Below are 141,125 nucleotides of genomic sequence, written 5' to 3' on the forward strand. Positions count from 1 at the left end.
CAGATGACAGGAGTGGCCGGTGGAGACTGTGGAGAACCTGAAGCGCAACATTGACCCGCTGATCTACAGAGCTTTGATGTCAGAAGCAAGGGACTCTGACAGAACCACCCATCAGTTGGAGACAAAAAGAAAGAGGCTGGAGATCGCTTCCGTAACACAGGTTTTTACAGGTGTAAAAAGATTTAATCAGTATTTGTGGGGTAGATATTTCACTCTAATGACTGACAACCCCCCCCCCCTGGTACGCTTTTCGGTGAGCAGGAGTGCCTGCCTACACTGGCAGCTGCACGTATTCAAAGATGGGCAATTACACTGTCAGCTCATGACTACCATATTGTTTACAGGAAGCACAGCAACGCAGATGGATTGTTGCGTTGTCTGCTACCAGAGACCAGTGATGTCAGGGACAGCAGTGAGATCAGGGACAGTGCACTCGCTGCTTACATTCATTCACATTCACATGAAGCACCATTTAATGCTAGTCGGATTGCAATAGCGGCCCGCAAGGACTCAGATTTGTCAAGAGTTTACAAATATGTGGTGGAAGATTGGCCGACTCGTATAGATGAGAATTTGAAAGTCTACTATATAAAGAGAAATGAACTCTCCACAGAGCAAGGCTGTCTCCTGTGAGGGGACCCGAGGAAATCAGTGCTGAAAGAGATTACTCTGGGGACAAACTCACATTTGCAAAGGCTTTTAAGATAGAGGCTTATTCCATACACTACAGATCTGCCACAATAATGTACCGGTAATTAATTTAAATGAAAATACCTCAAGTTGAGGGCTTTTCTCTGCAATTTTTAGGTGAGATTAAAAAATTGATTAATTAATTACAGATCATAATTAATAAATCACACACACGCTTGACAGCACTAGATTCCACATGAAGAACTCCAGAAAAATATCATCCTCATAAAGGACACAGAATAAATAAGGACACATTGTGCTTTGCAGAAATGCTGTTTATTTTTATGCAGACAAGGGAAATGTGAAGATTAGTTTCTGTAACATAGGAATGTTAATATGGTTACTTATTTGATTAATATATGTGCAAAGAAATCTCAAGCAAATAAATCATATAATCATATAATCAGATCACCCATATCATCAAAGATTATGAAAATGAGTGTCTGTGCATGATAGATGCTGGAATGATTGCTGAAGTGGATTCGTCCGCCAGTAAATCTCATCTCAAACACAGTCATCAGTGTAACTGTTTGGTCTGGAGGCACAAATGAATGAATTCTTATCCAAACAATCTTGGTCATTGACATGATTTCTTCCTGTTGGCAGAGGTTGAAAACAAAAACACATTTTAGTTTTCTTGACATAATAAAATAAGATTATGTGAGCCACCAATTTTCTTTTTTAAGTTTTAAAAACAAAATGCACTTGACAACCATGCAAGAGCCTTCCACAGAGTAAAAAAACAAGTTTATTTCTATTGATCAGCTTAATATATTTGAAACCTTATCTCATTTACAGTGAACAGCTTTCAAGAAGACAATATATAATGTATTTGTACCCGCAAAGTTTATCTCCATGCAGTGTTCTTTTCCATCTTTGTTGCTTGGCTCATTTTTACCCCAGTAGGTGAAGTTGAAATGCTTTCCATCAGACCAGAACCATTTCCCATCCTGAAAAGAATATCTTACATTAGAAATCCAAATCTTTCAGCAGCGACCTGACTCATTAGCTGGAAAAAAGGTAAAAAAAACGGTTCAGCTGATCTTTATGCCTAAAATATAGATTTAAAAAAATGTGTCAGACAACTTAAAGGCTAAAAGAACTACAGAACTCTGCAGTGATGACAAGAAACTTATTTCATTCATCAACAACTTTGTATGTCTTTTATAACAGCTCATAGTGTTTTTATGAAACTTCCGCACAGTAAATAAATCACCCACCTCAGGTGCATCATAACCTCCAACCCAGGTCGTTGCATTTTGGCCTGTAGCTTGTAGCACAACATCTCGAATAAAGGTGTATTCTTCTTCGGTGTGGATTGAAGCCAGATTTCCCCCAGCGCTGATACAAGAGCTCTGATGTGGGAAAACAAATTTACTGGTAATGAAATATGAGTTGAATGAATTAGAAGGAAATTGAGAAACTCTGGAAGGAACAGATAAATAAATATTCTCATAGCAAAAAGCTTTTAGATGCCATTAATCGAGTTTCTGCATTATTACTGTGTCATATTGAATCGTACCTCAGCATTAGCCCAACTCATTTTCTTAAAGTTGAACATGACACAGCGATCGCCAGCGACCATCCACCCAGACTTGCAAGGACAGCATATCTCTAAAACACAAATGTCCTTTTAGAGGGCTGATAATTTAAACATTACTATAACCGTATGTCACACAAACATCTTTGAAGTATTATTTATCCACAGTGTTAAGCTAACACATTTAATCATTCATTATTACCGGTACACATTGGCTAAATGTTGCAGCTGCAATTTTACTGTCCAAATTATCTGAGAGGCTCAAATTCTAATTACATACATATAAAAAATAGGGACTTCATTTTTGGATTCCACTCCCGTAATTGAAAGAAGTACAAACCGTGTTTTTTCTCATGTTTCCATGCCTGTGAAAATAAAGATCATATCAGTAATAAGAACTCAGAACTCAGCTTGGAGTAACAAGACTGACAGCACGGTCAGATGAGGGAATCATCTCAATGACAAAACTCAAAAACACACAAACCTTGTCATGATCATTTAATGAGAAAGACAATTTGACTAATTTCAGAATAGAATGTCTAATAAACTCATACATAGGTGTGATGGATGATCTGTGGCTCCTGACCTTTGGTCATATATTGCACATTTTTGAGAAGGAGCCCATCAGCTTTGACAGTGTGGCCTAAATCATAATGAGTTTTACTTACATTGGCTTCCATCCATAGTCCACTGGTCAAACAGACGAGGACCACGAAGTAAAAACCCGATGCCATCTGTGTGAAGACAAATGGCTCACCTATTCAGGTCATTATTTTGATGACTATCCTCTGTACTGTAATGATTATGTGTTTATGTGTGTGTGCAGCACATCTTTAACTTTAAATGTGTTAAGTATTGCTAAGTCTCTAGTTTGCTATCTTGTTTTTTTACATTTAATACTTTAAAAACAGTTAACACATTGATGCTTAGATTAATGGCAGCTTTAATTCATTTATTTAAAAGAAATGTCCTCACTAAAATGCATGCCATGTATTTATGTATATCTCATAAAGAAACATACTTGACTGTCATTGACCCATGACATAATCACAAAAAAATATGAGTTCCAAAAAAAACTGAACTTTCTGAAAAATAAATAGAACAAAAAGCCGACCCAAAGTATTTCCTATCAAAGTAATGGTTTACAGAAAGACAAGATTACACTCATACCTTGCAGTGATGATGATGATGAGATGAGGTTGGAGGAGCAAGTGGCTGAAGATAACATTCACCTGGAAAGGAAACTCTTTATATACTTTTTCTAGGCGGATCAGTTTCAAAACTTTCATGCCATCCACTTGATATTGGGATATAATTACACAATAAATACTGAATTACATATGGCCACAGCCCTGAGTAAATGTTGAGAATAAGAATGTTCTTGATTGCTATGAACATTAAATATCCTGGGAATTGTGTGGGCAGCGATTCACAAGTTATCTGAGAATATGATTGTATAAAAACAAGGGTATTAAATAAATATGATTGACGCACTAAAATTTTATTTTAATGTTTAGAGTGATTCAGTTACAACAAAGGAACATTTTCTTGACACAAAAGACGAAGTTAGAGCATGCTACTGATAAACAAACTGACAAACAGGTTTTTGCTCTTATATATATTAGTATAAATAAAATAAATATGCATCAATATTTTTTCCTGTAAAATGTGTTTATTTGATACTTTCTATATGATCTGTGTGTGAAAAAAGATATTTCATATGGATTATTCATGTACATTTATTCTGAGTGACAGCCCTGATGTATAATAACTGCATAGTTTATGATTTCAGATACAATATTGCATCCTTTCCAGAAGAATTTGAGGTGATTTTGAGTGTGTGATATTTGTTTCTGATCTGAAGGATCAAGTGTTCTTGTCGGGAACAACGGCCGGAGCTTCCTGCTCCATGTAGCCTCCATCCTCCTGCTCAACTCTCTCTGCTCTGCCTGCCACACCCATCAACTCATCCATGTCACCTGTGTTGCTCAGGACACCTGCTGCTCATCTCCTCGTCAGCCACACAGCACACATACTCTCCTCAGTCTTCAGCTCTCTGCCAAACTATTTGTGATGTTTCCTGCTTTCTGCCGTTGCTGTTTGAGCTCCTGTGTGCTGACCTTGCCTGGTTCTTGGATTCTGTCTCTTTGCTTGCTCCTTATCGGTCCTTTTGCTTCTCGGACTGATTATCTGGGTTTAGAACTGTTGCACATAATAAACTACGCCTCTTTTACTTACCCCTGTTGCCGTGCTCTTGGGTCCTCGCCATCACCTGACCTGACACTTCTTTTGAGTTGGCAAGATAATTCCTACATCTTAAATTACATGAATTATTTTCTTTCCCCAAAGATAAAAAATATGGACTTGAATTTGAAAATATGAAAGGAGGTTTTTATTTCAAGTCAATACACTTTCAATAGTATCCGGTGTAAAAATGTGCCAAAAATTGAGCATGCAATCAACTTCAAATATGAAAGCCATACCAGGTCGGTCGAGGCCTGGCTTAACAACGACCGCCAGTAGTGTTGTTAACCCACAGGACACTGCTGGAAATTGGATTACTGTGGGTCGAAGACAGAGACAAAGACGAGGAGGAAGATAAGTGCATCAGCAGCGAGAGAATGGAATGCTTTTATTAGTCATTGTCATCACAGTACAAGTACAGTGTAACAACGAAACAAGATTCCAGAGGGAATGGATGAGTTTAGGATTGAAAGTAAGGAAGTTGAATGTTGGGATGATGACAGGAAAAGCTAGAGCTGGTGGACATGATGATGAGGAGAAAGGTTGATGTGTTGTGTGTCCAGGAAGCAAGGTGGAAAGGAAGCAAGGCTAGAAGCTTAGGAGCAGGATTCAAGTTGTTTTATAACGGAGGAGATGGAAAGAGGAATGGAGGAGGGGTTATCTTTAAGGAAGAGATTGTGCAACCAGGTGGCGGAACCAGGAAGTGCAGAAGTGTGTACAGGAAAATAGGTTTGCGAAGAAGAAGTGGGACATTGAGAGCTGTTAGAAAAGACATGCAAAGTTATTGATGTTATTAATCTGCTGGGGAGGCAGTGGCTCAGTGTGAAGTTAGAAAGGCAATGAAGAGAATGAAGAATGGGCAGGCAGTTGGCCCGGATGACATATTGGTGGAGGTATGGAAGTGTCTAGGACAGGTAGCTGTAGAGTTTTTAACAGGATCTTTTTATATAATCCTAGAAGGGAACGAGATGCCAGAGGAATGAAGGAGAAGTGTGCTGGTCCCCATTTTCAAGAAGCAGGGAGACACACAGTGTTGTGGAAACTATAGTGGGATAAAGCTAATGAGTCATACTATCAAGTTTATCTCCAAGTACACCTTTAAAAACAGAAGGGAATGCTGTATTTACTCTCAGGGTGGCAGGAATAGAGAGAAAGGGTATCACAACAGAAAAGAACCCGTTTTCAAACAATGATGCATTTGTCGTTTGCAGTCAGAGGTGATATTCCATCTTCAGATGACTGTTGTTTGAATAAGGAAGGGGACTGAGCATACGCTCTTGTATTTCATACTAGTCTAAATAAAAGGCCAAACTAGACAAACACTGACAGGAAACAATGCCTCGCCTCGGCGGAGGTAATAACATGGAGGTTATGTGGGCAGAGAGGGAAAAGGCTTTGGTTCTCCCAAGATACTTTTTGCCACTAGTTATATAAAGTAACATACATTCACACGAATAAAAGGGTGTTACTTGCATGTTAGTTGTGACATTCATGCTACGTAGCGCGTCTTCTCATGCTCTTGTGTTTACCATTGATGACCAAAGTCACGGCGTGTGTCACCTCACCACACGGTGCAACTCGCTGTTCAACCGATGATTCGGATGGGTATATAACGTTAGCGTGGGACCTTGCATCTCAGCGGCTCGTATTGATTTTAGAGATCAAAATCAGCTGTTTACATTTGTCTCAAAGTCTCTGATAGCTCAAATCCAAGCCCCCCTCCCCACTTCAGTCCGTGTCACATGAACACCAATTCTTCCCACTCACTTACTGTGACATCTGATGTCATTGTAATGTGAAGGAGCTTTCAATGTACAGATCATTTCTTTATTTACAGATCTTTCACGAGGCAGGAAGAAAAGTGTACAAATTGGTACATTTGAGACAGACTCCAGGAACTGAAATGAAAGACATTGTTTCTGGTTTGCTCTACAGAAGATGCTGAATGTGAAGGGTTTGCTCAGGTTGAGATCAGAGTTGGTCTGCTCACAATTACCGGTACAAGGGAAGTTTATCTAAACTGAAGCTAAAATGTACAATTGTGAGACTGACAGCATGGTCAGATGAGGGAATCATCTCAATGACAAAACTCAAAAACACACAAATCTTGTCATGATCATTTAATGAGAAAGATAATTTGACTAATTTCAGAATAGAATGTCTAATAAACTCATACATAGGTGTGATGGATGATCTGTGGCTCCTGACCTTTGGTCATATATTGCACATTTTTGAGAAGGAGCCCATCAGCTTTGACAGTGTGGCCTAAATCATAATGAGTTTTACTTACATTGGCTTCCATCCATAGTCCACTGGTCAAACAGGCGAGGACCACGAAGTAAAAACCCGATGCCATCTGTGTGAAGACAAATGGCTCACCTATTCAGGTCATTATTTTGATGACTATCCTCTGTACTGTAATGATTATGTGTGTGTGCAGCACATCTTTAACAGGGGGTTTTAAATGTGTGAAGTATTGCTAAGTCTCTAGTTTGCTATCTTGTTTTTTTACATTTAATACGTTCAAAATGTTTAACACCTTGATGCTTAGATTAATGCCACCTTTAATTTATTTATAAAAAAGGATCCTCACTAAAATACATGCTATGTATTCATGTATATTTCATAAAGAAACAACATACTGGACTGTCATTGACCCATGAAATAATCACACAAAAATATGAGTTACAAAAAAACAGAACTTTCTGAAAAATCAGAATCAGAAGGTGTTTATAAATAAATAGAACAAAGAGCCGACCCAAAGTGTTTCCTATCAAAGTAATGGTTTACAGAAAGACAAGATTGCACTTGCAGTGATGACGATGAAATGAAGTTGGAGGAGCAAGTGGCTGAAGGTAACATTCACCTGGAAAGGAAACTCTTCATATACCTTTTATAGACGGATCAGTTTCAAAACTTTCATGTCATCACTTGATATTGGGATATAATTACACAATAAATACTGAATTACATATGGCCACAGCCCTGAGTAAATGTTGAGAATAAGAATGTTCTCGATTGCTATGAACATTAAATATCCTGGGAATTGTGTGGGCAGCGATTCACAAGTTATCTGAGAATATGATTGTATAAAAACAAGGGCATTAAATAAATATGATTATGACACGCTAAACTGATGACCAGTTGCTCATCCTGATAGCAATATTTTAATGTTTAGAGTGATTTAGTTACAACAAAGAAACATTTTCTTGACACAAAAGATGAAGCTAGAACATGCTACTGATAAGCAAACTGACAAAAACTATTAAAGAAACTATTAGTATAAATAAAATATACATCAATATTTATTCCTGTACATTTTCTTTTCTTTTATACTTTTCTATATGATCTGCGTGTTAAAAAATATATTTCATATGGATTGTTCATGTACATTTATTCTGAGTGACAGCCCTGATGTATAATAACTGCATAGTTTATGATTTCAGATACAATATTGCATCCTTTCCAGAAGAATTTGAGGTGATTTTGAGTGTGTAATATTTGTTTCTGATCTGAAGGATCAAGTGTTCTTGTCGGGAACAACGGCTGGAGCTTCCTGCTCCATGTAGCCTCCATCCTCCTAGGTGACCTATAGGAGACTAGAAAACGACAATCAGAGATTGCAGACCCTCGCCTCCAATAGACTATTCGATCTTGTGAGACAGTAAACAGGGCTTCCGGATCAGAAATCCGGAAGCTCCGGAATGTACTACAAGACTCCTTCTGGACTCTTTTTCCCATCATGCCATTTGTGTCCCTCCCTCTTAAAGTGACAGTTGACAGTACAGGCACAAATCCAGATGTAAAAATAATTCTAGAATCTGGATCCAGATCCGGATCAACGCCATTCTCGGGGAGGACCGAGCCACGGGCAGAACCTTGCTTGTGTAAAAATTTCAAGTTGATTGGGTTACTAGTTTTTGAGTTATGCGCTCGGACAGACAAACAAACAAACAAGCAAACAAACAGACAGACGGACAAACAAACAAACAAACGGACCCAATTGCAATACCCTCGCCTCCTCTTCGGCGAGGGTAAATATACATGGATGTAGTGAGGGAGGACATAAGAGTGTCTCTGGTGTTGGGGAGGACGATGCAAAGGACAGGGTGAAGCTGAGAAAGCCGATTTGCTGTGGGCGACCCCTCACGGGACAAACCGAAAGTACAATTGTATTTTACGTGACATGATCCCATTCATCCTGTCCTCAATACGGATCAGTTGTCTCATCCCCTTTGCAGAAAAGCAGCTCCAAAGAATGTTTCCACCCCCATGCTTCACAGTGGGTATGGTGTTCTTGGGATGCAACTCAGTGGATTTTATGCCAAAAAGTTCTATTTTGGTCTCATCTGACCACATGACATTCTACCAATGCTCCTCTGGATCATTCAGTTGGTCACTGCCAAACTTTAGACAGGCCTGTGCTGGCTTAAAAGGGACATATTATGAAAAACTATTATGGTGATTTTGGGTCCTTATCAACCCCAAAACAGCAAAATAAACCATCAAGACAAACCTTCGTAGTTTGGGTAGGTCTGTAATCACCTCCTGAAACACGCCTGGAAGAAATTCCGCCCCTCCACACTCTACGGCATTTTCCCTGCATAAAAGTTTATTTTTTGTGGTAATGTTCCAGCGAAAATTGCCAAAAATGTTTTTGTGTGTGCTGAAACGTCCCTCACGTCTCTTTACCATGGTAGTGCTGCTGCGCGCGTGCTCGCTATGAACATACTTTTGCTTCCGGGTTTAGAGCGTTTCTGCCAGAGCTGTTTGAGACATAAATGACGGATGCTCTCCTGCAACATCTGTTTGGTATTTTGACCAAAGCCTGGCACAGATAGTTCATATAAGTGCCTGAGAACTGTGTTAACTTGTGGAAAAAGGGTATAATATGTCCTCTTTAAACAGGGGGACCTTTTGGGGCATTGTAGGATTTTAACCCATGATGTGTTACCAATAGTAACCTTTGCGACTTTGTCCCATGCCGTAATCTTCAGGTCATTGACCAGTACCCCCACGTGTAGTTCTTGGCTGATTCCTCACCATTCTCAAGATTGTTTGAACCCCACAACGTGAGATATTGCATGGAGCCCCAGGTCGTGGGAGATTGTCAGTGATCATGTATTTCTTCCATTTTCTAATAATTTCTCTAATAGTCGGTCTCTTCTCACCAAGTTGCTTGCCTATAGTAGATTGGCTCATCCCAGCCATTTGCAGGTGTACAATTTATAAATAACGTATTTAAAAATCATACAATGTGATTTCCTGTATTTCTTTTCACCTTCTGTCTCTCACAATTGAAGTACAGTATACCTATGGTGAAAGTTACAGACCTCTTTCATTCTTTTTAAGTGGGATAACATAGTACTATATAATACTTTTTTTTTCCCACAGTGTATGTACAGAAGTAAAAATTATTCACTTCATTAAGTGATTCCCATATGGTTAGGATTCCTGGTTTTCACCCAGGCGGCCTGGGTTCGACTCCCGGTATGGGAATAGATGTTTAAGGACTTTCAACGGAAACAAGACCGTAAGGGCTTTTTCGAAATGCTCCTCTTAGACAGGATGTTTGACTGTAATTGTACTGTCCGAACATTCTATTTAATAAATATATTCATCATCATCATCATTGGTCATTCAATTCATTCCATTTGTTGATCATTCCCGTCTTGTCCATGGGTTCTCTAGCATGAATTTAGCTTAACATGTTATGAGAGCAAATCAGCACCATACCAAACCATATAATTTACAGCAGTCCCCACTTCTTTTAGTTTGTGGCATGACTGAGACTGTAGAAATGTGTTTCTTTCTTAGTTGTTGTGGAACCGATTGAATGGCTGCATCACAATTTGGAGAGAGGAATTTTTCCTCTGGTGTTATAACATGAGCAAAATAGGTGATTTGATTTTTAAATTTAGATACCCTAACATGTTTTACATCAAGGTGATAAAAGAGAACAAGTCACTGTCTTACAGGCTTCGGAGGAGAGGAGGTGCAGGCTCATTGTATTTTGTTTGGACATCTTCTTTGTCACACAAAGAAATAGGTTGCCTACAGCCTGCCATATTGTTTGGCCTAGGCCTATTGAAATCTATTGGCCTTAGAGAGACCTTTAGTTTAACTTCTTATTTAATACGACAACTATTGTGTGTCTAAATTACACAACTTGTAGTTAAATTACACATTATTTGTGGCCAAAAGGAATTTAGAATAGATTGATTTCATGAAATATCTAGATCTGATTAAAAAAACAAACTTTAGATAATACACACACACATTAAAAACACACTTTTAATTCTAATTCTCTCCTATTTTCTGTCTTTAAGGTTTTCAACCTGCAACATGAATACAGCAATAAAGTATTAAAGAAGGCAGAGTTGGCCTCTGTGCCTCCAGGCCCTATCAAAGCTTGACAGATGGTACAACACATTGTTGTTGTATGTGGTTTGTTAGCATCTACCAAAGTTAGTAAAGCAAGTTCGACTGTTTATAATTCCGCAAGAATTTCAACTGGAACTTGCCACCACAGGTAAACTGACAGATGCTTCAGTCTTTCACTATTTTGGACAGATAAATTATTTTCCCTTTTTTTAATGATGATGATTTTGGTTGTCAGATTAAGACAAAGAATTAAATATATATTACAACCCCCAAAAAAGGAATTTAAGCAGGAACAAGACTTTACTTGTACACTTGTAAGGAACACCATAAGGAAAACCTTTGAATTATAGCATTTTGAGAAATCCATGTCAAACATTCACCAAATCTTTAAAATACAGGCCTGGTAGATAGCATAATGTACAGCATTTACAGAGTGTCTTCAGAATGACAGCCAAAAATCAATGCTGTTGATAAAACAGGTTAATAAATCAAGCAAGCACACAGAAAGCGTGATTTTTACTATGACAACTACACAATTCAAAATAACACAATGAGAATGTGTCACTCAGCCTTGGCTAGCCAGAACGCATTTCAGCAACTTGTGTGGACAGCCTGGTTGCTCCATAAAGTCACTGGCTAAAAGAGGTTGAATAGTATAAAAAGAAATTCTTGCTTGTACTGAAGTACAATTTCAAGTACAAGCAGAACAGTTTTCATCATTTTTTTTTTTATTATATGATCAGTGTAAACATAGAGAAATGTTTTTTGAGAGCCATTGAAAAAGGCAGTATCATTACAGTAGTACACTTTATTGCACAAACGAGCCAGCACGAAAGGTATCGTGGCTGAGGAAATCCAAATGGGCCGAGATGCTTTTAGAGTAAAAGACATGCATTTCTCTTCTTTGCTCTGGGACGTGTGGACGGTGGGGTTACAAAGCTTGTCATTGTACTGACTAACGTGTAAATTAAATAACGTGCAATGATCGTAAGAAAGGTATGCTGTACCACAGTAAAATAAATTCTGTAAATCAAGTGCAATAATACAGGTGGCCTAACACAAAGGCAGTATGACAATAGATAATAAGTCCTTTTTTGATACACCACCAACTATTGGCTGGGTGCGATCTTATCTAGTCCTGGCCAGGCAGGGATGTAGCAGCGAGGCAAAGTGCCTTCCATGAGCCTTTCCATCCACAACCCCAGTCGGTCCAGTTTATGGTGCATCTGTAGCGTGGCTATGCTGCGGGTTCGGTTGGATTTTCGCGGTCGGTACTCATCACGGGAAGTGGACCTCAACCTCCCCCCGGTAGTACCTCCCTCATCTTCAGATGACTTACTGTCGAGGTCCTCCCCAGTGTAGACGGGCTTGAACAGACAAAGGTATTTCTTGTGGCCGTTAAGTGCCAGCACATAGCCAGTGTAGTCAATCTTGTCGTTTCCCCCATCGCATTCATTTGCATGGGTCTGTGTGGCGTCCTGGGCATGTCCCAGCAGCGTGTCCATCCACTGGCTGTGTTTGTCAATGTTCAGGAAGGAGTAATGCAATGTCAGACTCCTAGAAGAGTGTAGAAAGAGTGATTGTCATGAAAAACTTGAATGGACCACAAAAACTCACAATGGACTTTGCATGTTGCACAAAGTGTGAATGTGATTAAAACAGTCTACCCTGTGAAGGAATAAACCTCTTTGGCAAACTTGCCAAGAAGGATGTTCTTGGACGCATCAGTAAGAACCAGCACGATATTCATGTGTCCAGGTCTCAATTTCACCAGGTTGCTCATATAAGTGATATCCGTCAGTTCAGTGACCTCCACAAAATTCTTCTTGGGCAGCCGACTATAAATTAAATATGAATATAAAGACCATAAAAAACATAATAAAGTCTGCACTCTTTAATTTATGTAAAATATACAAGTACTCTTGCCTGGTCTCTGCCGACCCATTTTTGGGTTTTGTCTTCGGTTTAGTCTGCTTGTCATTACTTGAGTCACTGAAAAACACACAATTTTTCCTACAGTTTTTTTTTTCTCCTAAAGCAGATGTGCAGGCATAGAAGTGCAATTTAACAGTATTAATACTTCTTTTTTTCTTTTTTGTCTTATCTCTCTAGCTTCTTATTATCGTATATTCCATTATTCCAGAAAAAGATAATGGTGAAAAGGAAAGTGTGTAGCAAGACAACAACCTGAAGGCCTGAACGACCACAGTTCCAAACAGGATGAACAAGGCAGAGAAGAGAAGGGACAGAAGAGGCATCATCTCACGCCTGTAAATCAGCATAATGTGTTATTATGCGTCTCCTTTAATAAATATAATTAACAATTCAATGTTGTAGTTCGTGATTTACAAGCCTGCATTTTTAATATAAACCCTTACGTGTATGTGGAACATTTGAATGAATTAAAAATGTGACTTCAGTTGAATGCGCACCTACCAGTTGTTATGCAGAATATCATCAATGACTTCAGAGATGTAATCATAAATTGCATAGATCCATCGGATTACAAACACCTGTAGAGCATTTATATATTGAATGCATCCGACTGGTATTGAAATAATAGCACACAGTTGGAATAACGCTGGTGTTGTTTAGCCAAATTATTTTTACTCAAGGGGAACATACCGAGGCAAACTCGTTGTTGAGTTCAGGCAGCATCGCGTCATGGATTAGGATAGCTGGGTCCCTCTGAAGATGCTCAAGATCCTCCAGAAGATGTCGCTTGTTCTCCTCACTGCCGTTCCAGGCAGTCACAGGTTTGAAAAAGACCTTGCCTGCAGCATTGCGCCTCTCAAGCATCACTACCTGAGTAAACTTACAGAATTAGATCATTTCAATCATGAATTATTCACTTTTTTTTGGGGGGGGGGGTCCTCACAAATTAAAGCAACTGGACCATTTACAAAGATATATGATACTTCTTTTTTCACCAAGGAGTAAATGAGGAATAACCTATAAAAGCATGAAAGAATATCGCATCAGTTATGTAAAACATAACTCTGGTGATTATTAAAACAAGTATCTCAAACCCATATACTTCATCGTCTGTAGCAACACACCTTCTCACAGACAGAGTCATTGGCAGCCCTTTAGTTGTACCTGTGTCGGTGCCTGTGCATTGTCTTTGTTCTGCATGAGAACCTCACAAAGAGGTTGCTGTAACCGTTGGTACACGTAGGCATACCGTAGAACATCTTTGGAATTGGTAGCAGCAAATGAGAAAAACTCGTGGTTCCCAAGAGAAAAGGTCTCTTCTTCACCTGTGATCAGCAGGACGCAGTATCTGAGGAAAGGGGGCCACCGCTGTGATTTTGTTAACTAACAATCCATAAACAGACATCTACGGTAATAAGTGGGTCGCCTTACTTCCTGCGCCTATGAAACTGTTTGACAGGGCAGAGTTCGTCAAAGAGCTTCTGGTTTACCAGCCGTGGCACAAGCAGAAATTTATTGTTTGATATGAACTCGTCAATAATTTGCTTTTTTAATCCTTTGGCCTGCAAAAAAAAAAAAAACACAGTGCAGGCTGAACTTCTTCTTTTTTTGTTACACAAACTTCCTGCTGCTCGAATTTACCTGTATAATATCAGCAGGCGTGTCAATGTTCTCTTTGAAGACCAGCAGGGTTGGAGCATAAGTGTTGACATTAAACTGTTTCTGCAGACTGGAGGTCTCTAAAATACCTTGATCCACATAGCCAAACCGCAAGTAGTCCTTGTAAGCAAAGGCTGTGAGCTATGACGATGCAGAGATAACATATGAACATTATTTTGATGGTGATGCAAACCACTTTCAGTGTCACCTGAGGTACATTTTACGTTAAAAAATAAAAATACATGAACCAGGCCTACTTTGTAAAGTAGAGGTACTGCAGGCACTTGGTCGAACAGAAGCACATTTGGCTTGTTGAGCTTGTGCCAGCTGTTCAAGAACTGCAGGTCATTCTTATCAGTGACCTGAAATAGAGAACGTGCTCAGTGATTCGCTCATTTTGGAATCAACCCATATTTCTACACATCCTTTATAAATCCCGTAACCTACGCTACACCTTGCTTTGGTTTTTCCTTCAAGATGCTCAATTCATAGCATGCATCAGGAGACAAGTAAATATTTACCCGCTCAACAAGTCTCTGGGGAAGAAGGTCTTCTATAAATTTCTTCAGGTGCTCCTTTGCTACAGCATAATGGAAAAAAGTCACTTTGCCATTAATGACTCCAAGTATTGATGGCGTGCGATGGGCACCGAGGTGATTGGCTAATCGTCTCTCATAGCCAACATCCACCACGCCTATTCCGATGCCTGCAAAGTCAGGATATCCATAAACATTTACATGGCAACCCTTTTTTTCGACTCCCTCTGTACAACTTAAGGTATGACAGCACATCCCTATAGGTAATTCTGAATGATTCATAATTCTATTTCAAACCTAGCGTCTCCATCTCCTGCACCACCTCCTTCCAGACGGGCTCGATGTGGATGCAGCTGAAGCACCAGTCAGAGGTGATCTTTATCAGGTATGGCCTCTTGTAGCTGTCAGGTACCACAAAACTGACATACTGGTTAAAGTGCAATATGTACTTGCTGTCTGCAAAGTCCCTGTGGCTCTTGCCGTTGAAGGGAAAGCTGAAAAACGACTCGTCGAAGTAGAAGCTGTCATGGCGATGATGACTGTAGCGCCCGCTGCCGTATGGCTGGGTGTCATCCGTCTGCCCGTAACGGTCGTAATTGTTGCGTTTGTCTTCACTGGATAGGATCTACATTGGTGGTAGAATGAAAATGAATATAGCAGATATGTTCCACTTGTGCTGTTTAAATGCAAAAAAAAAAAAAAAAGCACATGACCCAAAAGAGGTTATGCTGCAAAATATGTTGCAGCATAACCCCCCCCCCCAAAAAAAAAAAGAATTATTTTTTTTATCACTAACCTCATAAGACTTTGTAATCTTGATAAACATGGCCTCAGCACCTGGACTTTGGTTTTTGTCAGGATGCCTTGAACAGAGGATGCTCATTAGAATTACAAACTGTGTGTGTGTGTGTGGGGGGGGTATATATATTTACCACTCCTTTGCAAGACGCTTATAGACCTTCTTTATCTCAGCCTGGCTCGCACTTCTGGTTACCCCTAAGATTTTGTACAAGTCCATCTCAGACCCGTGGGTCACTCCTGCCAGCAGCACTGCCGAGATGAACGCCACTACAGCCAGCAGCAGGGGCATCTTTGACCCTGCCATCGCAGTAACCTGTAACACATCAAGTGGATCTGACAATGTTCATACTTGAAAATCATGCAATATTACTAATATAGTAGTAATGGTGAAGGCATGCCAGGACATCGACATGATGCAAATGATGAGAAATTGCGGTATCGTGTTGTCAGACAGTAAATTGGGTCGGTTGCGCTGCTGCAGCAGCTCTATCGTCTGTCTCAACGCTGCGCTCGTCACCTCTAATGGACGGAGTGATTTGGTACTAGGCCGTATATCTGCTGCAGGTTATTTGCTTCTTGCTAATGTCAAAAAAAAGGCAGCTAAAAAAAACAAAGGACGTGTGAAACAGTATCTTGAACTTCCTCCATCCTGGGCGAGCTGTCAAATTGCGAAGCAGCAGAATGGGGGGGCAGGAATTGGTGACGCCCCATGATTCCTTTTGTGTGCGCTCGGTTTATCACTCCGCGCACCGCGATAGTCTTCGTGAACGTGTGGAGACAGGCGGGTTAACCGAACAGCAGCGGCGCGCTGCAGAGAGTGTCAAACGCATCCTGTCTTGACGGACCAATCACAAAGCAAGGATGCGTAAACAAGGAAGTGGTGTATGGATCAGCGCAGGAATGAGTAAAACCGAAAGGAAACTTGTAATATTTGTACAGGAATAACATAAATTACCAGTCTCCCTTTACATTGGCGGTCATTTTAACATACTAACTTTTTTTTTTTTTTTACATGGAACAAGTTTATTTGTTCTAATTATTTATTGTTACATCTGTATTGAATGGAGGAAACGGACAAGACTCTTCTTCGCCGTTACAGGATCAATCTCGTGACACAGTTGGATCCATTGATCCTCTACGATGTCCTTCTTGAAAAGGGAATATTCACCCAAGACATGATTGAGAAGATAATGGTATGGCAGCCGCGTTGGCCTCGCTATCGACATCATATAGCCTGATACTGGCACAGAGTGTTGATGATGATGAATATATTTATTAGATACAATGTTAGAGTACAAGTACAGTCAAACAGTAGCATGTATTACAGTACAAATACAGTCAAACATCCTGTCTAAGAGGAGCATTTCAAAAAAGCCCTTGCGGTCTTGTTTCCGTTGAAAGTCCTTGGTACATATTTGCTTCTGTGTTTCTGACCAGAGACCCGGAAGCAGACGCGACCAGGCCAGGCTGTTACTCCTGGATTTAGAGACCCGCGGGAGTCGAGCCTTTCCATTATTTCTGGAATGCCTTCAGGAGACAGGTCAGCACACTTTGCTAAACCTTCTACGGAATGGAGCTCCAGACGTTCAAACACAGCCTGTGAGATCCACTCAGGCTGCTCGCCCTGTTGTCCATCCTCTCCTGGTTTGTAAGTTTAGTCATCATATATTATTCCACTGTGCATTGCAATAATTCGTAACATATTGATCTTGTACTAGAGAACACTTTTGGAGGTGATGTATTTCTCCTGTGTGTGCTGTTTGCTTTCAGCCTCTGGAACATCTCTGCCAGTAGACGTGGGTGCAGACAGAAAATACGATGACCTTGTTTCTCCAGGACACAGATCCGATCTTACTCCCACTCCATGTAAAGTAGTCAATTAATTTACATATTGGCAACAGGTTGGTAAGTTCTTTGATGCGTAACACAACTTTATATACTTTTAATCACAGCATCTGAAAAGGAGGACATTGTAGCAGGAACTCAAAGCAAATCTCCAAAAGATTTTCCAGTGAGTTGCTCATGCTGTTTTTGAAACAATAAAAAAAAAAGAATGCTTTAGCAAAATAAAAGGGCTTTCTTACATCTCCTCTTTTGTTTCTGTTGTGTATCAGTGCTATAAAATGGATTCCAGTCCATGTGGACTCTGCCTCATCATAAACAACACTGATTTTGAACCCCAGAGCAATCTGAGCAGGCGCAACGGGTCAAACGTAGACTGTGACAAGATGGAGCGCAGATTCAGAGCACTGAACTTTATTGTGAAAGTTAAGGCAAACCTGAGACAAAGAGTAAGCATGATTTCTAAAGCTCTCGTGTCAAAAAGCAATGTCGGCTGTACGCTTTCGAGCTTGTGGTTACGTAAACTGAAAGTCATCTTTGCATTTCTAGCAAATCAAGCACGAGCTGTCCACTTTATCTAAGACAGACCATTCACAGTACGATTGCTGTGTGGTCATCATGCTGTCTCACGGGACTGAGGTGAGATATGTCCTACACTACACCTGGCACTATCTCAATTATGTTCTGAATTATTATTATTTTACTGGCAACTGCTGAAATGGCATCGAATGTTCTCTGTTTGCATTTTATTTTTTTTACAGGTGAGTCACAACCGCTTCCCTGGTGCTGTGTATGGTGTGGATGGAGAGAACGTCCCAGTCCAACACATCACAAACTACCTCAATGGCCAACATTGTCCATCTTTACTGGGCAAACCAAAACTTTTCTTCATCCAGGCCTGTGGAGGAGGTAGATAATACTGACAGCGATGTTTCATAAGTCAATATAAAATGCATTCGTGACTATATCTAAAAACAACAGCACGGAGGATTACACGTAGACTTAAATTAGCTTCACAGAGAAGAGTGTTTATGTCCCTCAGATGAGAGAGACACGGGCTCTGAGGCGTCCCCAGATGAGTTTGAACCATCTGTCCGTGGAGCAGGTGACCAGACAGACGCTATTCCAACCTCGTCCAGCAGCGACTCGCTCAGCATGTCTGACGAACCTGACGCCCGTGTCACACTGCCCACCCCCGGTGATATTCTGGTGTCCTATTCTACCTTTCCAGGTGTGTGTCGCAGAAAAACGCCAATGACCGTTTTGAGGAGCAAGACGAATGTATAAGTAAATATTGCTTACTGTATTTGTATTCCTAATGCCACTTTGGCCATATGAGTTCAGGTTATGTGTCTTGGAGAGACACCCAGTCTGGTTCCTGGTATGTTGAGACACTGGACCGTGTTCTTAAGGACAATGCTGATGCCTGTGACTTGGGCACCATACTGATGATAGTAAGCTTTTCTTATCATTTCAGCCAAATTAGCTCAGTTTGATAATTCCCCTTGACCATTTTAGACCCTTTTAATGTGAATGTCCGATTGTCTCCTCTTATTTCCAGGTTAACCATGAAGTCTCCCAAAACTCTGCAAAAGGTCTCTACAAGCAAATTCCTGGTTCCTTTAACTTCCTCCGTAAACATCTCTACTTTCAAACCCAAGGAAAGCGGCAGACTTCACCATGATGTCTCTCAGTTTCACGTTCCAGGATTTTCAGTCTGTGATCTAGAAACCATCATGTTTTATATGTTGCTGTATTTTAATTGTTGGGAACTTTCCTAATAACTATTATCATGTTGGAAAGAAAATATATTGTGAAAAATTGTGGAATGTATTCTGAATAGTTTTTGTATCATTGGTATCTTTATAAAGAGCGGTTGTCAATATTCAAGCCGGGACAGCAGAAATACGTGTTACTTGATATTAAAAACATGTCACCAGTCTTGTGTATGGTATATTTATTACCTCCGCCGATGAGGTTATGTTTTTGACTGTAACGGTTTGTCTGTCTCCTAAAAAGGTTTTGGGTGGATCTTGATTAAATTGTCAGGGAATCCTGGGAATCTTACCAGGAACAGATTATTACATTTTGATGATGATCAAGAAAAGATCCTGGATTCTGGATCACTCTGGAATTTTTGTTAACGTTGCAGTCAATAGAGCTTCGAAATTTGTTCCTCAATATCTTGGTTGATTATTGACCGATGTTTATGGAACTTGACAGTCACGTAGGGTGGGGACCTCTATCTCACCACCGAATTTCATCTCGATCGGACCCAGAATAAGGCAAGAAAAAACTTATTACATTAACATTGAAAACCCCATTTACAGATTCAAAAATTTTAATATAGTACCCTTCATAGGCAATTATAAAGAGCTTCACACAATTAAAATTTATTATTCAACTTAATCCATCAGTTAAAAAAGGTCATAAGTGTTTTTCGAAGAGTTACACTCAGGTTCATCAGCGAAGCCTTGAAATGCTGCCCTCTGCTGTTGGGTTTATTATGGGTATATTACAAATGCTAATAAAAAGCTTGTACTGTATTACAATACAGTACAAGCTTTTTATTGTATGAGTACAAAGAATAAAGGAAAAAACTGGGCTTGTATAGTGATCATGAAGTGAGACCAAGAAATGGTGTGTGTGTCTAAAATGAGAACAGGACAGAGGGGGGGGGGGGGGGGGGGCTGTGTGGGAGCATCTTCGTGTGCAGACAAACTGCAAGCAGACGGAATATGCTGACTAGAACAAAACATGGAAGTATCAAGGCTAATTGAGAAAACAGTGCGAGCAACGTGAAAGAATACAGTGAGTGTTCAGAGTTCACCACAACGCCACACATTTTCCTGATAAATTACTAGTCGTTGTAGCAAAGTACTTTTGCCCCATCATAAATGTTCCAATGGAGGCCGTCTCATTTTTCAGTCGTGTCCAACCACCATCACACACCTTCGCTTGTGAAACAAAACCGGTCAGAAGAATCTCAAATACAAAAAACGCCATTGGAAGTATCTTTAATGATTGTTTTTGATTGCTACTGCTGAAAGGCTAATAATAAGACTGACCGTTAATTGTCAAATATAAGTATCACAGGCAAGTGAATACAAAGCAGTTAAGGTCAATGTTTAATGGGAAAAAAAATTATATATCTCAACACATACCTTATCTTCAGTTCCTGATACAAATTTGTTTGAATTTTGTTTACATAATTTGTCAAATGAATGAACTTTCAGGAAGTAAGCAGAGCTATCAAATCGTGTTTCATAAGCACAGATTAACGTTGGTCAAAAGGGAATACCAACAAAAAGACAGCTGGACGTGGTTTTAATCACTAAAGTTCTCATTAACACATTTGCTTCTGTGCTCCCTGAAGTAAATGGAGGGAATTATATTGCATGTTGTCAAATCTTCATCTTAATGTTTCACCAATATAATATAAGATGACTTCCGCGTTGAGTGCGAGTGCAAACATCAGTCGTCCTCAGCAGCAGCGGGCCTCAGCAGCACGGACTACCAAATGACGGTCAAGTTGCTAACAACTTGTGAGAGGTCTGTCTTTGATGGATAGACAACCTTCAGGTTCCCGTCTTGGTCGACTGTCCGGACCTGCTGGATGATGAGCTCACTGGAGGTCTCACCGCTGGAGGCTAGTTCATGTGGGCGACACTCTTCGTCGTCTGAGCCCGCTTCTTCCTGGTGCTCCGCTGTGAACTTATTCAACTCTGCCATTTTCTGTGACAAGACAATAAATGCTCTTTCAATACCAGTATGTTCTTCCCTGTTCAAATTAAAATCCACATTAAATGTGTCTCCGGTTTCAAACAATAACACTTGAATTGAATAATAAACTAAACCAAGTTGGAGAAAGAGGGGGAAGTGTACAAATGATGCAACATGTCTCCAAATACCACAAAATACAGATTACATATGGCATGATGATTACATGCTGCCTGTTGTTACCTCCGCCAAGGCAAGGCGGAGATTCTGTAATCGAACTGCCGCCGTTTGTTCGTCTGTCCGCCCGTTGTCTGTCTTTTAGCAAGATAAATCGAAAACCTCTGGAAGGATCTGGATTATGGATCACTTTGAAACGTTCTTTAAAACTGCAGTCAATGGAGCTTAAAGATTTGTTCCTCAATATCTCGGTTGATTATTGACCGATGTTTATAGAATTTGACAGTCGTGTAGGGTGGGGGCCTCTATCTCACCGCCGAATTTCATCTGGATTCAGAATGACGTTAGGAAAAAATATTACATTTCAACATTGAAAACCCAGTTTACAGATTTAAAAAATCAGTTAAATACACATCAGCTCCAATTCACTTTTACTTTTCATGGTTGGAATGAGCTGCTCGGCAGAGGTCTGTGCTTTGAGTGCTTTTTCTCGTTGTAAATGTATTAACGTGGCACATCCTGAATACCCGAGCTGTAGCACCAACTTCATCACTGCTCTCAGCACCTCACATGTCAAGTCGGAAGTAGGGTCAGATGAAGTTCTCATGATAGAGCTGAGAAGACAGACTTATCACATTATAGTAAAAATAATACTCAACATGCCAATTAAAAATGGATTTTAAAATGGTTTGTCCTCTGGGCATCTCCATGCCTGGTGGAAAATATCTTGGTCTGGAAGCAGCACAGCAATTCTGGGAATATTTGACATAATCTTGACTGTTTTTTTTCAAAATTCTGCCACCAAAAAAACCTCCAAAAACCCACTAACAGACACAGGAGAAATAGACTGAGCAAGAAGGGAAAAGTTCAGCTTACTACAATCAGAGCGTCCATCACATCTTTACATGTCTGCAGGCTGGCGGCACTCGTCACCTCCAAGAACAACTCTTTGGTTTTCTTCTTTATCTGTAAGGTCCAATTAGAGGATTGGGTCAATATAGTATTTATAGTCTATGTCATTAATATAAAAAGACAGACACACACTGTGGAATGTCAGATAAGATGACATGCATTTTCAATGTTACTGGGTGCATTTAATGAGTTACTCTAAAGTGCTGCAAGATTATCAGAAAGAAAAGCGGCACCTTGGTTTTCTCACTGTTGGTTATTGGCGGGAATGAGATCACATGTCCCTCTGCATCCACGAGACAAGGATAGAACTCTTTTCCTTGGAGAATCTGCAGGTATCTGGGAATAAATAACATCATTAGGAGAGGGCAAAAGAGAGAGGATGATAAAGCAGCTTTGGGAAGCAACATATCCAACAGTCATGGACCCCCGAGACGCATGCATGTACCTCGCTCTTTGTAACAATATGTATTCTGTTTTCTAAACACACATATACAACGTGAATAGCATGTGAGAGAGAACAACAACTAAATCCTGCTTTTCATTTGGATTTTTTTCGGGGGGGGGGGGGGGGTATTTTGGACTACCGTAATTCCCGGTGTACAAGCCGCTACTTTTTTCCAATATTTTGAACCTTGCGGTTTATGCAACGACGCGGCAAATTTACGTATATTTTCCCACTTTCGTTACGAGCCGTGTTTCGTTAAAGCCTATTTATTTTCGTTACAAAATTAACGCCCGCCCGCCCGGAGGGAAAGCCCCGCTTGCGCGTAGCTGGGGAGATCCGCGAGAAGCGCCCGGCGCTCGTCCAGAGTCGCCGCCGCCGGACCGCCGTACCCGGTCCCCGCCGCCTGTCCGCCATCCGCTACGCGGCGTCGGACGCGCCGCGTAGCGGGGAAGGAACCCACCCCCTCGACCTCCCGGGCGTCCCCACCCCTGCCGCGCCACGCTCCCGCGGACGGAGGATGAGGGGCACGGGGGCAAGGGGGACGGGGACACCCCGCCAGGCGGGCGCGCGCGCCGCGCAGCCTCCGACGGGCGGAGAGGGGAGGGCGACGGGGCGACTGCTCCCCCAGCCGCGGCTCGAGCCCAGCCCGACCGACCCAGCCCCTAGAGCCAATCCTTATCCCGAAGTTACGGATCTGATTGCACTTGTGGCTTACGAATATGTGCGGCTTATTTTAGTACAAAATATATATATTTTTTAATTCAGTGGGTGCGGCTTTTTCACAGGTGCGCATAATAGTTCAGCAATTACGGTAGTTAATTAAGAGACAAAACGTGACTTTAATCCGATTTAAATTTACATCTTCCAGTCACTGAATGGAAACGTAACGCTCATGTCACGGTCTGTCTGGGAAAAGCTCCAAAGACACAAAACCTTCTAAGAGTTGCATTTCTATTTGGGTGGAAGCATGTGCATGTGATGAAAACCAAATATTCCAAATACGTGACGCTCTTCCCTTAACCCAAAAATCCTTAAACTTGATTACTCACTATGAACACACACTCCAACTAGACGGCAAACGTTATGAGATGGACAGACTGACATTTGTGACACCACCATATATTTAGTACCGGTGAGCTTCTAGATAAGCAACATGTCATAATTGACTCTTTCCAAACGCCATTCGTACAGATGTATACTGCTAAGTAGGGATGTCCCGATCCGATCTCGTAATCGGAAATCACGAGCTTTGCGGACTCGATCGGAATCGGACGTTAGCTCCGGATCAGGACTCGGATATTTATGGATATGGATTTATTGTCATTACCGGTACTTTTTGTTCGATCTGGAGTTACGCTGTGGCACAGAGTGAGACCTCTCTCCTACAGAGATGGTATTGCGTGCGGCATGATGTCACTTCCTGTGACACTATTGGTTGAATGCACAGAAGCAGGTCGAAGCCAGTCGCGCGAGGATATTTTGAAGTGGATGACAAAAACCTGGCGATCGAGGTGCTGTTCATTATATTTTAAATATTCCCTGTTGCACTAGTCCAAGTCCAAAGTGGAAAAAAGAGTATTTGATTTATTACTTGAATGTTGAAGCTACGCCACAGAAGTGCTCTGTTTACAAGTTAAATGTTGAAATAAGATGAATAAAAGAAAAAATAAGGGACATCCTGGATCCGTTTCTTCACTCGTCTTTATTTTTTATTTTTTTTATCTATTATTATAGAAGTATCGGATCAGGACTCGGTATCGGTTTGAAATCAAATGACTCGGAGGCAAAAAAAAAAAAAACCTGATCGGAACATCCCTACTGCTCAGTGACTGCCTGTAACCTACGATGAGCCGTGTTAAAATGAGTTCCTAACATAACTAAAAAGTTATAGAGATTCCTTTTGCAACACTTGCCATTTCTTTTGTTTAAGGTCTGCCCCTAAACTAAAGAGGACTTTCATGAACACTTCCTCAAGCGGCTGAATCAAAACTTGTGTTCTGCAGAATAAACGCCACTGACTTGTGGAGGCCTGCGACATTCTGCCGTTTCTTCTGCTTCCTCAGCTCATCGGCCTCCAGCTGGAGGCGTCTGATCAGCTCAACAGCGGTCATTTCCTTCCGACCCAGCGGCGCAATCTAAGAAAATAAAAAAATGTGGCCTTCTGTGAACTTCAGATGAATTTAGGTACTTGGACTCTACAGCAACAAATCTAAACACAGGATTGCAGCGTAAAACAAGGCTTTGATGCACGTCAAGAATGATCTCATTTTAGTGTTTCATTTCATTGAGGTTTGGACTGAAAGCTATGAATAATGAACACACCTTCAGCTGGGTAGGAGACTTGACATCGTAAACAAGGGGAGTTTTGACAAGCTGCATGTCATGACTTGCAATGGTTGCCGTTGTCCTTCTCCCACACAAATCTTCATGAAGCTTTGTCTAAAAAATAAAAAAAAGTCAATCCTCTGTTGCCGCCACGGAAACTTAGTCCTTTTAAACAAGCGGCAATAAGATGGTCAGAGTAAAGTTATTCAGAATTCAATCAGGAATCTGTGATTTCCTCACGCCTTCTGAAACAAAGCCTGTTTGGATTTCAAGAATCTGGCATGTCCAATGATGCCCAAGCTTCAAGCTGTAGCTTCCTCGCAGATAGTGAGGCGTTCTCTTTCAGGATTTCCTGGCACATGATGGAATCCATCTGACCCAATCTAAATGATTGTGAGTAAGAAAGGGCAATTTTTCTTGTTGTTGGAGGTCAGCCCTTTATTTAATTTAGGCCTTAAGAGGAAAAGCTTTGGGACATAAGTGTCTAAAGGTTGACACAGTGTTTAAACAATATCTGATTTATAAATAATAATAATCATTTATAAGAGGTTCTTCAAGGGGCTGAATAAGAGGGTACTGTGGTCCTTAAATGCATCCTTCCGGGTAAAAAAAAAAACCCCATCACAAAATCTGCTGGATCAAGCTGCTAGCATTTTCTTCTGTGACTTGATTAGTGCAATCAGAAGTTAAATAGTAAGCCTTTCCTATAAACCTGATATAAATAGTAAACCTTTCCTATAAACCCGACATAAATGGCAATTGAACGATCCTGCTTCCGACTGTACGCCACCAGTAGAGGGATCTGACCTTACCTGAGTCATTAAGAATCGTTTCAGTGCATTTCCAGGCATCAGGTTCATCCCTCTGACCACACAGCATACCAAATATGGTCGAACGTCCTTCACCTCCGCACTCACTTTAACCTCGAGTGCCGCAGGACCGTCGGAAACATGGAGAACCCTCACAATCATCTTGTTCAGCTCCTCCAGCGCCTCCTGTTCGGCAGCAACCTTCTCCTTCTTCTTCCTCTGCTGTTGTCTCTTACCCTTGTCTGTGTTGCGACCTCTGTCCACGTCACCTCCATCCTCGACCTGCCTCCCTTTTCCTCTGAGGTAGTCAAGGATGGATTTGGTCTGGCATCCATTTACCATCTTCTCCAGGCGTTTGTCGCTCAGCTTGTTGCCTTTGAAGTTGACTTCTTTTAGTTTGGGGCAGTCACTCAGATCAAAAGGGATCTCGCTCAGCTTGTTGTTAGAGAGATCCAGCACCTGAAAGACAGACCGGAAAAGCACAGGAGTTGAATGCTACTCAGCTTGAATTTACCTATATATTTTATTTTTCTTCTTCTTGCATTTGTGGTCATTTTTGCATTTATTTATTTTCCTTCTCATTCTTTCCTTCCTTTTGCACATATTTGTATCACTGATTTTATATTCCTCACTGTTTGATTCCCAACTCAAATGGGATTGGCATTTAAAATAGTCAACGCTGATCTGCCCTCAGTCCCCTCAATCCCTGCATACCTGACTAAACACCTCCAAAGATTTAGTGACACCCACAGCCTCAACAACAACCTGATTACCCCCCCCTATAAGACAAACATGGGTAAATCATCTTTTTACAATACTGCCACCCAGGGGTGGAACTGTTTGACTCCTGCCCTCAAAACATGCACCTCTTTGGCCTCCTCAAAACGGCCCTAAAAATTCACCTTTCAGGGGGGCAGAAACGGAGATAGTCATCACGACTCTCTCCGGATCAACCCCCCCCCCCCCCCCTTTTTGTCCACCTACGTTGTACATATGTGTCTTTTAATTTATTATTATTTTGCATCTGTGGAGTAATTTATTTTTATTTTATTTGCACAGTATTGTTAAATATTGATGATTTATGTACGAAGGACTTTCAATGGAAACAAGACCGCAAGGGCTTTTTTGAAATGTTCCTCTTAGACAGGGTGTGTGACTGTACTTGTACTGTAATACATGTTACTGTCTGACTGTACTTGTACTGTAATACATGTTACTGTCTGACTGTACTTGTACTGTAATACATGCTACTGTGTGACTGTACTTGTACCCTAACATTCTATCGAATAAATATATTCATCATCATCCTTCTATTTTGATCTCTTAAGATGTGATTGTTTTGTGTAATGTCGATGGGTGAGACCTCTGCTGCGAGTTTGTACTGTGATTGAGGTTAATAAAGTTTCTTTTTTTTAACGTCTCGCGAGAACACGGATTCCGAGGCACTGAACGCGATCTGGTGGTCATCCGGCCATTCACCATCAGACCCGGAGTTCCATAGGTCCCTTCCGTTAGCTGTTCTGCCTAGCTGCAGCTGGAAATGTTAAATCTAATGCCCTTGTACTGCGTGTAAAACGCGTAGTCCCACCCTGAAACACAAGCACCCCAAGCATGTTGTTGAGAAATAGCTGCAGGAAGCCGTGTATCCAGAATTAAATCAGTAAACCACGAACATTATGCGTCACGATGAGAGAAAAACAAAGGGTTGGCCGACCTTCAAAGCGGCTAGCTTGTGAACATCTCGGCTCAGCTGCTCTATGGAGTTGTCCGAAGCGACCAGCGTGCTGAGAAGATCCAGTCGTTCCGAGTAGAAGTCCGATGGGAGACGAGTGATGCGGTTCTTCGAGACATTGATGGCGGACAGTTTGGTGCACTGGCTCAGTCCCTCCGGCAGGAGCTCGAGGTTGTTGCAGCTCACGTTGAGAGTGTTTAGCTCCCTTAGCTCGGTGATTTCCCGTGGTAAAACCCTTAAAGTGTTCACTGAAAGGTCCAGTACCTTCAGGGACTTTAGTTTACAGACCGTATTCGGCATGGAGGCTAATCTATTCCTGCATAGGATGAGGCTTTGGAGGTTTGTGAGGCGCTGGATGTCCTCGTGGATCTCTGTTAAACTCGGGCACTGGCTAACCTCCAGATAATTCAACAGAGTGAGCGAATAGACGACGGAGGAGAGCCCCCCGTCGGAAGAAATCCTCTTGTCGACTGAAGGACCTTGGAGAACGAGTTCTCGTCGCTTCTCTGCCGCTGCTTTGTATATTTCTGGCCATTTCTCTAAGTCGTCCATGCTGGCAGACACGAGATGCAGTTATTTGTCAAGACTGCCGACAGCGTGAAGTTCACGACATCCGCTGTGGATTTCACAATAAACGATTCGCTACCGTAATGTAAGTGAAAGCTAACAACATTTCACATGTGAAACCTTTATTTTGGTGAGAGTGTCTTTTTCCTTCTTTTCCGTGTGGCGACTTATCGGCTCCAAAAAAAACCATGAAAACACATTATGAAATATATATTGGATTCTGATTGATATCTAAATATGTTGGCTGAAACGCAACACAACCAGAGTTGTTTAAAAATTGCTTTTTCAAATACAGGTACTTGATTTTTACTTTAATTAGAATAAAACTTTATTGACAACAATTCATTGTGGCAGACGACAGTTCTTCTACTGCGCATGTCCGCGCTGGTTGTTGTCAGTGGTGGTTATGGAGATGGGCGGTACGAGATGCTAGCAACACTACTGTAATGTTCGTGGTAAGCTAGCTTTGAAATGTGTACGCGAAATAAATGCCTACTTATTCAAATATACACAACTGCACACCGTTTATTCTAATAAATGGCAGTTGTCTAGCTTCATGATAGATTGGAAGCGTTCAAAACGTCTTTAGAATACAGACAGCTAGACAACTAGCTATGCTGGTTGATAAAGCCATTAACGGCGATTCACGAAGAGCAAAAAACAAACAAATCCCTTGTTTCTATACTATTGTGCACTTTGAGATTTGCTTTCAAATGTAAAGTGCGTTTAAAATAAAATGTATTATTATGATGCTCTCCATAGACTTCAGGCATGTAACATGTTGCATAGGAATAAATAAATGCATAAATTAGTTACAACCATACTCAGAATCCTCACTACACTATGCTCTCTGCTTGTGGCATTTTCAAATATCAGAATTTAAATATCAGAATGTTCTTGTTTTTGTTTTGTCAGCGTCGATCAGAGGGATGCCCAGAAAGATAAGATTCACAGTCATCAACTGTTCAAGCCATGAGGAGAACTATAGTGCCAATGAGCTTATGGTCCATGCACCCACAGTCAATGGGTGGAGATCCAGCAGGTACATTAACACAGCATTTTACTGTCAGACGTATCACTTCAATTCCTAGCTCTCTCTCTCTCTCTCTGATGCTAATTAAGAATATATTTATTAGATGGAATGTTAGAGTACAAGTACAGTCAAACAATAGTATTTATTACAGTACAAGTACAGTGAAACACCCTGTCTAAGAGGAGCATTTCAAAAAAGCCCTTGCGGTCTTGTTTCCGTTGAAAGTCCTTCGTACATCATTCAGCGACATGTAACAATAAAAATAAAATCAAAATAAACTACTCAATTGATGCAAAATAACAATAAATAAAAAAGACACATAATATGTACAACGTAGGTGGAGAAAAAAGGGGGGGATTGATCCGGAGAGAGTCGTGATGACTATCTCTGTTTCTGGCCTCCTGAAAGGTGATTTTTCAGGGCTGTTTTGAAGCAGGCCATCGAGCTCTCGCTCTCTCTCTCTCTCTCGCTCTATATATATATATATATATACACACTCTCATGCACATATCACTCCAGGGACCTTGCAAAAGAATGTGTAAGTCTCAAGAGTGAAAAGGATGCTTACCTTAACAAAAGTCAACTTTGTGTGAATACATTTCTTTCCTGCAGGTTCTGTGCATACCCACAGCACATTACTCTCCAGCTGGTAGAGAGAAGTAGGGTGATGAAGCTACAGCTGCTGGCACACCAGTACCTGATACCAAGCAAGGTGGAGTTCCATATCGGAGATACCTTTCATGAAAGCAGCCCGTCGGCGTTCCCTGGGCACTTTCACCGACTTGGGTAAGACTGCAGGCTCAGCGAGGTTCATTTTGCACCATTTTGTATAGTTTGCGTATGCACTAAAGCAAATACTGGTTTGTGTTGTTCAAGTCGAAGTATTGTACAATTCTGTCTGCTGGCTTTTTGGGGCAAAGATTCCTGCAGACACATGGTGACGATGAGCTGCTGACACTGCGCTTCGTTCCATTGATTAATTAATCTAATTGCTCATACAAAGAACACACATTTAGAAAATCACTGCATTCAGCATATTGTCTGCAAAATATAATATATTTTATATAGCTATCAGATACAGTAGTGGATTCTGACATAGGTTCTGGCCCGAAGTCTCAGGATTTCTGGGAACAAAGTGTCATGGAATAAATAATACATGTATTATAGCATAACAGAAATGTGTTTGCCATCACCCTTTCCCAGGCGATTGGTTCACAACTTGAATTGGTCCTAATATGCTAAGCTATGCAATGCTACTAAAAAATGTAGTATGAATTGAAAAGCAACACTGTACTCTTGCCATAGATACGTGCCTTTGTGGGACAATAAGAAGACTGGGTTCAAAGCTCGGGAGCTGAAGTCCATCAATGTGGATGCTATTGGAACTTACCTGAAAATCACCTTCTACAGTAACCATGTTAACCAGTACAATCATCACAATCAGGTACTCTGTTAGATGGTAGAGATGCACCAACAACAGTATTTGTCTGTCTTGAACTCGTACACAGTTACACAAATAACTCAAATTAAACGTAAATAATTTTGAGGCTTTCGACCCCTTGAATAAATTCTGCACAATTATTTACTTAAATGATGAGGGTGCTGAAACTTATATGTTTTCTACTGACAAGAAATCCAAGAAAAAAAGCCATGATGTGACATTTGTTTATGTTCATGGTTTAAGTTTCTAAATCCACTGACAAAACAATTACAGTGGGGTAAATAACCTAAAACGGCCACTTTTAATTAATTTTAAAACGGAATAATTGTGGTATTTGTGAAGGTCCTTTTTCAGCAGGAGATTAATAAGAATCTGTTTCGTAAAACATTATTTATAAACAACAAAACGGTGACTGTAGCATACGCTACAGCTACAGCATGCTTACTTGTGATAGCAAACGGGAACATGTCACAGAATGGAACTCATTGATCTGATATTAATACTTTGGATATTCATGAGACTTTATTGTACAGTGGAAAAAGTTAATTCTGACTATATTTTTAATGAATCTCCAAATCCACAATTGATGAAACTTTTTTTGCTTTTCAATCATTGTTTTTTTTTTTTTTTTGATAATTTTGCCTTTAATGGATCGGCTAGCTGAAGATAAGTGACTTGAAACAGGATAGCGTGGGCGGGTAGGTGTTCAACCTCTGTACATGGGTCTGTGTTCCTCGACTCAACGTTTGATTTAAAAGAAAAGTTGTTGCGACAACATGGTGTTATGAGACATTTCAACTTCTGCTTACACTTTCAGGTTGCTGTGGTTGCCATTAACGTTCTGGGGGATTCTTTGGATGGCAGCGCTTTAGACACGGTCGTAAGTGAGAGCTTTCCTCCATCCATCAACCATTACTGAACTTGCATCTGCGCAGCAGTAGGGGCTGCTGTTGTGCTGGGATTTTAGTGACACGTTCCGTTATCAGTAGTTCCGCGTTCATCCTGTGACATCCACATGCTATATTATTTTGAGGTCTCGATTTGTTCAACAGGTCACAGATTTTCTTACATGTTTTTCAGAATTACACACCTGCTAACATTGACCTACTTGTGCATAAAATGCAAATCCTGTGCACTTGCTCTGACAGTATGCTGAAAATCTTAAAATCCGTATATTATCCATGAATATGGATGATAATTACACAGGAATGATTTGTTATATTGTACAGCTATAATACATAATGCTGTTAAAAATACAGTAAAAGCGCTTCTTCACACATTTACCTGAATGGAGGCCATGTGTATATGTTTCAGGAATGTAGTGATACACAAAGGGAGGGCAGTATGTAATCACACAGAAGGCCTTTAGTTAGCCAGTGTAATCAGATAGTCCTGTAGACAGACAGATCATGGAGGAGAGAGAGAGAGAGAGCACCTTAAAATGCACACAGAGAGACATGGAAAGACGCGTCACACACTCATAGATTCCAGTGAACAGGCTGTGTATTGTTGCTCCACTAATCCCAAGTGAGCACCTCCACCACTGCGAAGCTCTTGCCTCGAGGGTAGACAGATCTTGTTCTCTGATGCCTGGTCTATAAGTGGAAGCCGTCTTTGTCCTGTAGAGGGAGATCATGGTATGGATACATGGTGGAAAGCTGATTTAAATATGCGCTACCTTTAAGTGCTGCATCATCCAAACTCGGGAGAAACATGGACCATCTCCCTTCTCTTGAGGGATAGCCTGTGCTACAGATATTCATTCATTCATTCATTCATTCATTCATTCATTTTCCACCGCTTTTTCTGCTTTTGCACCTGCAAAGCGGAAAAAGTTGCTGGAGCCAGTTTCGGTTTACATTTTTCTCTACACGTTTTGAGATTTTTTTTACGTTTTTGCTTTGACTCCATTGCAATAGAGGTGAATGGAGTTTTGTTTACCATGGCCACAACACTGAATAATGTAGCAGTGAATTATAAATAAAAAGATTTGGTTTTTCTGTCGTCACAATGAAACTGCCTTCATTGCCTCATTAGTCATTCTATAAATTTGGTCAATACATTTTGCCGTTCTCTGCTTACTCATGACCACTTCTTAAATAACGCTGTTAAGGTTCAGGTTATCAATTTAGCTAGCAGAAATTTCGATTTATCATTGTCGGACACCCACGGGTGATTAGATTAGATTCCACTTGCCTCTAAGGCTGTGGCTTATATCTCAGGAACAGACACCTTGGAAACAAAACTATCCATATTTCTAACTACAACTAGGATTACGGTTGTTATTTTTAATCTGGCTGCACCGATCCCATAAGGCATTTTAGAACCATTGTTCATGGGCCCAAGGCACAAGGCACAGTGAATTAGAGTCCTTATATCGTGTTAAATTGACCCTGTTGATTAATGATTGGGTTGGTGTTTGACAGGGAGCGTACTTTTGCTACCACCATATAATATTAAAGAAGTTTTTTGATGACATCATCCTGGCTGATTGTCACATTTGGAAATGGCATATTAAAACCAATAGGATGAGAAAACGAGTAAAGCAAGCCTTGTGTAACATCTGTTTCCCCCCAGCCAAGCGGAGAGCAGCTGATCGAACAATACCTCAACGGTACCCAGCTGGAAGCTGCCTTGGACACGACCTTCATGGGGTGAGGCCAGGCCATTGAACCCTGGTTTCTTTGTCTTGTGACAATAACTGTTCAACAAGGCCATTTAGTCTGGAAGCAAACCAATAAGGCATTCAAGTTCACTAGCATGTGAAGACGATGCAGGTGGCGGACCATCCAAAGAGGAAAACACATTTTGAAACACTTTTTTTTCGCCTTCTTTTTTCATATGTCAACCCCCAAGGGTCGTTCCACCTCAAGGTCTCTGTCATAGAGGGGGGGGGGGGGGGTGGACAGTATTTCTTCCCTTTGATCAGGAATTACACAATATAGAGCACTTTTAACTAGTGATGTTACATATTTTGCAGTGGCATTATCTCAAATGAATTTCAAAAACTGCATGTGGGTCTGTCAACATGTTGAACTAGCTCACGCCTGACAGAGCAGTTTTCTTCTGTGTGATGAAATGTTTCAGTGCTTCAAATGTTGTTTTCGTGTCATGCTTTGCACCCAGTAAATGCGAGTCCATCTCACCTTTGGATGACCTGGCCTTTGACATGTACCAGGATCCTGAAGTTGCCCATATCATCCATCTGCTTGACCAAAGAAAGCAAGATATGGTACGGCAGGAGCAGTATGGGCACGCCAAGAACATGAAGCAGGCCATCGCAGATCTGCAAAAGGTAGTGAAGTGTTGTTAGGCAAAGTGGAACCCTAGAGCACCACAAACATTGAACTCACATGGTCCAGCAGTCTATGCTACAAATACCAGGATGTATAAAGCACATTTCACAAAAAGTGTGTGGGGGGGGGGGGGGATACATTTACTGAAGTAATGTACTAGCGCACAGTTTTTACATTCTTTCTACTCCAAAGTATCGGAATGGGAAATATTTTGAATTTCTGTGCCGCATTTTATTTATTTTATTTGGGTAGATTGAGTTTTTAACATTTGTTTAGATAAATAGGTTTTCTTGCTACAAAATATGTAACATTTATATTACCTTCTCCTGTCCAAACGAAAATACTTCCTACAGACAATAATAATACGCAATGAGGATCGACCGTACATTGTGCATTTAATTGGTCATACTTGCATACGTAAAGAATGTAAATAGATAACGCTAGCGTTTATGGAAGTGTTGTAACAGAAAGGCGTTGCTACTATTACTGGAGGGAACGTTCTGGGAAAGTCCGCTCACTGAAGCTCTGTTTTCTCTATTTGCTTTAGACACATCTTTGCTCTGTAAACAATGACCACATTTCTCCCCAGTTTCACTGCTCCAGCCTCATACTTTCAAATGACCTACTACTTAGAATACACAGTATAGTATATATGTCATACATAGGCTAGTATCTGTTGGTTAATTGGTTAATATCCTGCATGAAGGCAGCAATGAACTCACATTTATGTGGATTATTTACATAGTTTGATTGCAAGAAGTCGTGCAGATCAGCAAGTTGGATGTACATAGTAAGTTACAATTATAAAAGCAGCAACCAATGTGTGACAGTGAAAAAATACTGTCATTCACACACTGCTGCTAAAAACGTGATCATTTATTTGGTGATTGTTCGCTGTCAAGAATTTTGTTTTTTTCTATTTGCGCTTCTGCAGTGTAATTTCACCGCTGTTTGTAACAGTAGTGGTTAAACATTGTTCAGATTCCTGTTACAGAACTCCTTTGTATACTGCGTTACCATGGCAACCATGAATTCTTCATAGGCGGTGGCACAACAGCTGTGCCGATCACCCTCCTGTAGTGTCTGTCCCACACCCAGCCGCGAACCTTTCTGCAGCCAGATGACACACATAGATAATAGAATCTTGTTGGCGTGGCATCTTAGCATCACAGACACGGTTTGTTGCCAAGGGTTAGTCGTGCTGAAAATCCTTTGTCATTGAGATGTCAGGATGTCCGAGCGTGGTTTCTGTTGTTAAGTTACATGTTAAAACACCAGACAGAAGCTGAGTTTTGGCCTTTGGTGCATTTATACCTGCTTGGTGTTTTGCTGAGGGGCAAAAAAGCAAGATGCTAACGGCCCTAAATAAAGGATAAAAAAAAACGAATAGAAGATAATAAAGGATCTTAAATCTTTACGTGTGTGCGTGAGTCTTAGTTTGAGCCAAAGAGAGTTTTTGAAGCCAATGCTTCTATGCTTGGCACCAAGTTTTTATTTATTTTAATGGAATTTACTTGTAAATAAATAAATAAACACTTTGGAAGATGTGGTGAGATTCCCAGCTTGTAACACAAATGGTACATCTTCTGTCATGTGGCACCAGGGATTTATTATTTTTGACTGGCATTAGGAGTCGTGTATAATCAAAGTAAATCGCCTAAAACAGCTCCACTTATGTTCACAGGATATTTCTTGTTAGTTTTGACCTGCATTTATTTAACTAACAAGCAAAAATACTACACGTTCAGTAGTATTCAATGAATCTGTGATATGACCAGGTCGAATACGATATGAATACAGCTTCAATCCAAACATGCAGCGTTAGTCTGACTGTCACTGCAGGTCTGTCTCCTCTTTATCCATGAATCCTTTAGGTAGGAGAGCGTTTAGCTCGATATGATATGGAGAAGAAATGTGCCATCGAAAAGGAAGACTATAACCTTGCCATGGAGAAGAAGACGCTGATGGAGGAGTATAGGAGGAGCGTCTACCAGCAGCTGAAGGTCCACAACCTGCTGGACGTTACAATGGTCAGTCATCAAATACTGAGGCTGATTTTTCACCTGTTTTGTGTTTAACGAGACATAAATATCAATAATTCAAAGTTAACTTCATTTGTGAATTGAATCGTGTGATTCCACCATGTCACCAGATCACAGAAGCAGCAGACCCCCCCCCAGCCCAGGTTCCCTCCTCCCTGCAGCTCTCAGGTCACCTTTCAGTCCCCACCAGGCATCTTATGTCCACAGACACACTCAAGAATGAGAAAAAAACAGATACTCGACAGAGCCCACGGTCAGACAGAGGAATTCTTGCCCCCAAATTAAACGGCCACCCAGCGTGCACCCCGGCAGGCCCCCAGATGGATGTAAGTGGGTTTATGTCAAAAGTGTCAAATCATGATAACATCTTTTCACGGTATTAAGCATGCCCAACACCTAATGGCACACAAAGAGTAATAGCTTTCTCAGCCCTCATTTATTGATCCCAATGGATGGTCAACAATGACAAACCCTGTGCTTTGATCCAGAGGCCGATAACTTAGCCTGAAGCTCGTTCAGTATAGCATCCTATGGCTCCAGCCTCTGTCATGTTGGAACACGGAGCACATTGAGAGATTGTGACCCGGGTAATGACTCAACAAATACAGAGATCAGCCCGACTGCAGGTTTGGGTTTCACTATTTAATTAAAAGCATGCAACAGTTGACTGACTCCTTTAGCTGCCAACCTGGCCTTGAGGCAGAGCGTCGAGCCTTGTAAAGGCAGCGCGTTGGCTTTTTGGGTCATGTAGACAGTGCTGGCTGGATGTAATTTGGGGTTTTAATTGAGGAGGATTCAGTAGTGTTGTGTGTAAACACAGCAGAGTAGTGTGTGATGCATTTTTCAAGTTTGAAAGTGTATTGTTTTCTTTGTGCATTCGAATCAAGCACAATATCAAAGAAGAATATTACTTTGTGTGCTGATATTGTCTTGTTCTGATAGGTTACCAGTGCGTCTTACAATGAGACGCTGCTGCCTGTCCTTCAGAGGACGAACAGGCCTTTTGAGACTCTCCACAGCCCTGCAGAACAACACGTCCCCCAACATGAGGCCCAAAGGACTTCAGACAGCCCTGAAGTGAATGAAGAGCCTCTGACAGAGAGCGTCAAAAGAGAGGCTGGTCTTGCAATAGATGTCTATGGAGAAAGCCTGGTAAAAATGGAACAGCATGGCTAGCTCAGACAGTGATGGGCTTTTCTTTCTTTACGGTTTATATTTCTGCATATGTACGTACTCCCAAAACAAAGCATGTCGACATCTCTTAAGGGTATACTGTGTTTTGAGACAGTACTGTATTTGTGTGTACTGTACTGTGTATTTACCAGCAGATAACCCCATGTGGTGCGACAAAACATATGAATGAATCCTTCAATGGGATGTATCATTGATTTCTGGGTTACTTGTACAAGTTTGTTTTAAGAGTGACTTGTGTTATTGCCAAATATTTGACATATGTTATTTGGTACATTGATGATATAAGAATTATTGATTAGAACAACTTAAAGGGCTGCTTTCCAAAATATTGTAACTTTTTAAGTATTGTCAGATATGTGGCTTTTGTAACATAGAATATGAACCATTTACTTTTCAGCGCATCCACGAAAATCGATATCCACATCTACTGTAATACCCCCTCGACAGTAACTGATATTTGTGTTATTTGTATTTGTATCATTCCCACCTTTTGGCCTGTCTTTTGTGCTCTTCTTTTCCAGATATCTGATTTGTATTCAAAAACCTGGTCAAACAGAGAAGGTGCCCTCCTGGCTCTACACAAGAAGCTTTTGGAGGTATCACCTACCACCCCCAAGGAGGAGCTGAGAAACATGATAAGAGCTGCGGTCTTCCTGGTTAAGAAGACTCTCCTGGAGAAAGTGTCATCTGTGAGTCATTTCCTTCTAAAGAAACACTTTTGGGTATAGATGATGTTAATGCCCAAGTTCACTGAGCAGGAACTGCTGCCGGCAAAGCTGCCATTTCATGGTGCCATGAATGGGTCAACTAGGTAACAGTCAAAGTCTTCTGACATGCTCTGTAACCAGAGCTGGTTCCCTAGCTACAAGGATTGTAGTGTCCCATTAAGATGTTTAATGGTTAATTTACTGAGCTGCAAATATGCTTTGTTTTCGTACTTGTTAAATACTGGGGAATCAGCGGGCTATGCTGCTTAACATTACTTCATTAGGTTTTTATGTGTTTCCAGTCGCACGTAAATAATCTGTGCAAAACTCCAGGAACACTGGTGATGCACTGGTAATGGTTTCCCAATTTCTTTTTAAACACATTTTTAATATCCTTACTTTCCATGACCTGGTAAATATTTCTGATTTTAAGCAGAATAAAATTAAAATAACATTTACAGCTACTGGTTGCTAATCTCTCATGCTAGATGTTCTTGTACATCTTTACAAATTTGGAGTTTAATATCCACTCACTTTATCCAAGGTTTTCCACTCCTCCTTGAAACTGCTTCATTTTCTGCTGAGCCAACTGATCCCTGGTCAAGCGATGGGCCGGACTGAGATGACCCACTGCTTGGAGCAGACCTGGCCCAACCTGCTGGCCAGGACCGGAGAGACAACAACCCATCTCCGGACCTTGGCCACTAACTTCATACTGGTATTCTAACACACTTGAATGATGTGCTTATCTGGCACCAGTAGCACTAGTTGGTTTTCATCTATCCTGTACATCTTGTCAGGTAACACTGAGTGAAACGATAAGGAGCCTGGAGTTCATAATCCTCATCGCTCCTCATAAAACTGAGGTTCGAAATTGAGCAGGAATACAGACATTCTCTTTACAGCTTGTTCACTCCCTTTTATTGACTTCATTTCTGCTTGAAACCATTTACAACGGAGGCCTAAATGAAGGGGTGAGAAATAGGCAGAGGTAGTTTATTTCACCTACTCCTACTTTATTTTGGTTCAGTTTGTGAAAATGCAGTAACAACTACATATGAGGGAAATCAAAACTTCATTTTTTCTTAAAAGATGGACAACTTTTCCCACAAACAGCTTGCATTCTGCTAATGACTGGTTGCCACTCCACACTCGTCATTGAGGTTTCCCACAGCCTGGGGACCAGGCTGTGGTATATGTTTAGATCTGTATGTGTTAATCTTGTTCATGTAAGAGCAGAGATACTCAACAGAATGCTAATCACAGGTCTCCTAGTCCTATTAACTCATTGAGCGCCAGTTATTTTCAGCTCAGCTATATGCAGAGTGCCCCGGTTTTTGCTCATTTTCCCAGATTTTCCAAGCCCCACATAATTTTCTTTACTATGACTGTGCAAACACTGCGTATATTTGCACTGCCCAGTGCAAATTCCCCACCTGTTTTTATTTATTTTTTTCCTGCAAGTTTACTTTTTGCCACAATTAAGATGCTGAACCTGTTTCAGCGCCAAGTATCATCTTAGGCTGTAGGTTTTGTTGATTGTTTTGTTTAGTTTGATTTTCTTCATGACCACCACTACTATACAATACTTTTTTTTAAAGAACAGTTATATGAAAATAGAAAAAAAAAACTTGTTCCACGTTTGCATATGCGTGCAGTCTATTTTTAACATAGAGTGCACAGATCCTATTGTGTAGATGTTATTTTATAGATTTCAAAAAATAACTCAAACTGTCTTGAGTTAGTTTTCCTTACATGAGCTTGATTTCATGGGCCTCGCTTCCTGCCTGCTACAGGGCTTGACATGCAAGGTTGTAAACTAGGAGGCGTCTGAGCTGTTGTCATGCTTTGCTCCAGCCTTCCTAAAAGCCCCAGCTTGTGTTTCTACCAAAAAAAGATTGATTTTTTTCTTCTCACTGTGCTGGAGGATGGCCACGGACTGTAGTGTGAGTGACCTTACTCGATGACTGAGTGATGACATGCAGCATGTAAGAGAAGGATATGTTTGTGTGGGGATATGCATAATGTGCATTAAGTGGAAACTGTGCTCATGCATGGGTGTGGGTGTTGAGTATGAAAGGGAGGATACCCCTGATATCATCACCCATCAGAACTCTGTAAGACCAGTGGCTGAATGCCTCTTTGTGTGAGTGTGTGTGTGTGTGAGTGTGTGTGTGTGTGTGTGTGTGTGTGTGTGTGTGCGTGTGCGCCCTGTTTTTCCGTCATACATTCCACTCACCTGATGAGGCTGAAATGGCAAACATCTGAGAGATGTTTTTCCAGGAGCCGTCTTCTGTTTTACCTTTCGTTGCACACTTCTATTCTCTGTCACGACTTGTCTCTCATAGAGGCAAATCAGAGTGAGTAGAATTACACAGATATGTTTTATTAATAGCCCACAGCATTACTTATTTTGATGGTGGAATTGTTAAATGCAACAATGGCATCGCTTTTGCATTTTACAATTTCAAATTTTGATCCTTGTCTCATTCTCATGTGTCCTTGTTAGGAAATTGCTGTTTTGAAGGACGTGCGGTCCCTGCAGATCATCCCTGGTGATCTTGTGAAACCCTTCACATCCAACTTCCCCAGTCGTTTGGCTCAGAGTCGGGTTGAGATGCTCAAGAAGCTACTTGCTGAACTGGGTACAGAGAACTGTGGTTTCACCCTGGAGAATGTCATTATGGTAAAGGACTTAAAATAAACATACATCCATACTTTATTTTGGGAGTCAGACCTCAACATCTTCCAATTCCTTTCTTGATTAAAAACAAAAACAAATGCTGGACGCTCAGCTAATTCTATAAACTTGGAGTCCATTCTGTTGTTATTCTGATTCTGGTTCTGCATATCGTCCAGCTGCTGACCAAGTTTGACAGGACAAGAAACAATCCCATCCTCCCCGCTCTAGTTTATTGACAAACCCCCTCCACCCATCCCCCACCACTTATCCCTTTTGCTAACTGTACACAGCTTTTATCAGTGAGAGCAAATTGTTAGGTTCTCAGTTGCTCCACCCCCTGCAGGAGAAGCCCCACAGGTAGGCCTGCGTTCGCGTGTTAGTGCACGCTTGCTCAGCGACTGTCCCTTTGTACTGGCTGCCTCCCATGTTTGCCTGGGAAACTTCCGATGTCTTGATTGAGATGTGACGGGGGGCCCAAGCTCTCTCTTTGGATGACCTTTTCTCCTGGATGTCACATCAAACAGTTGGATGTGAAAAACACACAATAGTTTGAAACAGAGCGTCGGTTCCATTGAGGAAGGGTTTGCAAAAATAATGTGGTTCATATAATCCATGTGAAATAAGAAGGTGTTAATCAGCTCGAGATCCGTTTAAATACAATCCTGCAGCAGATACAAATTCGTGTTACCTTTTGGCACTGTAATCTTTTATCAGCCACTAGAGCATTAGGGGTGTAATAGCTGAGGCATTTAGCGACTGTTGACAAAGGTTCCCATGGTTTTAAAAGTAATATGGGTCTGTGGGAATTAGCAGCGAGCAGCAGCTCATTTCGTTGATAATACAGAAAGTTCAGTGTCAATTCTTGAGAGGACATTTTAGGCACTATATAGGCAATAATTAAGGATCAGCATTTAATATTGGACATGGTGATTTTTGGGAAGCTTATAATGATACCCTCCATTTTACAGGGGCAAAATGTTTGTATAATGATTCAACCTCGTGTATGTATTTATGTATGCGTAAACCTACATATATCATCTCAGTCCTTTGTTTGGCGCTTGTTACTAAATTCAAGAAATGACAGTATCTCAAGCTTCCCGTGTTGCACCTGAAGCAGGTTAAATACACATTTAACAACATTAACATTTGTTAGAAACTATACAGTCACTTTTTTGAAAGAAGACAGTTTTTTCCCAAAGTCATTGTTTATGCAAGTCCATGTTTGAGTCTCTTGCAAAACTAAACCTAAAAGTAGAGCAATTGAAAAGCGCAAACACAATTGTGATTTTGGGGTTTTTTTGTGTGTGGGGGGGTTAAAGTAGAGGATTGCCCCCTGTACATGAATAACACACTGCATGTATCTGGTGACATTTCTTGTCTTTTTGTCCTATTACAAGACATATCAAAGGGAGAAGATATTATAATATGATTTTCCCGCGGTATCTTGCACCTGAGGTTGAAATAGGTTTCATGCTAATGACAAAAAGCGGCTTTGTTTTTTAATCATTTAGTTGGTCAGTATAAATGAAACTGTATACAGTAATAATGTATATTTTGACGGTCAGTCACAAGTCTTGTTTACTGTTCACGTGTTTTCCTTCATCAGTTTTGTACAGCGGCTTTCAAGCACAGTTGCCCAGTGGTTCGGGAGGAGGCAGTCCACATCATGCTCTCCTTGTACCAGCAACACGGAGCTGCTGTTCTCAGCCACCTTCCGCCCGAAGATACCGCCACAAGAAAAAACTTCCTCTACAAAACCCTGTTTGATGGCTTTGCCAAGAGTGATGGAAAACTGGTGGATACGCAAGTAAGACTTTTTTTATTTTTGTCTTGTTGCTACTCATCGTCTTCACCTTAAGGTAAATTATTAGAAATAATGGAAATCACTTCTTTGTAAACATAATATATAATATATAACATAACACACACACACATGTTGGTGAGTAATGTTCAGCTGCCGAAATGTTTGATCATGTGAGTACCGTAGTTGTCAAAACAACGCTGCCGCATGAATTCACTGCAGCTCCATTCAGTTTAAAGCCGTACAATTTTAATAACTAGAAATCACTCAGAAACTTGAATTGAGGCAACGGAGGTTACCTATTAAGTCACTGCACCTAAAAGCAATAGTCCCATTAAAATCTGCCCACAATTTGAAATTGCGTTGATATCATTGGTTCTTTGATAGTTAATTATTCTAGTTTCTTTATTTCCTTTCACGTGTGGAGTTTTATTCTCATACACGACGGACAATTTGGAGTAATCAATGCACCTAAATTGCATGCTTTTGCATAGATAGTTCCACCACTGTTCTGTATCTGCCTTCGTGTTCCGTCTAAAATCACTTCCTTTTTTGTAATAATAACTGTTTTTGGATGGCTTTGTGATTTCTATTAATCTACTCCTCTTTGTCTCTGTCTGAAGGAGAAAACGAATGGAGGCCTCAAACAACAAATTCCCAAGAAAAAAGCTCCAAAAGTTGAAAGAGTGTCCCAAAAATCTGGCAAAGGTACACATGCTTTAATAGAAGGATGCATAATATAGCGCCTTAGATCACCAAAGATATTCTACAGCAGCAGGTCTGACTTTGCTTTTTCATTATGGTACAAAACCAACAATGTGCCATTTATCATGTCTTTGGGGGGGAAATGAGCACAACCATTGAAGCCTTCAAATGTGGCATGTTCATGTTTGAATGGAAAAGCTGAATTCACCGTCAATTTGAAATGTTGATATTAAGTTTTAAAGCATTTTATTTATTTACCTAACTGCAAACAGCAGCAAAATCTGAGCGTGTCGCCGCTTAAAATGTGAATATGACTTCATCTAATTGAAATGCATCGTTTTTTAATAGTTTAGCGTCAAATCTGATGTCAATTTACTCAGACTTTACACCACGTTTAAGAACAGGAAGGTCTTTACAGATTTTATCTGTGGAGTTCTGGATCTTTTGAGTCGATGCTCAGAAAGGTGGCTTCACTCATGAGAAGCAACAAGCTAGCTGCCTTTCTCTTTTCCAGCTGTCACAAAACAGCCCCGGGAGAAGTTAACAACCAACATCGACGTCCAACAATCTCTCAACTATCTGGACAAGTAAGTGACATTTAACCCTTGTGTTACCCTTCAACAGTTTTTGTCCATTTCAGAAATTCAAAACTCCCTCAAAGGCAATAACCTTTTTTGGCGAGTCATGTGGCAATGTGAATTTGTACTTCTTATGGCTGAAACCGGGACCAGGGTCCGATTTCATACTATTGCATGTGCAAATGTGTAAGAATATGACAAATTAAGATCCTTCGAACCTTTGCAAAGACCAATGCCTTTAAACAATCTGGTCTGATGTGCTGCCTCGCCTGCTCTTTCAGCTTGTGTATATTCTGCGGTAAAAAGGACGAGTCATTCACTGAGGATGGATTGGACCTTCACTACTGGAAACACTGTCCTATGCTGAAACGCTGCGATGAATGCAGACAGGTTGACAACTATTACATTTTCAATTGTGTTGGTATATTTTTGATTCTCCTGCAAGATGGACAGGTCTAGTTGTTGTTGTTTTTGCCGTCTCCATGTTTTTTCCCACAGGTAGTCGAGATAGAAAGCCTCACGGAGCATCTGCTGGAAGAATGCGAAAGCAGATCCAAGTTCAGCCAATGCCTGTGCTGTTCAGAGGCTGTAGCCTCCGAAGACTTGAGTCAGCATAGTCAGGGTTCAGCCTGCAACCGTGAGTCAGTCCCTCTCTTTCATGCATTGGATAATCTTTGAAAATAATGTGTGTTTAAAACCTTGCTCTTTCTGGTTTTGTTTGAATTACTTTATTTGAATTCCCAATATAGTATTAATGCGGTGAAATTAGAACTGAGATCAGGTGATTGGCTTGAGCATTTAGGAAGATTCCACTAAAACCTGTGTGTTGGTTTGTTTGTATGAAAGACCTTTAAGAGAGAAGGTCCTGGTTCTACTGTATTTTCCAAACATTTGGTGATTGGGTAAAGCCATGGAGCCTACCTTATAGTGAGATACTTCTAGCTGGTTCTTGCCTTGGTTCAGCAGCCGAGTTGTCCGTCTCTTTTTATGGACTACCTAAGCACCATGCTAATCGAACCTCCGTGGCCACGATGACAGCTTTTGTTGAACAGTAAACACCAGCGCTTCAAATAAGAAAATCACGAGTCATTCGTTTTTCATTAGTTCTGCGAGCAAACCCCGTTAACAGTATTTACCGTCTCAAAGCTAATCTGTCGCAAGCCATACGTCTCCGTACAGAATTGATACCTATTGTGTTCCTGGAAAATTCTGTCTTATCTTACCTCTGTTTCTTTCTTTTTTTAATAACTTGAATTATACCAGGTATTGTTTACACAAATGTTTCCATACACCTCCAAGCTGAATTCTATCAAAGCATTTTCAGGGAACTTTTCTCTGGAATTGTTCAACAACTAAATAAAGGTGTTGTGTTTCCTTTTCAGCCCCTGCCTCGGGTAAAGTTTCCAACCACTGCCCTTTGTGTCACAACAATTTTGTTCCTGGAGACGGGGTGAGATTCTGTGCCGCGCCACTCCCATCCCTGTAGCACTGATTTATTGTAAATCAATGGCTAGTTTAAAGAAGAGAATTGCACATATGACATAACAAACAAAAAGGGTTAGGACCTGGAGTAAGTGTATTATGTGTGAGGATAGAAACATGACTTTTATAGTTGAACAGTCACGCCTATTGTTTTTTTGTTTTCCTGCTAAAGGGAGCATGTAGGGTTACTCGTGTGTGTCGATCAATGCATCTGTGTGCGACCGTAAACTCCTCAGAAACTGTTGGGTGAAATTAACATTTGTCTATGTGTGGCCCTGCGATGAGCTGGCGACTCATCCGCAGTGTACCCCGCCTCTCGCTCAATCTCAGCTGGGATGGGCTCCAGTATAACCCACAAGCCGTTTTTTGGATAAACGATTGAAGACAAGAAGCATGAATGAATGAAAAAAGGCTGGACTCTAGGTTCTGGTATGGTTTTCTTTAATGAACTCAGTTACGGTGCCTTTATTTTTTCCAAGATTTATATGAACACAGAAACTCGAACACACCTAAAATCAGGCTTGAGAAGAAAGCAGGCGTTGAGCTAAAACACTGTTATTGTTGGCCTTTAAGACTTCGATGGTGGGGAAGCCTTTTTCCCAATAGTTTCATTTTTTTTAGATTAAGGAAATCACATATCCCATTATAAGTAATCGGAAAATCCAGATTTTTTTTTTTGTACCTTGGCAGGTATCTGGATCACTCTCAAAATTTGAAGGGATGTAAATTAACCCTAACCCTAACCCAAGACCCATCTTCAGATTTTTTTTCCATCAAGATCCATCCAGACTTGGAATATTTGTTGAGAGAGAAAAATTACAAGATTATACTGATTGTATCTGAACAACTTAGCAGGGATTTCCCAGCAGAGTCGGGTTGCCGTCTAATGAAAAACATCGATACTGCGATATACCCAAATATAAAATGATACAAATTTACAAAATTCTTAAAAATCGTATTGCCAACATGCAGCTTTCCATGGCATGAATGAATGAAAAATGAATGAAGAGAATGACTCTCACGAGTCACACTCACTGCTAGCGCTCTGAGCACTGACCTGATGAAAGGCCGCTGTGTTTGTGAGAGGGAGGATCGACGTTTGGGGCCTTCACTGGGCCTACAGTCACCCCATGGTTGTCCTGATGGAGAAAGTACCTGGGAAGAGGAATGGACTCACTGAGCTACTTTGTCCCCATTGCAGGCCTGGAAGGCTCACCTCATGGGCGGGGAGGGCTGTAAACAAAACTCACGCTGGACTGTGGCGTCCCAGAGAACTCGGCCAGTACAAGGTAAAGCATTCATACACCCCCTGCTTCCACCTAGCGCTATACAAGGTGCCCATGCTTGTTGGTGAAATTCCTTGTTGCACGTTTTTCCACTATTAGTTCCTGCCTGAGAACACAGAAATATACTGGCACATAAAAATAGTGACAGATTAAGATTTCAGTTTTGAATATTCATTTTGTTGATATTGGTTGCCTCAAACGTTAGTCGCATCATATCTCAAGAGTCCTAATGGGGGTGGGGGGGTTCTCAGTTTACATTTTTACAAGGATTTTTATGCATGTATGTATGTATGTATGTGTGTGTGTCTCCAGGCAGGGCTGTTGACGGAGCCGAGCTGAAGGAGGCTTGGTCAGTCGGGGCAAGAGCCAGGCCCAGGGGCAGACGCAGTCGGATCCCAGCACTGGTACCCATGGCTAAAGGTCACACACCAGGGAAGCCCTGAACCTGGTTCTTAATGACCATTGGTCCCAGAAACAAAAGCAATGCAACCCTGTAGTAGCTAAAAACATGCCCATATTTCTTGTTCTCGTGTTGCTGCATATCAGCACTTTTAGAAATATGATAGACATTTAGGAGACTCATTACATAATACTGCACCCAGCAAGAGAGTTAAGAGATAGCTGTTATTTTCTGAAAGATACCTCTATTTGGTCCCTCTGTGGTGGGGAGCTGTACAAAGATTAATGGCGGTAATAATCGAGGGAAGGGGGGGTCAGTATGTCAAAAATGTAGACGAAGAAGTTCCCCGTAAAACTCAGGATTTAAATGAAGCTAAAAGGAGTGACTGCCTGTTTAGAATGTACGTCTGCACAGAATGAATCTGTTTCATAAATGTCCCTTGGACAACTGCACCATTCAAATATCTGGTAGCTCAGTATTCTTTAAGAGGATGACGACAATGACCGATGACTCCTGCTACATTTACATAACTAAAATAAATGACAAAGAAAAAATGGAGGTGAATGTATTGTGTGCAGTATAAGTTATGTGGTACCTGCACAAATATGCCCGATGCTGACTCCCCCCCCCCCCCCCCCAGCTAGTTGTATTGCATCATAACAGTATCGTAGATAATATATCTGCACCATTCAAGGCAGAAAGGACATTCTTGAAACAGATTTAATATATTCTTTTAAAAACTAAGAAATTCTATGTCTGTTTGACAGACATAGCGGTCAGACTGATAAACATAGCAATTCTGTAGGTGATATTACATTTTAATCACACAGAATTTAATATGCTACTGTATTGAGGACCGTTATAACGGTGGCTATTTAATTTATGAGTAGCAATCAGTGTTTTCTGTTTAGCGATTTTTCTGGCATTAGATCGCTATTTGTTGAAATAAAGCTACATTTTTTGTCTTGTTCCAAATCGAGTGCTTTTCTCCAAGTGTTTACACATCTTATAGGAGTCAGATGTCCCGGCATTTAGCATTTACAGAGGTGACAGTGAACTCCAGGTTTATTTACACCATCATACACAAATCTACAGATCAATCATTACAGCCCTTTGGTTTTGTTTTGCTTCCGCTTCATGCAGGAATGGACACTTCAATAGGACAACAGGCAAATCAAAACAAACTCGAATCATTTTTTGCTGTCGGTGCCTTAGAAAATAATCAGTCAACATTAAATGCAGCTATTTATTATACACTTGTGGGTGGCAAGTCCACAGTCTCGTCTTCAAACAAAATGTTGATTAACGCAGCGACCTTGATTAAACTCTTAAAATATGAAATGGCACAAAAGGTAAACTCTGTAAATCAATGCCTGAAAAACACGTCGTGGCTCCACTGAGTAAAAACCAGATTGGGACTCGGTCAGGACACGAGAGGTTTGTGATGAACAAAAAATAATCCATTATTCAAAGTCAGTTTTGAGATTTACACTGACTGAATGAAAACGCTGTTAAGGACATTTCTGTCTGTTTTTTTGGGGGGGGGGGGGCTGCCCCCCCTCCAGCACACAACTCAGTAGATTCAATAAAGATCAAGTAGAATAAACAACAACAAAAAAGTTGGCTTGTATTCCAAACATTTCACCTTCAGGGAATTTATTTGTGACGTTCACATGGGGGTCCTTCTGGCACAGATCAGGTCCTGCTTGTGCGCCACGCTCCACATCCGGAGCAGCTCTTGCGCGCCGAGTTTGTGCACCACGATGAGGCTCTTAAAAAAGCACGGCTCGCTGTTCATGGGGCTCACCTTGCGCTTGGTGATCCCGAACGTCTTAAAGCCCGGGTGAGACTCTGGGGCCATGCGAAGCTTCTGAAGGCACATCCCCAGAAAAACGTCATCGATCGGGTACAACTCCAAGTCTTCAGAGACCACGAAGAGCCTCCTGGCCAGCTGGGAGGACATCAGGAAGCCCCCGCCGCCGACGTAAGGCGGGTATGGCTTGTCGTAGAGCTCCTTGGGGATGTAGTACTTGCTCTGCCGGTTCCGGATGGGGATCGCCTTGGAAATGGTGTCCCCGATGAACAGACTGGCGCCTTTGCGCTGCTCCTCCTTGAACGCAATGAGCTCCAGCAGGTTGCGCGTGTTCACGAACACGTCGTCGTCGCCCTTGAAGATGAAGCGCACGCCGGGGCAGTAGAGGTCAAACCACTTGAGGAAGTTGACCTCCTTCAGCGTCAGGTTGAAGAAGGTGTCCATGAAGTCCCACTGGAGGATGTCCCCGTAGAGCCGGTCCTCGTACTCGAGCAGTTTCTGCAGGTTCTTGGCGTCTTTGCCAGTCGCCGGGATTCCCAGCAGGAATAGAGTCTTGATCTTCTTCCCATCCAGCTGGAGCTCCTTGCCCCAGGTTTTACGCACGGCCTCACGCCGGTCGTGCTCCTCGATGACGGACTTGACCACCATGAGGAGGTGGACTTCCCCGTCCGCGCACTTCTCCGGGTGGTTTATAAGTATGGGGAAGTACCTGCAGTGTCTGTGCAGCACGAACTGGTGGAACCTCTGGTCCAAACGCCGGAACCACTCCTGCGTCCTCACCGACGCGTCCTCGCTGCAGTTGATGCTCTGCGCGTCCCAGGCGAGCGGCGTCGCGTTGGGCGTCCGCTGCGCCTCGGCCACGGAGTCTGTCCTCCCAGCGCTGCTTTTCGCGAGTCCCCTTTTGAATGAAAAGCAGCCGAACTCGCACCAGTCGCTGCGTTTCACGCCGCCCGCGCTCTTCTGCGTCAGCTTCAGCTTGTGGATCATGAGAAAAGAGGCGAAGACCAGAGACAAACTCAGCAAAGGTTTCAGCAGCCCGACCCGCTTCCTGCGGGAAAAGCGCTCCATTGTCCGTCACTGCGGCGCCCAGAGACCCTCAGACGGTGCGCCCTGGTGCGCCACCATAACTTGTTCACAGTTGTGCGTCAGAGTTGAGTCCACCTCCACCGGTGTTTTGTTGTCCACCGTTAAGACGTCCCAAGCCGTGTCCTCGTCTGCGTGAGAACGGTGATACTGATGCGCCCGCAGTACTTCTTTTGGCCCATAACGGTGCGCAGTGGCGTCACGCGTCGCCCACAGATGCGGGGAAGCTCCTTTCTTCCTCTTCCCTGCGCGCTCTGCTTCTAAACGAAATGGAAACCGAATGAAAGCGTGCCCCCTCCCCTCCCCAATGGCCCCCACTGATCTGAGAGCAGCGCTCACTTCTCACATGCGCCAGGTGTCTCTCTCCCCCCCGTGACAGAATCCCTCATCAAGATCAAATTTGATGCAGGTGTGTCGCCGCTGGAAGCCCGCGGCTCCAAACCCGTCTGTTTCAATCGGTCCATTATCACCATTTGGCTTTTTGGATTGAAGGTGAGAACAATCTCTCCCCCCCCCCCCAAAAAAAAAAACACAATTAGGTATTAGTTAGATTAAATACTAAACGTTCAAATGTAACACCTATTATATGGCTGTATATTAACCAACAGAACTAAAGCATAAGTCTATAAAGTAAAAGTCTTTATCAACCCTCATGTACAGAACATGTAAACAAGACACTGTTTTCTTTGGGGGGGGGGGGGGGGGCGTTTATTAACCTATAAAATATTTGCTTTCATTGTACTAATAATATACCTTTGTACATTTATTTGAAGAAAAATATCCTATTTGAAGGACAGGACAAAAACAAATGGATTGCTGTTTCAGATATTGAGTCACACAAACATCTGTCCTATTTTGACTCCAAAAATAAACTATTTAGCTTTTTTAATTTTATTGCTAAATACGGCATCTCTAACCTAACCTTTTATAAATATTTTGATGTAAACATTTCCCTTATTTATATGTTCTATTCCAGATCAGTACCAGAATAAAGTATGTGACCTTGTCAACAAAGGAATATGGTATTCTTGTAGTATGTGGATCATAAGTATACAAAAGGAATGTAATCAAACCGGGTCATCTGTCAGTTCCATCAACACGGTATCTATGTTTTACTGCAACACTTCAGTGATTTCTGTGCATATTCAAGCCTCTGAAAAATAGAATGGGTGCACGTGTGAGTGTGCTCAATATGCGAATTCAATTTTGCATCATCTACTTTTGCATTATTCAAAGCAGGGCCCAACACATGCCATGCTGATGTTATTATAATACCACTTTACTCTGATCTGCCTCATGTCAAACTGTCAAATTACAAAGATACCACCTAATCATTGTCCCTAGGAACCTTTTCCTAGCATTTGTAATCATGTTATTGTCTGTAGTTTATGAATATCAACGAGTACACAATTTTGAATAATGGTGGATGCAGAGCTTTATTCTTCTAGATATAATCTTTGACATTTCACAGATACATGAAATCCATTTGAATGACTGTGAGCAGCATTATCTCAGTGCCATGTCTCTAGCCCTCTCTGCTACCATACAATTTCATCTCTGATATCAATCTTGCATGATTAGATTATATTAGATTAGATGCAACTTTATTGTCATTACATGTAGTACAGTTACTAAGGCAACGAAATTCAGTTTTATGTCTAACCAGAAGTCCAGATGCAAATATACATATGTGTGGAATAACTCTACTGTGATTGTGCTATGGATATGTACAGTATAAGAGTAGAATTGTAGTGTGGGTTTATGTACAGTAGGCATTACAATTATTATAACAATGATAATTTTGCAATGAATTGGATATGATAGTGAGATATATTGACTAGATCTGGATCAAAAAACTGAAAACAGTAAAAAAAAAAAACAACAACAAAAAAAATGAAACCCAGGCTCTATTTTCCCATTTTTTAATGTAATAATAATAAATAAATAGAAAGAGCATCTACCAAGCTCCACCTCAAAAGGTTCACCACCAGCATCCTCTTGTGGACATGTTTTATACTTTTATTTTTGTCCTGGAACGCTTCACACGACCTAGTTAAAGCAAATAAATCCCTTTATAAATCGAAATAATTAAAAAATAAAAATTATTCTCAAAGCAAGCACGGATTGGCGTGGACGGACGTGTAACGTAGACAAAGTCCATGAGGTGAGCTAACTGCATGAAGCAGTGACGTTCGGAGTCAGACGTCCAAGTATAACAAATGAGAGGTTTTCCTCGTGATAGGATCACGGGACTCCACGGATGAATACCGCAGTGCGTAGTATTCCGTCCTGCACACGTGTAAACACGCCATGTTGCAGTAAAACGTAGAAACCGTGTTGACGGAACTGACATTTGACCGCGTATGACCCCGTTTGACCACTGAGCGACCCTCAGCAACAGGAAATACATACAGGAAATGACGTCACGGGCTATCGTAAAATTCCAATTAGCCATTTGTTGCTGGCTAACCAACGCTGATTTACACGAAAACTTGTCTCAAGCGGGCGAAAACAAACTTTAATAGTTTGTAAAAACTACAGCGTGTCACCGGGAAATGGCGCACACGGTAAGCGTTTAGCTAGGCTGTTAAACAAACAGGAAGTTACTGATAGTACTGGTAGCTATCTCGTTAGCCGACATGTTTCTCGATGCTAAGCTTTTCCGTGATCCCCTACGTTTATTATTCACGTTGAAATCGTTTTTGTGTCGATTTTTTTGTGATTGCTGAAGTCTTTCTCGACGCCTCGGGTTTGGCCATCTTCGATATTTAACATATTTGTTGGAAGATAAGTCTCCAGGCCTGTGAACTTCACTTCGCCACCGGTTTGACTTTGTTGTTGTTGCGCTTCATCTGAGCAAAGGTGGATGAGAAAAATATAAAGTTATATAAAGTTTTTCTTGTCCTGTAAAAATTGGTAATGGAAAGAGAGGATGGGAAATGAATGCAAACTTTATTATATTATAAGTTTAAATGAGAAATAAATACATATTCTGGATTTCTTGCATCTGTTTCTGTAAAGCCGTAGCAGAGGATGACGCTGCTCTTGTGGGCAGAAAGTGACTGATGGCGTTATTTCCTACGTTATTCGACTTTAAGTTTGCTTGTTATTTTAGAATGAATCAAGAGCAAAAAAAAAGAATCAACTGAACTTTCTTAAGGTTGGTTGAATACTTTTCACCTCTTCCATGAGGCTTCTTCAGTTCTTTAGTGCACTGTTCAGCTACGTTCTGTGTCCCTCCAGGATAATATTGTTGTTTAGAAAGGAGTCATTTTGGATTGAAACTGTAATGTCATGGAATTTACTGATAAATGGAAGGAGAGATATTGGTCTATAGGTGATTGGTGCTTTGTCGTCTATTTCACTTGCACTTGAACAAGGATGTGCTTTGAAAATGTAAGTCACTGAAATATGCCTAAAGACAAGGAAGCGCAGGGACAACATGGAGCTCCTATATTTAGTTGTTTTGCGGAAGTCACAGGGCCGTAAGAATAATGGCCGCCACTTCCCTGCTGATTAAAACACAATGAAGTGTTTGTTTTTTGTTTGTTTGTCACCTGTGACTGAACAAACATCATTGTGTTTCTTTGCAGATGCCTGGTCAACCTAATAGGTTGAAGTCCAGAAAGAGGAAGACTAGCTCTGGAGTCAAAAGCACCAGAAAGGTTTGTGTGTAATATAAATATACTCAACTTGTATAAAGGATATAACAGTCTGTATAATAAATCCTAAAGACAGCAACTACGCTCTGCTGTTTTTGAGGAAGTATTTTAATTTGTAACTGACTATATTGAAATGACAGCTGATAATTGTGCTTTGACATCGAATTAAATGTACATCTTTGGTCTTTAACTGTATTCAAATATATTGGTTTAAGAACAGACTATTGATTGTGGTTTACTTCAGTACTGCAATAAACTTTATCTTTAATTTAGCATCACCGGGCTTCTACCAGAAGAAGTATGAAGAGTCCAGGGATGCGCTTGGCAGGAGAGAGCGGACCGGCAGTCAGTGGTTCCAGTAAAGCAGGCGGTCTGGTGAGACATCCTGTCACCCGCAAACGCGGCCAGTCTGCAAGCAGGAAGAAGTGCTCAGCATCATCGGCGCTTGTTGAACGGGAGGGCAAAGAAAATGAGCTGAGAATGGAGCTGGATTTGGACAGCTGCAAGGTCAATGTCACATTGGAAGAACAGGATCCTGGGAAGATCGAGTTTGAAGACATGGGCAAAAACATGTTCCCAGATGACGACAGTAATCAGATTCTTCCAGTGGAGCAATTCTTTGGAAACTTGGAGGTTGCACAGGTGAAGCATTTTGGTTGATCTGCATTAAGAGAACTGTACGTAATTACCTCCACCAAGGAGGTCATGTTTTGTCGCCGTTTATCTATCTGTCTGTCGGTTTGTCCGTTGGCCAGATAACTCAAAATGTTGCTGATATTTATGGGATTTAAAACAGTCATGTAGGGTGGGGATCTCTAACTCACCTCTGAATTTCATCTGGATCAGTTCTGGATTGTGGATGTTATCGTGATTTTTTGAAAAATGGGGTTACACTTCGGTTTCAGCTTACTGTGCATTTAATATTAGAGAGTTTTCTAACAAGTGTCGTCTTATAGCTGAGTCAATTCTGAATCGGAGCAAATCAACGGACTTGTCACCTCCACCAAAGAGGTTATGTTTTTGACTGTTTGTCTGTTTCGTAGCAGGATTATGGAAAAAATCTGAATATGGCTCTTGGTCTAATTTGACATAAAATAACATTTTTAGAGCGATCCAGACACCCGTGTGGAAACAAAAAACGTCCAGATTTTCCCACTTATAATGGCTTTTTCATCCTGCAGGATTTCCCACAGAGACCGTCGACAACTTCAGGCTGCTTCCAAAGGGAGCGAAGACAACGGCGACATTTCTATGCACGGGAGGACAGCAACAAAGAGGACCATGGAAGTACACAGGGTGACTGACTGACTGTTGTGGACTCAAACGCTCTGCCTCTCAGCACTTTAGAAAAATCAGCCACATTAAACTAACTATTCAGAAGCTGCACTCAATCAGACCTAAAACCGTAGTTACTTCCGCCGAGATGGAGCTTATGTAATCGCCGGCGTTGGTCTGTGACTCAAATCTGGATGCTATTGGTGCTATTCTAGTTGTTAATATAACACGTGTGACGGTGCTCAGGAGTCACAGGTGTTAAAACCGACACCTGAGATGTAAGACTTCTGAACCTTTGGTTAGCCGACCACCATTAAGGCTGGATTTGATCTGCCTTAAACTTGCCTGTAGTACCCTGCCATGCCTCTGACACTTTGAAAGTAAGTTCTTTGTGGCTCTTTTTAAAATGTAAGGATTCAGACTTGACCGTCCGAACACATCAAATTTATCTTGATAATCATTGCTATAGCCTCCTGTGATTAAGATATAACGTGTAGTAGTGTTTTTGCTTTAATTTATAATCTGCAGTTCCATAGTAAGAGCTCTTAACGTAGCTTCATTGATAAAGATGAGCCATTGTTCAACCAATGTCTTTTTCTCAACACAGTTTTTTGTGCTCCGTTTTTTGGCAGCTGAATGATGCACATACATCTGTGCCTGCTTTTATCGACTCCCCAGACCTTTCAGAAAGGACATGAGGATTAACATTATTGAAGAAGATAATTAAAGCTGACTGAAACATGTCCAACTTTGAGTTAAACATTAATTGCCTTTGTGCTGTTCACGTCTTCTGATTTGTTGTACATGGATGATTCTTCTGACCGTTCAGTCAAATGTTCGATATTTTTATTGCCTCATTTATACCAAAACCTTCTTATACTCCTATATACAGTTTTCTGGTGGAGCGAACGCCTCGTACATTGAGCTGTCGTTATAATCATTTTATGCATTTCACATATTTGTGTCAACATAACGAACAAATAAATGTCATTCCCATGATTTCAGTGTTATTGTGTCCGATAAACCACTGGCAGTCTACTAAAGCTCTGCCGGCTGCATTAGTCCAGGTTAATAATCATTACTGTATAACATGCCATGCAGTCGTGCTACTGCTTTAAGTTCTGATCTGCGAGAACCTGAATCTTTTTAGTGATGTGAACCAGCTTCAGGTTCTGTCTGGTGAACAGCAGGCGGTAGAAGTAGGTCGGGTTGCTGTCGCTGCTCTTGTGATTCTGTAGAGCTTCCATCAGAGGAGGAATGTCCGTCTGCTGACATAACGTGAAGAGATAATTTGACATGAACTGATACCTCTACAGATTAGCTTTTACTGAAAGCCGCCTTGACACTTAAATATGGATTAAATGAGGTCCCTGTAATGAAATGACTGGGGACACCAGGATTAAATCAACTGCTGTTTCATGCTTTTCTAAATAAGAAGGCTGTCTGAGGATGTGAATCTGTTCTCAACTCAACTCTGAACTTCTATGCAACTCATGAGAGGCTCTTATATCTGCCTCAAAAATAAACTGTTATCCTGGGAGACAGGAATATGCTTGTTCCCAGCCACGCCTCGAGGAGCTGCTGCGTTCTTTAGTGGATTTTTCATGTTTTTCTCTGATAGACTATAATTTCCTGCGGCCTTCGTGGCTTTGTTCGGAGGCGGGGTATGCCAATGTTGTGGGAAAAGTAGAACCGCATCCAGTGAACAATGGCAGGCAGCTGTCAATCATACCGGATTGACAGCTGCCTGTCATCCGGTATGATTGGCTTGTGTCTCTATGATTTTAAGTATTAAAATAAAATATGTGACGGTAAGATTAAAATGGAGGACACAGCTTCAATTTGGGTGATGCCAGATTTGAGATTATATTACGAGAAAAAAAGTATGGCATCATGCAAGTATATAGAGTAAAGTTATAATATTAGGAGAATAAAATCATTCTTACCATATTAAATTCATAATATTACGATAATAAAGTCATTACGAGATTAAAGGCATAATATTACGAGAAAAAATTATAATTCTGAGAATAAAGTAATAATATTACAAGAATAAAGTCATAATATTACGTGAATAAAGTCATTATTATTACGAGATTAAAGTCATTATTACGAGATTAAAGGCATAATATTATGAGAAAAAATATATAATTCTATGAGAATAAAGTCATAATATTACGCGAATAAAGTCATAATTTTACGTGATTAAAGTCATAATATTACGCGAATAAAGTCGTAATATTACGCGAATAAAGTCATTATTATTACGAGATTAAAGTCATACTAATTTTTATTTTCATCTCTGGGATCGTAGGACTTTACGGGAGGTTGGGTGACGTCATTACTACGCGACACACACGTCGAGGTGAAAGTGCATTCGGCCATGTTTTCGAGCGAATCTTCCTGATAAGTTAGACAAGCAAAGAACAAACTGTGAGTGTCGCTGTTAGTTTTTAGCTGCTGTGTTTAATGTGGTCGTCTACCAGCGTCATATACCACACGAACAGTGCAAACATATTTGTAGAATTGCGAGTTAATTTTAAAAGATCGGGGCTTCGCGCGAGTTCAGGCTGCAGTGGTCTGCAGATGGCTGCTAGCTTGTCGAGCTAATATTAGCCGTGGCTGTAAACAAACAGGATAGGCAGCGAAGAAGCGGGGACTGATACAAGCTCATTCTCTATTCAGTAGTTTGGGTTAGTTAGATTTAAAAAAAAACACACACAACCAGACACATCGTTAAAAGCAACAATTGGACACAGTTTGTCGCTGTATATCAGAAAGTTAACGGAGAAACTTCTGTTTTGATGACAGTGCCAGTTTTTTCCTAACTAGGTTGGAGCTCCGTGGCTTCAGAGTGGGTCGGGGTCAGTCGGATTTATACCGTCATGTCGTCCTTCTCCGAGTCGGCCCTGGAGAAGAAGCTGACAGAGCTGAGCAGCTCTCAGCAGAGCGTCCAGACGTTGTCTCTGTGGATCATACACCACCGCAAACACTCAGCCCTCATCGTCAAAGTGTGGCACAGAGAGCTGAAAAAAGGTAGGAGCTGTCAAGTGTCAATAAACTGAAGCTGATTACGTGCATCGTGTAACTTCATAGCGGCCGCGTTCTCTCTGCGCTGTGCAGCATCTCCTTCATTGGGTGATGCATTTTTGGTTGAGGCATCTAATTTACAAGAATATAAAGACTTGCATTGAAGTATTTTGCTTGTATTGATTGCACCAGGCAAAGACCTTATCGTGAATTAGTACGAGGTTGGTGCTTATTGCTCGACATGGTGTAACAAATGCAGCGGCACCTTGGTTCTCGAACACAAGTCATTCTGTACGCACCAGCTAAATACCCATTTATATGCCTACAGTTATATTAATATGTAACTACATGTCTCTAAACAGTTTAAATAGTATGAAAAACATAATAAAAGTTAATTTAATCCAATTCTGTGTCATTTACATACCGTTTTGGCTGCGCTGTCGGGAGGGAGGAGGAGGGACAGAAGGAAGGAGGAAGGGTTGTTCCTTTGAAAGGGAGTCCTCCTCCATAAAATGACTGGGTAACTCTCCTGGGTTTTTTCCTTCTCTTTCTCGGTAGCTCAGCTTTCTTAAAAGTCCAAAGTGAAAAATTAGCAGACAGTCTTTTTCCTATGGCAGGTCGACTCAAACTGAACCTTCTCAGGTAGACTCCGCCTTTGTTCAGGTGTCTTCGGTTCGCCTCGGCTCCACTCGTGTGTTCTTCGAACTCCTAAATCTGTTCTACTTCCGAGGCATTCTAAACTCCATTTTTTGGGTTGAATACCGAGTTGTTCGAGAACTGCGGTGCCACTGTAAATTAATATTTTAATGCACCTGTGGTTGGGCCTAGCGAGACTGAACCATGGATGTGGATGGTTGATGCAAAAATTATGCATCTAAGAGATGTGCAACATATTACTTGTGTCATAAACAAATTAACTTTATTAGAATTAGGCAATGTACTGTAAGGGTGAGGTTTTCATTAACATCTTGATGTCTTCCTGCAGCCAAAAAAAGCAGGAAGCTGACGTTCCTTTATCTGGCCAATGATGTCATTCAGAACAGCAAGAAGAAGGGACCAGAATTCACTAAAGACTTTGAGTCTGTCCTTGTTGATGCCTGCTCGCATGTTGCCAGGTAACTGTGATGTCACAACTGTGCTCCAAAAATAAAGTCTGTCCAGAAAGTCCATGTTTGTGAGTGGACCAATTTACTGCCACGTATTATTTTTGTAAAGAGGATATGCTTGTAATCTTACAAAGAAAATTAAATTAAGCTCAAAATAAAAAATTATCTGAGGTCTGTTACCCCTTCCAAATAAAAACCTCATCTAAGTTTGTTGCTACCATAAACTGCAAACCAAATATTGGCCTGAATATATGTATCTATTAAAACATTTTCTTATTTTATGCTAGCAATACATTTTTATGATCCACAAGTTGTTAGTAGGAAATTTTGGATGCACAGTTTTTGCTATATTTAGAATTGTACATAAAATATTTTAATTAACTCGCCCTTCAATTTTCCAGCTGTGACACAGATGACAACTGTAAAAAGCACATGGAGAGATTGCTGAACATCTGGAAGGAGAGGAGTCTCTACAGAGGTGACTTCATTCAGCAGCTCAAACTGGCCATAGAAGATACAAACAGCCCCAGACCCACAGGTCAGATCTCTGCTGTGTTAGGTTTGATTGTTTTATCTTTATGCTTTTGTCTCGTCCATTGCGTAGTTCGCATTATTAACTATGTAATTTAACGGTACCATTCATGTGTGAGATTTTTGTCCCATTAATTCTTCAGAAGAGAAGAAGCCTGTGAAGCGAACCTATCAGAAGATCCAGGAAGACGAAGATGATGAAGACGATGACTACAGAAGCCACAATTCCCCTCGCAACTCGAGCGCCACTGCAGCACAACTGGTACGATGCCAGAGCGACATTTCATACCTGACTAAAACACAAAGTAAAATTGTCCCTTACATGAATGTTTCTTCTACATGATTCCGTCCCCGTCTGTTTCTGCCTCTTTTTTCCACTCCCACCATTTATCCCATCACATTGTCTTCACCTTGTTTGATACCTGTTAACATTCTCCCTCTATTCTCTTTAAAATAATCTCTGTCACACTCCTTTAGACAGAGGAGCTGGTGAAGGCTCTGCAGGACCTGGAGAACGCTGCATCAGGTGATGCAGCGGTTCGTCAAAGAATCGCCTCGCTGCCACAGGAAGTGCAGGACGTCTCTCTTCTGGAGAAAATCACGGGTGAGCAGAAACTACTCTCCAACTACTGGCCTTACTTTCCTTGTTATCAAATCGTCTTTCTGACTTTTAGTTGCCATAGTTTCAAACACCCTTGCATACTTCTTATAGTGGAGCAGTCCCTCTTTCCAGGAATTGTGATGAGGAATTTTAAAATGGTAGAGTGTCAAAGTGGCAATATTATTTAGCTACGGAGAAGAAAAACAAAGGACAACAAATACACCAGCAATAGGAAGTCAAATAATATGAGAAGAGAAGAAGCAAATGTAATACTACCTGTATTAATACTGGATCTGCATTCATAATTTAAGTCAGGTTTTATCCACAGTTGGTTTCTTTCATGGTGTCGGCGTGTGTTTTGTATCGAAAGTCTAATAATTATAAATGTTTATTTGTATTTAGGTGAATGTGTCATAAAGCATACATTTTGACCTATGTAGGACAAAATAAACAGTGTGAACATCAGCAAGAATAACATGTTGACAGACTAGAGTAAAAAGAATGAAGTCATTTCATAGAATGGTATAAAAGGATATTTAACCCAGTTGTGTCCCGATCTAGACAAGGATGCAGCAGACAAGTTGTCGAAGACAGTTGACGAGGCGTGCTTGTTACTGGCGGAGTACAACGGCCGACTGGCTGCAGAGCTGGAGGACCGGAGGCAGCTGGCTCGTATGCTGACGGAGTACATCAACAGCCAGAGGGAGGCGCTCATGGAGAGGGAGAAGAAGCTGGAGGCAAGACGCTGCATACACAAACCGCTGGCGGCACAGGACCGATTCCGGTTCTTTCTTTCAAATCCGAGTTGATTTGGATCCGGTTTAATTACAGTTTAGGTTGATTTGCTATTGATGTACTTTGGCCGTAATTCCTTTGGGTCATATTCTTGCATTTTCCATTAATTCTGGCTTCCTGGTGTTTTTATTTAGATCAGACGGAATGTTTTTTGTTGTTGTTTTTTTGGACATTTTACACAACAGCAGTCAGAAATAGTTTAATGGCAGTGTAAAATTGTTATAATACTGATAATAATTACATAATGTCCGCAACTATGCAAATGAAAGCTTACAAATAACAAGGTTATTATTTTTTATTAAGCCACATACTATAACCAACATGTGTATTAATAAACTTATAAAAAGACAGTCAGGAAAAGAATCGTGTGTGTAATTTGTTGTTTCACTGCAGGAGTACAAGCAGAAGCTGGCGAGGGTGACTCATGTCAGGAAAGAGCTGAAGTCCCACATCCAGAGTCTCCCTGATCTGTCCCTCCTGCCCAACGTGACCGGAGGTCTAGCACCGCTCCCGTCGGCCGGGGACCTCTTCTCTACCGATTGAGAAGTTTTTGCCCAAAACAAATCGACCCCTCGTCCCTTTTTCACCTGATCCCTTTCCCATGTTTGAGTATCAAAATAATTCTGTGTGTCTGACCAGAGAACACATGGTCAGATCCGCCGGACAAGAGGGAAGAAGAGCCATCAGAAAAACATTTTTGGTGAAATCAAAATGCTCTGCAGAGGAGAAGAGAGACTCTGTCCGCCTGGGTTTCACCAGCGCTCGCTCATTGTCAAGGATTCCACTCCACCAGCTTGGAAAGAGTTCGATTCTTGTATGCTTTTACTATTTTTTTTTTTTTTTTTTTAAATGCTGGAAATGTCAGGGATGTAGGATAATGTGTGGAGTAAAGAAGCTAAGCTTAGACCGACCAGTGTTGGTTGTTAGGTTGTGTGTCTGTGTGGTGTTTTTGGATTCAGGAAGCAAAGATGGCTTTTTGTTCTCACAATGCTCCAAAGCTGTGATGACCCTGAAGAGGAAGATGACCCATTCATAAGTTTTGTTATCTAATTTTCCATTCAGGCTTTTCATTGACACATAGTGAGGAAGATATCAGGATGCATTCAAATGTTTGCTTCCTGATTGCCCACAAACAGCGGTCACTTAACGGCGTTAGAGAAATGATGCTTAGAGAGGATTTTGGGACAAACTCTTCAGTCGTCAAGCTCTGGCTTTCAGTTCCTCCTCCTTTTTATTTTATTTTTGTCACGTGAATGGTTTTGTGTGGATGCTGGAAGTATGGAAAGGTCATTATGTTCTTAAAGGTGTACTAAACATGACTCAAGCTTTATTTAATGAATCTCAAAAGATTCATACGAAATTTCTTTTTCAAATAAAAAAAAATACACGTGTCAAACTCATTTAATTTTCAGTGTATATAAAATAAAATAAAGCAGTACCAAGATAAGGATCAGACAATTTTCTGATTTGGATGTCTCAACATTTGAAAAACCTGGAACTTGTATTTAAAAAAAAAAAAAAAAAATCTGGTAAGTAATGAGTCTTGAGATTAAATTTCCACTTCAAAATTAGAGTAATTACTATTCAGTTGAGCTCCGTTATTCATGTGTGTAGAGAGAAAAAGCAGCAAAAACAGATTTTCATCATTTTGGTTTTCACAATGCAGCGACAAACCACATCACAAATCCTTAAACTGGGGTATTGAAGTCAGGGATTTAATCTGTGAAGACCGTAACACACTTCGTAGAAGTCATTTGATTTTAGATTGTCCCTGTTACAAGGCTGGTCAGAAATGATTGCATCGATTACAGACAACGGCTGTTACCTTCCTGCCGATGCAGAGAGAACAAGTGAGGAGTCCTTTTCAGCAAAAATGTCTAATATGGAGAAAGCAGCCGTTTGAGGGACGTGAACATTTGCCATTTTTGTGTCGCAGAAATGATATTTGGGACTGATTATGATGCATTAAATTGACTCCCTGATTTTGGATCAACCTCCTGTGGCTTTGGATGATAAATTTGTAAGTTCAAAGAAAAAAAGCCTGGAGAAATGTGGACCCATCATTTGGTTCAGGCTTGATTATCATTCAGGACAAGGTTAAGTTGCATGTAAATATATGAGAAGGACTGCATCAGCGTTTGTCCCTCCGCTTGTTCCACTGCAGAAGCAGATGCCACGTTTCTTGCCTACTTGCTGAGAGTTATCTCTTTATGTGGAACCATCCTGTCCTGATAAAGACTGCCGGTAGGGGCGGTCTATTGTTTTCTTTCTCCATGAAAGTGATTCGGTGGATACCAATAAACTGGAAGCATTTGAACAATTACTGTATGTGTTTGTGAAGTCATCAAAAGTCATCTATTGTGCTGGCTGTGTCCAGAACGCAGCAGCTCGTGTTCTGACGGGAACCAGACTGAGAGAACCCGTTTCCCATGTTCTGGCATCTTTGCATCGGCTTCCTGTTAGAGCCCTCAACGGCCTGACCCCTGCAATCTGTGTGGTCCCTTCCAAAATGTAGAAAAGGTTCAGAGAGAATAGACCTTACACAATAAAACCTCCTTAAAAAAAGCTAACTCAAGAAGAAAGAAAATACTGAAGCCACAGTTGAAAAGACAATACATGTACATGTGATAGAATGAAATCAGTAAAACCATTGGAAGAACGCAAGTAAGCAATACAAATGTAAGATAAATAAGACCCTGGATTTGCATTGCCATGAAACATTAGTGGCATTGAAATAAAACAACCAGAGGATGATATGACCTCAGTTCAGCAAGATCCTGTTAAATAGTGTATATTTTACATAATTAACTTGTTAAGAAAGAAAAACATGAAAAATAACTTAAATGATAGGAAAACACTTTTATATGATGATGTCATTTTCATGACAGTAAAGGTGGAACATGGACCGGAAAGGAACCAATAGTGGACCCTCATCAACAGTAAGTGGTTTTTCCTGTCAGCTTGTACTTGTATACCATTGTATTTGTTATTTTTGTTAGCATGCAGTAGTTTATGCAAGTAGACTTTCTTCTATCTCGGAACTACAGAAAAAAATATATCTATCAAGATGGGCATAGTGGTCTGTTCCTTCTGTAAAATTATTAAATAGAGGACTTCTGCAACAATCTTAGATCTCCATTGTGTATGAGAATAAATACATAGAAACTCTAATTGTAGGAGAAGATCAAATACCGTTGAAATATATTGATCACAGCCATTAAAATAATTTATCTTATGTCTAATTAAGTCTTAATTCGAGTTTCCAGTGGAGAGCTCTGGAGCGCTGAATCAAACCTTGGAGTCTTTAAAGTTTCCGCTGATTTTGTAACCATAACAACACAGTTCAGTCATCAACAGAAACATTACATACAGTTTCAAGAAACACTATGAGTGTTGGTGCTGTGTGTTTGTACCACACAAGCTATTGATTTCAATGACAAGAAATACATTTACAACCTTTTTGCACCAATAATTGTACCGTGCAGAGAATCCCAAAAGTACATTTCACTTGCATGCCTTTTCCGAAAACATTTTTTTTAAGGCTGAAGCGGCTGAAGCTTTGTTCTCTGTCAATATGAAACATCACTGGGGATGAAAAGGATTCTTCTGCTTCGAGGGCCAGGATTATGGATACACACCCTGAGCTTGTTTTTCCTGTGTGGCCGTGACTTCTTTTCAACATCTGAATAACTGACGTATGATACAAAGTAAACAAACCCTGATTTGTACAATAAAACTTTGTGCCACACGCCGACGGCCTTGTGACGGCACCGCGACACTGAACAACGTTTTTACTTTTTACTTGATTCCATCCGTTTGAAGAGCAGAAGACTGACAGCGTGAATGGAGCAGTGATCTGCAACAACAATTCATCTATTTCAATTACTTTAATTTTAATCATTCAAGTACATATGGCGGTGTGACTGATAATAGCAGATCAGCATCCTTTTTTTTGTCTGTGCAAGATTAAAGAAATCATTATCTCAAAATGTCAATTAGGTATATTACCGTAATGTCATTTGAGTATTGCTTTATGTCCTACTTTTGTTAAACATTTAAAAGGATCTTGGTTTATTATCTTTAGTTCAAATGCATGTCACATCTGAGAAAAATACAATTTCACCTTCTGCAGGGAAGCCAGGGTCACACCTCTGTTGACTTGCCGATGATAATGTCACCGCTCTGCAATGCAACATACAGGATAGTAAATTATAGGTGAGGAAGTCATACAGCGATTGTTCATGGTTAATAATGCTGATTCTCTTCACAGAGGGAAAACCTGAAGACTTAAATTTTCTCCTCTCGACTTTCACACAAATCAACTTTATTTATTTTTTTTTTACTTTCACATCTACATGATCAATCTATACGACAGCAAAGCTCTGACTCCACGTGATAGAGAGCTTTGCGGTCTGTCCGGACTCCGGAGTGTGGTGGAGAACGTCGTGAGGATTATCCATGATGGGAAAATGTTTGTTCAGTGTCCCGCCTCAATCCCGGCCTCACAGCGATTTGACCACAACCGCCTGAAGTGCTTTTATGGAAATTAAACCACGGCATTGACTTCTACTATTTGTATTGTGCAGCATTTATTGAAGCAACTTTAATTAGAGTTAACCAAATCATTAAATTAAGCTCTCATTGTTGCTAGGTGACAGGAACAGCGTGCGGTGTACCTGAGCGTTATCCAGATGTGGAGCGTTGGAGGCAACGCCTGGTTTCTTTCTGGTAACTGCTGGACAGCTGTTACTCCTCAGGCTGGCTGGCTTTGAATTCTGGGAGACAAACGCAGCGTCTTCAACCACACCTCCATCAGCGGCCGACAGGCAGCCGCGGTCCGAGCTGCTGAACAGGTTGATGCATTCTGCAGAGGAGTGGGTGCCGTCCACTAAAGCAGAAACACAGCAGACGACATGTTAACAGAGCAATAGATGTTTGGGTTCGGTCATCAGAGGACGATGGATCTTCTCTCCCGCACGCATCATTTCTAATGGAGATGATATCCGATTTGAAAAGTAATGGAATGTCATATATTGACAATTCAGTCTGATATCAGGCAACGTCTGCCACAGCATCATCATCCTGGATGTTCAACATCTACAGAGCAAATCATGTCTACAGTGGTTCTAAGATTATATACTAATGTTTGAGCCAATAAACAAACACATGACAAGATTTCTCTCAATTTTTTCAGTTATTTCCTTCCAGATAATTTATGGTGCGTTCACACCTAGCTGGTATGATCTGGACTTTCAGTTTGAGCAAGACCAAAATTGCTAGTGATCAGGATCTAACACCCAAAATTTGTTCTGACGAGAAAAGGTGGTCTCAGTCTGGATCAAAGATTTTGATTGTTTACACTGTAAACAATCAATTACTACACTGTAAACTTCCAAAAATAATTGCTATGACACTGTAAACTTTACAGTGTCAAAGCAATTATTTTTGGATGTTTGAGATATTTTGGATCAATTACAGGAAGTTCCAACGACTACAATCAGCAACAAAAAAAGAGAGTTGAAATACAAACGGAAGGAGTTTAAAATAAGCTGCACACATGGAAGAGGATGAAATAGACAGCACTCTTACAGGAGGATCGAGCCAACATCAAAGATGAAACGATGTAGGAATGCCATGACAAGCCTTGCCGGCCAAAATGCAATGTGAAACCAGAACTGAGTTGAATACATGTAGAATGTGAACGAGAACTGGGACTTTCAGCTGTAAAAGCAGCCTTAGAGTCTGAGATGCAACTGAGATCAGAAGCCAAGAGCTAACTCACGCTGAGAACGATGACCTTTCCAGAGATCACAATTATGAAGATGATGATGATGATGGATGAGTTCATTTTCCACAGCATCCTCAATGGAGGAACAGATGATGCCGCTGGTCTCTATCCCATTTGATTGGTTCCCAGGATACCCAGCAGGGGGCAGCGATCCCCGCCCCGAGGAGGAAGATGATTGGCTAATGGTGGTCGACGCAGTGCTGCCAGAGCCGATGGAGTGTGGTCGTGGACATTCTAAGCCCCTGTGTGAACAACACGCCACAGGGACTGACATAGATAGGTGCCATCAATAAAAGATGTAATGATCCGCGTCAGGGAGCAACGAGGCCACGCAAAATGTACCTTTAGTTACGTCTCTTACTAATTTAATACTAATACTAATTTATTACAGCCGCTTTGTCAAATGTAACAACAAAATGCAGAGGATGTCGAAATGGAAATAATATTCAATGCCACGCTCGCTGCTGTCAAGCCCTGTGCTTTCACAATATAGCCAGCTCGGTGATAACATGCTAATGCTTAGTTTGCTGCGTTTGTTCTTTTAGTTTAACATTTTAGCATATTAACATCAACATGTGGGTATTTCATTAGGTTTGCAGGAATGTAGCCATGAAACAAACACCACCGCTAACGTGGCTAAAAAAAACCACTTACTTTTAGTATTATTCTAATCCCTCATTTAGTAATGAAAGATAAGAGAACATATACCTGAAATCTCTTAAAATGATTGCGCACATGCATCAAAACCTTTATTACATGACATGTTTCATTTAACTAACAGGAATCATGACGCAAACATGAACCTGGACCTGGTTTGTGGGAAGTATTTTGGCGAGGGAAGCGATATTCCTTGTTGTTCTTACTTCTCCCAGGTGGAGAACAGCTGACGGCTCGGTCGCAGATGGCAGCGTCACTGGGCTGAATGTCCGTGAAAGGTTTACGGCCCATTCCCATGAACACCCTCTCTTGCATCCGAAGCTCTGGAACATAAGGCACATTCACACGTCCTCGGTAAATGACACACAAACAAGCTGTTGTGGCGCGCTGCTGTGCTGCTAATGCAACCTCTATTCTGAGTGGCCTGATCCCACAGAATCCTCTCCAGGTCACTGGTCCAGGCTGTCTTCACCTCCATGCAGGGGGCCTTTAGGGTGTAAGTGTCCTCACTCTTTCTCCTGCGAAACCAGATCTCAAAACACAAACTGTTCACACTTGAGTGGTGGGTTATCCCGATGTCGCTCGTCTGGGAGAGAAACGACAAAAACAAACAATTAGAGAAGTTGTTTATATACTGACAGCAAAAAAAAACAGATTTGAGTTTTAAAGCTTCAAACTAATGAGCAAACCTTGAATGAATGCTTGTAGACATAAACATCATTGCCAATATCCGTTTTCTTTGTCTTGCTAAAAAGGACGAGATCTTCAAAGAGGAAGACGCGGCGGACGCATTTCTTCTTCCTCAAGAATACTGTGAATTCGTCCTGACGAATCAGCTGACCTTGCTCTTTTAAATTCACCTGACAGAGCAGAGCAAAGTGCAGGAGTCAACGCCGTTTAACTAACGCCCACCAAGTACACCATATATAACTTCCTCATGTAATAATATCTTACATCACAGTCCTTGATGGCGTCCATGGTGAGTAAATCGTTGCCATGGCGCATCTGAAGCCGAACCAGGTCTGCAGCAGCTTGGATCTCAGCCTTCTCGCGCTCCCTCTCGCTGCTTGTGAGATCAGGCACACGTGCATCCTGGCAACGCACGCTAGATGAAAGCAGCGTATCCGGTTTCAAGTCTTTCTGTCTGTATGTTCCAGCCAGAGCCAGAATGTCCTGCAGCAGGAGGCTGTACTTGCTGATTCTCTGTATGGGCCTGAGCAGGTAGGACGAAAGGTCCATCATGTCCCCCAGTTCCTGCTGCTTCCTCTGTGAGGGGAAGCACAACGGGAAAGCAAAGCTGAAAACCCTTGCACTGCCAGTCCCAGGGTTAGTGGCACCATGGCAACTTGAGATATCAAAGCTGGAACTATATATGTAGTTTCCAAACAGATTCACTCTGATCAGGCATCTTGAACCTACTTCGGCCTGTGCACCACTACAAACGCACAAATAAACATCAGAGTATTATAAACACTTAGAGATACTTCATAAATGGTCAGATCAGAAAGATTTTGTGGAAACCATTATGTCAGCCAAAACTTAAGGCAAAATATATCATGTATGAAATTGACAAATATAATATTTTGAAGATGACGCATTGCATCTATTCATTTTATGTGATGCCTGCATTATAAACAACTCAAAAATAGTTATAAAGTATAATTTAATTGAAAAACATTTATCCCACGAAAGTCATTCGAAGATGAAAATCATCATCAGCCTCGATATATGCTACGGAGAAGAAGACTTTAAATCATATTTCCATGGAAACCACAAAACATTGTATTCATTGTTAAAACATGTGCTAAGTTTGGTGACATTAGAATGTAAAGATTAATCACAAAGAATCATACCTAACTAGAAAAGCACTCAGAGAGCACAGTCCTCCGCCAAGTGGGGGTCTGATTGGCGGGGCTAATGAATAAATCTCTGCTTTAGAACATGCAAACTTGGATGTCTTAGTTAATTTAAAGACAGGACACATAAACTGACCTTGAAGATGTCATGGCGGCGATGCAGGATCAAGGCGTCGGACTGAGGTTTGTTCTTGCTGTACAGAGCATACAGGCCTAAACTTTCACTCTGCAAAAAGTTCAACCATATTAGAAAATGCACATAATAATTAGGCAAACTTGAATTCGTCATTGCCACATATGCCTGCAGCAATATCAGATTAATGTTCACCCATCAGGAAATCTAGCCACGATACAAGCACATTTCCATAGAGTAGATTGCAATTCATATATTTTGCAATTGATTTAGAAAATATTTTAAGCATATAACTTTATTTAAAACCACATTTAAACAGAAAACAAACTTAAAGTAATATAATAATAAATTATTTTATTTTATAAATGAACTTGAAGCATCCTGTAGAGAATTAATCACATTTATTGATCACATTTATGTCGTGGCCACTCACGTGTCTCAGGAAGCAGCGGGCGACCATTGCAGGCTCTCTCTGGCAGGCCTCCAGCTCTGGTAGGAAGTAGCGGCTGTGGAAGTCGTACAGCTTCTCTAGGTTGCTGAAGATGACGCCTCGCTTGCCCCTGAGGTCCTGGGGTATGTCCGGCCCATCCAGTAGGGGGAGGTAGTGCATCAGGATGTAACCCAGAGAGCGCACGTACTCCCTCTCTGTGAACACAAGCTCCTCCAAGACACGCCGCAGCCTCCTGGTAGCACAGACAGAACAACTATCAATGGATGCCAAGCGTTAACTGTAATGTGGATACACCCACAGTGCAAGAATAGTTGTTGTACAATATATTAGATCATATCTTTAGCTATATCTGCAACAACAACAACAAAAACAACAACATTTAGTGGCATTCTTCTACCAAGGTTGGCTGTGCAGGCAGTGTCTCCTACAATATGTCCATTGGCTTTTCTCTTATTCATTCATTTCTTAACAATGATGCATGATTTTGGTCTACTACTACTACTACTGTTGTACTGCAATTGCATATCTGTGCTGTCTGCATATATGTGTGGCAGCTCTGCGAGGAACCTGCTACCCTGCGGAGATGTGACCATGTGCCCGAGTAAAAGAGAGAGAGGAACAAGCGGCCAGGGATCCTGACCTGGATTAGGGTTTGGATCCTTGACTCCAGCTGCTTATGCTTCTTCAATAACATGCTCCTACACTCAGTTCACGTTCTTTCAACTTTCATGGACTTTGATCGTTGTTGATGCCTGTCAATGTCACGATTGTCTTCTGTACTTGTGACTTCTATTCCACATTTTCCTGTCCTGGAATGCCTCATCGTCAGTTTTCTCCTTTTATTTTCCTGTATAGGGTTTTTAATCGCCGGTTCGAGTGTCTATACAGGTGTTATTTACGCCGCTAAACCCATAGAGGCAAATTTTCATTTGTAAATTTGGGTCATACAAATATAATTTGATCAATTGAAATTAAAATCATGGATGGATTATCTCCACTTGTGATTGAGCCCATTAACTTTCCATCACACAGATCCCTTTAGCGGCAGCCACAGCCAGCAGACGGCCTGTGTCTGGTACGTCCGTTCGGCAATCAATGAGTTCACAAGAGAAAGAGAGGACTAAGGAAAAGTAGAGGAAACAATACCTGTCATGCTTCATTGTAAGCTTAGGAAGAGAAAAGAGTTTGTTTTCTCAGCCATCTCACAGAATGCCCTCTTGCAAAGTGAAGGACTAATAAATGATATTTGTCAGTGAAGCAGGAACGCTATCATTCACATGTGGTAAACTTACATAGCATTGCTGACACTCTCCTGTGGATTTGCAAAACAAAACGCCCCTTCGTAGCTCCCGGCGGGCAGGCTGGAGTGCTTGCAGCATAAAGTCCCACTTCCTCCCGCAGCCTCCAGGTCACTTATGCAGGACTCGTCTGAGCAGAAGCTCCCGTGGCGGGAGATCTGGAATTTCTGAGCCTCCTGGAGAATTCGACAAGACGGCTGGCCATGGTGGGAGCATGACGATGGGGATCGGACCCGCTGCTCAGGAGGAGTGGCTGGCCCTGATGTCGCCACTCCTGTGGTGGACGAGTCCTCACTCACAGACTTCACGCCGGTACTCCGTCCCCATGGAAACCACTGGCAGCCAACAGTTTGTGATTGAGACATGGCGGCCGCGTCTCGCTCACGCCTCGCTCTGCTCGACTGCCTCCTCCTGGTCTCTGCGTCTGTCTTTTTTCCTGACCTATAATTAAATGATAAATGTGTCAGTGAGTGGAATCATAATTATCAGGCTTTTCCAATGTCAAGGGGATTACAAGAGTTTTCTATTTACTTCGTAGTATTATTTTAATTTAATGGAAGCGTTTAATGGAGTTTGGTGCTTTCATTATTTGAATAATTTTAATTGTTGCTTGTGTTTCTTCATAGAGTATTTGAAGTAGAATATAGCGGCACATACTGTTTGGTTGTTACTATCAATGGAACTGGCTACTGGTACATTATAATTAACAAATAACCAAATTACCTATGTGGTGACTGTGGATTGACCTTTGACCCCTGGCTTTCTCCAGCATTCCTGCGATCCTCAGATTTGGCAGGACTGTCACTGCAGGCTGCAGTTGTTGAATTGCTGCCGTTGTTGCCTTGGATTTGTCTTCTCTTCGCTAAATCGACCTCTCCTGACACAATACTTTCCCACTGAGGGTGCAGAGGCCCAGGCATTGATTGCACTACCAGACTCTGGCCACCAGGGGACTGTGTCTGACTGCTGGTGCTCACCACATCAACATAATGATGATCACACCAGCTACCAGAATCTGTTTGCTGGAGGAAACCTCCACCCAGGTCCTTAATCCTCTCCTGAAGCTGCTGCTTGGCCTCCTGGCATCTCAGCCAGGCTATATTCCAGACCCGCATCCCCCTGGAGCCTCGCAGGGAACTGGCCTGGACCTTCATCTCCTGAAATCTCTCTAGGCTGAACTGTAGGAATCTGTCTTGGAAAGTCTGGAGGATGGATACGTCATTGCCGGATGGTGGAACACCAGTGATGGATGGAGCCGGGCCTTGTGCCACGCGATTATCAGACTGGTAATGGAATGCAGAACTCGGAACAGACTCTCGGTCGTGTATAGGATGAGAGTTTGTTTTACTGACAGGTGTTGAAGTTTGGTTGAGGTCTTGCATGATGGGGATTCTGGATTGAGTCAGATCTAAATATTCGGTACATTCACTTGCCAGAGCTGTTGCCTGTTTGGAGAAAAAGCTATTCATTAATTATGCAGAACAACAAAGGTGAGTTTTCTTTTTGTTTGTAATAATGAGCAACTCAGGAAGCATGTTGGAAACGTGTCGGATGTTGTTTTTAAGTGAATTGTAGTTTACCTAAGTTTTATCCTGCTTTAATAAGGTGGATAACTTCTGGCTTTAAGTTAAAACAAAAACTTGTCCTTGAAAATGGCTTTTATATTTGTATATATATACAAACTACTCGTCAATATTTGTCTTGCAAAATTACATTTAAACATCATTTTGGGAAGGAAAATGGTATCTCTCTCTCTCTCTCTCTCTCTCGCTCTCTCTCAATATTATAAACTTAATAAACTCAAGCCATAGAAGAATTTCTGAGCTAAACAAGTACAGTACCTCAATTTGAAAACTTCAGTCAGTGATTGATAACGTAATTTCAGCTCTCCATCATCTAAATGTATAGTTACAGTGGAAGGTTTTTTTTTAACCCTTACTGTTCTATAATTGTAATACTTTGTAAATTCTTGCAAAACATACTTGAAAAATAGCTGAATAAAATGACATATAAATATACAATAATTTGACAATCAACCGAAGGAATGACTCAAAATGTAGGTCAAACTGGTCTGAATAGAAATTTCAACAGGACTGGATAAGTGTCTGCATTCTGATCCTTCACCAACCTGCTCACAAAAATCACACACGTTGACCATGACCTGCAGCTCTCTGCCACACGCCTCTGCCGTGCACAAAAAATCCTCCAGGCCAGACTTGAAGGTGCAAACCAAAGTTCCAAACACCTCCGTCTCTGGGTAGGAGAGCCCGCTCTGCTGGAGTCGCTCTGCCTCTGACACTAACGTCATGGCATGGTGCCTTCGGTCCTAGATGGAGGACAGACAGAGTCAGACTGCACGACACAAAAACACAGACAGAATGAGGGGAGCAAAAAACACGTAGGCTCACATTTGCTTCAATAAGGAAGCTCGTGAAGCTGTTGAGGATCTGCTCCATTCTCTCGCCAGAGTCCCTGACTGATTCAGCCTCCAGCAGGTGGCGGTCTCCCTCTACATGAAACCACTCTTGCATCTGCAGGGACAGATGATGCAAAGCATTGTGCGTCAGTGTTGGTATGAGCAAGCACATATTTCAAGATATGCAAACATGTTGAGATTAGTCAAAAGTACTTTACATGCTACCTTGACTTCCTACTGTATGTATAGTAACATGCCGTCTATAAGGTCATTAGCATTAACATAAACAATCCTGACATTTAGTGACAGATTTGATTAATTCAATTTAAATGTTAATTAATTTAAATGTCTGAAAATGTGATTTTAATGTACCTGCATGAATAGCCCCTCCAACTCCCTGAGCTGCACCAGATGTTCCAGATGTTCCAGTGACATGTTGGTCCTCTGCACGAGGATGTGAGCTTGTTCCTCCACATGGTTGTACAGACTGGTAACGGAGTCCACAGCATCACTGCATGCAAGAAAGGCACAGATCATGTGCTTCAGACAAATGAATAAGAGCAAGAATCTTTGATCTCAGTGTATCATGGAGTAACAAGTGTGTGTTCACCTGAGGTTCTCATAGTGGGGGTATCGAAGGTCACTCTCCTTCTTCAGCCTTGCCAAGATGGCCCCGCCCTCCCTCTGCAGGCTGACCAATCGACTGTCCTTCAGCACATCCCTCATCAGAGTCCTCTGGTCCATCATGCACTGCTGCACAGCCTGTCAGAATATAACATCAAACTCAAACTAGAAAAAACCTTGGTGAGAGCAAACCTCCCTCGTAATTGGATTCACACCGTCCACATGGTGATCTGGATCGTCATCAAAAGGTTATACATTGTTCTTGGTATCTTTATACACCAACCATGGAAAGTAAAAGTGAATCGGAGTTGATTTTTAACCTATTTTTGAATCTATAAATGGGTGTTATGAGCCAAAGAAGGATTTGGACCCAAGAATGCAGAACCGACAAACTCAAGAATAGTTTTATTTTAATTAAATCATTTCAGATTTTTTCCTGACCTCATTCTGGATCAGATCCAGAAGACATTCTGCATTATAGTGAATATTGGACCCCTTTATGACTGATTTTTGGTGAGTGAATTGAATGCATATTTTACAAGATCTGATTTTCTTTTTTTTTTAATCCCCCATTATCAGTAAATGGGATAATCCGGATTGTGACAGTATCCTCAATCCGGATCCGAATGGAAGTCGTTGGTGAGATAGAGATCCCCAACCTACATGACTGTGTCAAATTCCATAAACATTGGTCAATAATCAACCGAGATATTGATTTGATACATGAAGCTCCAAGGACTGCAATGTTAACTAGAAAACGACAATCAGAGATTGCAGACCCTCGCCTCCAATAGACTATTCGATCTTGTGAGACAGTAAACAGGGCTTCCGGATCAGAGGGGCCAAACCTGCGCTAGCTTGCTGCTCTGGAACGGGGAAAGATACAACTACAACTGTAACATATATGAAACTAGAATGAACTATGAGTGTGCACACCAAATTTGAAGTCTCTAGCTCCAAAATTGAGGTCAGGATGGACTCCTGAAAAATGCCGATTTTAGAACGAAAATTAGCTCTCAGATCTGGATTATGATCCGGATCCGGCCGAAATTAGTCATGGTCATAGACCTTTAAGGAGTACTTATGTGTGATTTTTTTCAGATCCATATCGCCATGCGTTTTGAAGAAATTAAGAAAAATGACAAAAATCGTTAAAAAAATTCTAGAATCTGGATCCAGATCCGGATCAATGCCATTCTCGGGGAGGGCTGAGCCACGGACAGAACCTTGCTTGTTTAAAAATTTCAAGTCGATTGGGTTACTAGTTTTTGAGTTATGCACGCGGACAGACAAACAAACAAACAAACAATACCCTCGCCTCCCCTTCAGCGAGGGTAATGACAAAGTGATCCAGAATCCAGGATCTCTTCTGGATGATCACCAATTTCAACAACTGTTCCTGGTAAGATTCCCAACATTTCCTAAAAATGTCATCAAGAGTTTTTGACTTATCTTGCCAACAGACAGACAAGCAAACTGAAAGCAGCCTCCTCGGCAGAGGCAATAAAACAAAAACTCTTACACTTCAGCAATGTTGTTGAAATGACATGTTGCTATTTTGTGTATAACATTTTGAAAGGTTTATCTAGAATAGAAAAATCAGGATAAATCCTGTTTTAAAGGTACCTGGACGGTGTCCATCCTCTGGGGCCTCTCTAACTGACCGATGGCTCTCAGAAGCAGGCTGGATGCTTCATGTAGATCAGACACAAACAGAAAGAGTTTCTACAGAACACAAGACACAAAGGGAAGCAAAGGCAAACCCCGATTAATTAATGAAGAAGAGAACAATGCACAACCGGATGAGGAACAGGCAGGCGTTAAAATCTGATTAGCAGACACTAGAGATCGACTGTTTCTCTCATGGACAGACCCAACTAAGTAAGGAAGGTTTTCTTAAGGTGACCCCTCAAAATGATCACATAAGGGTTGCCATTTCACTCTTTTACTGTTTCGCTTGCCAAGAAGTAAGAATACAATAACCAATAGTTACAATCAAAAGTGGCGGTATTTTATGTTTCATAAAATCTATTTGAGTCATTTGAATTTAACACTATTAATGATCGTTATGCATGCATGTGTGAGGTGACCATGACCAAAAGCTGATTTGATATGTATCGTTTGATTTTACATTTTGAATGTCTAGTTACAAGAAGACACTTCTGTCATGTTGGCATACGGTCACGTCCCTTTACCGTCAGTCCTGCACCGGGTCTGATATCAGTTTCTCATCATACTATCATTGTACAGTAAGATGTAATGAGATTGCACACATAAACATGTCATAAACTATTATGTTTTCTCAGGCGTTAGCCCGGCTCTTGCAGCAACCAGAACTTGGAACATCTCCCTTTAACCCCTGGGCCCAGGTAAGGTGACGATGTGATGGTCTCACCTGGTGGAGCTCCATCCACCCACAGTGGCTGTGAGACAGGGTGCCGTTCAGACGGGAGCTCAGCTGACTCACCTCCACCAGCTTGAGCAGGGCTTTTATCGACGTCACCAGTTCAGTCTGCTTTGAGGCAACAAGTTGCGTAGTTAGAAAATGTTAACTAACTAGGTTAAATTCCAACTGCGCAACATATAACAAGGATGGAGGGAGGGGATGCAAACCGTAACTTAAAAATCATAATGGATATTATTGATTAGAGAATTTCACCTAAAGGCAAAAGTCGCTTTTTTTTAAAGAATATTCCTTTATGGTACTGGTAATGTAATTGAATCTTTGTTAGTGGTGCTAAAAATAAAAGGGTTTTTTCTCGTCATCTTATCTCATCTCTGAGCATCAAATGTTCATTATAACAGTTTTTTTCTTTTTCTGGATTAAAGTGATGAGCTAGCATTGCTATTTTCCGTTCGAAGTTGTTACCAAGGCTAAAAGACCATCAGTGAGGTCAATGAGCATAGCGGGAATTCCTTTCAAAGCTAACCAAACAGAGGTGTACCTAATCATGCTGGGCGTTAATGTAAAAATACTCCAGGGTGAACCTGACCTGGATGCCGGGACACTTCTCTGGTCGAGGGCTGCTCTCCTTTTTGACGAGCAGCACAACACTATTCACTATGTGAGGAAGATGCTCCTGCAACAGTTTAACACCCCACAAATTCCATGTTACTGCTTCTGCATCTTTTAACATCTGGATGTGATGTTTAATATTCGAGAGCTGACAAACTATTCACTCAGAATTGATCATTTGAACCGAGCAGAAAGCCACAGCACCGAGAACAAACACCCAAACAACACTGACCTCTAACCAGCAGTATCTGCGATGGCGCCGTTTCTGTTTCTCACCTGGAATGCCATCAAGGCTTTATAGAGCTGTGGCTGAGGATTGGTCTTCTTTGCATCAAAGATTATCATCATCCCAGCTTCTCTGATCTCTCTTCTAAACGCAGTGATCAAATCACGACCAAAAAATAAAATAAAAGATGCTGAAACATTAGTTGAGTTTGCTTGTTTGTCTTCAAGCATTGAGTCACTGGTAAGCGGATGATACCTGGCGATAGAGTGGAAGTAGAGCAGCATTTTGAAGAGCTGCTGACTGGTTACAGCTGGACTCCATCCCTGGTGGTCTCCATAGAGCTCAACTATTGCCCTGCCTGTCCTATCTCTGCCTCCTAAGAACAGCACGTCAAAGGCAAAGAGAGACAGAGAAAGTCAGAATGAATGTTTAATATGAGAAAGGACTTCTCTTCTTCTATTAAAGCATGAATGTAAACATGAATTAAATGCACAATAAATTCATTTTCTTGCTCTTCCTTTGGCTATTGTGTCATGCAAAACAGCTAGATTTTTATTGCTCTTGAGCAATGTGATGATCGTCATGCCTCTGCTTTAGAAACAACTGGTACACAGCATTGACTAGAAAAGCACTCAGGGAGCACAGACCTCCGCCAAGCAGCTCGATCCCCTCCTAATTGGATTTACACCATCCCACATGGTGATCTGGATCATTATCAAAAGGTTCTAAATTCTTCTTGGTATCTTTGTACAACAACCATAAAAAGTAAAAGTGAACCGGAGTTGATACATAAACCCATACCGGTAAATTGGGTTTTCAATGTTAGAATTGAATATGTTTTTCTGACCTCATTCTGGATCAGATCCAGAAGTCATTTTGCATGATAGAGAATATCGGACCGCTTCATGACTGTGATTTTTGATAAGTGAATTGAATGCATATTTTACGAGATGTAAATTTTTGAAAAAAGCATTGATTATAAGCAAATGGGAAAATCTTTTTTGTTTTTGTATTCATACAGGTATCAACATTTGATGGGATCTAAGTCAGACCAAGACCAATCTTTCATCAGGATCCATCCTGCTAAATGTAAGTGTAACCCCATCTGGATCCGGATCCGGATCTAGTTTGGGGATGGGGGTATTTTTAGGTTAGCAATGATCCGTCCATAACTTTTGGAGTTTTCTTGCCAACAGACAAACAGACAGATAGATAAACCTAAGCTCCTTGGCGGAGGTAACTTGCTAACAAACGAATGTACCTGTGAGAGATGCCACTCCTGAATAGAGGGGGTGGGTGCTGGGATCCGGGCATCCAAGGGGAAGGCTGTCAGGTCTTGGATGGCTGGAGGCTGGCTGAGAGTTCCGTTGAGCTGTTGCAGGCGGATTCGACTTTACCCGATGACCTTGTCTGCTAGTTACCGACAAACTGCTGTGCTGAGCACCCTCTGTGGAAATCGGACAGGTATTGCTTAATTTATACGGTTTAAACCCTCCATTCTCACAGACTGTACATGAGAGCATGTACCTGGGATGGCCGTCCTCCGGATGATCTTGGGTGACACCAGCCGAAAAGCTGTGGTCTTTTTACATTTGACCACGTGAAGCTGGGGAATCTCCTCACTGGGGTCAGTGTTTTCTCTCCTGACATTCTGGCCTTCCACAAGGACCAGCTCACACTTCTCTGAAGTGTCCACCACGGCTGTGGAAAGTGATGAAAGTCTTCCATCCGACACGGATTCTTGTCGGTTCTGCGGCACCGAAACGTTTGGATCAGCACCGGATGCATCGGCTCTGCTTCGCAGCCTTTCACGAGGCCTGAGGTTTACGCCCACCTCTGAACCTTCAGCTGAATTTACCGGTAATCCATGGTGCTGATCAGAGACCCCCTCATTTAAGCATGGCAAAGCTTTGTTTGCATTTATTGCTACTGTTAAGTTTGTCCCCTTCACATTGTGTAAACCTAAGGCTTTGGCAGCGCGCGCTTCCCTTTGCTCCCTAACCTGCAGAGCGTTCCTGTCAGGTGTCTGCTCCGGTTGCGCGCTAAATGTTGAAACACGGGTTCCCCTGAAATCCATACAAGGGGCAGCGTTTGCATCGCCAGGTTTCCGACACGGAACAGTATTCCTTTCTCCTGACTCCTTACAGATGTCTCTGTTAACAGAGGAAGAAGACTGATGTTGGGTACCAGGATCCAACCAGGCTTCCTGAACTTTACACCACGGATCCCTTGAGTCAGGCTCCGGAAGTCTGTCATCGCAGTGCGAAAAATCCCAATCCTCCTCCATCACAGTTAACATGTGTTCCCTCTCCTTCGTCTGTCCATTGCAAACAGGGTTTTGTATAGCGGCCTGGTAGGAGTCCCTGTATCGACACCTCAGCTCCTGAGCTCTGGACACCTCGCCACCTTGCCTTCGTCTCATGCATGGCGTGCAGGGGTTCTCTGAGAAGCGGACGGTGCGGGCGCACTGAGGCGCTTCAGCAGAGTCGCGGTGAACGCGTTGAGATTGGGAATGATGCAGCGTGGATGTAGGTCCCGTTTCTGAAGACACGGCGGGCCCGGATGACACACGAGCCTCTGATCCAGAATGCTTCTTTGGTTTTCCAGGTAACTGCACATGTGCTTGTGACTGTGCGTGACATTGTTGGCTTTGCCAGTGCAATTCCATTTGAGCGTTTTCATGTGAATATCTTTGTAATTTCGGTTCACCCTGCGTGAGCGGTTGCAGAGGCATTTCTAATTGCTGCTGTCCTCCATGCACCGACTGCACTTTTCCAAAAAGCATATGTGCCTCCATAATATCAATATAATCCCCTTCTGCCACACGGCGGTCAGCGGATCCCCTCTTGCTAGTGTGTGCAACTTTATGTTTCTCCTGATCTGTATTATCAGACACAATCACACCGCTGCCTGCACTTTTCTGCGGATGTGTGTCTCGACTTTCTGACGTGCATTTATTTGAGACGGTGCTTCTTTTCTCGGTGTCCGTCCCAGTAAAGCAGCTGCCCCACGTATTAGGAGACACCAAGCCGACAGGCTTCCGCTCTGTTTCGCTTCCTTTTATTCTGATCGACCTCGATGAAGAGGCGGCCCTAGTATCCACCAAGCAGAGAGACACAGCAATGCCGTGCTTCGCTGGACATATTCTGGTCTCCACAGAGAAGGCAGAGGGATGCGAGGATGGGGCCACAATAGGAAATGAACAATTTGATAAAGAGTTCTCAGAAAAGTGAGGAAGAGGTGGAGGATTAGGAAGCGGAGGTGGTAACGGATGGTATGAGGGAGGAGCAGAGGCCATGCTACCTCCAGCACACTTTGGCACACCCACAAATTCAGGCAAGGCCACATGTTCCCATGGTAACCTCACCACGCCCTGCTCTGTGGCGAGCAGGCATTGACTGAGAGGCGTTCCCTGGCGGCCCTGGTTGATCTCTTCTAACCAGTCTCGACTAAATATACAAGGATAGAAGATTTCCGGGATTGGGGTCTCCTCTACTAGCTCCACTCTTAGCCCCTCCTCTTCCAGGAGGCTGCAGACCACGATGCGAGCTGATTGGTCACAGAATGGTGCCACCTGGAGGTAAAAGTCACCTGGCTGGAGCAGCAGCGGGTTAACAGGAGCGAGGTGGATGACAATTTGGTCACGCAAACAAAGAGGCCAACCAGCACACAGGAAAAGTACATCAGAATACTGGGCCTGAAGGGGGACAGACACAATGACATAGGCTTTGTTATACAGAAGATTATTTCAGTCATAATATTTGCTTCAGGCAGAACATTTAGGGTTGACTCTAAATGTTCTAAACATGGGCAATACGATGTGATTTGGCCCACAAAATTATTTGAACCAGAAAAGAAAAATTGAATATTTGAATTTATAATTGAGCAAAGAGGGCAGTGTTTTACGCTTTACACAGTAATCTGTCATTTAAGGGAACTTGGGACCCAAGTATCATTTTTTGCATGTAAGTAAGCCTATGAAAAAGTTTGACTTCTGTCCAACCAAGTTTTGGTTCTGGGAAAGAAACCCCACAGATGACTTACGCATGCAGCCTGCTGCACAGCGTCTAAAATGTGCTTGGCTGGGACCAGGAAGTCCAACAGGCACCGCAGGGCGTCTCCCTGGTAACGACTATCGATGATTTGGAAGAGCTGGCCGAGCAGGGTCGGGGCGGTGGCCTCGAAGGGCGGGTAGAGCGCTGACAGCAGGTTCTGGATCGAGCCCTCAAGAGGTTCGAGGTTCTGAAACCCAAAGATAAATAAATCACCTTTAGTATCGCCATGCTGTTTGGTTCTATTGAAATTGTGACGTCAATGAATTTCAATGAACTATACAAAAACATTCACTCTTGTTCTGAACCCACTTTAAGGCACTTCTTTATTTAGCCCAGCAAAGGCCAGAGCAGCAGAGCTCCGGGGTTATTGCACGTGTGTGTGCGTGGCTGAAGGCTCTGTGGGAGATATATAGTTTCAGAAATGGTGATGTGGGAATGTTCCGCCTTGTTTTCTCCTCACTGACCCTGCGTGGGAGCAGGAAACGGCACACGGAAATGCTTCCTAGTTTAACGATCCATGTCTCGATGAAAATGAACACTTTAGGTTAAAGAAATGTTTCACGGTAATTCATGCTCAATGTTAAACATGGACTCAGATGCCGAAGGAGATACTGGATCTATCCGTAGTCTGCTTTCATTTCAAGAGCATATGGATACGGATGAAGCTGGCAAAACGGAGCAGGTCCCAAATGAAATCATGCACCATCAATCCGTCAGTTCTGAACTGACCAATCAGCATTCTTTAGCAGAATGTCAAATATATATATATATAATATTTTTTTAATTAATATTCTCTTGTCTAAAATTGGGTGAACGTGATCCTTTAAGCTGCTTAGCATGCATTGAATAATAGCATGCAAGCTTTGATAGATGAAACGTTTGAAATTACTTATTTTCGTACGTAGATGGAGAATAAACGACTATAGTGGTGAGGAGTCAAAAGAAAGGCTCAACACCAGTCTGTTGGACGTTATCAGCCCCAGCTGTGATGGAGACAAGAGAGCAGATGTAAGGAGAAACAGACAAGGGCGTGATGGCTTATGCATACCGCTGGCTGCCTGCCTCTCTACCGCTGACTTCTGCTGTGCATCTCATTCTTTGAACCTTTGAACGGGAAAAATGTTGGACTCCACGTCCATCCAATGCTTCATGAGCTGCACTGTACCATAAGTGGGTTTTGCTTGTTGTCCCTGTTTCTGCCTGTTCTCATGCGTCTCTGTCGAGCAGCAGAGGTTGTCCACCCTCTCCGTCCCGTCCCCTGACACTATGATCCAAAAAGGTTGGACCGTCAGCTCCAGCGGCGGTGACTCAGAGCAGGGCAAAGCACAGCAATGGTGCGTATTGATAACATGCAGCAGGAGGAGGAAGAGGAGGAGGAAGACAGACAAGGAAGGCACAGGGAGTTAAATAAAAAGGAGGATGAGGAGGCTCATAAGCACATTAAACAATGTACTGTATGCAAATTCCATTTATAGCTCCTGAAACGTAATGAAGTGTCTGATTCTGAAGACAAGGAGCAACTGCTCTGTTGATGGTGTCGGCTCTCGAGGTCTGAGGTTCATGTCAGCTTAGAAATGGCAGAGATTGAACTGAATGTGAAGAAAGACAAACGATGATGTGGAATTTGGTCCCTGGTGACGGTATCAGAGGATGGATGCGTGAAGGCCTCTGGAGGGAGTTTAAAACATGACTGAAGCTTGACTAGGAGTTACGACAGTTACCGCACGTCTGAATGAAGACACAGGCTAACTAGCGGTTTCCACTATAATGCCTGGCTGGCTGTCTTTCACGGGTTTCCTTGTGTGCGTGTCCAGTATTTAGCGTATGAATGGGATGTATGGGTCAGCCTACCGTGACTGCAGATTCACACAACTCTGTATAAACACTCCGATCACTCCACTCAGCCTGAGAGAGGAATAGCGCTGCTCACATTACCGTGGGTGGGATGTCCCAGAGCGGGAGCTGAGGACGGTTTGAATATCTCTGCGCAGTGTCATTATGAAACAGAAATAGTCGTTGCAAATTCCTGAAGTCAATCAGGCTCCTGCCTGGACAAGAACTAAATACTTAACAGTGAAAAAAGGAAAACAGGCGTGTTGACTCCAAACATTCCTGGTGGACAGCTATCCCCCCCATACTGTACATCCGCACCTCTGACATGATGGTTTTTATCATGTTCTGAACCGTTCTCATTCGACAGACAGAAAATGATGGCGGACTGGCAGATGATGAAATGAAGTCAGCCAGGTTTGACTACTAATCTGGGACACTAGGCTGTCTCTACAGGGGATGTCTTTTCATCACTTAACCCTTTAAAGCAAGTAATCGTCGGAAGACGTCCGAAATTTGTCCAAAACAAACCAACATATTTTTTATTTATGTAACTTTTGCAAAATCAGGAATCGACAACGTAGATGCATGTGTTGGCTTGTATCTATCAGCTTTTTCGGGGGGGTGGGTGGGGGGCTCACACTCAAAATCCTGAAAGGCCATGTGTAAAGGGGGCCGGGCTAATATACAATAACTGTAAAGCTAAAAAGTTCTTATTACTCTTATAGGTTCTGTAGCTCCCGTCATTTTGCAGTGAGGACAGATTTGAGAGGGTACCCAATGATGTACCTTCTCAAATATTCAGTTTTATGTGCAAGAAGCCTGAGAAATTGGCCAACTCACAACAGAAACTGTTGTGAGTTGGCCAATCTTCAAAAGCCAAAAGCACTGATACTGCCTCTAAATAAACAGAAAATAATCAATTTCCTGTGATTATCTGCGGGTTTTCATCTTCAAAAAAACACCATATCCCCACTGGATTATGTAAATTGTTTGAAATGGTTTTCCTGCTGCTCACCCAGGAGCAGAGGAGCAGACTTGGATATTTGTATCAGGAGTTCTTACAATCCGCTTCATCATCCCAACTTCAACATGAAGAAATGTTGATGTGTTCTTACTTTCCTTCTTCATATTTCTGACTCAATTTACCACAAGCTAAACAGCATTTAGTCCTTCCTATAATGTATGTCATGTTGCTCACAAAATACACCAACCGATTTAACAAGAGTATTGTTTACCTGCTGTATTATCAATTATAGACATTTTGTGTAACTTAATCGATGTCTTGCTCCATGATCTGTGGATTTCTAACACAGCAGCCGTCACCACAGAGACAACCAGTTTTAATGTGCAGCAGCTCTGACTCATTGGGTCATGAACAGGATGAGTTCATGACCCGAGGAAACAGCCGGTCATGAATAGGAAACACCAATAGTGCCAGACAAACTGAACTATGTTGTAATTTGGACAAAAATTCAATTGTGCAGTAAACAGATTAAGGCTGGAACACAGACGTGAGTCACAGCAGACGTGTGATGAAGACTCTCCTTGTGAAAACAGATGGAGATTCCTTACTGGTGAGGAAGCAGCATCATATTTTCTGAAGGTCACCCTCCATCTGCGATACACCGACAAATCAGTCAGTCAAATGTGACCTAACCTGATGAACAACCATCATGTGGGCTCTACCTTTACTGTCTTATTTATTTTGGCTCTCTTGTTGATGGAATTTGACAGTCATGTAGAATAGAATAGAATAGAAAGCCTTTATTGTCTTTGCATAGTGGCTATACAAAAAGATTAGGAGCACTGCTCCGTCCGGTGTATGTGTGTGTGGAGGGGGGGGGGGGGGGGCTCTATCTCACCACTGAATTTCATCCAGATCGGATCTAGAATGGAGTCAGTAAAAAATATTTTTCTCATTGAAAATCTAATTTACGGATTAAAAAATACACATCAACTCTGATTCACTTTTACTTTTCATGGTTGGTGTATAAAGATACCAAGACCTTTCATACAACAGTCCAAACAGATATTTGCGATTAAAAGAAATGGACTCAGACCTTTTAGGTTCCTCTGTTATCGCAGTTTAGTATTTTTTGTGTAAATAATTTACTATTTGATGTAATTTATAGCTCAGAAAAAAATGCTCAGAGGGAAAGGAACAAATTCCATCTGCTGGCGAGGGAGGCTTTCCGGTCCTGGAGTGGATGCACCGCTAGATACATTTATAGCCTTAAGAGTTTCACCTCTGGAGATGTAAAACGTTTGCACTCCTCTTTGACAGTTTCTTTTTCAACACATTTTGCTCTATATTTAAACACCCGACGTGACACCTGAGCTCAAAACACCAAATCACTCTGAGGATGGCCATAAGCACAGGTTGATCGGGGTCCTGAACGTGACCACCGAGGCGCCGTGGCAACCAGACGGTATATTTAGTAGCTTCACCGGGATCAGCAAATCGGAGCTGGCGGAAGGCAAACACTAATCATGATGGCCTTGATCAGCAGGACGGGTGAAGGTGGCTCTAAAGCAGCCTGTCTTTAAGTCCTTAAAAACACGTCAGGGAATTATGAATGAGTTGTGGCTTTAAGCATGACGTGTTTGCACTGTGTGTGTGTGTGCGTGTGCACAGGGTGTGTTATTATGCTCAAGTGTGGCTTAGCTTTCACTAACACAATCATCTCATCAGTAATAAGCCCATAGCAGTATTTACTGTAACTCATAGCAGCAGATGTCATGACAAACAGCCAGAAACGATCACTTTGATGAAGAAAATTCAGCCACGTTAATCAGACACAAGTATGGCATTAAATATTTAAAATGACTACAACACAGAGACACGGATAAAATGACGACCCCAGTCACTCTCTGAAAACTGAGGGTTCAGATAATGTGCAAAACCCCTGTCAAAAAGGGTGGTGGAAACATTTGAGGCACTAAATTTAAAAACTAAACTCGGAAATGATGAGTTCAACACTTCAGCATGTTGCGCAGAGCCAAATCAGCTCAATGTTCACAGTCAAGTCAAACTGTTAATGTCCCTGAAATGTCCTCTGTAATATCCGACATGTCCTCTGAAAACATTAGCTGTCTCTGCAGGCCAGTGCAGCCTAAGCCAGCGTGCTGCAGGTAACGACAGGGGCATGATTTGCAGTTTGGAAAACGGAGCTGTTAAACCGACTGCTGCGTATTTCCATTGAATCACCGGGACGGGACAAGACGTCTTTCTGCTAATAGATAAAGGATGCTCTGTGTAACCTGGTCAACACAGGAACAAACACCCAACCATTGAGGTCACTGCCAAAACAGGAATAGTCTGGCTAATGGACTCCGACTTCAACGACATTTGAAATATGCAGGAAATAGGGCGGAAAAATCACACACACACACACACACACACACACACACCATCCTGCCAAATCAAACGTGCAGGAGTGCTGGGCGGGTATTTTAAAATTCAGATCAGGATGGAACAAGTTCTACTTTATGTTCAAACAGGCACACCCCCCACCCTCACCAGGAAGGCGTTGAACTTTCCAGTCAGATCCATCCACCTGACGGCACCAATTTCCAATATCACCTCCCTGAAGCGGCCGGGCGGTTCCTCCACACCGGATCTGCTCTACCTCCGGCATGACTTACATGCCAGTGAGTGGTGGTCCAGGAAGGAGGCGGATACAGTGGCTTGTTTGTGAAATCGTTCTTAATGCGCTGCAACCTGAGATGTTCACCTCGAGTCAAAATGCTTCAGCAGCCAGCGTGAGCTGTGTTAGCATTAGACGCAGGCAGAAATAACATAAAAGGCTGCACGCCAGTATGCAACCGAGAAATGACTGGGGTTATATTTTGAATGGAGAATGTGTCTTACATGTTACAAGGAAAGGGCAGGAATTAATTAAAGCGGCAGCGTGTGTGTGTGTGTGATGAGACAGGGCCACTGATCTTTAGTTAGTTGATTAGACATTTGTTGAGTAAAATGTCACATGACCAGTCACAGGTGTTCCAAATGGCAAAGTGGGTTTTTTGTCAAGTCAAAATCCAAACTATCTAAAAGAGATATTTTTTTTGTTGGTTAATGTTGTCATTTATTTTTATTTTTATTTTTTTGACAAATGACGAGCAGTTAATAATCTACTAAAAAATGCTCTCAGTTGATTTTCTATTGATAGGCTGATCCAGAAATTGACTTGACCTTAAAGAAGTTATTTGACACTGTCAAAATGATGGATTATGACATGGATGCCAGGAACGCGAAACCCCACAGGGCATCCAGGACATCCAGGACATACATACAGGTTGGTATATTGTTGGTAAAAAAAAATATATCAGCAAAATAAAATGTCTTCCACCTCTTGCAATGTAGGTAGCATCTACTGCCTTTTGATTCCATCACATCTGCACAGTCACTTTTTAATTCCACATTTTAGTCGGTACACTTTAAGAATCGTTGAAATATTATTCAGCAAACAAGCCAAATAATAAACCAGCTTTCACTCAGAGCCGAGAGGAAGTAAAAACATCTCATATTACCATGTTCTCGTGTGAAAGCGGCCACTCCCGTCCATTACAAAGGCAGCGCTTTCCAAAGTAATCCAAAAGGACTGGGGTGTAATCTACAGATCTGCTGCTCCCGCTCGGTGGCTGCATGCTGGACACAAATGAAATCCATTCTGCTCAGATGCTCGGCTCCAGCTGAGCGAGAAGACAATCTTAAATCAGCTGGACGAGCGCTGGTCGAGTCCTCGGCTGAGCTGCACTATCCTTCCCTCTGTCTCTCTGTCTCTGATTTACTGCCCTCTCTGGCCCCGGCTCCTGTTTGCCCTCCTGCAGCAGCGTGGAGCGCCGGCTGCTATGTTTGTCTGACCACACATAAGGAGAGGAGGTGAGACGGAGAGGGAAGGGGAGGAAGAGGAAGGTGGGAGGGTGGATGAACAGTGCACATACAGTATGAGAAAAATCTTGGGTTGTTTTCTGTTGGAAATTCCTTACACTTCATTGTGTGCGTGTGTGTGTGTGTGTGTGAGGGGGGCTACAAATCTGGTAAACAGTTCTCAGCTGTTTCATTTTATTCTGATAAATGTCAAATAAATAGCTTCTCTGTTTTGATGTTAAGGAGAAGCTAAACAGCGACAAGGCAGAGAATCTATTACAACTTAAAATGGAAATAACTGTTCAGATTATAGACTCCTCATAAATATCATGACATGAATTCATTTTACTTATACGCTTCTTACATTAAACTCAGATTTCATGACTGATAACACATAGTTTAGTGGCTTGTTGTGGCAATAAAAGAAAAAGCCAAGCCTTTCATGTCGATCGTGTGCCAACTCTTTTGCACTTTTTTAGGAAAAACTAATACCCTATTCAATAATTTGGAATTTGTTCCTGATTTCACAAACACATCCTTTTAAATATATAGTGCGCAGCAGTTTAACTATAGCACCTTGAGCAGGTAGGAATCTTGGAATTTAGGATGTGTGGACATTAAAATACAACGACGGACAACAGAGGTTTTATGTTAGTGGTGATCCTAATCTGAATCTAACATAGTCTATGTCCACCCTGTAGAAGTGTGTGTGTGCGTGTGTGTGTGTGTGTGTGTGTGTGTGTGTGTCGCCCTGTTTAGATTCTACTGACAGACATTTTTAGATTTATTGTGTTAAATATTTATCTCTAACCATGGAAGCTGGTTCATGCAGATTATAATTCACAATGTTGTCCTGACAAAGAAGCAAAGGAGGGGCAGAGATTTGGGATTACATAAAGGCTTCTGTTTATATGGAGAGAGAGAGAGAGAGAAAGAGAGAGAGAGAGATCAGGACGAGGATGACAAGATCTTGGCTGCTACCAGCTGAATCAACAGCTTCTCTCCTCTGGCGAGGATGAGCTGTGTTCAAACCTAATACCAGAGACATGCTGTCACGAACACACACGCACACACACACACACACACACACACACTTTTCCCCTGCCTGGCGCTTTGTACTCCCAGTCTCCTGCTCTCTCCTTGTCTTTGTCCCTTCGTGACATTTGCCATGTCACCCAGTGGAATCAGTGCCCTGGGGGGGGGGGGGGGGGGCACAACAATGATAGAGTCAGTATGACAACAACAACATCAACACACATTTGCCCATGGGACTGTTCTCAGCTGCAGAAGCCAAAGCACAGCACATCCCACCCTTGGAGAGAGATGGTTGTTACCTTCAAAAAGGTTACGCTTGCTGCCATTTGTTTGTTTTTCTATTAACAAGGATTACTCAAAAAAACAGTGAATGTTCCTGATGGATTCTTTAACTTGTGATAGAGGAATTTACAAGATGTTTGATTTTAATTTCACCGATCATGTCAATGATGAAGCTGTGATGATGACATCACCATAAGAGCTTCCACTCTGCAAAGTCTGTGTCCAAGTAATGCTTCGGATCTGGGGATCCGCTTAAATGTATAGGGGTCAAGGAAAGGTCACTACCGAAACACAAAAAATAATAAAACTAGAGACTTCTAGACTTGGAGCAGATTCAGAATGGATGTATATTGTCAAATGCAACGTGATTCCAAATGTAGGCTTTGCTGGTTGTATTGTGAGAATCTAACTATCATGGAACCGTTACTTTTAGGTGCCGCGACAGAAAGCTCGCTTCTGGTGAACGTGTAAATAAGGCATGTTTTGCTCTTAGCGTGTCCCTGCTGCCCCCAAGTGGTAAATAAAGACAAGACTTTGTCACTTCAGGGAATTCCCGTTATTTGCTCAGATCTAATTTTCTATCTGGTTTAAATTCTGTGTCTATCGTTCATGTGAATGACTCTGTCCTATACGGAACACATCAGAGACATCAGGCTCACAAACAACAACACAATGTCATGTTTGCGAGGCGTGTCTTGTCATTCAAACTGACATAAATGCACCGAGTGAATTTAATTAATTAATTTTTTTAATTCATTTGTGCTTTAGGGAACAGCAAACACTCTTCCCTTCCCGAGATATGGCAAAAATAAAGCTTTGCACGCCTGTAACGTCTACACCGTAAATCACATCAACCTGTCCGTCACCTCAGTTATAGCCCTATGTGTCATCTATAAGTGTACCAAGTTACAAGTTGATGAGACATTTGCTTGTGTGTATATTTATGCTGATTGTAAACTTCTGATGCTCACTGTAGCCGCTACACAATTATCATTCACCACTACACAATTATCATTCACCGCAACACCATTATCATCCACCGCAACACAATTATCATTCACCGCAACACCATTATCATCCACCGCAACACAATTATCATCCACTGTAACACAATTATCATTCACCGCAACACAATTATCATCCACCGCAACACAATTATCATCCACCGCAACACCATTATCATTCACCGCAATACAATTATCATCCACTGTAACACCATTATCATCCACCGCAACACAATTATCATTCACCGCAACACAATTATCATCCACTGTAACACAATTATCATTCACCGCAACACAATTATCATCCATCGCAACACAATTATCATTCACCGCAACAGTTGAGGGCCTGTTGCGGTGGAGAGATACAATGTTTCGGTAATGAGAAACAAACCAATAAAGGAGGGAATGCGCTATAACTCTTGCTCATTCTATTCAACAATCTATCTATCTTTCTGTGTGTCAATCTTTTTCATGACATGTTATACTCAAGTATGGTATTTTGTTGCAGGCAAGCATCAAGTGAAAAGAAAAGGGCGTCAGCGAAAGAGAGGTTTAAAGCATAGGGCTTTAAAAAATCTGGCAGACAGAATAGTGTTGTATGGGACCAGTATCCCAAATGCTGAATGTCTGTATGATCAACTGAAGAACAATTCATCAGTGACTCTGTTTAAAGTGTCAGAATAGGAGATAAATACCAGCAGTGAATTGATTCCCCCCAATCTAAAAACTGTTCCTGGAACGCTGAAGATTCATCAGGTGACATCCTCAAAGCCAGGAGTCATCAACACACGGGAGGTGTCTTGCTTTTGTGGAGTTTATGAAATAAACATTCATTTAAAAATGGTATGTGTTTAAATGTGTCAAATATGGTTGGGTATCAGACCCATTGTCCAAAGTTAATATAATTCTCATTTCCGAAATATTGATCCTCATTACCGACATGGCCTTCTCATTACCGCAACCTGGTCTTGTTTTACAAATTAAGTAATAATTATACTATCATATTTTGTTTTAAAATATACAGACAAAATCGAAATCAGCCCCTGGGAACAAATGATTGCTGACAACTCTGCTCACCCTGCTCATTTAGATCCGCTATTCCCATCTCCCTGTCAGATTTCAGGTCTACTCGAGGACTCATCTGCCAACTCCTCACTTTTAAGAGGGTGTTTCTGTCCAGATACAATACTATAAAAAAACCTAGGATTGGAGAATTAGCACTACTCTGATTGGCATGAAAAGACCCAGAGTGGCTACACAAAGGGTGTTTGCAGGTCAGCATTATGTTGCCCACAGACGAGTCACATTTCGGGGTGACTTAATGTAGCTCCAGTCTGCCGGGGATTAGGCCGGCGGCGCTGTCCCTGGTGCTGAACCGACCGCAGCCGTCTGCGTGTTCAGACAACGAAGAGACAGACGGATGGATGCTGAAAGGCGGAAGGACTGACAGAAACAGAGGAACAAAAAAATAAAGGCACGGCGTCGGAAATGACAAAGTATTTGTTGCAAACATGCAGATCCTCTGATCCGAGGGGCCGAAAGGGAACAGAGGACTAGAAACGGATAGCCTGTGTTTGACCTGCCACACGCATGCACCCACTGATGCATGAATATATAGCCGATAAAATATCCTTATGAAAACATTCACAGTCTCAAATTCCCTCCTGCATTGTGAAAATTTGAATGTCCTCTGAGTAGCAGGAGAGCGACGAGACGGGCAATGAGCCACGCCGGCTGAGCAGAGGAGAGAGACGAGAATCGATCTGAAAGAGGCACGAGCTGAGGATTAGACCATATGCATCCCAAGGGAAGTCACCCCCCCGTAAACCCTGCCTGCTCATCGGAGGACTGACAGGGGATGGGAAATGACTGACGGGCTGGTAATACGGGAGGCTAATAAAGTGCACATCGTGCTGAGTCGGCACCTCTGTTAAGCGCCGCATTCCCCTCAAACCAGTGCAGCAGACTGGCTTGAGGGAATCACCTTGAACTGTGGCCGGTGTTTTTCACTGTTTACATGAGGTTTAACAGACAAAACAAGTAATAGATAATTGGAGAGAAAATAAATATCCATAAAAGTCATGCAAGCTGCAACCTGAACTGTAGTCTCCTTAATCCGTTCACAAATTCAGTCTAGGTGAGAAAAACGTCTGTTCAGCCAAAAAAGAAGGCAAAATGTTCACAGCTTTGAAATATTTGATCAGAAAATGTGAAAAAGGGTTAAATGATCCACATCATGGCAACAAGACCATCAGTGAGAGCGGAACACTTTCATGGGACACACATCGAACAGTGCGTCATATCCAACTGCAAACAGACACTTATTGTTACTTACATGCAGAAATGCACTGGAATCTGAGCTCTGACCATCGATTGTCATGACGCGTAGGAATCCTGTAAGACAGCGAGCTGACCTGCCCAGTCGGTGCCACGAAGAACATTTGCACCCCGGCAGGAATAAAAATCAGCTTCTTGCCGTCTGCTTCGGCCTGCTTTCCTGACCCGAAGCCGTTTCCGGCGGGACCGTAAGCCAGACTGTGGTGGTCGGCTGTTGCCAGTGGGGTGTCCGGACGAGGCTTGCTGCCTGATTGAGCCATGGCTCTGGTTCCTGCTGCTGCCAGCCTGTTAATGTGCACACCAGCAGGGAAAGGGGGCCTGGGAGGGTAGGGGGTTGTGGGTTAGAGCTGTGTGTGGGGTACAGGTGGTGGAGGGAGCTCTGGGGGGGCTGCTGGTGGGTTCTAGGTCTGGGTAAAGATCCTGAGGGAGATTCTTCAACACGGAGATCCTCTGGGATCTTGTCGTGACCCGAGAGGTCTCCCGCTCAGCGAGGTGGGAGCTGACAGTGGTCAAAGTGTCCATCATCCTGTGCTGAAGCTGCCTGGCCGTGTCCCAGGCCGCTCCCTCGTGCCTCCCCCCCCCAGTGGGGACTTCTATTCCTTGGGTTAGGTGCTGTCGACCTTTCTTGTAGCACTCTAGCGCCTCGGCTCGTTTCCCAGCCTCTTCAGCAGCCAGCCCACGGCTCAGAGAGTGAAACGCTAACTCGTATTGGTCCTTGATGAGCAGCAATTCTGCTCATAATGACCAGCAGGGACGGACACACTAGTGAGGACAGAATAGAGGCAGAGACAAACCCAAACACTGAGACAAAAGGCGTTGTTCTGTAGGCTTTGCTTACTGCCAGTTATTGTTTGTTATTGTTTTTGTTGTCAAACACTGCAACACACACACACACACACAACCACGTTGTGTTAATAGTGAACTACATGTGCGTTAGTTAGACTGTTTAATTTAAAATCAACACCATAATTATAGGATGTCAGGAACAAAGAGACAGATTGGACTACATCACCAAGACGACAGCGAGTATCTCCACCAAAACAACGGTCGCTGAGACGTTGTGTTAAAACGAAGCACCAGCCTTTAAATACAAAAAGTATCATTATTGCTTTTCCCAAATATACCTCAAAATTCAGTCTCTTACTTATTTAATCTTCAATGTTGTATCTTAAATCCTTATTCTCCATCATTAAACACACACACGGACTTCCATTTACATTAATGGCAAGCGTCTCAAGTGCTTTTTACCCTAACCGGGGTGGGCAATTATGTTTTCCATGGGGCCACAGAAGAAACAGAAAATATTCTGGAGGGCCGGAAAAATGTCATTTATTCAATTAAATTTCTCAAAACAATGGTAAAATAAATGTTCACATCTTTGATTTAACGTCACCTGGCGCAGCGGTCTCCATCCTTTTTCCTTCCACGGACCGGTTTCATGCCGGGCAATTTCTTTGCGGGGGTAATTAAATTTAAAAAGAGGAATATAATCTTACCAATAAACTTTATATTATGCACTTGCATTTATTAAATAAATATTTAATAGTTACACAATATCTACTCACCATAAATTGTGGTCCCAATAATTACTTCTGTCCTTCATGCTCATGTTTTTTGTAAATTCCACATTCTTGTTTTTTAATCCGGGTTCTTGGTCTCTATGTGCTGAAGAAGTTTTGAACCCTTCATTGGTTAACGAAGCTAGTCAGATGTTGATAAACCGTGCTTTAAGTGTGACTCCTGGTTTCTCGTCTTGGAGGTCAACACCTCCTCTTCCTCCTCCTCAGTTGGACTTTTCTCCTTGGCAAAGAAACTCTCCAAAGAATTTTGGTTTTTTTAATAAATTTTCGCGAGTTCACAGCTGTTTTTTTTTTAGCAACGTATCAAGAGGCGATTGTTACGTTGAAGAAAATCCGGTCGTTTTTCAAAATAAAACACCTTTTAGACGCTAATAATCGATATAACGGAAATTGTATACATTATTTCTTCTTTCTGTGCGGCCCGGTAACAAATGACGTATGACGTATGTTTAAAACAATTTATTGGTAGATAGCATTAACACAAATTAGAAGGAAGCTAAGTCAAATAAAGCATTCTAGAGGGTATCGGTGTATTTTAAAATTTGTTGGACAACTCAGTTCATTTGTTCTGTTGTCCTTTAATAATATAATTTAATTATCTTTGAACAGAAACACGAGAAGATGGGTGGTGCAATGATTCATAAGGACGTCAGAACAGCAGGTGGCGTGATCAATGACACATGACAGTACCTGCAACAGACAAATACAGTGAAAGACATCAAATTGGACGAGTACTATTGTACCCTAGTACAATTATTGACAAGCCAGCCAGCCTACAAATAAAAGATGCCTGATGTTTGCATAAGCTGTCAGCGGTGCCGTTTCGATAAATTCAAAGGAATATATTTAATAAACTATTAACTAGTGTTTACTTTGAGCTCTTATACTTCTCCCTGACGGTCTGTTGTGGCCAAGTCTCTGCGCTGACGTATAGGTGATGAAGGTCAGTGTAGCAGGACATAATATCAGCCATACTATAACCAGTAAAGGCATGTAAAGGATCAGGCTAAAACATGAAAAAAAAATATATATATTAGTTTATTTTCATTTTTTTTATGTTAAAGAGATTCTAAGCACTCAATGCAATGATCTGAATAAACTTACCCAGAGAGCTTGGTTTAGAATGCAGTTTGCGAGACAGTAAGCTCCAGCTGCTACTATAGATGGGGTGTATTTTAGTAAGGGACCATTTTCCAGCAGGCTTAACTCTGCAATATACTAAGAGCGGACAAAAACACATTGCTACATCAACAAAGATCAAGGAACATGGAAAACGTGGCTAGAGCCTATAAAGCCGCACACTGGAGTTGTTGGTTTTGCTCACCAGGGCGAGGTTCTTGGTGATGGCGCAGACCTTGTGGATGGACATGAAAAGGTGAAGGAACTGATCCGAGGTGGGGGCCAGCAGCTCGAAGACCAGTACCTTCAGGAAGATGTGTTCCATGCGCAACAGCTGCTCTTTAGTGTAGGTGCTGTCTGTGACGTACACAAAGTCACTCAGCTCGGGAGGGGAGATTTCCCCGTGTTTTCTGCAAGTTGACCGGTCAGGTGACGTCAGGATTTTGTAGAGAGGGGAGGATCAGTGATATGAACTCTTTGAAAACACAAACCTACTTACGCAGCAGTCAGTAACGCCGCTGTGCCGACCAGCTGGAGCTTGTTCCGCTCCACACATTTTGTGCGGGAAAGAAAGCGGTCCAAATAGTTGACAGCAAGGTGCAGCGTTTCAGAGTGAAGCTTGTATTCCTGGGCAACCTCCACCAGCCAGTCCACCAGGACGGCCCGCATGTTGTTTGTGATCTCTGGGTGGTGTCTCAGGTTGGCTGGCCTTGGCCGGAACCTCATCTGGGCATTAAAAACAACAAAAACATCACATACTCTAAATATGTTAATAATTGATCTCTCATAGCTCAGATAATTTCACACCTCTCTCTCCCTCAGGTGCTGGTAGATTTCCTCTGTGTACTCAGAAGCACGCAGGACGTCTTCTGATGCCATAGAATCATCGTCAGACTGCATAGAAGTGTCCCGGAATGAAACTGCAAGAGGGAATACCGTCTTAGTAAAGAGTAAAAAAAAAAAAAAAAAGCAAGTCCTTTATAGCGATAAAGGATTTTGTTCCTGTCGATCGCACCTGAATCGAGTTCCAACAAGAGTTTAAAATTCTTGTTATCAAAGGCATCCTTTTCAAAATCTAAGCAAGAGCTGCCCGAGCTCATTTCTTGACCAGAGGCGGCGAGAACGACCTCGCAAGACTCTTCGGCGTACACATCATAGCTGGAATTGGAGGGACAGCCAAAGAAGGTGGGCTGGGATCTATCTGAGATCGAGCTGTGTTTGGAAAACTGGCTTCCCTGTGAAGAGAAATGGGATTGAGAAGTTCCCGTTCGGTGAGAGGCGATCAGACCATCAAACTCGCTCTGTTGCACCCGACTTACTCACCTGGCTGGCAGACTGACTGTGCTGTTCATTTTCTGACAGCGTGCCAAGAACCACCCGCTGTCTGGCCCGCCGGACAGGCGCCGCATCTGCTCTACCGGGATGCGGAACGTTTTCCATGTCAATCAGACTGTTGCTAGGGGAATTTGTGCTTCGGTCCATCTTTAAAAAAAAAAAAGAGATGGAAAGAGAGAAAAATGAATAAGGTGGTACCGCAAGCAGAATCAACTTGAACAAGTCCAGTTGATTCTTTGTTTGTGATTCACCTCGAGCCGGATGACTGAGAACCTCCACAAAAGCGTGTGAGGGAAATCAAAGAGTTAAGTGAAACTTACTTACTTTCTCTTGTTTTTTCTTTCTGTAATACTTTGCTGAATTGGTTCTCCATTGTTTTTTTTTCTTTTCATGCTGTCGAGTTGTCAAATCCTGAGTTGTCTTGAGTTTTCCAGTTTCTTTACGTTTTTGATATCTCTCTCTTTCTTTTCTTCTGTATTCCTCAAGTAAGTTTAGATCGCTGTAAATTGCTGCCCTATGCTTTGCCAATCTCTCTTTCACTGATGCCCTTTTCTTTTCACTTGATGCTTGCCTGCAACAAAATGTGTTCAGGTGGATGATAATGGTGTTGCAGTGGATGATAATGGTGTTGCAGTGAATGATAATGGTGTTCAGGTGGATGATAATGGTGTTGCGGTGGATGATAATGGTGTTGCGGTGGGTGATAACGGTGTTGCGGTGGGTGATAATGGTGTTGCGGTGGGTGATAATGGTGTTGCGGTGAATGATAATGGTGTTGCGGTGGATGATAATGGTGTTGCGGTGGATGATAATGGTGTTCAGGTGGATGATAATGGTGTTGCGGTGGATCATAATGGTGTTGCGGTGGATGATAATGGTGTTCAGGTGGATGATAATGGTGTTGCGGTGGATGATAATGGTGTTGCGGTGGATGATAATGTTGTTGCGGTGAATGATAATTGTGTTGCGGTGGATGATAATGGTGTTCAGGTGAATGATAATGGTGTTGCGGTGAATGATAATGGTGTTGCGGTGGATGATAATGGTGTTCAGGTGGATGATAATGGTGTTGCGGTGGATCATAATGGTGTTGCGGTGGATGATAATGGTGTTCAGGTGGATGATAATGGTTTTGCGGTGGATGATAATGTTGTTGCGGTGAATGATAATTGTGTTGCGGTGGATGATAATGGTGTTCAGGTGAATGATAATGGTGTTGTGGTGGATGAGTGACAATGAACGTTTATGCTAACGTAGTTAGTACATGATGTGCTAGCTAAACTATTCTTAGCTGTTTATGTTTAGACAATAATTGGGTATATAATAATAATAAATAGAATCATTAACTTCATTTTTTAACTTCAAAACTTAACGGTAATGAGAACTAAAAAGTTGTGTAGCTACTTAAACATACAAACTCTGAAATTATATCTACAGAGATAAAAACAATAACTGCTTACCTGGTAGCCATCTTGAATGTTACAGTCAATACTGTCCCCTCCAACAAAATTCCTTGCAAATGTAAGTTCCTTGAGGACTTAAACAATGATTGAAAATTGTTGCGGAGAATGAGAAAATGAGTCTTGGACACATTTTTATTCCTTGTTATTTTCACTAACTTTACTAATATTCTTCAAAGACCACATGTCTCTTCACTGTAACTGTTTATAATATAACATGCACTAAAGTTTATCCTTTTTTATCTTTCTTAATTACTAATATTGCCATCTCATAGAACCCAAATCCAGTTATGGACACGTTGCGGTAATGAGAAATTTACCCTTAAATGTAAAGAAAAACAACAAAATTGATATTTATTATGGTAAATTTAAATCATGAGCAAATAGTACATTAAGATATGTCTATAATGGTATCCTTATGATTTTGATAGCATTAAGTTTTATAATCAAAATGCTTCATGCCACATTGTTAGTCTGGTTTCGCGAGAATCACCCAACATTAATTATTTTCCCGTTCCGGAGCAGCAAGCTAGAGCAGGTTTGGCCCCTCTGATCCAGAAGCCCTGTTTACTGTCTCACAAGATCAAATAGTCTATTGGAGGTGAGGGTCTGCAATCTCTGATTGTCTCTTGTTTGCCTCTGTTCTTGCCACCTAAGATGAAATATGAGATGAGATAAAAGATAAAAAAGAGATAAAAGACAAACGTTTAACCCATTTAGCCTGCGCATGATGGAGGATAGAAACCATGCAGGCGTGTTCTACACTGCAGACCAGGGGTCACCAAGCTTTTTGAAACTGAGAGCTACTACTTGGTACGGATTAATGCAAAGGGATTCCAGTTTGATGCGCACCTCTGCAATAACTAATTTGCTCAATTTACCTTTAATTATATGTTATTAATAACTAATTATATTAATCTATGCGTAATGTTAATGACTTCCTACAATAATCATCAACAATAACTTAACAAGGTAGGAAACAGATACATTTCAATATTTTTAGATCAGACCCGCGGGTACGTAACGATGTGACCCCTGCTGTAGCTCCATATGTGGCTGTCTCTGCTGGTGGTCACTTTCCCATGCTTCTCTCTATCTGGAGAAGGACACACACACATGCACACACACTTGGGGAAGCTATTCAAAGATCCAAAATAGCATAAAACCACTAAAATATGGGTTCTTTTTTTTCTCTCTCTGCTCTAAATAGTCTCTATAAAAAAGGAATTCTCATTACAAACACTGAAGAAATCCTAAACTCTCAAATCAACAGAGATATAAGAGGCAAGAAAACAAAGTCAACCTCAACCCAATGGTGTTACTGACATTGTATATCATTAGCTTATGACAGCCTCCTGCACCTATATCCAACTCTATCCACTATATCCAATTATATTATAAAAATCAAACCTGTTCAAATGTGTCATTAAACATTAAAAAGTTACTAAACAATAAGAAGATGCTTTGCAACACACAGGCCCAACACAAATAAACTCAAGTCCTTGAGGTAAAAGCAGGGTGGTGTGTGTGTGTGTGCGTGTGTGCGTGCGTGTGTGTGTGTGTGCACTTTAAACAGGCCCGAGAACAGCATCTAGAGGCCAGCCGGTACACCTGCACCTGCACTGACAAATGAACTTCCCCAGCAGCTGGTTAAACAACACACACACACACACACACACACGAAAAACCGCCAGACTCTTATTTATAACCTCACCCACTCAGCAGAGGAGACGCGGCCACACAGACAGACAGTAACAGCTGGCCACCAGGAGCTACGCAAAAATGTCCAGGTCACGCAGAAGGAGCGACGAGCGAGAGGTGTGGAATAACAGAACAGCTGGTTGTGGCACCAGCTATTTCTTTTTTTCCATCACTGATTATCTATCAATAACGTATCATTAAGCTTAAAATATTAAAAGTAAGAGAGCAATATCCACCACAAGTTTCTAAAGTCCCTCCACATGCTCTACATGCACAGATGTTGTGTGTTTCAATAGCAGAAAGAAGAACTCTACTACAGCTGGTCACCGCTTACCGACGCATTCGTTTAACGGAGACTCGGCGTTAGGCCGGGCTTTCCAAAATTCAAAAGTGTTTAGAGACAAGGAGTCGCTGTTACGACAATCGGAAGGCACTGGCTGCAGAGTTGTGAGTGAGTGAGTACACACGTACAGTATAAATGGACTACATGTATGAATATATTTAAAAAAGAAATACACACAAGTTGTCGGTCAACGGGGGTAATGTTGAAATCGTTTAGCGACGGGGTCTTTGGAACGTAACTCCGGTATTAAGTGAGGGTCATATATAATGATATATAATCAAATTAATCTGAAAAATGATTACAGGGAATCCAAAATAAGATAAACAGATATTTATAAACAGACGACAAAATATGTACATCAAGCCAATAATTATAATACACCGTGGTACGTGTACAAAATGCAGCTCGGTGGCTTTGAAAAACCTTTTTATGCAAATATGAAAACACTTTGAGTGGAATAAAACATGGTGTCATAATGACAATCAGCCCATTGCAGAGAAGCAATGTTTCCAATCCTGCTGATTCCGAGATTGTGTGTGTGTGTATGTGGGTGTGTGTGTGTCTGCGTGTGTGTGTGTGATGACGTCTTCATACAGTGACTGACATCCCTTGAGAAGATTATAACCTCCTTTTTGGTTTCTGATGAAAATAATATTTCCACGGATTAATGAATGAATCCTCTTGATATCGATTCTATTGAGGTAAAACGCAATACGTTCGAAAATAAACCCTACATGAGGGATTATTAAAACCCTCTGTCAAACAGGTTTATAGATTATAGGCTGGCAGGGATAAATCTGACTGCTGCAGGATAATTATTTGGATTACAATCACATCAAAGATAACCTGAGAGCAAAGTTCATCCAGCAGCACAGATATAAAAAAAGATATATTATATATTGACGTTTAAGAAGACATTTGTTGACATCTCGGCTTCCTCTGACGTCACCAGCTCTACGTGCGAACAAATCCAGCACCGCGTCTTCGCCTAATAAAGCCTGAGGCGCATGCGCACACGAATCCACCAAACTGATGGGAAAAATAAATCGGAAATAGATTTCAACAAAAGTGCAAACTAAAACTGTTTCCGTTATACAATAACGCCTTTATTTCGGGCGGACAGAGCTGTTGACGTCATCACGCGAGGAAATCATTTTTTGGTCGCAGCGTGTGACAACTTCAAACACAAAGTTCAACCACTCTGTTTGCCTTTGACGTGAAGCAGAACCTTTCTGTTCTTCCTCTGCGCAACCGGTGACGCTTCATTCGCCCCCCTATCATAGTGAAACGCACCGAAACACAGCGGCGCGTTCTTTACCTCGCTTCCCGTGGGCTGGAGGCGGCGATCAGAGGCTGCGCGGTGCGTTCATGCGGAGGTATGAAGGGTCTCCTCCTGGAGCCACGGAGAGGAGTCCGCCTCTCTGGACCGCTCTGCAGTGGGAGCGCGCAGCGGGAATGCGCGCTCTGGGATAGTGAGCGTCATGCGTCTGCCTGACAGCAAGCTGAGATCATTTATCTCAAAAGAAGGATCAATCACTAAGACTAAATTCAACATACAAATTAACCCGAGGCCCGTTTGTCTCTTCAAAATGTAAATTCAAGAATATCAGTGTCACAATGAATGAACATGAAGTTCTCAAAGTAAGGATAATGATAATGACTGATCATTTAATCAATACAATACATTTATAAGGGGGGTTACTCGTTATGTTATGTAATGTTTAATGTCTAACTGCTTGAATCCGGATTAAATGATGAACATGAAATTAGGATCAACATCAAATTTAAAAAAAGCATCTGTTCAGATTTCACAAGATTTTAGTTTCCTAATCAATCCAATCGGACTATTGTCAATGTAAAGTGTATTACTGAAAGGACACACACATACACACACACACACACACACACACACAAGCAGTATAATGGTGCTGTTTAAATCACGGCCTCCTTTCTCGTGGGAACGATGAAGAGCAGTTTATTATAGTGCCGCATGAGAAGGCTCACAGGAAGTTCTCTTAGAATGTGTTTTATCACTTCAACAGAATTTGAGAAATCGGGGAAATGATTATGTTCATATAGAGAATAATACCAATGTCAAAACAGCGCAGTGATTGGTAGGATTAACAGCGTCATGAGACAGCTTTAATGTCAAAATGCATTTTATATTTGTGTTTATGAGGTTATATGTATATAAGGTTTGTCAGACAAAATATCTGGTCTAGTTTCCCCTTGGTACACTTATCTGGATTACATTATAATTCATAATTCCATTTAGCTGTGACATAATGGATAATTTAAAGAGTCATTAAAGTTAAATGGAGTGTCTCTCCAGTCTGATATCTCTAAAATATAGTTTTAGTGAGGGTCATCCTTTCGGGAGCATCATCACCAATATGAAGACATGCAAAAAATATAAGAAAACGTATCTGTATGGTTGATCCATCGATTCATATTAATCTGAATGTATTTTCTAATACTAAACTTCAGGAGCTTCAAGAGTTGTATTTTTTCACTTTCAGGATCAGCACTGGACAGCTCCATATATTGCAGACTACCTATGGAGCTGTCCAGTGCTGAAGATCACCGTTTGATCAGTTCACTACTTAAGTTACAATCATTGCATATTCAATTGTATAGTTATACAAATATATGGATAGATTATTGCTGTTATAACATAAATCCTTTCAATTGATCAGGTTAAGAAAACCACACTATGTACTCCATCGATCAATAATCAAACTTATTCAAGTAATAAAAAAAAGAAAAATATCATCCAACACAAGTTATGGCATTAACTTTGTTCAAAACTCTTTTGTCACAGTTGAGAGGGGCAGAACTGCAGTCCAACCATCAAATGTGGGCTGTTAAGAACATGTGACAGATGCAGCATTTTACAAAAACAACTGTCTGCACACAGCTCTCGTGGGCCACAAAAAATGACTTGGAGGGACACATTTGGCCCCCGGGCCTTGAGTTAGACACACGTGGTGTAAGCTAAGACATCCCCTTTACTCTATATGTAGCTGGGGGGGGGGATCATCCCCCTCCCCATCCCATCCTGCAATGAGATGGACAGGGAGGGCTGGAGTCTGTCCCAGATGACACGGAGACATCTCCAGATAGTTTATTGATGAAATCCTCCTTCCAATCACTAGGTGGGGCTATTTCTCACCGCCTCTGTCCTTCATCCTTTATATTTTCTCTCTGAATCATAATCTGTGATTTTTAATTAAACAATCTTTTGGACCACAATGAGCACACAATTTATTTTTACAAGTTTATTGAACTCTTTACTACAACACAGTGGTTCACATACAACACAGCATAGTGATGAGGCTATACAGGAGGATTGTACAGGGATGCTTCACATAATCATGTTGACGCTACAGCATAGGCATATAGAAATAAAGGAAATGAAGATTTCTTTGAGCAAAGGTAACTTGTACCTTTCAGTTTCATTTGCTGACATGGTACGCTATTGTACTTACAAGATTAACAATATATAGCACATGTACACTAGATATGATGAAATCAGAAAGTGGAATAACAGGTGACAATATATTTCACACGTGCCCCTTCAAATGTATGGATTAATCTTAAACCGTGATGTCATATTCTGCTTGGACACATAAAGTAGGGTCTGACCAGGTAGAGCTGAGGAATCGTTAATGTGAGGAATCGTTAATGTGATGTACTAGAATGGATATATTATATATATATAAAGGATTTTTATTAGATGGATATTAGAGTTATCATCCTGTACATCTGCTAAGCCTCTGAGAACACTCCTGATTGTTCAGCAGCACTCGCACGGTTTTATATCTATGACGAAGATCACGGTGAATGTGAAGCCCTGAGATGTCGCAAGATACAGAGTGATGATGTCATGTGTGATTCTGTAAGGGATCAGGCAACAATATATTGGGGCTAATTTACATAAAGGGCAGGCCCTGTTGTGTGACATAACAGAGAAATTCAAAGAGAGAAAATAGTGTTAATTTAACATTTAGTTTTCCAAATGTTCATAGATTTATAATCAAATTTAGGCCATTGGCTTTAGCAGGTTTTGACTCACTTCTGGTCTAAACTGTCCATTTGTCCATCTGGACACATCCGTCTATTTGTCACAAGATGTGCTGCTGTCTTCTCTCCTGATTGGCTGGTCAGGATTTTAAACAGAAGACTAACAACACGGCGTGATGACGAGCTACATGCTCCAGACTGGTGGCTGCACAGCGGGGAACTCCTTCGCAATATACTCCCAAATCATTTGACACTAGATTTGATCCAAAACCCCACAATGTCTCAAGACAATTCCAACATTAATTCTGGTTTGAAATGAAAACCCAGAAAACCCAGGGTGATTTTGTCAATAGGGAAAACTATAGGTGCAAAATACAGAGAAAAGAATGACAACAGCATAATATATAACGTCTCCACCATGTCCAGTTCAAGAAAAACGTTGCCTGACCTGTCCTGATGCGGGGAACCAAAATGTCTGATACGTTGCTGCAATGCAAGCTTTTTGAGGGTATTTTTACAGCCTAGCTCTGACCCTACTGTTTGATGGCGATGGAGAATGAATCGGGATAAACTTTAGAGCAATGCAACTACCGATCCTCTTATAGCATTTAAATCTACATACAGCTATTGTTATATGAAATATACAACTGTGTAAATAAACTCTGAGCTGAGCTCTTATTGACTGCGAGGACGCCTGAGTATGCTGTAATAAGTGTATTCAATTGCTCTAGAGGTAGGAATTAAACGTATTAGTGTGATTAGGAGAAATCAGCTCATCAATGCTTGGTGTGAAGACTCACTGTGTCTCTGTGTGTGTGTGTGTGTGTGTGTGTGTGTGTGTGTGTGTGTGTGTGTGTGTGTGTGTGTGTGTGCAAAGCATGGAGGGGGCCATGCTAAATGGATGGGGGCAGCAGCACATAAAACATCACAGAATCAAAGCAGTTAAAAAAAAGATTCCTCCATGTCTGTGTCAGCTGAGCCTAGAATCAGGAATAAGGAAAACCAGCGGTGTGTGTGTGTGCGTGTGTGCGTGTGTGTGTGTGTGCATGTGCGTGACATCTGTCAAAGTCAATCAGATGCTTCACTCGCAGCATTCCAGCTCCTGCCCGTAATCAGGACACGTGCACAGATTTGAAAGCTAACCCGCGAAGTGCCATGCATCCAGAAGGCGTGTCTTCTGCTACAAGCTGGCGTTACACGCTGTCCTCCTATTTGAGACAGAGCTTGGGGTCACGTCTGACTGAGTATGTCGTCCGCATGACGCCTTACAGGAGAATATACTCGGGGGGGGTCGTGCGTTCACACAAACAGCTGCTGGTCAGAAACCTCTACCGCAGGATACAGCACTAGTATTTACACCGGGTGTGGACTAAACGATCAGAGATGGAGTCCAGTTTCAGTTAAACCCCCCTCAGGATGTTATCGGCATCAACGGCGTCCGATTGGATAAGGGATCAATGGGTGCAGGAAATCGTTACTGATATTCTATTATTACAAATCAGGTCATTCTGATGAATTTGGACTAAATTGGAAGAGACTGGACTCCAAACCTGAGGGTGACCACTGTAGGAGCTGGAGGGGGGGGGGGGGGGGGGCTTCATCTAGTTAGAGGACTACAAGGGCTCAGATCTTCATCATCATCATCATCATCATCAGTGATGCAGTGGTGGGACATGGAGGCAGGGTGCATGCAGATGGGAGGGGAGGGTCCGTGGCCCGGTACAGTGTTTGGTCATCCTACAGAGAGAGATGATAAGAAAGAAATTATTGTTGTCTTTGTTATTGTTATTATTATAACATGTGCGTGTCCTTGGGTAATTACCATGGCATTAACTGGCAGCCGTCTCCTGCTGAGGGATGTAGTGCCTGTTTGAATCATCCATGTCGCTGCCACAGTGAACATCACTCCTGTAAATACAGACACACATGAATCAGACTGGACTCAACTTAAGGACACTCCCAGGAAGTGCAACCGGTGAAGCCATGCAGAGGTTTAACTATATCTCAGTTCATTCATTAATGTTTACTTTATCTTACAAAACTAAAAACTCTGTTTTGTACTTATTTAATCTGATCTAGTTATGCCCACCTGTTGTCATTGATGTCTCTTGTTTCACTGATGTTGTTGCCTGAGGAAAACAAAACAACACTCATGATTAGATAGATAGATAGATAGATAGATGGATAGATGGATAGATGGATAGATGGATAGGTAGGTAGGTAGGTAGGTAGGTAGATAGATAGATAGATAGATAGATGGATAGATGGATAGATGGATAGATGGATAGAGGGATAGATGGATAGATGGATAGATTGATAGATTGATAGATTGATAGATGGATAGATGGATAGATGGATAGATGGATAGATGGATAGATGGATAGATAGATAGATAGATAGATAGATAGATAGATGGATGGATGGATGGATGGATGGTACTAACCGTTGTCAATGTTGAGTGGGAAGGACTCCAGAGTGTCTCCATTATATCTGGCCGCTCTGTAGCCCAGTGCTGTGGAAACTCTGCAGAAGCAACACAGCAGGAAGCCCAGTGAGGACCGATGGAGGACAATATATCGTCCTGTCGTGTGCTCTGTTTTTGAAGGCCAGTCCAGACTCTTCCTGGCAGAGTTTCCTTTCTGTGACATGCCGGGGGAGAGATTTAAACTCACGTGTTGCTCTGGACAGAGTTGGGGTTGCAGTTGCTGCTGGCGGATTTTGACTGCGTCATGCTGCTCTGGAAGAGGGCGTTGCTGTAAGTGTCGGCTTGTTCGGTAGCACGGATGTAGGTGTAGAACGGGTTGGTCGGGGAGCAGACAGGCAGCTGCCTCGGCCTCACTGGTTTGGCTGTTTGAAATGATGAACGTCATCTGATGTCAGGTTGGGAACTCAGTCGCACGACAACATCCTTAACCAAGCAACAGCAGCATAGTACCGATCTGTGCCGCATGTGGACGCCTCATGGCGCTCTTTGCCCGCATGGCATCCTTGATGCGGTCGACCTCCTGCTGGTAGCGCCGACGGTCCATCATGGCGCCCTCCTTGGCATCCCTCAGTGCAGTCTCCAGGGCCTTAACTCTCTCAGCAGTAGACCGAAGACGTTTCTCCAACTTTGGAAGCTCACAACGCAGATCTGCATTGTCACGAACCAGCTGGAAGGTGGGGGGGGGGGGGGGGGGGATGACAAAGATATGACAGAAAGAGAAGAGTAACTAACTCAATATGACCAGCTCTGGCTGAATGGCATCCAGGACTGCAGCTCTCGTGCTGAAACCAAACTGCAGACTGTGTCCCTGCAGTCTGTCCCCCTCCCTCAAATGTCTCACCTGTTTGTGAACTTTTGTAAGTTGGTCCAGGTTATTCTCAAGAAAGGAAATCTTCTGCTTCTGGGTGCAAGACCCCCCGCTATCATCAGGTTCCATTTCGGAACTCTGCAGGGAGGACGAGGAAGGAGGAAGGAGAAAAAAGGAAAGAGGATTCGAGGGAAAGGGGATGTTGTTTTTATTCCCAATACAATTAATCAGATTCTTTAGTACTACCTCGACATGGTTTTAGATAATCCTCCTCCTCTCCTATAATGTTTGAGCTGCTTACTTTTTTAACTCGCGACGTGAGGTCTTGAACAAACAGCTTGCGCAGGTTGTGCAGGGTCTGGAGTTCGCGGGCCTTGAAGCCAAACAGAGGGAGGGAGAAGTTCAGAGTAGCTCTCGACATTATGATGTCAAAGGAGAGCAAACTAGGACGCGTGGCACAGAGAGCTGAGGCAACAGACTCACCACAGTCTCCTCCAGACCCTTCAAGTCCTGTTTGGTCTGCTCGTGGCGCTCATGCAGGAATCTGACAGAAACAAAAGACATCAACATTTCACTGTACTCCAGGACGGTGTGTTGTTAAGAGCGCCCTCTACTGGAATTTCAAAGAAGCGTAACCAGTCTGTGTCAATATCTGGTTTTATATCTTAGAATAACCATGAAAGCAAACAGCAAACCAACTATAAGCTGACTATAGCGGTTGGGATTGCCGTCTTAAAGTAAAGTCCTCTGTTAGCAGACCCCTTTGTTGCCTTCACGGGGAGTAGTGGAGTGTAAGAATGGGTCGCCACAATACTTACGAGAGCTCCTCCAGGCGCTCGCTCTTGGTGCTGTCCTGACTCTTCAGGCGTTCAAAGTCAGCACGGACCTGAGCCAGCTGCAGCTCCAGCTTGGAGTTACGACTGCAGGTGTGAAACATCATGAAAGATCTCAGATCAAAATGAATATATAGAATAAGAGCAATGACCGACTATTGAGACGCTTTGAGCGCAGCCAATTATGAATGTCACATACTCAGTCAGCTCGTCGATGATCCTCTGCTTCTCGTTGATCTCGTCCCGGAGGCGGGCCAGCTGCTTGTGATGGAGGCCGCGGTGAGAATCCCCCTGACGGACAGTCCTCTGCAAAGAAAAACAGCGAGCGCACAATGCTTCTGCAGAGTTTGGCATCAGCAGTGAAAACTTGACAGGAAATAAAACCTATAGAAATAAACTGATTTAGTTCAGTCAGCAGGCGATCGAAGGCATGCAGCGGTAGAAAAGACTTGCATATTTGACTTCTATCCTGTTCTGGTGTGACAGGATACCAAAGTCAGAAATCCAATCATCTTTAAGCAATTGAAATGTTTTGATTCAGTTCAAATCATCTTAAGGTGTTTCTTACCTTGACATTTCCATCCTCAGTCTCACCCTTCTCTCCCTCCTTGTCCTCCTGCAGAGAGTTATCTGTGGAAGAGAAAGAAAAAGACGCGTCTTCAGCCAAACGCCTTCATGAGCTACGAAGCATGTTCCAATCTGTGTGGCTGTTGCTGCAGTGGCATTAGTGTGTTCATTATTACCCTGCTCTTGCAGCTTGGCCAGCTCTTCGCTCAGGGAGTCGTGGCTCTCCTCCAGCAGCCTCTTCTTCTGCTCCACGCTCTGCATGTACTCCGTCAGAGAGCGGATCTTAGCCTCGTGCTGCACCATCACAGAAAGGAAAAAGAGTCGTATAAATCTGCCATTTACATGCAGAAATGAACTTGTGCACGCTTTCATTTTGTCCCTCACCTGGGAGATGAGGAGCTGGCAGGAGGAGAGCTCCCTGCCAGTCTCCTCCATCTTGCGGTGGCACTCCAGCTGCAAGTTCTCCAGCTGGCGGCAGCGCTTCACCATGCTCTTCACCTCCGACTTGATCTTGCTGATGTAGAGGCGTGCCACCGTGAACTCTTCCTCAATTGCGCCGCTGATCTCCACCGGCTGAGGTTGTGACAGGACATGCAGGAGGCTCACTGAGAGCACTCACCAGCACGCGATGCACACTTTCTGAGCACACGCGTCTTTTTAATTCTGCCATCCAACTCACCAGCTTGATCTCCCCGTTGCCCACAATCGTGCTGAACTCGCTGAGGTCCCTCATCAGACCATTGAGGACGTCGGCGATGCGCTTCCTCTGCTGACCGCTCACTTCCTGCATGCGAGACAGCTCCGCCTCCAGCTCCATCAGACAGGCCTGTTATAGGGGGGGGGGGGGCAAAGTCAAAACGAGTGAAGCACTAAATATCTGCAGAATAACGCCAAAAGAATAATCAATGCACATCCATTTCCAGAGACCAGGAGATTTGCAGGCTTTCATACAAGGACGACATGTTATATATGTATTATAATAATAAAAGCCATATTATGTTCACGGCATACTGATTTACCTTAATAAACATAATGGCGCAGGACATTCAGCAGATCATCTCATTCCCTCTCTACTTTCAAGCTCGCTGTGAAACAGCAAACTCTCCTTCCGCTCATCTCACATTCACACGCACCATCTTCTGGGACAGTTGGTCGGCCAGCAGCTGGTTCTGCAGGCCTTTCTCCTCCACCTCCTGGCTCTTCTGGTCGTAGTTTATGGCCAGCTCCTCCAGAGCCTGCAGCACCTCCTTCACCTCAGCCTTGGCGCAGTCGCTCTCCACCTGCAGCCTGCCGAGCTCTGCCTGGACCTTGTCCCCATCGCCCTTGGATGAGGCCAAGAGCTGATGGCATGGAAAGAAAGGTAACTCTGTGGTCCTGAGACGCATTGATTTCTTCATGGGTCTGTCAACAGAAGCCTGGCTTTCGGCTTCGATTGAGCAGCAGCAGCTCACGCCCGTGTGTTTGGGTGCACTGACCTCATCCTGGTCCAGCATCTGCTGCTTCAGTTTCTCCACCAGCTGGCACTGCAGGTTGATCTCGTCATCCTGCGTGAACATGATAGCATTAGAGATGGGCCCAACTCTTGTTCGTGATGATTTTCTACTAGGCCAAGAGTGTTAAACAAGATAGAGGCTCACACATATCTTTAATTATATGGTGTTATCTAGAGTTACATTATGCCGTAGACTACTTCTGGACTTTCGGCTTGTCCCGTGAGGGGTCCCCACAGCAAATTAACTTTCTCCACTTCACCCTGTCCTTTGCATCGTCCTCCCCAACACCAGCCTCTCTCATGTCCTCCCTCACTACGTCCATGTATCTTCTCCTGGGTCAACCTCTAGCCCTGTTCCCTGGAAGGTCCATCCTCAGCATCCTTCTACCGATATAGTCCCTGTCCTCTCTGACCTTGTCTCCAAAACGTCTAACCTTCACTGTCCCTCTTATTGCCTCATTTCTAATCCTATCCGACCTGGTGACTCCCAAGGAGAACCTCAGCATCTCCATCTACATTACATCATAGACATAAGAAAGAAAAAAAAGCTCAAACTGTTGAAGTGTCTGTTGTTTCTTAATGCGTTTGTGTTTGCACCTTGTCATCCAGCTGCTTGTACAGCTTGCGGATCTCCTCCTCATACTTCTGCCTCTCCTCCTCAGAAATGCGAACGACAATGGAGGAGCTGTCATTGTCCAAAACCGGGCGCTCCTCCACAGACTCGATGCGGGTCGCCACCTCAGATGAGGTGCGCTCGATCTCAGGCACATTCTCTCCTGGGAAGAGAAAGAAATGTGAGAATTATGAAAGAAGAAAAAAAAAAAGAAAAAGCTAAGCAGCTGAAATACAGCTCAGCACGAAACACTCGTCCCTCACCGTTTCTCCAGCGGTTGAGCTCAGCCTCCAGCTTCTGGACGGTGTCCTTCATATTCTTGTTCTTCTCCTTCTCCTTCTCGTACTTCCTCTTCCACTGCTCTGCCGTCAGCTCCAGGTTGATGGAGGCGGTGTTCCTAATAGTCTTTGCACTGTGACGTTGTGATCACATTATAAGGATAATTAACAGTTGGATCATTTACCTGCAAAATTCTACTTAGCATCTTCATAACTACTCCGGAACGAGTTCATCATGCTGCTTGGAGAATTCAATGTAGGGTTTGTGTCCCTGCTGAAATGAGCAGACACACATTTAGGAACATTATCCTTTCCTCCTACCGTTGCCCAAACATCAGAGTGGACTTGGTCTCTGTATCGTTGTAGCTGGAGGGAGAGCAGCAGATGAACATGGTAGTGCGGCAGTTCCCACCGAGGGAGTCCTGCAGAATGCGGGTCATTTTGCTGTCTCGATACGGCACGTGAGTTTTCTAACGGAGGGCGGAGGAGAGATGGGGAGGAATTAGAGAGAGAAAAAGAGAAAAGAAAGGAACGTAAAAAAGAAATATGTCATTAAAAATAGCTGAGAAATGCAAAAACTTTATCTCGCCACATCTAAAAATTATAATAGACAGACATTGTTTTAGTATTTGATGTCGAGGAATGTTAGAAAGCAAGACCCTCCTCCCTGACACAGAAATGGGAATTAAGTATGTTTCAATTCATTCAAAATCCTGAAAATGTTTTTAATATTCCTTTCTTCTAATTATCCTCCAAATTGAGAGAAGGGGGTTCGTGGCTCACCGTGCCCTCCGCCAAGGCTGAGATGACGTTTCCCAGAGCAGAGAGAGACTTGTTGATGTTTTTAGCCTCGTCCAGGACGGCTCCTGCAGCTCCGGTCTTACTGACCTGGAATGAATGAAGATATTGAGTCAGCTCAAATGTGAGGGGTAGAAGCAGCGGAACAGCCACCGCAGACTCGTTGGAAGGAGCCTGGCGCGTCTCCGACCTTCTCGCTGCCAGCCAGGTCCACCAGGTACAGCTTTCCGCACAGCTTCTGCTCCGTCTCCACGTGTTCCTGCTTGATGTTGATCAGGAAGATGCTGTGGCTGCGAGAGCTGTGCTCGTTCATGTCTGCAAAAAGACAGAGGCAAAACATCAGAGGAAAAGGGGCTTCCCCGAATCCCTAGAACTCTAGATCGAAAAGGATTCTCCATCTTAAATTCATTTTTTTATGGATATAAAATCAAGGATTAGATATGTTCCTTTCTTTCAAAAGTTGTCTGTACCTAAAAAAAAATACTCTCCATAGAAACCTCTTTTAAAGAGGCTGTGTGTAATTAGTAATCAATCAAAAAACAAAAACAAATAAAAACTAAAACCTTTGATGTGCTGACATATTTCCATTATTGATCTCTAGCTTGTCCTGTTTGTCACTCAGGCAGCAGAATGATTCCAGCCTTTGTAGCCGTGATCTAAATGTTCATCATCATCATCATCATCAGATCTCCTGACAGACGGTAAGTTCCGGTTTCACAGGAGGTGACATCTGATGACATCATCCCTGTAGCTCATTTCTCTGCTTCCAGCAAACTGCTCTTCAGCGATGAGTCAGCGTGTGATGAGTTCAGTTTAGTTTAACAGCATTTTACTAGTTCGGTAAGCGACTGCTGCAGGATCAGTTAAAAGGAGGAGCCCATTATAAAACATGAATCCTGGATCTTATCTGAGCTCAGGTCTGCCTCAGGAAAAACAGACTAATATGCTGAGCTGGCATTTTTTGCTTGAATCGCCACCAAAGCTTTTTTTTTCATGTATTTTAATTAGATTTTTAAATGGTCCACTGCAAACCAAAAAATCTGCTGTAACAGTATATATTGAACATTTCCCAATTCACAAAGATTTGGAATGTGAGTAATGCCTGTTGGTCCTTTTCCATAAAAATCAGTTTGACCATACAAAACTATATTTTCCACAAATTTAACTTTAATTAAAAAATGCTTTTCTGTTTTTTTTTTTTTTTATTTCAATGTAAATGTAACAAATGATGGTGATTCTGCTGACTAAAACGCAAAGCCCTTCACCAAATGAATTTATGGATTTAATGTTATGAAATGTTGTCACGAGTCTGAGTCACTTCGTTGCACTGCAAGTGTAATTCTTTTTTTTTTGCAAGTCATCTGGATGTAAGCCTGAAGGATTGGAACCATGAGTCAGGCCTTTTTACTGCAACAACAGCGAGGAATGATTTATTGCTCTCGATGCTCCAGGCAGAGACGCTGCTCTGCTTTGTCCATCACAGTGAATTCCAGCTGACAGCATCTTATTTCTGTATATAAAAATGAATGAAGCTTGAAAATGGTGGTGGGCAGGAAAACGGAGATTACATAACAAGAGGCGATACCAGGCCACATGAACCCAGCCGTCGCTTCATGCATCAGTAACCAGCGCAAGTGCTGCTGTTGGCACTGATGAGAAATGAGAGCGAAGAAGAGGAAGAGGAGACTGCGCTTATTCTCAAGATTGAAATTAACAATATTTCACTGTAAAGCTTCTAGAACGTCTTTGGTTAGACTTTGTAAAACATGTTTGACAATAACTCACTGGTCACAGCAACATGACGGTTAGATTTGCCCTCATCGATAACGTCCATAACCTCATCTGGGCTGGAGACAAAGCGCTCACTGCATCCCTGGGGGGGGGGGGGGGGGGGCACAGAGGAGCGACAGGTTAATATAGCGATTCTGACTCAAACACATTTTCAGCCAGAAGATTTCAACCACAAACCTTGACAAACGGAACCCTATTCTTATCTTCATGGACGGACAAGTTGGTCTTTGTCACTGAGGAACAGAGTGTTTAACAATAATAATCGACATTTTGCAGCCCGTTACATTTCTGTTACGTTACTTTATATATTCACAGCTGATTTACGACGGAGCTCATGAGCACTAACCGTCCAGAAGGTCACGGATCTTATCCATGTAGATTTCAAAGTAAGAAACCTGTTGAAGGAAAAAAATCAACCTAGTCCATCAGCCACCGAAACAGAAAAAAAAAACCTCATTGTATAACACAACAGGAGACACACAAGACACAACGTACCTTGATGTGGAACTCGAGGTTTTCATCCATGGCAAAGATGTGGTTGAAAATGTCATCTGCGATGCGAGGGATGATGCCCATCTGGTGAGGGTCGTGCAGCTTACCCTGAAGACAGAGATTGCACCGAACACTATAACTATGCGTGGGAAAGAAACATTTCAATGCCCTCCATGTGACCTCTGCCCAGAGCGGCTTTAGAAAGATGCCAGTTGACAGATTCCGTGGAAGAGGATCTGCTCCCTCCATAGTTACTCCAAAGATGCTGTACCAAAGCCTTTTCCAGTCTGCACTAATACAAGTTTATTGATTTGGTTAGAACTCTACTTTAGATGTTTCATTACAGAAGGTGTCAGAAAACCACGCCTATAACCGACATACAAGCCGTCATTGTTCCACTGACGGATGGATGCTGACGTTTTATTCACCATAATGAAGGTGGAAAATCTTCAAAGGATCCTCAAGATCTTTGATTGTTCCCAATTTCAGGTGATTGTAAAAAATGATATATCATTAGCATTATTATATAGCCAATGTCCCCGTATCCCACTAAATCCTAAAAGCTGCTACTTACATTTAGTGTCTAAAAATGAAATACTTTGAAATACTTTTTATTAATCATCATCTGCAGACACACACAATGAAATCAAATTTTCACCCTAGAACAACGGGCCCTTTGAAACAACCACACGGAAAAAAAGTTGTCGAAAAAAATTGTACCTCTGAAACGCAACAACTCTTCACACGTTTCAGATTTTACTTTGTGCTGCCGCTACTGTACCTCCATGGTGTGGGTCTTCCCGGAGGCGGTCTGTCCATATGCGAAGATAGTGCCATTATATCCACACAGAACATCTACAGCAAACAGAAGGACAAGTGAGATCATGGCACGCTTCAACACGCCCGACATACGGCATCGTGAATCACGCACACCTTTGACAATCTGCTTGGCGCAGGTGTTGTAGACCTGCTCCTGGGTGGTGTTGGTCGGAAACACTTTATCAAACGAGAAGGACTTCCCCTGTGAGGATCAGCAACAGCAACAAAGGGTTAACAAGCACATGAAAGAATCATATTTCAGCTTTTGATCTCAAAATATTCGAATATATACAAGTATGTGTTCAATAGTTAAGTGGTATTTAGATTTATGTGTTCTATTTGAATAAACACACAGTAAAAACATGTTCAAACACAGTTTTAAGCGGTCGTATTGTATCAAAAAGAATAATTTGACACAGTTGATTTAGATCACAGTTTAAAAAAAACATTTCTGGAAGCAGCTCATCGCCAGCTTTGGGAAATGATGTCATCGCTCTGTTAAATAAATATAAAAACCTGGAAAAGACACATTAACATCATGAGCCCACACAATATACTGTTGAGTGACAATTGGAAAAGAGAGAGAGAGAAAGAGAGAGAACGCTCTGCAGGGCTTCTTCCTGACAGATGGAGTCACATTCCATCAAGGACTGTTAAATTCTGCTGCTGCTTTATAGCTTCATATCTTGCTTGAGATTAAAGTCATATGAAAAACGGTGCACGACCCCATTAATAAACGCATATTCATTCAGGTGCTATCGGCCTCCCAACAGTTACACATTGTGCAATCTGAATAAATAGCATCACACTCCTGGGTGTACGTGTACATGTACATTTAGGGACATATTCTAGAATAAAACAAAGAGTTTTCTGTTTCAAAGGTAAAGAAATGGGGACTGTTAGCAAAGTTCAGCACAGACATAGGAAACAGGAGGAAACACTAAACTCTCTGCAAGAAAGGGAGTCAATAGCCTACTTGTCTAAACATCGGCTCAAATTTCACCATCTAATAAAGTAAATTCTTGTTTTTTAATATAATACAATTATCAGCAGATGAAAAACCTGCACCAGGGGCCAACAGAACAAGTTCTTCCTTCAGACACCTTCTTGTCTCATGAAATTTATCTTCAGTGTCTGCTCGACAGAAAGGGTGGAAAAAAAGTCCCGATTTGAAATATTGAGAAAAGAAAAGCAGGAAAAAATAACTTGGATTCATTAGGACAATCAGAAAAACTTTATTGATGCCTGCAGGGAAACTGGAGACACTCAAAACTGAATGGAGTTTTCCCACCCACACAAAATCTGTTGAGTAATTTCTGTTTAATGCTTCAAACTGGCAGGAAAACCAGCGAACAGGTGCTGGTGGAAAAACCTCCGATGGGTAGGTACACACAAAAGAAAAGATTTTCAGATGCTCGAGGATCAGAACTTTCTATAATCTCTCAGTGAGAGCTTTCAATATAGCTCAGCAGAAGGTACTACTAAACTACTACTATTAAACATTGCAAATACCTGTCCTAATTTTGGGGGCATATTTTACTGCAATGTTGCTTTTGATTTTATATACCATTTTAAACAAGATTGCAGGTTGAATCAACATAAATACAGTTAATTCATGTTTAATATCTGTTCTTCTCAAACTACAACCTTCAAGTGTCCCATGTGGTACAGAACACAAAGCCAAACACCGGGTCGAGCTGCCAGAACATGAGCCATAGCAAAATGCCATTAACAAGTCGACTGCAGAACGGCCCCTGAAAGGAGAGAGTCGGCATCCCGGGATGAAGGAGGGTGGGAAGAGATGCAGAAATACATAAAAATGGAAATAGTGAGGAACTGAGGAAAAAAGAGTCAAAGGGGTAGAGAGAGAGAGAGAGACGGAACATTTCAAAGCCAGACAGACACCAGAGAAAGCAGGTCAGTCAGGAATGCATGGCTCAGTGGATTATTATTGATCCTCTCAGCCATTAGACACTTTCTGATTATAATGTCCATCATCATGCTGGGTGGGGCGAGGGAAATGAGGACAGTGGAAGTTTCAACCTCATTCAGCGCTCTCCTTTTAGAATGTTATGCAGTAGTTTAGTTTTGTTATAATTTGAGACCGCTGGCAAAGAAGGAAATAAGCAAAATTACATTCATATTTCATATGAGCTGTGGGAATTTGTCTTATTATTATTATACAAGTACAATAATATTAATTAAAATGAAGTCTGTGGCTTTAATTTAATCTTTTCATTTTGTCCAAGACTGTGATTGAAATTATAACACTGCATTTAAAAAAAAAAAAAACAGGTGAGAGAAATAAATCAACATGGCTTAATATATCAGTGAGTTTCCAATACAAATCAAGCTCTTTAAAGAAAAATAAACATGAAGCAAATAAGCCCTAGAATAAGAAACAAGAAAAGAAAATGGCACTTAAAATGATTTGATTTGTATCAAACACAAATAAATCTCTAATAATGACTAAACTTGATGTATATGCTGCTTAAAATGTACATTCAAATGACCCTCATAAATAACCATGCATCGTCAGATATCAGCCCCTCATCTCTTTCTCTAGATAACGCATCACACATCTCTTTCTCTATAACACATCACACATCTCTTTCTCTAGATAACGTATCACACATCTCTTTCTCTATAACACATCACACATCTCTTTCTCTATAACACATCACACATCTCTTTCTCTAGATAACGTATCACACATCTCTTTTTCTATAACACATCACACATCTCTTTCTCTAGATAACGTATCACACATCTCTTTCTCTATAACACATCACACATCTCTTTCTCTATAATGCATCACACATCTCTTTCTCTAGATAACGTATCACACATCTCTTTCTCTAGATAACACATCAAACATCTCTTTCTCTAGATAACGCATCACATCTCTTTCTCTAGATAACAAATCAAACATCTCTTTCTCTAGATAACACATCACACATCTCTTTCTCTATAACGCATCACACATCTCTTTCTCTAGATAACGCATCACATCTCTTTCTCTAGATAACGCATCACACATCTATTTCTCTATAACACATCACATATCTTTCTCTAGATAACGCATCACACATCTATTTCTCTAGATAACGCATCACACATCTCTTTCTCTAGATAACAAATCAAACATCTCTTTCTCTAGATAACACATCACACATCTCTTTCTCTAGATAACGTATCACACATCTCTTTTTCTATAACACATCACACATCTCTTTCTCTAGATAACGTATCACACATCTCTTTCTCTACAACACATCACACATCTCTTTCTCTATAATGCATCACACATCTCTTTCTCTAGATAACAAGAAAAGAAAATGGCACTTAAAATGATTTGATTTGTATCAAACACAAATAAATCTCTAATAATGACTAAACTTGATGTATATGCTGCTTAAAATGTACATTCAAATGACCCTCATAAATAACCATGCATCGTCAGATATCAGCCCCTCATCTCTTTCTCTAGATAACGCATCACACATCTCTTTCTCTAGATAACACATCAAACATCTCTTTCTCTAGATAACGTATCACACATCTCTTTCTCTAGATAACACATCAAACATCTCTTTCTCTAGATAACAAGAAAAGAAAATGGCACTTAAAATGATTTGATTTATCACACATCTCTTTCTCTAGATAACACATCAAACATCTCTTTCTCTAGATAACGCATCACACATCTCTTTCTCTAGATAACAAATCAAACATCTCTTTCTCTAGATAACACATCACACATCTCTTTCTCTAGATAACGTATCACACATCTCTTTTTCTATAACACATCACACATCTCTTTCTCTAGATAACGCATCTCTTTTTCTAGATGACGCATCACGCAGAGTGATCCATGTTTAAGGTGTCGGGCCAGCATGCGGCCCCGCACAGCTGATGCAGGAGGCCAGTCTGCGCATTTTAGGCCTGCATGATATTTGGACGTGTTGCCGTGTGAGACAGATTTAGGACAAAGGAGATCTCTCGTCCTCTGCTGCTGCGGGTTTTTCCTCCCTACCCACCCCCTAAAAAAGCCAGATGTGTTTGGGTCGCGCTGATGATTTATTGATGAAGGGCCATGGCCACCCGACAAAAAGCATCTCTACTCACCCCGACAATGACCGTGTCGTCTCCTTGGAATTTGGGGACAAACTGGTCCCCGCGTAGAACCTCCGACTGGTTCAGAGGGCGAAAGCGACACAGCACTTTGATGTTGCACTCCGCTGGGACATCGGCCATTGCGCAGATTCGAGGAAGAGGAAGGGCTGCTTTATGATGAGGGGGGGATGCTGCTGAGGCTGGAGGAGACCGGGCGGTGCTCAGGCCGTCTCAATGAACGGACGCGGGTGGGACCCTTCTTTGTCGAGAGGACCGTGAAGAAGATGGAGAGGCTTTTTATTCTGCCCGGCTCAGAGAGGCTGCGATGTGTTTCGACGCAGATGGATGGTTTTCTCGTCGCAGTGAATGCGGCCGCAATTAGATGTCAAAAGCGCAAAAACAATGGCTCCATCATTAAAGAGAAAAACACGAGCGTGCGTTTGTTGCGCGTTCCGCTTGTTTGAATGACTCGATCTGTGCGTTTCCTCTTTTCCTCTGCGCTGGATGTGCGTGTGGTCGGTTGAAGGTGAGGTGCGGCTAGAAGGGCAGCTGATGATCGGTCAGCTTTTTTTCCAGCCACAGCGACCTCTATCGGTGGGTGAAAGAAGGGCGTGGTCGGCATCCTCATCCTCCGACGCAGTGACTCATCACAGCAGCGTTCTGGGTAGAGCATGGAGATTTATTAACGATTACAGGAAGGCTAATGCTTTACCAGACTGGGCTGTGCAAGTTATTTGTTAGTAAAATAATAAATGTAAAGTACAAAGTTATTTTGAAAACATGGGAGATCAAGTTTAAGGTTGCACAATCCCTATAAATCTAAATAAAATTGTAACTATTAATAAAAAAGATTTGCCTGGATATCCTGAAAGTCAAAGATGCAAAATTAAACATATCAATTAATTGCCAGAACAATTTTTAAAAATCCCAATGAAAGAAAGGTAAGCAAAAGTGTGTTTTGTTTTTCGCAGATAATCTGGAAGTAGTGGCTTCCTAAAGGTTAACATTTCTGAAATGATAACTAATTAACAGCTTTGTTTTAAGTTTATTTTTTAATGTTTGCAGTTCCATTTTGGTTTAATTTTTGGCATAGACCCAAAACTCATTTTAATATAAGGTCCTCGGAAAATTGTAATTTTAAAGGTATCATTTAGTCTCACAAAGCTCCTCAAATGATTTTCAGAAGAGAAGTCCACACAATATACATTTTCTGTAAATAGTTTAATATTAAATAAAAAAAGACTCCCATATAAAAAAAGAAAGCTACAGTCCACAATTTAGTCGTCTTTTTAAACATAAGTATTGAAAACAAGGGGTAGAATGAGAAAAATACTTAATTACAATTCCCAGAAAAATTCACAATTCAATGTTTTTCTCTCGTCTCATTCTCTAACAATATAAAATCAAAATAAAACACATTAACTGTACATATGTACAAATCTCCAAGTGTAGAAATTGCATAATCTGCTATCTTTTTCACTTTTCATTAATTTTTGTATAGCTAGAGATACCAGTACTCTAGGGGGCAGGGGAGTGTGTGAAAGAGAGTTCAAACAGTGATATGAGGAGACAGAAGTGGCCGATTACTCCAAATGCACAGAATCAACACATCCACGCAAGACACGGTCTTTCTGAAAGATTTCCAGGCTTTCGTTCAGTTCAAGGACATACTTGGCTGTACTTTCTAAAAACTTGTCATTCCTGCGAAAGGAATTTCACCTTCAATTCATTACTGCACGCTTTCTCCAGACACCCATGTCTCATTCGCAACAAATGACAGCGCGAGAAACACAAATGTTCTCTAAGCTTTCTTTACAGATCTGTTCTTGACCTCCTGAATGACAAAAACGGAATCTTCTCACCTTCACTTAATTCTCCTGACCTGTTACGATGCAGCTCAAAAACATTTGTCGATGAATGTTTCCTCGGATCATACAATAATTAGATATACAAAATGTTATTTTCCCCAATAAGAAGAAACCTGACATGTGTCGACTACATTATTTCCTTTGCTTTGTCTCACAAAGATTATTTTAATAATATTACTGAAGAACAAAAATCAAGTATATTCCTTTTCTATATTCCCATCCAGCAACCTGAAAACCTTCCTGAACGGGTTTGACACTGGGTGTCACTCTTAAAAGTGGAAAATAAAGCCAACAAACAGCCGGACAGTGAGGGGCTCAGCAACACACACTCGGACAGGTAAAAGGACGCAGGGACACACTTTCAACATCGTTCAAGTAAGCAGGCTTTGTCCTGGCTCACGGTAACACACTGATGACAAGGAAGCGGTACTAAGGTTAGTTTGTTTGTGTTTTCTTGCTGATACAATTCTAACACCAACCGTAACAACAGATCCTCCTGTCAAAAATGCTGAGCAACCTTTTCGTGAACTATATCTTAAGTCAGGCCTAAATGAAAACCTACTCACAAATTCATCCTCTCGTTTTCCCTTACATTTTATAAATTAAGTTTTCAGCGTAGATTCCTCTCCTATGTAATCTTTTTTCATAGTGGATTTCATAACAATGGTTGACATGCCAAAAGCATTATATTAGTGCAGATAAATTAAAAAGAGGAGCGTTCTAAACAGCGGTAAGATGGTGGAGGTGGAATAAAGAGGCATCCGTCTGCCTTGCAGCTCCCTCCACATCTCACTGCCTCTGAGACCTGGCGCCTCGCCGCCTCCGGCCACGGACCGACCTCTCAGGCTTCAGCAGTGCCGTCTGCAACAAGGAGAGAAACCACAGTCACCACGTCAACTTTGGAAACCGCCCTGGATCCAAATTCATTTATTTAGCTTTCTTGTCCGATTGTTATTGATCCGGATTCACGGCAGAGCTCTGTGCTCAATGACGTCACACGGACTTGAAGACGCTTTGGTGAAATGTGGCTGTGCTCTTACCGGAGCCTTGGTCTCCTCGAGTGTGGCACCATCCATGTCTCGGAAGTCTTCCAACACATTCTGCAGCCTGAAACAACATGTGGGGAAATACATTGATATTCAACACAACACACTGTTAAAGCTAACTGAAGATACGACCTCTATGACCTCTATCCCGAGTCCTTCGGAGAGTAGCATGCCGTGTATTCTTTCACGTCTAACCACATCTGACCAACATTGAAAATCATATTAAAATCATCTCTCCACGGAAAACTAAAAAGTATGTTTTACTCTACGTACTTTTGAATAATTACTTTATGTCTAAATGAGGTGACGCTAGAATGCATGTTTACCAGCCAGTAGAAGATGGCTGCCCTTCGTTCAGACGTCAACGACTCTACTTACGTTTGTTTCCTTTTCCTTCCTCTTCTGGCTCCACCCACCATTCCTGCTTGGACCTAGGAAGGTAGAATCCGACATCATGCAGTATTCACAGGTATCAGTGGTCTAAAATGATAGAATACTGGAGGCATATAGAGGTACTATCCGGGTTGCGACCTGGTCGTAATTTATGTTCCCCCCCGTAAATCAGAATGGACGCAAGTCTGACAAAAACAAAATGGACGACATGAGGGACATACCGTACTTTACTGTACATCGTGCACCCCACAACTTGTTATAACTATTAAACGATTATTACACCAATATCTATCGACTCACACACATTTGTTGAAGGCTCAGTAATTGGAACCGAACATTGTCCTTCATGGTCATGTTTTTTTTTTCTTTCATTAGTTCTTTTTCCAGGGTCGCTGGTCTCCGTGTGCTGAAGCAGTTCTGGAGGCCTCATTGCCTCGTTAACGCAGAGCGGACTTGGTGCCGAGTCAGCTGTAGATAACCCCGAGTTTTCAGTACGACTCCTGGTTGGTCCGTTAACAGAAGCTTCTCTGGCGTTTTTCTTCATTGCAAAGAATCTCAAAAAGAGGTTTGTATTTTTTACTCATTTTCCAGGCTTAGTGAGTAACGTATCACACAAACAAGAAGATTACAGGCGATTGTTATGCTGGAGAAAATCTAAATAAAACACCCGTCAGACTCTAATAATCAATACAATGGAAATTATAACAATGATGTATTCTTATTCCGGACATGCATCTCCCTCTGCTATGCGTAGTTGCCAGGCATATAAACATTATTGATAGGCCAGACGTAGGTCGTAAGAACGGGGGGGGGGGGGGGGGGAATAAATTACTCAGGTTGTAACTCGGATAGTACCTGTAAACACACACACCCACTAATATATACATGTTTATATACATTTATATGTAAAAAACTTGCCCAACAACACTCACCCTTCTTTGTTCAGCCTGCTGCAGTGATCCAGCCGTCTCCTTACTGGACATCCCGCTGCATCCATCCTCGGGACTGAGGTACCCCACACGAGAAAGATGCCCCTGCCGATCCACCTCTGCCTCAGCATAGGGGCAAACAGCCGCAGCGAGTCCTGTGCAGTCCGTCTTTGCCTCCTCCAAGTATATGGGTGGCAGAGGAGGCTCTGGGTGAATATGTCCTCCTACCATGACTGTTTTCCGTTGTAAAGGTGGAGTAGACCCATCTTCAGTGGGTTTCGGTGTCCCCTGTGCTGGGGAATGAGCGGTTGCTTCCAGGCTGAGTCGGGATAAGTCTGGGTTGCGGAGGGAACAGGCCCGGCGTGGGCTGAGGGAGACTGGGGCACTTGCCTGGGGTAATGTTGAGACAGGGGCGGACGAGGTCTGGTGCTCCAAAGAGAAAGAAACCGACGGTAAGGCACAGAAGGGTGAAGTGGGATCAGATGGCCCCAAGTTGGTCCCGTCTTCTTGCTCTTTTGCACTGACTTGAAGGAAGGAAGTGTAAATTGTGTCCATGAAAGACGTGTAAGGATCAATAACAGCCCTGCCCTCTTGCACACGCTGTTGGGGTGGGGTGGATTCTGGGGCAGGAGTTGGTGCAGGACTGGCTACCACCTCTGGAGTGATCCGACTTGATGGAATGTCTTCTTGCAAGGAAGGACTTCCCTGCAATGAGGCTGGCTTCTCTCCTTCTGAGGGTGGTGCAAGGTTAAGCTGAAGGCAAAGTCACAATGAAACATCTTTAAATAAAACAATGTGTCTTCTTGTTAATGCAACATTCTCAGGCAACTTATTTACGAAAATAAAGTTTGATTAATGTGTGTGTGTGTGTGTGTGGGGGGGGCTAATCTTTGATAGCTTTTATCCACCAAGCTCCATGCTGTTGCTGTTCACCCACCTGCATGTTGTTAAGTACATTGATCGCTCCATCAGGATCTTGCAACAGAGGCATGCCCAAAGCAGAGGTCTGTACTGGGGGTAGGAGGATGGAACCTGCTCCAATCCCCAACATGTTATGGAGGCCCGTGACAGCCGAAAGATCTCCTACAAATGCACAGTTCAATTTGTACCGATTCAATAATAGTTTACATTCAACAATCTGCTGCCAGATCGTCACTTATCTGTATTAGCTCACCTAATACAGCAGCGTTGAGCAAAGTGGGAAGTAACTGCTGGAGGATTGGGTTGTCCTTGGCTTGGAGAGATAGAGGGATGAGAGCATCAACATCAGCAGATACCTGCAGAGCAGAGGAGGGCATTTCAGTTTCAGTCAGTCAAAATACAGTAGTGAATCCAAAAGTCAGAAATGGATCTAAAGGTATAAGAAGACAACAAAGAAACATTTTTACATGTATTTAATAAAAGAGAAAACGTACATTAACGCCTTAAATACCAACTTAATTAAACCACATACTTTGAGAGAATCAGACAACAGGTTAAAGAACAGCTCCAGTTGTAAAGGAAAAAAGAATATACCAAATCAACAATGAAAAAACAATGGAGTGGGTAAATGAACTTGTGCTTTTATAGGGAAATAAGAGCGCCTACCTGATGTTGGGTTTGCTGTACAGGAGCTAAATGGGTATGGGGAGGTGGGTGGAGCTCGGCAGAAGTCAGGGCAGCATTGAGCAATGCGGGGCTGAGGGGCAGGAAGGCAGCGGGAGGAAGAGCAGCAGGAAGGAGCAGAGACTGCAGGGCTTGGATGGAACCCTCAGTTCCTGGAGGAACGGAAAGAAGGCCCTGGGCAACTTCCAAGAGTCCTGGGCATGGTAGGGTTGATGGGTCCAGCAGGCCAGAGGCCTTATCCAGGGTGAGACCTTCCAATGTGGTGGGAATCTGCTGCGGCTGCTGGAGAGGAACCTCAAGGCTCACCTGGCTCAACTGACTCAGCCCAGATAAAGGTAACAAAGGTGCTTGCTGTTGCCCAAGCAACAAGGACGCCATGAGCAGAGCCTGGAGGCTAGGTTTTTCTGTCAACCCTAAATCAACATCCTGTCCTGGAGTCAGAGTCGAGGATGGGGAAGGGAGTAGGCCCAAAAGGTTCAAAGGAAGCTCCCCTTGCGAACCAGTCAAAAATGGCATCAAGGGAAACGGAGGATTGCTCATCTGCTTATGTTGTTGGTCCTGATTTTGCTGTTGGGTCTCCTGTTGTATCAGTAACTGCTGCTGCTCTGCAAGATTATGCAGGGCAGCATTGGCAGGGGATATGTGTGCGTGTTGCCCTCCCAACCACAACCCCCCCAGGGGCAATGAAGCCAAGACTGTAGAATCCAGGAGGGATGGTAGAACTCCTGTGGATGACAGCAACTGGAGCAGCTGCTCTTGGTTCATAAAGGGGAAGGCCTCTGCCAGAGGTAACGGAGTCGTTGAGTCGCCCGCAGCTGAAGGTGTGTGAGGACTCGGATTATCTCCAAGACGAGAGGAGACCGTCGACCCAGGACTTGTGGCTGCTGGTGGTTTGGTCACTACAGAAACCTTCGAGTCAATACAACTAGAGTCCTCCGTCCCTGCGGAGAAGACATGAATTATTCACACTTAGAAATGACTAAATGCACTTTATTCAAGGCATGAACTGTGGTTGTTCTCACTCCAGCACAGTTCTGAGTATAAAGTCGTTGTCTATGAGAAAAGTACTGCATTTAAAGGCAACACATCAGAACAACTGAGAGCACCACCCAAAATAATCAAAGGGTGCAATCTTGAGTTACCAAATGAGTTACCCTAAATGATATTCAAAAGTTCATGTTACATCCTCCTACATAAGACACACTAGACTGAAAGACATCCTCACCTGCTGTAGGAGTCTCTGGGGAAGATGTCACATCAGTGGCACGGTCGGATGAACAACCCTCCCCCTGGGGCACGTTTGAAGAAGCGGCAAGAATGGCCAGGACATGGTTGCTGAGATCAAGAGGCTTCGGAGAGCTGGTTATCGCCACAGAGGCGCTGCCTTGAGACTGACTGATGTCCACTGACATGCACATGCTGCTATTACCCACAGGCTCCTGTAGCGAGTCTTGCTGCAGTATCGCATGGGAATCAGAGTTTAATGCGGGAAGGTGATTCTCAGTTAACTGCCGTTTGTCCGAGAAATGAAACGAAGATTGCTGCGATGGACTACAGCGGCTGTGTAAAGACAAATTTGAGTTGGACAGCACTGTAGAAGGAGAACGCCTCTGACGAGGACTGGATTTAGCGGACTGAGGTTGCGATGATGACTGCAAAGATCTAAACTGGGGGGAAGATGGAGGAGAAAGTGGCTGCGGCACCAAGGGTAGAGCGCTAGTGTAACTGCTCCGGCATGGTGACTGAGGCCGCCTGTGCGCGACATTAGAATGAGCGGCAGGAGAAGAGGGAGACAGTCTGGGGCTCCGTTTATTATCGAGTCCCCCTCCTTCATGAGACGCAGATCCTGGCTGAGCTGAACCCGAGTTGGACGTCGACACCTGAGCACTCTGCACGCTGAGCAGGTGCAGCAGAGCAGACAGAGGCTGTGTTGGAGGATCCAAGCCAAGAGGCGTCGTCGTCAGTTGTGTAGTGAAGTCCAGGGCCTCGTTTGGTCGAGGAGGCCTGGCGAGGTGCGCCATCTGCCGGAGAGCAGGGAGCCTCGGCGTCTGCACGGAGAGAAGACGATGGTTCTCTAAATTAACAGCATTCTGGTTCTGCACAGCTGAGGTAGTGGAAGAGTGCAAGGAGGAGCGGTAGGACGAGGAGGACAGGTTAATAGCTGTAGCAGAAAGCGCCTCTCCTGGTAGGGTCTTCTGCGGCCCATTAGTCGACTGTTGGGTGTCTCTGAGCATGCTGAGCACTGTGGGAGACCGTCTTTGTCTTTTCCTGTGAGATGCATTGCGCTCAGTTGTGGCAGGCAGGTGAGGCAAGGAGGAGGCCAGGGATTGGGCCAGAGAGTGGGATGGAGGGAAGAGGACAGAGGAGGCTGATGCAAGGGAGGGATGGGGAAGCCTTGCAGAGGAGGGAGAGAGGCTGCTATGTAAAGTGCTGTTTGTTACCTTGGATGATAGGTGTTGCTGTGCATCTTTCAGGACCTCCACAGAAGAGGACAAGCTCATTGGGTTGGTGGACAGATTAGAGCTCTGGGTCACGTGGTTAGCCAGCTGGGCCTTGGCAGCAGCAGAGAGCAGGCTACTTGCAGGAAAGGAAGCCGTGTGTGGTAGCTTGCTCTGAGCTTGGTTCAAAAATGGCCCCACAGGCAAACTAGAAGACCCTGTAGCGTTCAGCTCAAGGGTCAGCGGTCCTGAGGTGGGGGTCGGACTCACGGTATTCTTTGAGGGCCTCAAGGAGAGAGCGTGAGCATGGCTACCGCTTTGGTTGGTCAGTAAAAAGGGGTTAGTGGGGATAAGGTGGTGGTGGTTATTAGTGCTGCTGTTGCCTGAGTTCTTAAACTGCTCCAAGATGTCGTCCAGCTTGTACTTTTGGAAGTGGGGGCTGGGGTTTGGGGAGCCACCTGAGATAGGGGAGTGCGGAGAGGAAGAAGAGGATTTTCTCCTCTGAGACAAACTACTTCCCATCAGTACTCCTCCTGCTCCTGCAGTTGAGTATCCTCCTTGATCAGAGATGGGGGACGGAGAGGCTGAGGGGTGACGGGACCGCTGGTGAGGAGACACGCAGTTCATATTATGGACAGAGGGAGAAAGAGAGGGAGATGGAGAAAGGGGGGGGCCTCCCACAATGACACCATGTGGATGATAAGGGTGAATCTGTGCTCCTCCTCTTCCACCCCCACCTACGGTCCTAGGGGAGGAGGGAGGAGGTGAGGAGAGGGGCCTTAGTCGAGGAGAAACCGGTGTCTCTGGGGTTTTTGGTGTTTTCTGACCTTGACCGATGCTCTGAGGTGTCGGAGTGCGGGGTGACCTCTGGGCAGGACTGTAAGTTGAGCTGGAGGGAGAGCAGGAGGAGGCGATAGGAGGAGGATGGTGAAGCCTTCTTAAAGCCTCAAGGTGATGGTGAGAGTTTGTGCCAGTGTGGAGGGCAGGGGAGGAACCATTGTAAGGGTGAATGAGCTGGTGAGAGGATTTAGTGCTGACACAAGGGTTTGTGTGGAGGTTGTTGAGGAGTCGAATTGGGACTGGATGCAGTTTGGGATGATAAATTCCATGATTCTCTCCTTCCCGCTCCACAAGTCCTCGCTTTGGATCATGGCCGTCTCCCCCGCTGCTCATCTCTGAAAGTTGAGAAACACCGTGCATTCTCACCGCTGATTCAACAAAATGAGATTATTCACCATCACAAATGACTTTATACAGTCTATGAAGTCATTCATCAAAATTCCATTACATATATTGATGCTGGCAATTTGAACACAATCTTAAGGCCACTTGCACTTGTGTCCACATACACTGAAGACCATGGACATTTGAATGGAGGGCGATGCACTAGCACCATTTGGCCAATCGGAGAAATCCCCAACATAACTATTATTTATCTCGAGTCAGATTGCTGTTGCAATCCTGAATAATAAACATCTGTTGTAGACTTTCCTCCTATCATGCCAGCTTAAGCAGTAGCGTGTCTCAATGCGAGGGCATTTACCTGAATGATGAAGGTTGGCAAAGGGCAGCTGTGAAGCCTGCATACTCCGACACAAAGCGGCCATCGCCACTACTTTCCTGCGATGGTTACACAGTTTGGTCATGTCTTGTTCTGCTTTGCCTAAAGGCTGGCTGTACTGCTTCACTTTCACTCCCACGGAGAAGTTGAAAACCTGAAGGGATAACGCATTTAGAGTATAATCAGTGAGAAATCTCTGCATCACAGTTTCATCAAATTTTGTTCAGATGAGGGTGTCGGGCCATTTTACAATCATAATTTGCACAGACAAGGATCACAAGGCAAAACATACAAAACACACTTGTATAATAAGAACTGCACACGCTCATCTCTGTACAAATGCCATTTAAAACGAACTACACTGATCAAGCAAAGTAAGTTATTTAAATACTCGTCACCATACGTATGGAACATCAAATAAATACCGGTAGTAATAATAATAATACAGGGATGCACTCTATAAACTAGTCAATATATTTGATTTCTGTATGACATAAAAGGTTTTGCCTGGCATTACCTTATGAATGATCAGTGGACACTCAAGACCACATTTGCAGGTGCCATCACTCAACAGATATGTCTTTACCTCCTCCAGAGAGGACAGGGAAGCGCCGCTGGGACTACAGACAAAAGACAGGCACAAACTAGACCTGTAAAATCAAAGCTAACTGAAGAGATGTAAGAGAAACATCAGAAGAACAACATGTCCGGGCTATAAAGCTGCACCGCAAGAATTCCATGGTTAAAAAAAAGATAACTGGAATTTTAATTATTTCTGTCTACGGGGCTACTTATTCAAACTGAAATACATTTTGTATGGCTGCTTCAAATAATCCTGTCATTTCAGAGAAACCTGAAAACGAATAATTAAAAAAGCAGTATCATTTTAGAGCTGCTTGACTCAGAAACATCAAAATCCTGATTATTTTTGGTTAATGTTGAGGACAAAAGTATTTCAAGGAGTGACAGCACGCCACTGGCTTTTAACACCAGGCAAACTTAGAATGTTATTAATCCCCCAAAGCTAACACCTTCAGGATTTATTTGATATGATCTCAGTAGTTAAATCCATTTGTGCTGGTCTGTATAGATCTTTTCCTCTAAAACGGAGCCATCGCTGATGTTCAACCAGGCCTAAGAATGTAAGAAGCCAACTAAAGGTAGAGATGCACACCTTTAGTGCCCTGACGTGTTTACACATTGCAGGCTTTTCGGGAAGTACATAATGTGTCATATGCTTAGCACACTCGTTTTGACACTGTTCAATCAAATACAGACCTCGATATACGAGTGTTCCGAGACGCGAGCAAACCTGCAAGCAATATTTTGCATCAACAATATATGTAATTCTCAAATAGAAGGATGTTATCAAGAACACAAAGCCTTCCACATCACTGCTAGAAGCTATCCTTCGGCTCAAAGTTAAAACTCCTAATTAACCATGAAAAGTAAAAGTGAATCGGAGTTGATGTGTCTTTTTAACTGATTTTTGAATCTGTAAATGGAGTTTTCAGTGTTAAAATGTAAGATTTGGCAAAATTCCCAACATTTCCTGAAAATTCACCAAGATCCTTCTACAAGTTTTTGAGTTATCTTGCTAACAGACAAAAAAGAAACAACACCGGCAAAAACCTAACCTCCTCAAAGGGGTACAAATAAAAAATAAAAAAAAGATTTCATGGGTTTGTTATTGGTGGTATCACTATGTGAATGCATCAGAAAAAGACTCAAAACATAATGTTAAATGTAATTTAATGTGACAATGTAAAATGGCAGTGGTTTCATTTTTTAGTTCTAAATTTACAAATTGGGTCAACTTAGAAATCAATGCAATAACTACCTCCGCCGCTAATAGATCAAGCACAAGATGCCACTGCACAAAAACATTCATATCAGTCCTTTGTCTACATATTATTAAACAGCAGCAACGAATGCGTATTTAATGAGCCAACCTACCTGACATATATCACCTGTCTGTCCTCCACTTTCCTCTGCCAGCCAATGGGGACGTGTATTGCAGTGGCGTGGACCCCATCCTTGTCCCCATTTAGAGTGTCACTGCCTCCCATCATTCTGTTGTTGTAACCTGCCAGCACCTTGGAAAAGAAATGAAGTATTATTTTTTTTGTTATTCCATTAATAATTAAAATTGTAATTATTAAAAGATTTGTTTTGCTCAAAAAAACTTGTTCCTAATTGGAAAAGTCCCAATTATTTATATCCAAAATATTCCTGTTTGTTGAGACATTCTACATCATCGGTAGTCTTCAAACTGAATTTTATTTTTCTGGTCTTTAAGACTGGTAGTTTAATAGATAGCTACGTCAGCAAGCCTTGAGCGAAATACTGAATAGTGACGTAAACACGCAGAAGGGCAGAAGGCCCCCTGCATAGCAGCAGTGTTTGAATGCCTTGCTACCAAGCAGGTTGAATGACCATTAAGACGAGAAGAGCGATACATAATTCCAGCTCACTTACCATTTAAACAATTATGCATACATGTAATGAATTAAATGCAAGGCAGTGCTGTTTATGGTGCCTTGCGATGAGTCACAGAATAAGGAAGCATAAAAAATGATTGCACGAATGTCTCTGCGGTGAAGTCTTTGGGATATCAATGTTCTAATTAAAGCAACGTGCATGCCGAATGTGTGAGCCGCGTTCATCTGATTACACAACTCCAAATGTCAAAGTCAAACGTAAAATATTAGAAATGCAACCTCGGTGCCATGATCCATTCTGCCTGATTTTTCATATTATCTCATAGATTTGATACAAAAAGTTCTAAACAAACGCACAATTTCAACATCAGTTACTGAGAATGTACTGAGCAGCTGTTTCCTTATACAAAACTGGCTGGTCATTCATTATCTTCCATTTGATGTGGTATGTGCTCCTGATAATTCAAGCCTTTACAGAATGCTGACTCCAACATCGAACAGTCAAAATATAAGGTTAACACAAAAGGGTGTGTTCAAAGCTTAAGAGATATTAGTATAATTGTATAAAAAGGAATATATGAATCATTGTTTCAGTACCTTGTCATCTTTGTGAAGCCAGGACCCGTTTCAGCTAAGGTGTCCACTGTCCAATATGCATGCTGGTGGGTGTGAAGCACGAAGACTTCCAGAAAAACCGGACTTTTGCCCCAAAACCTGCACTTTTCTTTGCTAAAAGGCAGATCCTCAATTTAGAGGAAGGCTCCTGGCAGATTTAGTTGATCAGTTCACATTAGATTAGGCTCATGGATGAAGATGGTGAGCCTGCAAGGAAAGGGGGAGGTGGATTATGTAATCTGTTAAGGAGAAGCAGAGTAAAATGTCATAACTAAGAAGTAATTACACATTTTCTGCAATAGTATGATCCAAACGTAAAGGATTATACGACATGTACTCCTGTCTGAGTAATAATACAACTTCTTATACTGTGACTACTTTTTAGTGGGAGGGTGTGTTTGGACAGGGCCGTGGTTCACTGTTCAGTAACAATATAAGGAGCTGCCTTTTAAACAACTCGCACCATAGCAACCAGAAAGGTTGAATAAGATATCGACTGAATCCGTAGCAGAGGTAAAGTCGACATGTCTGCACTGTGCCGCCTTATGAACTACTGAATACTGACAGATAAAAGAGACGCTATCGGCTAGGCTAACAGCTAAGCTAACTAGCTATCGTACTTCGTAATGTTGTCGTGACAGCTGTCAGGCGCACAAAACACTCCAATGCAAAACTCTTGCGTGTTAGTAACGGTAACAAGAAACCAGTCAGTACAAATACTGCATCTGAAAAACACTCGGTCACCAGATTGTACTTATTTACTGGCCGTACGTAGCTTGTTAGTGTTAGCCAGACCTAAGAACCTTTCTGTGCGCCGAGCCCTCAATGTTGGCGAAGTTTTGGAGTCTTCGATTTTATGGCTCGCGGGAGAATCAGGAATTAGCTTGCTAGCTAATAGACTGGCCATGGGATGTTTTGAAAATGCCTGATTTATAAATAAATGCAATTAAATACATACACAGTTTAAACCACACGTTAGCGTGACAAGTCGCCTCCGAAAGTGTTGAAGCGACGACTGGGAAATCGATTTAAAAACAAAGGGCAAAACCCCGCATCATTTCACTGCGCCTGGGACCTAGAGGCTAGTGCTAGCAGCTACATTAGCAGAGCTAACTGACTGCAATTTACTTGATTGTGGAGTGTCCCAACAAGAGAGGAGGATGTCCCGCTCCTGCAAGTTATCCAGCCGCGGCTTTGGGCCCTGGTCGGCCAAACAGTTTATCATTCAAATATATTCCGACAACCATTACGACACGCGTAATATCAAATTCACAGTTTCCCACTGTTTTTCTTCTTACAAATTCCGAGCAAAAAAAATAATAATGGAGGTTTCGGTCGCACATGCGCACTGAATGCCCGTGGAGTGTTGTACCCGTCATGCAACGGGGCCTTTGTAGTGTTCCAGACAGACGTCAGAGCGGAGCTCCTTGATAGAGGACATGATGATGACAGAAAAGCAAAATGCCCGGACTACATGTCTGCAATACGCACGCACGCACACACACATTAAAACAAATCTGGATACCTATTATATGCGCACAAAGCACATCGTTTTTATTATCACGATTTCACTTCTACCTGACTGCTAATCCAGAACCTTGTTAATCCAGAATAAATGTATTCTGAATTAATATTACAGTGGGCTAAAACACATCTACCATGTACAGTATATCAACTCAGCCTCAGAGCTTCAAAGCCCTATAATTAGATTGTAGCTGCTGTCCTAGAACACAGCCACGGATATTCTTATACACAGACATAATGCAGCCCTAATTCGAATTGAGAGAGAATATGCTCAAAAGCAACACAAATTTCTGTAGTGTCCTTGGTCTTAACATATGACAGTAAACAGTGTGCATGTGTGTCTGTGTGTTTCTGTTGTCTGTGGGACAAGGAGAAGAGGTGTGTATATATACTGTATGTGTAAAGGGGACAGGGGGGAGAGAACGTATCTGATTTCCCTTCAGCGTCGGTACTGAGTCTGAGGCCCCCAGCTGTCGCAAACAGTCATCTTGACACATGAGTGCTCGGTCTGGCCAACGCACAAACACACATTCAAAGTCATCGGTAAGTCCATAAAAATAGACATATGCTTCTGCCGGAGCACTTTGGAAATCACCTTAAGAGACAATACAGTTGAAAAGGAGTTGCCCCCACTGTGCTGGTGTTGGCAAATAATCCTGAGGGCCTGAAGAAAGGAGGCAGGTGGGTCGGCCGGCTGGACAGACTCAGCGCTCCGGTAAACTTCTGCAGACAAAGGACACAGTAACAGAGACATTGGATCTTTTCCTCTAAGCGGTTTGAATTTTGACAACAGGTAAGTTCGAGTGCAAAATTGAAGCTTGGTGGTATTTCACTAAAAACGTGTTTGCATGACAAAAAGTATTAAATTCACTTTATTTAGTTCAGTTTTAACAAGCCAGTAACATTTATTTTGCTGAAAACATACTCATGGTAAATGCTTCACCAATTCCCAAAGATTGATTTTGTTACTGAAGTCTTAGAAGAAGGAGTTTTAGAATTTTGCTCTTCATTTCCTGACTGGCAGAAGAAAACAGATTTAGCCATGATGATATTGAATTTCACGAGCCTAGAATAGTTTGTGTCAAGGGAACAGACGACGCCAATGGTCCAATATGTGTGTACACTTGGTACATTTACAATGAAATCTGAACAGTTGTCTTCTCAATTATTGTCATACAATATAATTCACCATTTATATTTTGCACGTACCAAAAGAGGCTATAGAGGGTTACCATCGATGATCCATCCACCTGTCGGTCCAAACATTTCAGATTTGATCAGGACTACAGATTAAAATATCATGTCATGTAGGGGCTTTAAAATGTATGTATCTCATTGCTGTGTTCTTACATTTTGAGCACTGATATGCTTTTTGTGTCCTACTATTTCCTCCAATATTTGGGGCATTTGTAGTTTTCCCTCAAATTAATAGGACATCATTTTATCAGTGTTTGCAGGTTTACAAACAGGTTGTTGTTGTTTTAGCTTATATTGTGGTAATACAGCAACATCATTTAATCATTAATAAACACAGCATACATAATATAGACTCAAATATAGTTCACACAGATTTATTTTATATTAAAATACAGGAAGCAAAATAGAAACAACCCCAACGTATTATCCATATGTGTAGTGTTCATACAGACCAACGATAACAAAGTGTCGCTGTATTTGTCGCTATGTGATTTCAAAAAGCAAAACAATGTAATGATCAAAAAGGTTTCTACATCACAAATCCAACATTTCCTTGTATTGCTTTTTTAATCATCATCCTGAAGTGATACATATACCGGTAATAGATTATATTTTTTAAACTGGATGCTAATTTCAGTCAAAATAAAATATATGAACATGCTGATTGTTGATTTTGCTATGGCTTACATGATTTATGAAGAGCTATGAAAGGGAATCAACTATACTATCAAACTATACTTTTTTTATCATATGCTGATAAATTATTGACACCATGATGGAAAATAAAAAATGTAATTGATTTATTGGTTATTTATTTTACCTCTTATATAGAGCGATAATAAGAAGTTTTGCCTGACCCAAAAAGTATACCATCTACGCACAGTAGAGTGTGGTATGTAGTTTTACAGTTAATTGATGGTCCACAGAAAAACAAAGAGGACAGAGTAGAAGCTCAGTATGTCTTTATCGTGTTCAGTAAGTCAAACTGCTAGCCGTGAGTCAAATATGTGTTCCTATAGTGTTGACCTTTCAAACAGTTTCAGAAGAAGGCAGTTTTACAATTTGCAATATATTTTTCACAAGGGTTCAGAAAAAAAGAGGGGAGGGGAATGGGAGAAATCTCATCAGAGCTATGATAAAATCAAGCTTTCGTAAGGGAATTCCCTACGCTTTGCTACCTACATATTCATCTTTACTACTGCTGGCACTGAACTTCTATGGTTTTCTTACGTTTGTCAGCATTGAGAAGAGCTAATTATCAATTAATGGAAGCAGATGAAACATTTTGTAGACCTTCAAAAACACTTGATAAATGAATATATCTATGCCTTTGTAGGTGAAGAGGTGCTAGCATTATCCACCAATCGCCATGGATCTGTGAGTACATTTCCTGACTCATTGCTTGGTCTGCCTCTTTACCTCTGTCACACGCCTCCCGTCCAATCATTGACTGTCCAGACAGAGAAGCCTCCCAACGTATGAGTTTGTACACAATATTCTAGCACAGTAATGATGAAAGAGTTCCATGCTCATTTGATTAATATCGATTTTAATGTTCAAATGTCACATTTAGAAATAACATGTTCTCTACCTGACGGACAAGGGCTGAAGTTCAAAAGAAAGGAAACACTTTTCAACAGAAATGAATCATGGGGAGCATCCTGACTTGATCTCACATCGTTTTGTTCTTTGTGTATGTGCATCAGGGAGGATGACAAACACTCTGTGGATATTCATGACAACCCTCCAGCTCCTGACAACGTAGTGAAAGAAGACGGAGACACTGTGAGTGACAGAACCATGTCGAGCCCCCGCTGTTGGCAGTGCCATTCCCGGCCAGTTTAAAATAGCCACCAGCTGGGACAGGAACACAGTGTGGCATCAGTTAGATAAATATAAGACTCGACTTTAGTGTTTCTGCCATTTATTCTCCGCAGGATCAAGTCACTGCAAGATATGCGAGGGACAATCCCTGTAGGTTTGGAGAAGTACAGTACTTATATAGGTAACGAAATGGACTGAAAATGTCAAACGACATAACATAAATAATTATATTAGCATGTCGATAGAACAGTGCCGTGAATTAGCAAGGCATAAAAAAAAAATGCAGTCCTGACTCAGCATGAATTTATGTGGGTACATGATTATTCAACCCGGTCATTCCTATAGGACAAAACACTGCATGATGCAACATCTGCATCATAGAGAGCCAGTAACACTGTCCCTTTCTAATAGCCAAGATAGCATATGGGCAATATTCGGTATCTGAAATATTAGCAGGAGTCTGTTTTTATCCCCACACAATACACATTGTGTGCCTTAAGCCGTGGGCCTTCTCACGATTTTATTATGCTCGCATAATGACAATAAAGTATCTTGAATCTTGAATCTTGAATCTTGAATAATATCCTTCACATTAATTTTGGCCACATTATCAAATTCACAGAATAAATTTTTTTTAATATGATATGGCCTTTGCGTGTCCAGGTCTATTTCATATATGAGGAGGAGGTGGAGGTGGAGGAGAAGGAACCAGAACCTGTAGATCCTGTTGTCCGAGTGAACGACAAACCCCACAAGTTCAAGGACCACTACTGCAAGAAACCCAAGTTTTGTGATGTCTGTGCTCGAATGATAGTCTGTATGTATCAGAAATAATGTCGTCAATAAAAACCGACGTAAACTGAAGCAATTGTAGTTGCTCATTCACACAATTGCTGTTCCTAAATTCTTTTTTCTTTTTTTAGTGAACAACAAGTTTGCCCTGAGGTGCAAAAACTGCAAGACCAACATCCACCATTCATGTCAGTCCTATGTTGAGTTCCAGAGGTGCTTTGGAAAAATTGTGAGTCCAGTTCCTTCTGCTCCCATGCTTTATTAAAAATTAACAGGATTTAAACTACAGTAGGTGCCTAAAATACACACTACTTCAGTCAGGATAGATACTTAGATCTAAAAAGGTTGAACATTTTGAATCCTCCATTTGTTTGCTGTAGCCCCCTGGCTTCAGAAGGGCCTACAGCTCCCCGCTATACAGCAGTGACCAACCAGATCCAAGTGAGTCCACTGAATGATGTGTCTCATGTATTCTAATGGGTCTCAACTTTCTAATACTTTTAAATCTCTGTTAATAAAATATAATACATTTTAAAGTGTATGACTCCGTTCTGAGTACCGGTAATAGTATCAAATGATGTGGCTGACCACGCTGTCTTCACTCAGATAACCCAAACCGGAATGACCCCGTCTTTGACACCCTGCGGGTCGGGGTCATCATGGCAAACAAGGAGCGCAAAAAGAATGAAAACGATAAAAAAAATGTGAGCATACAATGTGTGTGTTTTTTTTTATAAAACTCTGAAATCAACACTAATGTCTTTACATACCTTTCACTCGTTCTTTAACAACAGTAGAGAAATTTGGCCAATAAAATGTTTTGCAATGACTTAAGCCTGACATTTGTGTACAACTCTGAATGTTTGTTTACTAGATGATGATGATGATGGAGGAAGAAGAAGAGGAAAATCAACAGCCCAAGGAGAACGAGGAGGGAGGGGAAGGTGCGCAGAAACCAAAGTGAAGATTAGATGCTCCGAGTGCTACAAACGATTCTAGATGTTGTCATAAAATAAAAAAAAATAAAAAACAACAGAACAAAACACAGTTACTAAAAAAAACAAGGGTGTTTCCACCTCACACAGTAAAAACAAAATTAAACGGTGCATTCTCAATGTTGAAGCGAATCAAAAGCAAGGAATCTGTTGATGACTCTGATGTTCATACAGGGAAGCTTGATGATAAGAAGGAGAAAGGAGGAGACAAAGCAGATGACAAGATCAGAGAAAAGGTTGATGACAGTTCAGTTTTACACTCAAGCAACAAATAGAAATTCTGCCCGGTAACAGCGGCTGTAGTGTCGTTTGCATGGTTGTGCTTTATCTGCTTTACCTGCCTTATGCTGAAGCATCTGTGCTGGTTTTTCTTTTTCTTTTTCACAGACTAAGGGTACATTTTCCCAATCCCATTATTACCTGGCTCTCTACCGCTTCAAGGCCATAGAAAAAGATGACCTGGACTTCCAGTAAGTTTGAAAGATGCAAATATTACCAACATGCACTGATTGAACGCATTCGTTTTTTTCCCCTCAATTAAAGCAACAGATTTTACACCGTGCTTCTCTGTGTATGAAGCGTAGTGCAGTGATTGATGAGTTTGTGTTCTAGCCCAGGTGATCGCATCACAGTGCTGGATGACTCCAATGAAGAGTGGTGGAGGGTGCGTCCAAATTCACCATTTCATAATTCAGTTAGCACTGTTTGAAACTGTGGAGGATAGAGTCAAAGTCTTTTCACTCTGTTTTCAGGGGAAAATGGGGGACAAAACTGGCTACTTCCCCACCAACTACCTCATAAAGGTCCGTGCAGCTGAGAGGGTTTTTAAGGTGACACGCTCCTTTGTTGGAAATCGAGAAATGGGACAAATCACGCTGAAGAAAGATCAAGTAAATAAACCCACTTTATTTGATTGGAAACTTAAATCAAGAATATTAACAATATAAAATACAACATTATATAAACTCCTTGCCCATTTACAACACATGCTGCATATGAATGGCACGTACCAAGATGATACTGATGTTGAGTCATGATGTCATCACCCTGTGTTTCAGATTGTGGTGAAGAAAGGAGATGAGAAAGGTGGCTACTTGAAGGTCAGCACAGGCCGAAAGCTGGGCTACTTCCCTGCTGACCTGCTGGAGGAGATCACTGTGGCATAAAAAACATTTTCTATGTTGGCAGCGCATGGATGTCACTTTCTAAAAGAGACTTTCTGAAAGATCTTTCAGTAACTTTCTACAGCTGTCCAACAAAGGCAAAGTGTGGTATCTGCAAAAATTTCTAGCTGACATTTTTGTGACTTTATTTCAATAAAGTCACATAAAATAACGGCATCCATGAGAACATGAACATGGAGAAAATCCATGCAGACACAGGAAGATCATACAAACTGAACACAGAACCTTGTTGCTGTGAGGCAATGGCACTACCCACCGCACCACCTTAAAGAACTTGGCCCGTACATTGATCAAACCTGTGGCCTTCGCATTAATAGCACCATGCTCTAACCATCTGAGCTAAAATGCCTGGCAATAAAGGTTAATTTTGCTAAATTAGAGATACTGCACTTTGTTTGTGGGACACAGTTGTTGGATTGTGTTTTTGGTGAAGCTTTAGAAAGGATCAATAACTTATCATTAAGTTTTCTAAAACAATTTCATGTACAGTGAAAAGTTGCTATGAGCTCAGATGATTTATTTGTTTTGTCGTGAGTGGAATGAGAATGCAAATCACAAAACATACAAGATCAGGCTTGCACAATACAATCAATACTCTTTGAAATGGTTTCAAATATTTGCACTAGTTGCTGATTAAATATGGAGGACCAAAACTGACACAATTAAAAAATAAATATAAATGGGGAAAAAAATATATATGTATATACACATAAATAAATAAACGTTAATATAAATACAAAAATATAAAACAATATATTTTATATAAAATTTTTATAAGTGTGGCCCTAATAATCAGTCCTAAGTATTTTTATATATATATATATATATTATTTTTTTTCATTTATATTTATTTTTTAATTGTGGCAGTTTTGGTCCTCCATAATTAAATACCCAAATGACTCCGATATGAATGTTTTAAATATTAAATCTGAAGTGCAATTACAAGACTCTGAAACGTTATTTTAAATGTATTTTAAAAGGAGTAACAAATAATTTCAAACAATAAATGTCAGAGAAATGCAGCTGTTGTTGGAGATTAATACATTGACCAATCGGCAGTACAGCTACCATTTGGTGCTGCTCTTCAGTTATATAAAGCTTACTGTCAAGTTTAAGCTGAAGACTGGCAGCTGAAAACTCGGATTCATCTTCACCTTTTGTAATTATTTACGCACTTTGAGCTGCTGGCGCATTGCTTCCACCTACAGGCGATTTGGAGACAAAAGTTGGAACCGCGGATATCTGGGGATTTACTGTACATATTTTAATATACATAAGTCATACCTGAGTATAAGTCGCAGGACCAGCCAAACT

At 42.0% G+C, this 141,125-nt stretch overlaps 12 protein-coding genes across 12 annotated transcripts; 5 read left to right on the plus strand and 7 right to left on the minus strand.

The window, feature by feature from the left end:
• Positions 1-1,180: 1,180 nt before the first annotated feature.
• On the minus strand, positions 1,181-2,964 carry LOC137905455 (galactose-specific lectin nattectin-like). The gene is made up of 6 exons (XM_068749701.1): positions 2,899-2,964; positions 2,571-2,595; positions 2,213-2,304; positions 1,911-2,045; positions 1,529-1,640; positions 1,181-1,286 (listed from the first exon to the last, which is right to left on the minus strand). The coding sequence occupies exons 1-6, from the start codon at positions 2,962-2,964 to the stop codon at positions 1,195-1,197; spliced, it is 522 nt and encodes a 173-aa protein (XP_068605802.1). The 3' UTR covers positions 1,181-1,194.
• A 9,003-nt stretch (positions 2,965-11,967) lies between these two features.
• On the minus strand, positions 11,968-16,093 carry dnajc16 (DnaJ (Hsp40) homolog, subfamily C, member 16). Its single transcript, XM_068749422.1, has 14 exons — positions 15,921-16,093; positions 15,785-15,851; positions 15,286-15,613; positions 14,974-15,158; positions 14,710-14,814; positions 14,435-14,593; positions 14,225-14,355; positions 13,958-14,141; positions 13,484-13,663; positions 13,295-13,371; positions 13,046-13,126; positions 12,779-12,850; positions 12,526-12,696; positions 11,968-12,415 (listed from the first exon to the last, which is right to left on the minus strand). Exons 1-14 carry the CDS (start codon positions 16,091-16,093, stop codon positions 11,968-11,970), a joined length of 2,361 nt encoding a protein of 786 aa, XP_068605523.1.
• A 757-nt stretch (positions 16,094-16,850) lies between these two features.
• On the plus strand, positions 16,851-19,537 carry casp9 (caspase 9, apoptosis-related cysteine peptidase). The gene is made up of 10 exons (XM_068745457.1): positions 16,851-16,982; positions 17,227-17,437; positions 17,560-17,655; positions 17,742-17,800; positions 17,904-18,080; positions 18,181-18,270; positions 18,393-18,540; positions 18,674-18,862; positions 18,976-19,085; positions 19,193-19,537. The coding sequence occupies exons 1-10, from the start codon at positions 16,851-16,853 to the stop codon at positions 19,313-19,315; spliced, it is 1,335 nt and encodes a 444-aa protein (XP_068601558.1). The 3' UTR covers positions 19,316-19,537.
• Positions 19,538-20,049: 512 nt separating this feature from the next.
• On the minus strand, positions 20,050-28,312 carry lrrc47 (leucine rich repeat containing 47). Its single transcript, XM_068749668.1, has 7 exons — positions 27,734-28,312; positions 26,023-26,478; positions 25,208-25,324; positions 24,905-25,020; positions 22,674-22,776; positions 22,405-22,494; positions 20,050-21,366 (listed from the first exon to the last, which is right to left on the minus strand). The coding sequence occupies exons 1-7, from the start codon at positions 28,301-28,303 to the stop codon at positions 21,145-21,147; spliced, it is 1,674 nt and encodes a 557-aa protein (XP_068605769.1). The 5' UTR covers positions 28,304-28,312; the 3' UTR covers positions 20,050-21,144.
• Positions 28,313-29,247: 935 nt separating this feature from the next.
• On the plus strand, positions 29,248-47,009 carry cep104 (centrosomal protein 104). The gene is made up of 20 exons (XM_068751265.1): positions 29,248-29,360; positions 29,964-30,137; positions 30,657-30,795; positions 31,610-31,672; positions 33,370-33,446; positions 33,919-34,087; positions 35,963-36,118; positions 36,241-36,456; positions 37,073-37,282; positions 37,846-38,013; positions 38,576-38,749; positions 40,541-40,717; positions 42,321-42,521; positions 43,139-43,223; positions 43,735-43,807; positions 44,080-44,188; positions 44,297-44,435; positions 45,181-45,248; positions 46,482-46,569; positions 46,879-47,009. Exons 1-20 carry the CDS (start codon positions 29,248-29,250, stop codon positions 47,007-47,009), a joined length of 2,730 nt encoding a protein of 909 aa, XP_068607366.1.
• Positions 47,010-48,635: 1,626 nt separating this feature from the next.
• On the minus strand, positions 48,636-49,847 carry b3gnt7l (UDP-GlcNAc:betaGal beta-1,3-N-acetylglucosaminyltransferase 7, like). Its single transcript, XM_068751739.1, has one exon. It carries the CDS (start codon positions 49,845-49,847, stop codon positions 48,636-48,638), a length of 1,212 nt encoding a protein of 403 aa, XP_068607840.1.
• A 2,467-nt stretch (positions 49,848-52,314) lies between these two features.
• Positions 52,315-55,790, plus strand: c2h1orf174 (chromosome 2 C1orf174 homolog). Its single transcript, XM_068750961.1, has 4 exons — positions 52,315-52,429; positions 53,456-53,527; positions 53,798-54,166; positions 54,706-55,790. Exons 1-4 carry the CDS (start codon positions 52,418-52,420, stop codon positions 54,826-54,828), a joined length of 576 nt encoding a protein of 191 aa, XP_068607062.1. The 5' UTR covers positions 52,315-52,417; the 3' UTR covers positions 54,829-55,790.
• Positions 55,791-57,215: 1,425 nt separating this feature from the next.
• Positions 57,216-63,498, plus strand: rprd1b (regulation of nuclear pre-mRNA domain containing 1B). Its single transcript, XM_068746913.1, has 8 exons — positions 57,216-57,232; positions 57,632-57,835; positions 58,815-58,944; positions 59,337-59,473; positions 59,610-59,728; positions 59,944-60,070; positions 60,629-60,804; positions 61,256-63,498. The coding sequence occupies exons 2-8, from the start codon at positions 57,685-57,687 to the stop codon at positions 61,403-61,405; spliced, it is 990 nt and encodes a 329-aa protein (XP_068603014.1). The 5' UTR covers positions 57,216-57,232; positions 57,632-57,684; the 3' UTR covers positions 61,406-63,498.
• A 1,507-nt stretch (positions 63,499-65,005) lies between these two features.
• On the minus strand, positions 65,006-94,186 carry LOC137906971 (pleckstrin homology domain-containing family G member 4B-like). The gene is given in 25 exon segments (XM_068751276.1): positions 65,006-65,044; positions 65,539-65,750; positions 66,645-66,917; positions 67,514-67,670; positions 67,672-67,893; positions 67,997-68,167; positions 68,262-68,573; positions 69,300-69,389; positions 69,730-69,979; positions 71,040-71,486; positions 71,769-72,490; positions 73,174-73,371; positions 73,454-73,576; positions 73,834-73,972; positions 74,072-74,223; positions 75,712-75,810; positions 76,481-76,597; positions 77,079-77,165; positions 77,378-77,471; positions 77,583-77,703; positions 78,589-78,789; positions 78,861-81,024; positions 81,372-81,569; positions 92,824-93,031; positions 94,140-94,186. Coding segments are annotated over 25 exon segments (6,843 nt in total).
• Positions 94,187-94,794: 608 nt separating this feature from the next.
• On the minus strand, positions 94,795-96,927 carry LOC137906991 (cyclin-A1-like). The gene is made up of 8 exons (XM_068751300.1): positions 96,769-96,927; positions 96,461-96,680; positions 96,253-96,365; positions 95,945-96,171; positions 95,651-95,855; positions 95,431-95,544; positions 95,199-95,332; positions 94,795-95,016 (listed from the first exon to the last, which is right to left on the minus strand). Exons 1-8 carry the CDS (start codon positions 96,925-96,927, stop codon positions 94,965-94,967), a joined length of 1,224 nt encoding a protein of 407 aa, XP_068607401.1. The 3' UTR covers positions 94,795-94,964.
• Positions 96,928-106,136: 9,209 nt separating this feature from the next.
• On the minus strand, positions 106,137-119,540 carry kif5aa (kinesin family member 5A, a). The gene is made up of 28 exons (XM_068754043.1): positions 119,412-119,540; positions 115,398-115,485; positions 115,246-115,319; positions 114,468-114,572; positions 114,319-114,367; positions 114,150-114,205; positions 113,967-114,054; positions 112,372-112,496; positions 112,167-112,271; positions 111,705-111,853; positions 111,369-111,517; positions 111,090-111,268; positions 110,476-110,544; positions 110,134-110,340; positions 109,680-109,826; positions 109,385-109,573; positions 109,177-109,294; positions 109,002-109,063; positions 108,633-108,739; positions 108,419-108,520; positions 108,084-108,144; positions 107,902-107,973; positions 107,634-107,738; positions 107,243-107,459; positions 106,980-107,154; positions 106,751-106,830; positions 106,397-106,436; positions 106,137-106,215 (listed from the first exon to the last, which is right to left on the minus strand). The coding sequence occupies exons 1-28, from the start codon at positions 119,538-119,540 to the stop codon at positions 106,137-106,139; spliced, it is 3,126 nt and encodes a 1,041-aa protein (XP_068610144.1).
• Positions 119,541-134,400: 14,860 nt separating this feature from the next.
• stac3 (SH3 and cysteine rich domain 3) lies at positions 134,401-140,711 on the plus strand. Its single transcript, XM_068748173.1, has 13 exons — positions 134,401-134,612; positions 136,353-136,393; positions 136,723-136,801; positions 137,504-137,657; positions 137,764-137,861; positions 138,013-138,073; positions 138,239-138,336; positions 138,507-138,576; positions 138,802-138,863; positions 139,015-139,097; positions 139,240-139,291; positions 139,380-139,517; positions 139,686-140,711. Exons 2-13 carry the CDS (start codon positions 136,386-136,388, stop codon positions 139,791-139,793), a joined length of 1,011 nt encoding a protein of 336 aa, XP_068604274.1. The 5' UTR covers positions 134,401-134,612; positions 136,353-136,385; the 3' UTR covers positions 139,794-140,711.
• Positions 140,712-141,125: the final 414 nt, after the last annotated feature.

This window comes from Brachionichthys hirsutus, chromosome 2, assembly GCF_040956055.1.
Source record: "Brachionichthys hirsutus isolate HB-005 chromosome 2, CSIRO-AGI_Bhir_v1, whole genome shotgun sequence".
Classification (NCBI taxonomy): domain Eukaryota; kingdom Metazoa; phylum Chordata; class Actinopteri; order Lophiiformes; family Brachionichthyidae; genus Brachionichthys; species Brachionichthys hirsutus.

What these genes read in the sequence shown, in the direction of transcription:
- dnajc16 (XM_068749422.1), bottom strand. Translation starts at nt 16,093, where the DNA reads ATGGCAGGGTCAAAGATGCCCCTGCTGCTGGCTGTAGTGGCGTTCATC. An exon ending in CCCAGAGACTTGTTGAGCGG is followed by an intron (nt 14,815 to 14,973) that starts GTAAATATTTAC and finishes TCTCTATTTCAG; the next exon opens with GTCACTGATAAGAATGACCT. An exon ending in TCAACAACGAGTTTGCCTCG is followed by an intron (nt 13,372 to 13,483) that starts GTATGTTCCCCT and finishes AATGCTCTACAG; the next exon opens with GTGTTTGTAATCCGATGGAT.
- b3gnt7l (XM_068751739.1), bottom strand. Translation starts at nt 49,847, where the DNA reads ATGGAGCGCTTTTCCCGCAGGAAGCGGGTCGGGCTGCTGAAACCTTTG.
- casp9 (XM_068745457.1), top strand. Translation starts at nt 16,851, where the DNA reads ATGGAGGAAACGGACAAGACTCTTCTTCGCCGTTACAGGATCAATCTC. An exon ending in TGTCCATCCTCTCCTGGTTT is followed by an intron (nt 17,438 to 17,559) that starts GTAAGTTTAGTC and finishes GTTTGCTTTCAG; the next exon opens with CCTCTGGAACATCTCTGCCA. An exon ending in GTCCTATTCTACCTTTCCAG is followed by an intron (nt 18,863 to 18,975) that starts GTGTGTGTCGCA and finishes ATATGAGTTCAG; the next exon opens with GTTATGTGTCTTGGAGAGAC.
- LOC137906991 (XM_068751300.1), bottom strand. Translation starts at nt 96,927, where the DNA reads ATGGACCGAAGCACAAATTCCCCTAGCAACAGTCTGATTGACATGGAA. An exon ending in AGCACCTGAGGGAGAGAGAG is followed by an intron (nt 96,172 to 96,252) that starts GTGTGAAATTAT and finishes TTTAATGCCCAG; the next exon opens with ATGAGGTTCCGGCCAAGGCC. An exon ending in GCGGCGTTACTGACTGCTGC is followed by an intron (nt 95,856 to 95,944) that starts GTAAGTAGGTTT and finishes GTCAACTTGCAG; the next exon opens with AAAACACGGGGAAATCTCCC.
- rprd1b (XM_068746913.1), top strand. Translation starts at nt 57,685, where the DNA reads ATGTCGTCCTTCTCCGAGTCGGCCCTGGAGAAGAAGCTGACAGAGCTG. An exon ending in GCACAGAGAGCTGAAAAAAG is followed by an intron (nt 57,836 to 58,814) that starts GTAGGAGCTGTC and finishes GTCTTCCTGCAG; the next exon opens with CCAAAAAAAGCAGGAAGCTG. An exon ending in AGAGGGAGAAGAAGCTGGAG is followed by an intron (nt 60,805 to 61,255) that starts GCAAGACGCTGC and finishes GTTTCACTGCAG; the next exon opens with GAGTACAAGCAGAAGCTGGC.
- stac3 (XM_068748173.1), top strand. An exon ending in TGAAAGAAGACGGAGACACT is followed by an intron (nt 136,802 to 137,503) that starts GTGAGTGACAGA and finishes TTGCGTGTCCAG; the next exon opens with GTCTATTTCATATATGAGGA. An exon ending in AAAGATGACCTGGACTTCCA is followed by an intron (nt 139,098 to 139,239) that starts GTAAGTTTGAAA and finishes TTTGTGTTCTAG; the next exon opens with CCCAGGTGATCGCATCACAG.
- c2h1orf174 (XM_068750961.1), top strand. An exon ending in GAGTCAAAAGCACCAGAAAG is followed by an intron (nt 53,528 to 53,797) that starts GTTTGTGTGTAA and finishes TCTTTAATTTAG; the next exon opens with CATCACCGGGCTTCTACCAG. An exon ending in GAAACTTGGAGGTTGCACAG is followed by an intron (nt 54,167 to 54,705) that starts GTGAAGCATTTT and finishes TTCATCCTGCAG; the next exon opens with GATTTCCCACAGAGACCGTC.
- kif5aa (XM_068754043.1), bottom strand. Translation starts at nt 119,540, where the DNA reads ATGGCCGATGTCCCAGCGGAGTGCAACATCAAAGTGCTGTGTCGCTTT. An exon ending in CTGAGGATGGAAATGTCAAG is followed by an intron (nt 108,740 to 109,001) that starts GTAAGAAACACC and finishes TTTTCTTTGCAG; the next exon opens with AGGACTGTCCGTCAGGGGGA. An exon ending in AACTCTGTCCAGAGCAACAC is followed by an intron (nt 106,831 to 106,979) that starts GTGAGTTTAAAT and finishes TTGCTTCTGCAG; the next exon opens with AGTTTCCACAGCACTGGGCT.
- lrrc47 (XM_068749668.1), bottom strand. Translation starts at nt 28,303, where the DNA reads ATGGACGACTTAGAGAAATGGCCAGAAATATACAAAGCAGCGGCAGAG. An exon ending in AACGATTCTTAATGACTCAG is followed by an intron (nt 25,325 to 26,022) that starts GTAAGGTCAGAT and finishes TTTATTTTTTAG; the next exon opens with ACAAAGCTTCATGAAGATTT. An exon ending in TGATGGACGCTCTGATTGTA is followed by an intron (nt 21,367 to 22,404) that starts GTAAGCTGAACT and finishes GTCTTGTCACAG; the next exon opens with AAAATGGCAGAGTTGAATAA.
- LOC137905455 (XM_068749701.1), bottom strand. Translation starts at nt 2,964, where the DNA reads ATGGCATCGGGTTTTTACTTCGTGGTCCTCGTCTGTTTGACCAGTGGA. An exon ending in GAAACATGAGAAAAAACACG is followed by an intron (nt 2,305 to 2,570) that starts GTTTGTACTTCT and finishes TTTGTGTTTTAG; the next exon opens with AGATATGCTGTCCTTGCAAG. An exon ending in GAGGTTATGATGCACCTGAG is followed by an intron (nt 1,641 to 1,910) that starts GTGGGTGATTTA and finishes TATTCTTTTCAG; the next exon opens with GATGGGAAATGGTTCTGGTC.
- cep104 (XM_068751265.1), top strand. Translation starts at nt 29,248, where the DNA reads ATGCCCAGAAAGATAAGATTCACAGTCATCAACTGTTCAAGCCATGAG. An exon ending in GCAGCGCTTTAGACACGGTC is followed by an intron (nt 31,673 to 33,369) that starts GTAAGTGAGAGC and finishes GTTTCCCCCCAG; the next exon opens with CCAAGCGGAGAGCAGCTGAT. An exon ending in GTCCCAAAAATCTGGCAAAG is followed by an intron (nt 43,224 to 43,734) that starts GTACACATGCTT and finishes TCTCTTTTCCAG; the next exon opens with CTGTCACAAAACAGCCCCGG.